This window comes from Callorhinchus milii, unplaced genomic scaffold (assembly GCF_018977255.1).
Source record: "Callorhinchus milii isolate IMCB2004 unplaced genomic scaffold, IMCB_Cmil_1.0 Scaffold10, whole genome shotgun sequence".
Classification (NCBI taxonomy): Eukaryota; Metazoa; Chordata; class Chondrichthyes; order Chimaeriformes; family Callorhinchidae; genus Callorhinchus; species Callorhinchus milii.
Genome location: NW_024704751.1, coordinates 16,249,828 through 16,389,285, shown reverse-complemented (window position 1 = coordinate 16,389,285; position 139,458 = coordinate 16,249,828). Strand labels below are relative to the sequence as shown.

Here is a 139,458-nt window from a genome sequence, read left to right as displayed (position 1 = left end):
CACTTTTCTCTCTCCGTAGATGCTGCCTCCTGACCTGCTGAGTGTTCCCAGCAACTTCTGTTTTTATTTCAGATCTTCAGCATCTGCAGTATTTTGCCCTTTGCTGCTTTATTTGAGGTAAGCCGTGCCTGGACACTGGCTGACTGTGGAACATGTGAGTCTGCGGCCAACGCAGGGGATGGAGCAGCGTTACTCAAAACAGGACCCCTGGGTCTGAGACGCATTTGTTAGTGAAACTTTAAACCCAGAACTTGGGGGTATATAGCCTTATACTGAGTGGTGTGCATTCCCTGACAACCCACCACCACCACCACTGACCTGAGCCCTAAAGTGTTTATTAAAAATCCAATAATTGTTCTTAATAAATCCTTAAAAAATAATAATAATAATTTGCTCTCTCAATCCACAACTGTTTGCGGGACAATGCTATGCACAATTGGCTGCCGCATTTCACCCACAAAATATAATTAACTTTATTTTACAGTTTATTCTGTGAAGCCCTTTGTGACAACAACAAAATTATATTTGTATAGCACCTATATCAAATGCAAGGATTATTATTATTATTATTATAATTATTGGAGCTAAAATTCCTGAGCAGGGCTGAATGACTGATGCCCTCACCCCACCATCACAGGATGCATCAAACAGTAAAAGGGAAGCAGCAATCAGAACTGGTGCACGTACACTACTGAATGCAAAACTGTCAGATGCAAAACACACTTGTAAAGGTTCAGAGATCAGGCTGAGCTGTACATGAGCTGAGTTATGCTTTTGTTCTGCTTTTCCTCCCTCGCTCTCACTAGCCACTGCCACATCTGCTCCAGCTTAAACACAAAATTAGCCTGAAACTTGCATCACAGCAGCTTGGCATTTCCTCATGTGTTAGAAGGTGTGTTGGGTTTGCTCTGAATCCTCACTTGTCCTTTCCAAGCGATGGACACTCAGCATGTCAGCATGCCTTTAACACTTCTCACATTTTGCCCACAGATGTGTTGTCGATTCACTTTACAGTATATTCTGTGAAGCGCCTTGAGACGTCTCAAAGACATGAAAAGGCTCAATATCAAATGCAAGGATTATTATTATTATTATGACTCCCAAGGATCTCTATACAGAAATCGATTCAGATAGATTGTCATTAATACTTAATATTGGAAGTACGAACGTACAACTGAAAGTCCAAACGTGGCTTTAAAACTTTAAGTTGTTTTGTGTAGGAAGATCTTCCCTCAAGCAAGCCTTCAAGACCTTCCTGAACTAGGCCTTACGTGTGAGAATAGACTATGGTGAGACACAATCAGAGGAAAAGGCAGATTGTGTGTGTCTGTGTGAGGGAGGATCAGGAGGGTGGGGAGTAAACTTTGTATAATCTGTGAAACAACCAATGAAAAATACAGATAGTTTTTTGGCCAGGCCAATGGATCTGGTGGTGGGGGCTGGGGGTACGGAGTATTGCGTCGCCTTGCTCTGTCTTTATCCATTTTTAATTCTTAAGACTTATCTCTTTCATGGCCCCTATGGTCACCTCCTGCCCAACTCAGCTTCCAACTCCATCCATACGCAGAGCTTCCAGATGCCGTCCTGCATGAAGGGCACTACATAAATGCAAGTTGTTTTTGTTGATGCTTATGATGTTGGAGGTTCTGGGACTGATTCACTGCCTGAGCCACTTTCAGTGGGTGGGCAGGCATGTGGGTGGGGAAGGCCCTCATTGAACTCAATGAAGGGAATTCCCAATCATAACTCTCATCATAAAACTCATTAAATTCATAGATATCTGGAGATAAACCCCAGTTCCCAGTGATTCCATCTTTGATTTCTTCTATTACTGTCTCATTTCTTGTAGATTTGCTCATGAAAATTGCAGCTAACAACCCCTAGAAGTGGCATCAGCGTCTCAGCTGTATACTGCACTCCATGTTGGGTGTTGCAGTATTTCGTGTAATAGTGATCTTTGCATACAATATACCACCTGTGCAGTGCTGGCATATCTGTGAGGTTAATCATTAAAGCTGAACTGTAGAGAAAAATACGTCTGTCAGACAAAAGCAATAGTTTAAAGACCAAATAGTAAATTCTTATCTTGTACTTTTTATTTGAAGGAAAGAATTTGCACTGCAGTTCTCATCAAAATAGAATTACAGGTTCTTTCTGTGAATGGCCTTTGCTCTCCTGTTCTGTGAATGGCCTTTGCTCTCCTGTTCTGGCTTCTGACCTATAACAAGGTGCAGACCCAGCAGAGAGCTGGGATGAAGATAACTGATGTTTGAAGTGAGTGATGCTCAGTTTGCTTCCCGCGTCGATGTCTGTGACACATTGATGTTCGGACCAATTGCTGGTCAACCTGTGAGAATCAGCCAGGAAAAGCACAGCATTGGAGTGTGGCATCAGAGGTTACGTCTGACATCTAGAGGAAAATGGGACACTTTTCAATGTATGGGGAGCAGGAGCAGTTCAACACCGAGAGGGGAACCAAGTCTTATTGAGGTTTGGTATAGTACAACCCTGAGAGGGGGATCTCCAGCCCAAGACTATAAGCAGTGATGGTTCTGCTGAACTCTCAGAGAATTTGATCCTCTGAGGATGAGTGAAATATGAGCACATCTGGACAGCTGTGGATTCCTGTTAAGTGTGGAAATGGAAAATAATTGGCTATAAATCTTACAGGAGGAGCTGTGGCAACTTCCTGCTCTGGGCCTCTTCATTTGTTGAACTGCTGAAAACGGAAGGTCAGATTCAGAGTCAAAGGTTTCTATTGCATGTTTAAACCCCAGCTTCTGGTACCAAGGCATTCAGAGAACTGCAGAACGTGAGGTAGAGATATGTGTATACGTATGGAAGTGTCTGTATTCTGTAAGTGTGAAGATGCATGTGAAAGAATGTATATCGGTGTTTATGTACCTTGGCTCAGTGGTAGCATACATGCCTATGGGTCAGAAGGTTGGTTTAAGCCTAAACCCATTGGGATGAATTTGGGGTTTAGTCTGACCCTCCAGAGCATTGTGTTGTTGGACAAGTCATCCTTTGGATGAGACAATAAAGCAAGATCCTATCAGCCTGTTCAGGTGAATGTTAAAAATACCACAACAGTATTGGAAAAGAAGAGATCAACAGTAGAAAGGACTCCTAACTGCATAAACGCTAGCACCAGCTCAGCCCTGAGAGTAGCCCACATACGTAGATACACATACACACTCATATACACACAGACATGCATAGAATCACATACACAGATGAGAGTCGGGCTCCTATAAGGATTACTTACAGCAGCAGCTGCACTGAATCAGAAAGCAGCAGCTGGGGTGTCTCTGGAATAGGCCTATCCCAGCTCCATCAGTGGACTGCTCTGTGCTAGGGGGAATGCTCCTTCCCACAGCCTCCTGTCAGCATCCAGCTAACGAGAGCTTCATCCCATCCGCAAACACCTGCTAAAGCTCCACTATCAGCTGACTTTACAGTCTCAGAAAACAACAGTGATGCAGTGAGACTCACGCCCCCCCCACCATACATACACACACACACGGCATCAGTGAGAAGCAGGGATTCCACCAATGGTGCCACCCATCTATGGCTAACCATTGCAATGCCAAAGCTTGTAGAAGAACTCGGATATGCTATGACACAGGAGGTGATCAATTGTTTCTGCGCTGGGCAAACAAGGAACCGCTTGAGAACAAATTATGAAACACAAGGATTACAGTATTGTATTTACAGAAGCTGCTGAGAGCTAACCCCCTGCCTCCCTCTGGTGGGCACAGCTCGGATGCTCAATTTACTCAAGACATAACGACACACAAACACTGCTGACTACAGCAAAAATTAGAGTGAGTGAAGCATATTCATACACCTTCGTTATCTCACGACAGAATCGTTGTCAGATTCACAGAAACATTGCTTTAACTTTTTTTTTTGAACGGCTAACATGAGGTGTGGGTGTCAGAGTGGGGGAATGCGGGGAGGGTGTAGGTGGAGACAGGCTTGGGGTTTAAAAGCCTGATAGAGTGCAGGAGAAACACAAGACAGATGAAGGGACGAACTCAACAGTATGGAGGGAAATGGAGCAATGAGTCTGGAATTCAACGGAGTGTTACATGCAGAGATCAGGGATTAGGTGTCAGGCAGGTTGTGCACTGAGTGAGTGTGGCAGGTAATCACTGGTCCCTGTATGTTACCAGGCAGCCAATGTCACAAAGCTCCAGTTGGCTGATTTGCCCCTTGAGCCCACAATGTCACAATGAAGTGTAGATGAGGCCGATCTCATAAGAAACACTTACTGCAGTGTTGCAGCAGCTGCTTAACCTGGGACCAGCGGAATAAGGCAACGAGTGAGCCTTGGGGGAACGGGCGGGGGGTCAGGAGGATAGGTAATGGGGCCCCACCCGCAGCGAGGGCAACAGACACTTTTATTATTAATCCTACGTTCCATCTATTTCCACACATCCCCTGTTTTTACTGGGTCGGTGTTTATCGAGTTCCGTTCGTCTGAAGGACTTCCTTCTCATTTCTCCCCCATTTCCTTTTTGCTGGCTCTGGTTCTCCACCCTCTTGTCTCTGATGAGGACTGTTGCTGCCTTCCTCTCTGCTTCCAGCCTTCACCACCGACAGTGGTCCATTGCCAGCAATTGCTCGCCTTGCGCACCAGGTGGCGCTGCGGCTCGACAGGTAACTGGAGCAAATGCTGGAAACCACAACGACGACAACTACTACTACTTGTATTTACAACGCGCCCTCCACACCGGGAGGACGGCCCAAGGTGCTGGACATTCAGGGGTCAGGACCCGAGCGTGGGGGAGGGGTGAGGGAAGGCAGCGAGGTGGCGGCGCGGCTGAAGGCACGATCGAAGAGGAGGGTCATGAGACTGGCCATGGAGCCCGCTGAATGGAGGGAGCGGGCAGGTTGGTAGGGAGCCAGCGGGTCAGAGCGGTAGGAGGGGGCGAGGCCATGGATGGCCTTGAAAGTGAGGACGAGGATCTTGAATTTGATCCTCTGGGGGATGGGGAGCCAGTGGAGCCGGGCGAGGGTGGGAGTGATGGGGTCACGGAGCCTGGTGCGCGAGAGTGCAGAGTTTTGGATGATCTGCAGCTTGTGAAGGGAAGAGTTCGGAAGAGGGAGTTTCCATATCGAGCCTTGAGGTGACGAATGCGTGGGTGAGAGTTTTGGCAGCCTGAGGTAGTGGCGGAGTCTGGCAATGTTGCTGAGGTGATGGCACGGATGTGGGAGAGAAAGGACAGTTCAGGGTCAAACAAGACTCCTAGGTTCCTGACTGGCTTAGTGAGGTTGAGTGTGCATCCATGGGGGCTGATGCTGCCAGTGTCCGAGGTGCAGAGGCGCTGGCGCGAGCTAATCAGGAAGGCCTCGGTCTTGCTGACGTTCATTTGGAAAGTTGTCCCTCGTCCAGGATTTGATGTCCGTCAGGATGCCAGTCGTCCTGGAGTTGAGGGTGGAGACAATGAGATAGAGCTGGGTGTCATCCGCATGCATGTGGAAATTTACCCCATGTCTGCGGATTATATCATCAAGGGGGAGCATGTAGAGGAGGGGACCGAGGACAGAGCACTGAGGAATGCCGCACGAGACGGTGTGGGGGCTGGAGAAGCCGTTTGAGAGACGAAGTGGAGGCAGTGCGAAAGGTAGGACCTGAACCAGTCAAGGACAGAACCTTGAAGGTTGAGATGGGAGGAGAGGCGGTGGAGGAGACTTGAGTGGTCCACAGTATCAAAGGCGGCGGAGAGGTCGAGGAGGCAAATGGTGATGATGATAGTGGAGGGGGTGACAGGCTCAAAGATGTGGAAGAAGGATGGAAATGTCCATCAGGTGAGTAAGCACTGAAGAGAAAGGTCAGAACCATCTCAGACCTGAAGCACTGATCTCTTCCTCTTGTTATTTTCATTTTGCCCACGGAATATACAGTCAATTCACTATGCAATATTCTGTGAAGAGCTTTGAGACGTCTCAAGGACGTGATAAGGCCTTATATCAAAAGCAAGGATTGTTATTATTAGCAATTCTTCTGGTTCACATGGTTTATTGGAGTCTAGCTGTTGTTTCAGAATTTGTCAAGTTCTGTCATGAGAACTTCCTTCATTTGTTCTCCTCCGCTAACAATTTAGCCACTCTGCTGACTGAGCACAATGGAGATCGAGGCGCAGATACATAGATTCAGGTCACAAGCTCCAACAAGAAAGACTTCACTAGTGACAGTGCAATGCAGGGCAGGCAGCAGAAACTCTTGTATATTGGCTCTTGAAGGGCCTGACACAAGTAGGGATACTTCAGTGCTGAATCATTGCAAGATTAACCCTGAAACTGGTGTACAGCTCTCGAGATTCGCAAGACATACATCAGCAGGAAATCCAACCCACCCACACAGCAATGACTATCCATCTCAGACAATATTTATTCGTAACAAATAACAATATTATATTAAAACGACGTCTCTGCAGCAGCAATGGATACAAGTGTATTCTTCAGACAGCTCATTAGAGTGTGTGAGACTTGTAATATCTGAACTTTCCCACATTAACCCAAAGTGTCTTGTGGTCTCATAGGCCCAGTGGATTGGGTGTGAAGCACTAGATTTATAAAAAAAAATTCGAAAAGATTTATCTATCCCAATTATTATTTGGTAAAGGTCTGACAGCGGAATATGCCTGAAAAAAAATAAGCTTGAGGAGGTATCCCACGTCGTCTATCTGCAATATATTAGAAACGATTTGGGTTATAATCTTGTAGGGAGCATTTGTTACTACTGTACCTCCTACCCTCAGTATGTATCCAAAATATGATTTCCAAATCTTACACAAACTGGAAGGGGATGCTACTTATTGCAGTAAGGTTCTGCTTAAGGACAAAATATGGGATATTCAGCCATCATAGACTAATAATACCCAAATATAAGCTCTATATATTTATGTATATATTATCTGTCACTACTAACGAGTTTCACTGGATAGGGCAAACCACATTTTCTAAGCTAAAGTAACCTAAACTGTTAAGGTGGAACAGAACTTTGGGCTGGTAATTTGAGGTAGAAGCACAAGATGAGGTCAGATGTAGGTTATGCAGCTGAAAGCCATCTATTCTTGGGAGAACAAGAACATTCTACTGTGTTGTTTATTATTAACCCCAAGATCTCGTGTTTTGAACCTGATCTTGCTCTTCCTGATGTTTCTATCAACGATTTACCCTTCCTATGTTAATGCCATTAGTTCACCCAAGTGAAAGCTAATGTGTTGATAACTATCAGCACACTGTGAAAATATACACACATCAAATTTTCACCTCTATTCATGGTAGTGCCAGGTTGGAACATGCGCACACACTTTGGTTGCTCTCAGCAGGATAAATGCATTTTGCTACAGCAGGCTTGACAAAATCCCCTTTCAATTGAACAACTGTGCCATGTTTCATTGAATGTAATCCCATTAGTTTAACCACAGCAAGAGAGCTCATAAGGCCTTCAAACAAGTAATGGATGTGTAGAGGCAACGACTTGTTCTGAGTAGCCTGGCTGTATATTTCCACCAGAGGCAGCCTGGAGGCAGCGTGCACCTCAGAAACAACTAAATGCTAAAAAAAAAAGTGATTCTAAACAGCTGTAAACTGGCAGCTAAACAAATCTGTTCCATGGACCAAAATAAATATCTTGCCACCACAAAATGTCATGCACCTGGCTATTAATACTGGGCTACTGTCAGAACAATTTACTGAAATTGTTAAACGCTGACTAGTTAGTGCACCACTTAGCATTGTATTTATCCTGCGATAACAGTAAATTCTCTGAGGATTCACACATCGTGGTGGGGGGAAGCAGAGAAATCATTATCCAGGTTTAAACTGACATTTCAGAGACTCAAACAGTTTGCCCATTTTAACTAAGGATTTCTACCATCCAGTGACATTTCTGACTCTTTCCCCAGTCGGTGATGGATTAGCACCTTGGCAATCATCCAACAGCCTCATGTTTAATTCAGGTGTCAGTACAGGAACATTCAGCTTGCGAGCTGAGGAATATTAATCAGCAGAGTAAAAACTGTCACATCTGGTGCCTCTATAATCTGGCCGACAAGATTAATCACCAAATTCTGAGGATATTTCATAAACATTAAGAGGCCCGAGGATATAAAAATGATCTGGGGACCATGAGATTCCATTGGGTAAAAGGTCTTCTCTGATGAACAATAATCTTTGAACGAGTCGTTATGTGAAGCAGCCTGGGAGCAAATATGGTACATTAGTATTCCAGAAAGAACGCTTTGTGTTGTCAACATTTATCTTATAAAGTTTGGGTCATATTGAAGGTGACCCATGGTCAATAGTGGACCATGTTGGACTGTAAAATGTAATTGTTTGATTCGTGGGTCTAAGCTAATGCTAATTCTCAGGTGAGATATGAAGCACATGTAACTGCTTAGGAAAATCCGGATTTTTCATTTACAATTCAATTACCTTTCATGTCCTGACACGTGAAATATTAAAACAATTGTTGGAACAGACATTGGCACTGGCACACCTTTGGCGCAGGCAAGATGGAGATAGCACCTGGCAAGAGGAAGTTTTGAACACACAAATCGCCACTTAATTTCAACACAAGTATTCAATACAAGCAGGAAAAAACAGCAACCAACGTCAGTTCCAATTCCGAAGCCAATGTTTCGGTGAGGAAGGAATATCATTCGAAGAGAGGCAACAGAGCATGTGCACGTCTCTGAGATGGGGACGTTCTTTTATTGGTATGAAAATAAGCAGCCACAGGGTTGTGGCCGCTTTCGCCTTCTGGCCCAAGATTATATCTGTTCACATCTCTATCTTCTCATTACCCACGGTTTAGGAAAGCACTGTCAGCAATCTTGCTCGCAGCAATGTGTACTCAGCGCAGCATTGAAACGTCTTATCAAAAGACGCTTTACAGCAGCCAATTGCTTTCAGTTTTTTAAAGAGCTGCGATTAATTATCACACGCTATTCGAAGGGACGGACAGACAGCGATATTTAAACCGTCAGCCTCTACCTATCCACAGGCTTCAGCTTTGCCAAGATACAAAGAGTTTGTTTATCAGTAAGCAGCAAGCGAGCTATGGGTTGAGTAGATAACAGCCACAGGAGAGCAAACGTTTCCACCCTCTGGTCTCGGCTCTCAATTGCTTCGGTTTCTAGCAATACTAGATTGAACACGAGGGTGGTTGAGCAATTGTTTTTAACTATTTGCTTCACCAACAGGTTTACTGGACCCTGCACTTCGACACACTTTGCATTAAGGGAAATGACAGCTTATGTTTTCCAACAGTTTCATTCTTGAAAATTACGATAATCAACCTAATTTTTTCAAGCACATTTAAAAAAAAATCCATCTCATTTCATTTGGACATTGTTTGGTAGGGTTGAGGATGTCCGTTAATCAAGTTTGTTATTATTATTGAAATTATTTTAAAGAGACAAATTAGTGTGCCTGTTGGAAAACATTTGCCATCAGATTCCATAAAATACACCATTTAAGTGACTTACTAATTCCACAATTTTTCTCTAAAATATTTTCCATACACACAATTTAAGTGTAGTTAAATTGTGTGTATGGGTTGAACAGGAGATAATAGCACTTACCTTTAATGATTCTGCCCTTTAGTTCTTCACCTGACTAGCTCCTCGAAGAGACTAATTCCAGAGATGTTAGAAATCAGCCATTAATGCCTCTCATATAGACCTATTAAGCAATTAATGTAGCGAGATAAGTTAACATCGTGGTCACTGTGTGATGTGTTTGGTGTGGGCTGATGATGTATGAGGCAGATACTGCCAATATGATTGGTGTCGGCCTGCAATTGGCAATGGGCAACACGGTTAGCAGTATAAAAATGCAAGGATTATCACATTGCAAGGAAATAAAAGTGAGTATTAAATACAGAATTATTTTTCATAGAATTTTATTTATACATATTACAACAGGAATAAGTTACACAATCTTACAAATGTCACACAATAAAGTTTACAGTTTAATACAAGTTTATCTCGTTAAAGTAGAAGGTAACCCACTTAAAGTAGTGCCTTGAATTTACTTTCTTTGAATTAACAACTAAATCTGCAGCCAGATGTAACAATATAATAATAATCCTTGCATTTGATATAGCGCCTTATCCTGTCTTCAAGACATCTCAAAGTGCTTCACAGAATATACTGTAAAGTGAATTGACTGTATATTTTGTGGGTGAAATATACCAGCCAATTGCCCACAGCAGTGTTCCACAAAGAGTCGTGGATTGAGTGACCAATGTTTAAAAAAAAAGGAATTATTACCCCAGACAAGCAATCCGCCAATCGACTAACAACCGGGTTCCTACTTACTGCTAGGTAAACAGAGGCACGTACAGTAAGGAAATTTGCCCAACGTTTCGCCCTGCTGGGAATCAAAGCCAGGTCTCGCACTTGCGAGGCAAGTGCTCTAACCACTGAGCTCCTCAATTTAACTTGATAGGAATACTAATGGAAGTGCAATCCTGAGCTTATGTTTGAATAAAAATTGCATCTTCACGGCACAATGCAGTGAGAGCATCAGTTCTTTCAGAATCCAGAGCTTCTGGAATGTTAAACAGCAGCAGTAGAATACAGTGCTCCATTTTCTGAGGTGCATAATACTCCGCTTTTATGTAGGTCATTTGAATTTCCCTTAAGCAACACACTAAAGGAGTGATTACCTCTGATGTATTGTACTCTTTCATCAAACCATTATATTTTAATTTGATGAAAAGCTGAACACATCAAGGCAAATTGAGTTTCTAATTTAAGGTCCACTCAAGGCGAAGCCAATAAAAATCCACTCTATACACCCAAGCTGACTCTTTATTTAATCAATTGATGAAAATGGCTATTTTCTCTATACTTACCAGTCTACGAACAGTGTTATTTTCTCTAATAATTCTTCAATATGTTGTGAAACATCAGGTCGAAAGTTCCAGTTGTCTGTCTGATAGGACAGTTACTTTTACTACCCCATTTGCAAAATGAATAGAAAGCCCTCATCTTTAGTAACCAATACCACAGAGAGGAGAAAAAAAAGGTAGGGTTTCACATTTGGGATGGACAGAGTGAGTAAGTAAGAAAGAGCTCGCTCATTTACAAAGTTCCAGGCTCCAGAAGCATAATAAACTCCCAGGAGCAAGTAGAAATTTGGACCTGGATCCCAAGAGGTCACATTCATCCTTTGAAACACTTAAACTTTGAACGTCTTTTATTGATAACAACAGCTTATATCAAAATTGCATTGGATTCTAGAAAGTTGCTTAATGTTTTTTTCCTCCAATACAGCTGAGTTACTAATTACAAGTCAGTTCAACTGACAAACATGTCTAATGGTGGCAGATTCAGATGTGAAAAAGCCCACAGTCCAAACAATTCCACACCCAACTAAAACATGCTATGTTTCAGGAAATGCCTGGACTTGGAATCCTAAGTGAAAAAAGTAGAAAAGAGCTGAATAAAAAAATCTTAATGGGCATCTATTATCCTTTTTCAAAAGAGCATTGCTGTCAATTTATAACAATATTCCGGTTGTTTATAATATATGTATTTGGGGAAGAAAAATCGAGAGGGTAAAAGGGAACTTTACACTGGTGAAAAAGTTAGATATCCCCAGTCATATTTCAGATAATTTGCAACAGTTTGGATCATTTCTCAGCTACAACCTTAGCCTAACAAGTGTCATTCCGACCCAACCAGACCACACATTTTCCTGCAGCATCTCATTTCATCATAAAGTGGTTTAACTGCCAACAAATTTGGCACGTGATTTGCTAGACAAATCAAGGTTCAACTAGTCAGCTGGTATCTGGCAAATGCCCTCAGTAATATAGGGAGTGGAACAGAATATAGGTCCAAGAAGCACCAGTTTTTAGAAGCTGCAGATCATCTGTTGGACCAGTCAGAATTTGCATTTACACTTGCTTTTTGGTGGGAGATTAGGAAGAAAGGATTTGCCTGAAACACAGTTAAAACCTGGCAAAGCTCAGAAGGATCAGAGCCGGCCCTGAACACTTCAGAATTTGACAGATAGAGACTTACGCAGTCCGGCTGCACTCTCTGCATGTGATTTTACAGATTCTCAGTTCCAGTTCAAAGGCATCGGGTCTGTCTTGTGGATTTGCTGCCAGCATTTCTTTAATTAGTTGCCTCATTCCGGCATTCATTGACTTTTTCTTCACTGGGATATTAAGCTCCATTTTGGGGTTTTCCAGCAATGCTTCACCAAGAGGCACAATCTCTGATCCCTGACGGACGTAGCTTCCCAACAGTTCTTTCTTAGTCTCTGAATCTATAAATGTAATTCTCTCCAGCATAGCCCAAATGATGACACCCAATGCAAAGATGTCTGCTTTGGCTGTATAGTGACCTTCCCAAACTTCTGGGGCCATGTAAAAATCCGACCCACAAGCTGTAGAAAGCCAGCAGCGGTTTAAGTTAACTGGCTCCTTTTGCTCTGCTCCCAGGCCTGAACAGACTTTACTCAGACCAAAGTCTGCCACTTTTAGAAGAGGTTCTCCTCCTGCAGCCTCGGATCCAGTCTGAGTAATCAATATGTTATCTGGCTTCAGGTCCCGGTGGACAATTTGGTTTTTGTGTAAAAAGGCTAAGGCGCTACTGAGCTGCAGCATGAAGCTGGTGTTGGTCCTGCGATTGGGTTTCCTAGAAAGCAGATATTCGTTCATGTCCCCGCCATCACAGAAATCCATGACAAGCCAGAGATAGTAAGCGCTTCTGGAGTCAAAGCTGAGTTCCCCTTTCAATGAAGTCTCTACCAGCTTTAAAAATAAAATACAAGAGATTAGTTGCTATACAAGTTTCACCTCTATAAATAACATTTATTTAATCCTCTATCCTGGCTCAAATCTACACTCATCTCAGTTCTGTAACATCTAATACAATCACTTTACTATTTGTTTCAAAATTTGAAGATAGGAGTAGAACAGAGGCATTACATTTTACCAATTGTTAATTCTATTATTATGTTTCTCCACAGACAAGAGCTTCAGCTGGCTGGGATCAGGTCTGCTGCATCTCAGAAATACTTCTGGAGACTTTAAATGGGCCTACATTGGTTAATGTATACATGGGTGTGTATGCATGCATGATTGCATGTGGTAGACATCTATGGAAAACAAAAATGTGTAACTGGGACAGTAGCTACTAAGTAAAAAGATATCCAACAGCTACAATATTTCAAATATTGTATTCCCAATCACTTCTACAGGTTAAATATGTCAATTATTTTTCTACAGTTAAACTGTGCAAACCCACAACAGTGTAAAGTTTAATTTGCTAAAGTTGAATGAATAACTAACACTCAGATAACACATTGTCCGTTTACGTGAGGCTCTGGATTAAAATACAGTACCACCAAAGCATGCAATAACAAGAGAAATTAACTAATGAAAAGCAAAGTTAAATGAGTATTTTACAAATTCAGAAATCGATTCTTAAGCCAAGGCAAGGTGCGCTGAAACATTCACCTTGAGGTAATGAGATGAGCTGGAGCCATGGATCATCTTCTGTAGCATCCCATCTTTCTGCAGGATACACTCTTCCAGATGGATCACATTAGGATGAAGGCTTTTGATGCTGCTCAAAGCCCAGAATTCCTGCAAGGCCAGTTCCACATTTTCTGGGGCGTGGCAACGAATTTTCTTCACTGCAACCCGTGCCCCTGTTTTTCTTACCACTGCTTCATACACTACACCATAACTGCCTCGACCCAACTCACGCACCAAGCTGTACTTTGGCTCTCTACTCGCCATGGACAATTCGGAACTTACTGAGGAGAAAGGGAAACATTACATCAGAAAAACACAATATCAAATCTGTTCCTAATTACTGGCGACACAGCTGCCAATCTTACATTATTATATTTGAGAAAACACATTTTGAGAGAGAAACTTGCATTTTAGAAGATTTTTTTAAAAAAACACAATAAAATTAAACATCAAATTTGTAGAATTGCACCAGGCAGGTACTTTGTTATTTTAGGGAGCCATTGAGGTGCCCAATCAATCACCCAGACAGAAAGCAAGATTCAAACCTACAGCTCTTTGATCTATACCACCTCATGCTTTATCCACTGAGCCATTGGGTAATCTCCAAAAAAGTTATCTTTAAATAGATTTTTCAGTCATTAATCAACAAAACCATAGTTTTTAGAAACCATCAACATCAGAAGAGTACTGTAATTATTCCACTGATTTTCAGCCATAAATTACTGATTTTCCCTCAGGAAATTAGTAAATACACTGCTTTTGTGATTGCCTTGCCTCAGGTTTTAAATGTTTTGTTGTTCCAAAATCTTGCCTGGCTAATTTAATGTTTTTGTAAGCAATATGCTCTCCCTCCAATGGTAGGTCACATAGATACCTTGGGCTCTCATCGCTATCCTCTCTGAGAATTAGGTCAAGGTCTCCTGTGGCACTGTACAACTTCCAGTCTCCAAACATGCTGAACACAAACAGTCTCACAGGACTCAAAAGGTAAAAACAAGGTATTCCATTACAAGACACAACCCACCCACTATTGTATTGTATTCACTGCCACAAAGGTGGGGCCAGTCCCCATTAGTGCAGAGATCAGACACTATTGTATGTAGTCATACTGCTTTACTACGTCAAAAGGCAGAAGTTGAAGCCACAGATGACTCTTACCTTCTAGCACCTTCTTGTTAACGTATAAAACAATGGAATATGGAGGTTGTTGCTGAAGTATGTTATGCCAATGCAGCTAAATTTTCCTCTCTAAACAGGCCTCAATTTCAGTGAATATTGTATCTAGGCACTGACTTGCTCCAGCATCAAGACAAAGCATGATATTTGCGATACCAAATGTGGTGCTGTTTGCAGTGCACCATCCCACCTGCATTTCACATCAATATGACATCATTATGATCATCAACGTGCCAGTCAACTTGTAAAATATCAGTGGATACTGCATGTTTATAAGCCAAGTAACGATTTTTATTTGCAAGACAGACTTCCAAAATCCATAATTCTGAAGTTCAGTCAGGTCAATCTAGCCCAAATGCATTTTAAGTGAGACAGTATATTAGTCTCCCTCTTTCTGTAACTGTGAAGATTGTGGCTGAAGGTGAAGGATTCGAATAGAAAAGGGTATCTATGAACAGAAAGACTTCTACAATACTGGAATCCACAGACAACACATTAGTGGAGAACAGCTGGTCAGTTAAATAATATTTTATCAGTGCTCAGTTCTCTAGTGCATCAATTGCACTAACATTCCATCTCTGGTTATACCATCCACGTGCTATCAATTGATCTTTCGTTGAAATTTAAGACACAGTTGGAGTAATACTACTTTCCCCCTGGTTTCTCATTCTCAAACTGATAATGACATTTGCTAGACTTTCCACTGTAGTGCCTTGGTTAGTTCATTTCAGAACTTCTCACAATTCTGCAGAGCAAAAGTAGATTGACTTTGGTGAATATGGGTTGGTGAATCACAAAAATAGAGTCATGTGATGTGCCAGCTTTGCCCCAACCACAAGATTTAATGCAGATAAACTACACACGCATACTGCATAAATGCACACACAGGCACACACATGCAAGGAAGTCCATTTCTGAATTTGTGAGGAACTCAATCTGGACACCTGCCAAAAGCGCCGCTGTTCAATGTCAATGCCTCTGTTCTCTTCCCCTCCCTCCAGACTATCAATTGTTAACCAGCACTGCTCACATATCCAAGTGAGATAAATCAAATAAACCTAGACCCCATTTCACTCCAAGATCATTCCACTTGTGGAGCTTTTAAAAAAAAACTTTTAAAATAGTTGTGTTACTTCACATTACAGAATGTTTTGACTGTAATAATCTAGGACGTGGTGCAAATAAATCTTGGGTGCAATGATAGAGGGAATAAATTCAGAATTTTGCTAGGTACAACTGTATATATGTGGTGTACAAACAATTAAGAGGTAGGCTAGCTGAAGGGAAGAGTGAGGCACACGATCGCTATATCAATGTTGAGGAAGATTTACATTTTCCAGGTAAATCAGTCTATGGAAAGCTATTTATCTTGCTACAATTTATGAATAACTTTACGTTTTGAACTTTCTGTGAGTTGGTTTGGAGACGCTTAAACGTGGTGCTGTTTCCACATGTTTTAAGACACCCAGCTGACCAAAAAAATCGGTTTATAACTGCATATCGTACATGGAAGTAATGATGCGTTCAGCCAGTAATACCTGCATTAATAAACAATTACCAACAACCAAGGACTAGCAGTGTTATATGATGAATCATATAGCCAACTTAGCTAAGGATGATTGCCACCCTCATGATGTTTTTTTTTAAAAAAACGACTTCCATTTGCAGTTTTCCTTTGTACTGCTTGGCAAGCTTTCCGCTTCTCAGACCGTGAAGTAGATACACGGAGGCGCTTGGAAGACAAGGGAAATCATCCGGCATTCCACTCCAATTATTTAATCTAATCGCAGCGCTTAATCGGTATCCCTGTATAGTTTCTGCGCACCGGAACACACCCGTGTTCCCAAAACATTATCCTTCGTTTCCCGCCCTGCTGACCCCAAGGGACGTTGGTTGCACTTGCACAAATGTCATTCCATGTTGATAAAAAAAAATATCCCAATCTGTGTGCCTACCTACCCTTTCTTTCCATGAAATGGAACCGACTAGCCCTCTCGGCCAGCCATCTCTACAGCCTAGCTATGCTGGATGAAGGGATTAAGACTAGGACAGCATCACCTGTCAACAAATGATGCTGTATTGAGGACACAAGCGGCCATAAGGCATGGAACAAAATGAAACAAAAGACCCTGAGACTTCCCTAAAGCAGTGTGCGCGCACAGCAGACGGCATTTCAGAGCAGTCCATATATAATGGCGGTCCGGGAGGAGGACTTCGGCTCACACGCCTCACTCCCTCACATCCCTGGGATGATGGTGGTGGTGGGGGGGGGTCGCCGACAAGTCCATTGGGGAGAGATGAACTGCCCTTCCAAACACTGCCATTGCTCCGCCGCACGTGACAGCAACAAAAACATTGGGGCGACATGTTGCTGAGCGCAGCGTTTCTGCCTCGGCCCCGTGGGTGCCCACAAGGGGAAGAGGAAGGAGGAGGAGGAGGAGAAGCAAATGACATCAATTTGGGTTTAAAAAAATGTAGACATCCACCGGGAAACACACCGGTCGCCCACCCCGCCCGTGCACCCCGCCGACCAACCCCCTCCAGATATACACTGAAGTCATTCAATGCCACGGCTGCGTGGGAGGTTACCTGCCCCCGCGTGAACAGTCACTACACCGACACAGCGACGGCAGGACGTGGCCGAGCGCTCTCGAGACACTGACCCAATGGACACCATCAAACGCTGACTGGTCACTAACTCCTCCTCAGCCGCTGTGCCGGTCGCTGCCGGTGTCTTGAGTGACCGTCTACCTGCGCCCCTCACCTGGGCTCTGCCTTAAGGCCGCGGCCACCTGCGGCCGGTCCTCCTCCCCCACCCTCCCCCACAGGCGGGCATCACATCAGGGCACAGGCCGCCGCCACATTAAACAGACGTTAACCGCAGAAAGGCAGCGGCTCCGCTCCCGGGACAGCAGCCGGTGCCCGCACGTGGCTTTCAGTCACTCGGCGGGCGAGGACCCGGGCCCTCGCCCGCCGGGCCGCCCCTCTACCCCGCATTCAAACGGCGCCCCGCGGCCGGCGGTTACCTGAGCGAGCGCAGCCCCCGGCTCCCCGGCCATTGCATCGCTTCCCGCGCCGCCACCGCCACCCGCCACTGCGCGAGCGCAGCCTTCAAACAGCTGTCACTCACTCCGGCCACGCCTCCCCGTCACCTCACCCCGTCGCCTGACTCCGCCCCCCTGGCCTAGCCCCGCCCCCTTACACCCCACCGAGCCCAGTCCCACATCAATCACCCTGACCCCGCCCCCACCGAGCCCAGCCCATCAACAACAACAACACAACAACAACAACAACAACAACAAGATTCCATTTGTAAAGCACCTTTCACGTCAGGAGGACGTCCCAAGGCGCTGCACAGTTGGGTCATGACCCGAGCATTGGGGGGGAATGGTCAGGGTGAGGCGAGGGAGGGAGGGAGCGAGGAGGGGGGAAATGGTCAGGGTGAGGGGAGGGAAGGGAGGGAGCGAGGAGGGGGAAGAGAGTCGAGAGCGGAGCTGAAGGCACAGTCAAAGAGAAAGGTCTTGAGACCGGCCTTGAAGGAGGAAAGGGAGGAAGCGGCGAAGGCACTGGGGGATAGAGTTCCAGAGCCTCAGGGCTGAGAGGCTGAAGGCTCAGCCACCGATGGTAGGGCGGTTGGGGCGGGGGACGTGGAGCAGACCGGAGCCAGAGGAACGGAGGGTACGGGCAGGTAGGTAGGGGGATAATAGGTCGGAGAGGTAGGGGGGAGCGAGGCCGTGAATGGCCTTGTAGGTGAGGATGAGGATCTTGAATCACCCTGATCCCGCCCCCACTGAGGACGCCCTCAAGTGACCCACACAGTAACACTAATCATTTGCATCGCTCACCATAATAATAATAATCTTGGCATTTGATGCAGCGCCTTATCACGTCTTCTCGATGTCTCAAAGCACTCCACCGAAATAGACTTTAAAGTGAATTGACTGCATATTTGTGGGCGAAAAGCGGCAGCCAACTGCGCGCAGCAGCGTCCCCCACAATCAGTCGTGGATTGAAAATGACCAAGTTATTATTATTTCGTAGGGATTATTACTTAGGCGTGTACACCATAAACGTCTCCAAACGGTATACAAAGTGACATTGATTTGAAATGAGGTGAATATTATGCTGTGGGTAGGTAAGGCAAGCCACAAGCAACGTCCCATGAAGATCAACCCTCATCTGGAAGGAGATGTGAGGGGCGATCAAGCCCTTGTAGCAGTTTTCTTAATTTTCCCTTCAATGAGGCCAGGATGCCATGGCTCCCTCACACAGAGTTGCCCAAATATAATGGATCCATGGGTATCCAGAACACCTTCACTGACTATATAACAGCATAGCTGTTCTCAATGTTTCTCTGGATTAGGTGGATCCGAATCAGCAATTTTCATCTGTCAACACACATCTTGGGTGGAGGGAAGGAGAGGAAACGCAGTGAGGGAGAGAGGTATCTGATTAATTTGACACTGTCTGCCCTAGAGACATGCACAGAAATAAGTTGATGTTACGCAAGAAAGGGAAGCGCTACACACTAACCCATTCCCCGGGCTTTCCCTTCATTCAATCCTTCAGTTAAAACAAACATCTGATCAGGAATCACCGGTCAGAGCCCATTCCTGCTCTTTGTGGGATTACAATGGAGAGATTCTCTGTGAATAAGTAAAGTTGTTATACGAGAAAAGATATAATCTTGTAACGTTTAATGCAGTGAATTGTCCATTTTCTTGGTATGACCCAAATGCTGGGATGTTACTTCCCTCCTTCAACAACAATAACAAATTATATTTGTACAATGCCTTTCACGTTGGGAGGATGTCCCAAAGCGCTGGACAGTCAGAGATTTGAACCCGAGCAGGGAGTTGGGATCAGGAGGGGTGAAGATGAGGAAGAGTAGGGGTAGGAGGGTGACCAAAAATGTGGTTGAAGAGCAGGGGTCTTGAGGTGTGTTTTGAAGGAGGCAAGGGAGGAAATAAGGCGAAGGGACTGTGGGATATTTTCTCCTCGGTTCTTATAATTCCTGATGATACTCACCAATTAGTGGCAGATTAAACTCATGGTGGGCGGCACAGTGGTTTACTGGGCACAACGCGCAGTCCCTCATGGCAGGGATCCCAGGGCTGATCGCTTACTGGTGCAGGGAGCAGCGAGAAAGAGTGGAAAAGAAGAAAGAATGTGTTCGGGCCTGAGGTCACAGTAGCACAGCGAGATCATAAAGAGATTTCAACCGATTTCCTAGAACATCGAATCAGACATTGACCTTCGACTGGGGGTGAGGAGGGGAGGCATCGAGGACTATACACAAAGGATAACACATGGGACATCGCAGCAAAGAGAAACCACCGTAAATTAATAATAATCCTTGCATTTGATATAGCGCCTTATCACGTCTTCGGGACGTCTTGTGGGCAGTCCAATTGCACATAGCAGTGTCCCACAAACAGTCATGGATTGAAGGACCACATTTTTTTTTTGAAGGGATTATTATCCCCGGAAAAGCGATCCGCCAATAAACTACAACCGGATTCCCATTTACTGCTAGGTAAACATGTGAGATAAGGAAACTTGCCCAATGTTTCGCCCTACCCAGGAATTGAACACGGGTCCTCTCGCTTGCGAGGCAAATGCTCAAACCACTACTTTACAGGAATCAGACATAGTCACATGGACACTGGTCATTCTTTCACACTCTTGGACTGTGTCAGGACATCTAAATCCAGCACGTGGTTAAACGGACCCAGAGATAAATAGCACTGTGACATGCACATCACTTATATAGGAACATCGGAACAGGAGTGGCCATTAGAATCATAGAATATTATTATTATTTTAAAAACCTCAATTAAATCAACCCTCAAGTTTATCAAACAATTCTCATAATTTAACTTTAATCCTTGGTATCATTCTGGTAAAATTCTAGCTGGCTTTAGCCTCCAAAATCGTTCTTTCTTAAAATTTCAGATGATACAAAACTTCTGAATTCAGTGTTCATTTGAAAGCCGCCTTTTCACTATTTCTAAAAAGAAATCAGCTTCCAATTTAAGAGTTTTCCACAATTCTACACTATCTGAAATTTCAAGAGAAAATGGTCTCACAGGCTAAGTGGAATCTCAGGCCTGAGGTCTTCAGAGTGAGATAAGTGTTGATCCTGATAATAATCCCTCAAAAAAAATAACAAATTGGTCATTTCAATCCACATCTGTTTGCGGACACTGCTGTGCGCAATTGGCTGCCGCATTTCGCCCATAAATATACAGTCAATTCACTTTACAGTCTATTCTGTAAAGCACTTTAAGATGTCTAGAAGATGTGAAAAGCGCTATATCAAACGCAAGGATTATTATTGTTATTATTATCCGCACAGTCAATTGATCCACACAGGCGATTGATTTACACAGATGATGGATTTACACAGGCGATTTTAAAGGGGTTGTCATAGAAATATTGTATTCAATTCCAAGCAGAATGAGCTTGGGAGATAGAATATACTTTCTCTATATTTAAAATAGTGTTTTTTATTTAAAAAAATACAATTTTTGTAAGGTGCGGCTTTTTCCTGCAGCACGCACAGCGGCACAAAAACAGATGGTGTCAGATGGTGACATTACAAATAATCATCCACACACAGCACAAAACCAGCAATCAAACACACTGGAATAGGGTATAATTTGTGACATTTGATAACTATTAGCAACAATAATTTCTGGCCTACGATACTATACTTAACAGGCATCATTCAGAGGGTTAGAATTAAATGGCCACAAGGTGGTGGGTCCCTCTCATTGACGTCTTGTTCTGAATGGAGAGGATTACTCAGGTAATTGCAGTTACTTACAAGTTAATTTTGATGCTTTTAGATTTATTTCCGGACGCAAATCTTCTGAATCAGGTGAAGTCCATTATCTTCCCAAGGCCTTGATTTCGATCAGCAAAACCCTGGTCCCTGTGTCATGGCAGCTCTGGGTCAGCTCCCAGCCAACAACAACAACTTGCATTTATATAGCGCCTCTCACGCAGGGTAGAGTGACCCTCACTAGTCGGGACACAGCGACTCTATTTGGGGACTCTGTGCTGCTTGATGCACAATAATAATCCTTGTATTTCATATAAATATCAAAATGTTGCATAAGCACTTCAAGAAGAATTGCTGTCAAATGTAGTGACTGTATTTGTTGGCACATGCAGCTGTCACTTTGCACAGAGTAATATCCCACAAACATACACACACTCACATATCTACATACAAAAAGGGAACGTTCAATTTTATCTGGAGGATTGTTGGCCAGGACACTGGTCGAAACTATTCTTTTCAAACAGTGTCATGGGATCATTTGACATCCACCTGAACAGGCAGACAGGATCTCGGCTTAACACAGGGGTGACCAACCTGTGACCCACAGGCCAGAAATGGCCCATGAAGCCAACAGGAAGCATCCCTATGAGTATAAGGTAAGTCGGTGTTCAATTGTTTGTGCGTGTCAGTTTTTTTTCTTAAATGAATATTTCTTGATTGATGCCAAAATTCAAGAAATATTGAATCAAGACATTTTTTCGAGGGTGGGTGGGGATGTGGGGGGAGCGACCATAAAGGTTGGTTTAACATCTCATCCAACAATGCGGCACTCCCCCAGATAGCGCACTGAAGAGCCAAACGAGACTGTGAACTCAAAGTGAGACAATCGTCTGAACCAGAGGTAAAAGTGCAAGCAGCTGAGCCATGCTGGGTTTTGATTGCATGATTTTGTGGGTGACTACACCGAGTGCTTCACTTCCTTCACAACTCTATATTGCCCTATTCTAAATGCTTCTCAGGCACCGGCGGAGGCTCCGCTTCCTCCTCCTCCCACTGAGCTGCGTCCTGAGGTTCTATCTGATCCCCTTTCTCTTTCTGCTTCACCACTTTTGCATAAATTGCCATGTTTGCCCCGGGCTCGGCCGGTTTCACCGATTCTCTGCTGCCGCTTCCCTCCCCACTCGCAACTGCCCAGGTTTGTGCCGAGCTGGCCTTGCCCGGGCTGGGACACGGCTGCAACTTCTGCGGCTCCGACTCGTTCATGTTAACTTCGCTGATGACTTCATACAGGTCATCGTCAACTTCCAGCGCCTTGTCCCCTATGTGAGCGGAAAACAAGGAACATTACAATATTACCCCGTGCACCCTGCCCCGTGCGCCCTGCCCCGTGCGCCCTGCCCCGTGCGCATTACCCGGTAAATGTGGAAACTCTCCATTGGGACTTGCATCTGTGAGCTGAGTGGGAAACCTCTGCCTCTAAAGAGAATGAAGAATTTGTCAGTTTCTTTGCGTTTTGACTTCTAATAATCAGTTACCGTGTCACGGGATTAATGGACCAGTTACAGGGTAAGCATCCCACCTGCAACAAACTCAGCTAAAATCGTTATCTGTTTCTGAATATTTGTTAACCAGTAAGTGAGAGGTATTAGGACACTGGGTTAAACTTGCGACAAGCTTGCCAGTGTTTAGCTAGTTGGATTCCAGTAGTTACTTACACCAATACTCACTCTGGGGTCCCCAGGGCTTGGCTTTTTCCAATGCCAAACTCTCTGGGATGAGGTAGGGAAGGGTCCCTCCATGGACAGAGTGCACACTAAGACAAACTTAAACTACTGTGGAACTCACAGCAATTTGGTTTGGAGACTCTTAAGCATAATAATAATAATAATAATAATAATCCTTGCATTTGATATAGCGCTTTTCACGTCGGGAGGACGTCCCAAAGCGCTTCACAGAACACACTGTAAAGTGAATTGACTGTATATTTGTGGGCGAACGCGACAGCCAATTGCGCACAGCAATGTCCCACAAACAGTCGTAGATTGAAAATGACAATTTATTATTGTTTTGTTTTTTTGGAGGGATTATTAGATTATTATGGTGCTGGACCAAAAAAATCAAAGGACTGAATGACTTAATTCAGCCATCAGTGCGTCACTCACCACAGACACAAGCACAGGTCTCTTCGCTCCTCTTCCTTGTCTTCCAGTAAATCTGATGAGCACAGAGACAGCACTCTTCAAAGTCACAAATTACATCCTCTCTGAGACCAGGGCTCCCTCTGTCTCCTGGACCTCGTCATTGCTTTTGTCAAACTCGATCACGCCATTCTCCTCCGCTTCTCCTCCCTCATCCACCTCAGTGGGACCGAACTCACCTGGTTTGAGTTCTACTGAACCAATTGACTTCACTTCATCCCCACAAACGTTATTACCTCCCACCTTCGCCCGGTCACCTGTGGTAGTGGCTGCACTGGCTCTCCATCATCAAATGGATCGACTTCAAGATCCTCACACTCACCTACAAATCCTTTCAAGCCCTGGCACCTTTCTACCTCTCTGATATGCTTACTCCCCACTCCATCTGCTGCCTCCGCTTGGCTGGCTTCGGCCTCCTGCTTGTCCCTTGTCCCCTCCACAATCTGCGGCTATGCTTTCACCGCCCGAAGCTTTGAACTGTCCCTCAATCCCTCTACCTGTCCGCTCCTTCCCCTTTTTCAGATCATGCCTGAAGTCTTTGCTCTTCGACCGTGCTTACAATAAATCACCTCTTCCCTCCCTCCCAGCTCAGCATCAGGTTCTGCCACTGTTAAGCACTCCGAGATGCACCCTGTGTAAACGCAAGTTGTTGTAACAAAGTGAACCAATTGACGACAATATTAAGTCAATATGTTAGTTACAGCACTGGAGCTTAGCAGAGGCAACGTTACTGTGAAACCAGTTCCGAAACAATCTGAAAGAGGTGGGAAATATTCCAATTATGGATCTAATTTTCCAAATGTGATCTGTGTTATTAGCAAATTATTGGCAGCTAAACCTCCAGACCAGGACTAGTCATCACGGCATTGCACAGAGATCCTGGGATTTACCTCTTGCAGAAATTGCAGCCAACTGTGAGCAGGATGAGAAGCAACAAGATGGAGATTGCTAGCCAGAGCTGAGGAAGTTGTGACAGATCAGGAACATTCCCCACACCACTCTCAACCGGAGCCATGAAGCCAGGATTGGGAGTGACAAAGCAGGTGGAAACCTGGAAAACAGAATACAGAATTAGTCTGATGAATAAAGATTATGTTAATAATAATAATAATCCTTGCATTTGACATAGCACCTTATCACATCTTCGCAACATCTAAAGCGCTTCACAGAATATACTGTAAAGTGAATTGACTGTTTATTTTGTGAGCAAATCTTGCATTTTTATGGTAAATCTCTCGAAGCTCTTCACAGGTATTGCTGTTAGTGTAGTGACTGTTTACAAGTGAGCAAATGCAGCAGCCAAACTGCACCCAGGAACACACAACCATAAGCAAGTGACCAATTTATCTGGAGAATTGTTCGCCATAATGATGGTTAAAACTTCGTCTTTACCAAGAACGTTGTAGGCTCTTTAACATCCACCTAATGGTTCCTCTGACAACACAGCTCTCCTCGAGCCTTTAACTGCAGCGTCAGCCTGGACTGTGAGATGTTTGCAAAGCGGATTTAGTTCAGCTCTTGGTGCTGTACTTTGGGGAATCTCTCACTGTAATATCTGATTTATAAAGGTAATATGAGAAGCCTGGACTCACCTCTGACAACACGTCACTCACTGTGCACAGGAGGGGTCACACCCTGTTCGGGAGGTCAGAGTGTAATCACAGTCCAATTATGAAGGGTGAGAAAAATCACTCACAATGTCGGATGGAGAGAGCAAGGGAAGTGGGATGAGAGTAGAAAAGAGTGAGCACCCAGTAACTCTGTAATTTACTGAAATTCAGTGAGCAAATAATTTTGTACTTTGTTACCGATTCCTCCTGACAGGAAATTCCTTCAGAACAGGTGTGGCGGAAGGGAACCCCACAGAAATCACAGATCAAACAGCACAAATCACACGCAGACAAATGTAACCTGTGATAATGAAAGAGTAAAGGTCCTTCACGTCTCTGACTGAGTGGTTGAAAATGCGTGCCCACTGCCTCCTGTTGTGATTCACAGCTAAAGCTGAGAGTACTTTCTTCCACAGAAATGGGATCACACTCATAATTAGACAAATTTCCGAGCAAGGGGTCAATGATCAGAGTCACGTACAGCGACCCCACTAACCCGGCTCCCGGTTGTTAGCGCTGTTTAATAGCTGTGTACTCACCTCTGGAGTCTGTCTGCAACCTCAACCCACACTGAAGAGCTCGTGAAGAATGAGCCAGGTTTATAGGAATAGCTTTGAGGAAGTGTGGCAGTTGCCAGCAACTGCACCTTAAGTAAACAATGACAGGAGAAGTTCGTTTGTCAGCAATGGATCTCCACTTCCTTCTTTCAGCTCTGAGCTACCTTCCTCACAGACCTGACGAGCATTCAGTGACATTTGTGGTTGCACAAAGTTTTAAAACTTTAAAAGCTTCCTTACCTGCCCAGTCTGTGACCAGATTATCTTCCAGACGCTTTTCTTGTGTTCCTGTCACTGTAGGCTACCTGGTGTGGCTGAACAGCCAGATCTTGATAATTGATCCCCAGGGCTTCAAGGGTCAAATTATTTGGCAAGCTTCAGATTCTTTGTGAAGAGAACAAATTTCATCAGCTAAACATTTTAGTGTTGCTCAATTGTACATTTATGGCTCATTGAAGTGAAGGAGTGCGGGGATTGTTTTTTTTGGTCAGCCGGGTGTTTTGACATATGCGGAAACTCATCACCATACTTAAAGAGTATCCAAACCAAACTGAGAGTTCCATGGATCCCACCCACACATGGAAATTCACAAGATGTTTATTAATTTGGAAATGCGCATTCTCCCTGGAGGGATGCATCCTGATTACCTAATTCCAGAGACTATTAGGTGCAGTTTCACAAGAGTCAAGGTTTGGGGACCCCAGGGTTTGTGTTGCAATATTGCTGGAGTCTAACCAGCTAAAACCACATAGCTTGCCATTGAGAGCACTGTATGTCTTGGATCACCCTACCCCTTAGGGATTTGTCTTATATGATTAACAGGAAGTGAGTGAGAAGAGTCACTGCCCCTCAGATGCCTGGTCTGTCTTCCAGCCCTGCCGATGAGTTAGGCTGGACTGAGCTGTCATCAGCAGTGCCCTGGAGTACTGCGGATCTGCTTGGCTCAGGAACCAGACTACCAAGAATGCCACAGACGAAAGGCTCGATTCTGACATTCAAATGTCATTTGATGTCATTACCACCATCGAGCTGCCCGCAGCTCGGCTACACATCCCTTCCCATTGAGCAATGGTTCCACCGGTTGGACGTACGGTGTTGAGTAGCAGCTGCTTACCTCTCTGTAAACTACTCAAGGTGGATTCCAGGTGCTGGACATACGAACACGTGTTCATAAACTGGGACTCCGGATAACCAGCATCTTCCAGCCTCAGCATTTCCTCATCAGCTATCTGACAGACATCTGGCTTCAACGTGGCAAGAGATTTACCAGACAACTTGTGATCTTGAGAAGTCCAAATCCAATGCTGTGCACCAGGCTTACTCAGCATCAGCTGCTAAATGTAGGTCCTCACGTGAAGGGCTTTGGCAAATAGACATGCCCACTATGAGGCTAATTCTGCCAGGGTGCCCAGCAACAGATCAGTCTAGGCTAGAACCCTACACTGAGTTTAGTGAAATATCATTGACACTGAGCAGCAGCTTCCAGCTTTACCAAATCAGATATTGTGTAGCTTAGATACAGACTAAAGACGATTACTACATTGCGCTGCACTCCAGGCAGATTCATGGAATTGGATTGACATCAAATTGGCACCTTTGCAAAAAGCGAAGTAAATTGGAGAAGAAAATAATTTTTCAGGTTCGACCATTGTTCAGAACTGAAAGAACACAATTTTGATTCATTCTGAAACTCAGGAACTGAGGATTAATTGGACTGGGACTTGGAAATGGAAAGTAATTCTGTATTTTGAGGTTGTGAGAGGCCTTGGCCTCTAGGTGACAGTATAGATTCTGTTATGGATTATTGTGGAAGTATTTACCTGGAAGTGTTGTTTTGTGACTTGTCAATGAGTCTTTGTGACAAATGTTTATTCACACATCAGGTGCTTCTAAGTCCAGACAGTTAACCTCCCCCATGGGTCTCTCCCAGTCACTTACAAGTCTGGAAGACAGGGCGGGGGAAATAGGCGGGAAATACAGATTGTAACAGGGATGTTATCTTACAACGTTGGTCTTCACTAAAATTCTAGGATTTGAAACCTTCCTCTTGTAAGACTCGAGGAGAAGGCTGAGGAGGAAAATGGAGAGAAATAGCAGATCACTAAAGAGGGAAGAAGTTCTAGAGGTTAGGAGCATAAGATCTAAAGGCTGATGCAGTACATAGGCGGAGGGACATGTCACAAGCCTGAGTCTGTCAAGCGAAGGAGTGGGGTAGGAACTATATTGTCAGATGCACCAAGACAGGAGAACAAGAGGACATAGGTTCAGAGATGCAAAGGGCAATTTCAGGGCTGATACCAGGAGGTATTTCTTACCAGTCACCAGTTCACAGTAATTGAAGTCAGGGCACCGGACTAACTTAAAAAAAATACAGATGGATGAGATCAAATGGGTCGAAGGACCTTCATCCAAACTGATCTTGTGTGATATACCTGTAGCCCCAGTTGGGTCTGGGCTGAATCACGAGTGAGGCTGTGGAAGCAACAAGTCAAAGCTCTTTCTCCCCTGCTCCCTGAGTTGTGAATGTTAAAAAGAGACAGAGCTTTATTCTGAATTAATTTGTATTGCAAATGACAAGCAGCATTGAGTGAAATTTCAATTTCAGCTGAAATTGCTTCTAGTTCTATCTGGATCAATCAAAAAAATAGTATGTTGACCAGGAGCTCAAGCCAAGAAACACAGTGATAGGAACACATCACATGGCCCTCAAATAGCCTGAGATGATCAACTGCTTCTCTGCAGCCTCGCCACTGGGAAGGCCATGGCTGATGGGCACGCTAGGCTAATCTGCTGTCTTAAGTGTCAGGATCTCCCCCGGGGTAGGTCAAAACTTCCACACTCCGTCCTTCTCTCTTTTGCGGGACACAATCCGGGATGTCTATGTCTGCAGCATCCAACATCAGGACAAGTCATTGAAACATGACATGACTTTAGTAAAAACTGAAGGGAAATTTTTAATGGATTACATTGAAATTTGGTGAAAGCCACTTTGCACAGGAATCATTATAGAAGCACTTTGTTTTGGGAATGGCTCAGCCGAGCACTATTAAGACAGAAGACACGCAGCACAGACACTTAACACAGTCAGAGAAACAGTGAAAGCATTTATAAACAACAGAGAATGCCAGAGTTTGCAATAAACTCCAAGCTCCTCCATCATTAGGCTACTGGTTAATGCTACTGATTTTCTGCAATGTACCAACTTGTGATACTCAGGGGTATCTGCTCCAAAAGACAGGCTGTTTGTTGGCTGCAGGAGCCAAAGATCTAATGAAATGAGTAGAAAAAATTAAAATATTAAAAAAAGGGTTTCTCTTTTTGCACCTGAACAGCAGGAAGCAATGGCATCATCATGGTCTCAAGTGGACAATCGGCAGTGATCCAATCACTAGATAAAGGCTGTGACTGGGAATCTGCTTAACAACTATTGGGAGACAGATAGCCTGGTGCTCTTCGTACACAACACGATTGCTTAGCCCTAGTTCACAACCAGTATCTGTCCATCCCAAGGCACAATGTGGGTGTGGAATGTATTGTTTAAAGAGACACTCTTGTCTCTGAAGTTGCTGTTTGCAAGTTGGTCCCAATGGAATGTTTTCCATCCCGCCTCACCTTCTCCCCCACAGTGCTAGTGTTTGTCAACATTCAGTGCTGGGACCCTCAACCAACCCTGCAACATCAGTCTTTAAGATTACACAAGGCAAAATTAGTGTAAAAAAAGTGTTAGCCTAGATTAGTTGGTAAACCTCTTGGCTGTGAGTCCGAAGGTTGTGGATTCAAGCCCCATATTCACTTTGAAGTTAGTCTGGGCTGACAATCCAATACAGTGCTTGGGGGAGAGGAAGTTGGATTGTTGGAGGTTCCAATAATATGTTAAACTGAGGTACCATTTGCACGTTAAGATGGACGTAAAGTATCCTATGGCAATATTTGAAAAGAGTTGGGAGTTTCTCACTGTGTCCTGGCCAACAATCCCCCAGATAAAATTGGTCATACACTTCATGGCTGTTTGTGGCACATTACTGCCTGCAAATTGGCAGCCGTGTTCACCTACAAAATACAGTCACTACACTTTACAATAAAGTCCTGTGAAGCGCTTTGAGTCATCCACCTGAGATGTATCAAATGCGAGGATTCTTATTTAATGTGGGCCAAATGGAGTGGATGGGATGCGGAGTGGCAGACTGAGTGCCTTTTAGCGTTCAACGGATTGGGACCCGAACACCAATAGACGCTCAGTATTCGCAGTATTTGTTTTGGTCAGCCGGGAGTCTGACACATGCAGAAACCCATCATCATGTTCAAGAATATCCAAACCAAACTGAGAATTCCATGCAGCCCACCTAAACATGGAAAATCCAGATAGATTGTTGAAATGGAATGTGCACTCTTTCCCTGGAGGGTTACATCCTGCTTACATAATTCCAGAAAGTATTAGGCGCTGGTTGGCAAAAGCCAAGGCTTGGGGATCCCAGAGGTAACTGCTGGAGTCTAAACAGTTAAAACCACATAGTTTGACATTGAGAGAAAGCTTTCCAGTTGCACAGCTAGGACCACCATAACCGTTAGGTCTTTGACTTGCAGGGTTAACAGGAGCTGAGTGGGAGAATTTGCTGCCCCCAGTGACTGGTCCGCCTTTCTGAGTCCTGCTGATGAGCCAGGCTGGCTGTGCTGTGGTCAGCAGTGCCCTGGAATATTACGGACCTGCCAGGCTCATCAACCAGACTACCGAGACCGCCAGAGGGCTGGCTCGATTCAGGCATTCCGTTGTCAAACATGTCAGAGCCAGTTCAGCTCCAAGAAGATTCCGCTTAACCCACCCCCACGAGGATGGTCACCAGTTGGTTCGATAGCCAACAGGTCCGAATTGGAGCCCTCACAAGGTGGATGTTAGGTACCTGGAACTCCCTCCAAGCATCTGGGACACTACCCTGCTTGAGGAACACTATATAAAGGTAAGTTGTTGTTGTTGTATCTGTACTTGGATTGCTGACCAAACCCACGTCTCTGCGAAGAGACACTGATGCCTCTTGGCAGAGATGTGAAGACTTCAGGAGTTAAACATTCACTTTGCCGGTTACTTTAGCACACAAGGGACAATTTCCATTTTTCAAACAGACCCACTAGAAATATAGAAGTCATGTTTAGCCTCTAGGTCTCTCCAGTGGAACCCCCCCCCCACCACCAGAAGGGGATTCCTCCTCACTTCTCCTTGTGGCTGAGTTTGCGTTTGACTCTGTACCGCATGTAAATGGCCGTGGAGATGCTGGAGAGGATGATGAAGGTGCAGCCGATGAACACAGCAGAAGTGGAGTGCTGGTGCCATGCCTGGTACAGGTGTCTTCGCCGCTTGTAGTCCAGATGCACGGCCTCCAGTTGGGCCAGCGTGCAGAAAACCATGAACAGATGAAAGATCTGATGTCCCTGCAGGAAGATGTCACACTTTCCCGGCAGCCATTTTTCCGGGTGCGGGCAGGAGAAGAAATGAGCGCAGACCAGGAAGCAGAGGACCTGGCAACGGTGGTAAGGCACGGCTGGGTCGGTGCAGCTGATCGAGTGGCAGCTGTAGATGCGGTGCAGCACAGGGCTGATGTCCAGCAGGTAGGCCAGGCCAGCGGGCACCACCTGGTATAGCTTACGAGCCCACGGCTGTAACACCTGAGCGTTGGACTTGGCGTAGCAGCAGCCAATGCAAGACAGCCAGGCCAGGAGCGTGGCCACTGGGAGGAAGAAAGAGCTGACGAGATGGTACCATTCCTCCTGGATGCTGTAGTAATAATGGACCAGAGCGCTGCTGTACTGATAGATCGCGACTCCAACGTAATCCAGGAAGAAGAAAGAATAGTGTGCGAGCTCGGAGCGGGCTTGTAGCAGGTGAGCTAAGGCACTGCAGCTCAGGTAGTTGAAGGAGGCCAGGATCAGGATCAGGAAGGGCCACGCGTGGCGATCTGAGAGGAAATCCACCGTTTTCGAGAACTCCTGCAGTTTGATCAGGACCACCAGGGCAGCGATCAGGTGCGACCACACATTGACCGCCTCGTTGTGCCGCTGGAACAGAGTCAGGAAGTAATAGCGCCAGCTGTGATGCACCGGCCGGTATCCCGAGTGGATGTAAGGCTCCCGGAATATGCGCGGCACCTCATGGTCCCGCACCGTGGCCGGCAGGCAGGGGGCGCTCTGTTCCAGGAGGCTCGGCAGCTGCCTGATCTGCTGGATGTTAATGAAGAGACGGCTGATCTGCTCCATCACCACCGTGGCCATGGCAACGCGGGGAGTACACTAGGGGACCAGAGAGGGAACCCGGAGTGTATTAACCAAGGTATAATTCCGAAATTCCACACCAGTAAATTACCGTTCCATAATAATAACAATAATAAAGGTAATGGCAATTTCATCGGCAGTCACCAAGTGCTCACTGTTTAGTCGGTTTTTACAGAATTTTAGGTAAATTTTACAGAATATTATTTGATAATTAAAGACATTGTATGATTATTACTTATTAGATTCCTCCTTTCATATTATTTGAATCATCCTAAGGTTTGAAACAAATACATGAACTATTACTTCATCGGTAGGAATCTGTTCTTAATTTCTGGATATGGGATAAAAATCCCACTTTGAGTTCAGTTCTCACCAATTCCTTTATAAATGCCCTTTGGGTGACAACAACAAAATTACATTTATACAGCGCCTTTCACATCGGAAGGACATCCCAAAGTGCTGGATAATCAGTGTTTCGGTCCCAAACTGGGGGTTGGGATCGGGTAGGGGGTGGAGGGCAGGGGGGGAAGGAGGGTGATCGAAGGCATGGTCAAAGAGGATGGGATCTTGAGATGGGTCTTGAAGGAGAGGGTGAGGTGGAGGGATTGCGGGATGGCGTTCCAGAGGGTGGGTCAGAGTGGCTGAAAGCCCGACCCCCAATGGTGGGATGGGCGAGCCAGGGGACGTGAAGCAGGCTGGAGCCCGCTGAGCGGAGGGTGCGGGCAGGTGGGCAGGGGGTTAGGAGGTTGCAGAGGTAGAGGGGAAGGGCTTTGACTGCAATCACTGTCTCCTTCTCCTCAACGGTTTATCTCTGATTTTAAAATCATGTTCTCTTGTCCTGAATTCCCCTCCAAGAGTCAACATATTTCTTATTTACACCTAATCTTTATCTGCATAAAAAAAATCGAACTTCTGAGCACAGATCCCAGAACCAGATCAACAATCACATTACTTATCCCGAGTGTCCTCTGATCTGCGCTTTCAGCCACTTACACCCTGAAACTCTGGAACACTCTTCCTCTGTCTCTCCGCCTTACCCCCACCTTCTTGGACTGTGACACACACACACATACACACACACACACACACACACACACAGGGCTTGGTGTTGTGCTTCCACACGATCAAGCGCTCTGGGACGCTCCTCTGCTCTATAAAAAAATGCAAGTTGCTGTTGTTGCTAAAGAAAAGCTTTTTTAATTGGCATTTCTCAGGGATAAAAGAGAGAGAGAGAGAGAGAGAGAGAGAGTGAGACTCGATGGTTTAAAGGCTGTGTCACTTATCTCTGCAACAGGGTCTCCGATCTGCGGGGACTGCACTGGCTGTGGTACAGCAGAAAAAAAGACGCTCATTCCAGCAGCCAACGGGGACCCACCACATCCTCAGTTAATCTTTAACATCAATTTATTCTGCATCGATGCGCCGACTCTTTCAGAGGAAGGCGCTCTCTCTCTCTCTCTCTCTCTCGAGGCTTCCTCCCCACTTCAGGCTATGGGAGCTGGACCTCGCTCCCCTCGGCCTCGGTCGCAAAGGCAAAGCTGCCATAAAAAAAAGGTCGAATACCACCTCTGATCCGCTTAACGAACTGCAACAGGTTGGGGGGGACGATGCTCGTCGGGGGCCAAGTCACTGGACTCATTTAAAAAAAAAGAAGCTGGAGGGTGGGGTGGGGGGTGGGGGGAAGGGGGTAGAGGGGGAGAGGGTGGGGGTCCTGTAGGGATGAGGACTGATGGATCTGCGTCCAAATTCCTCCTGGGATCCAAACAGCGGGATTCCCTCTGCTCCTCCCACACCTCGACCGCTTTTAACTCCTCGGCACCGCGCCCCGAACCCCTCCCTTCCCCGATCCCCAGCGCCACACTGCGAACCGACAGAGAGAGAGAGAGAGAGAGAGAGAAAAAAAATCAAATGCTCTTCAACCGGGATCTGAGATACAGGGTCTCCAACGCCAAATAATGCCGTCGCCTTCACAGAGCAACTCGTGAGGACAAAGGCGCGGACACTCGCACTTAAACCCACAGCCTCACTCGCGCACTCACTCACTCTCTCTCACTCTCTCTCTCTCGTCCCTCAAACTTTCCGCAAACGCTCCCCAATCGGGGCTGCGCTTAACCGGGACTTACCGGGAGAGCGTCCGAGCGACTCCCAAAACCTGCGGTGCAAAACCCTGCGGAGAGAATGGAGGATGTGAGGCCGGAGAGAGAGAGAGAGAGAGAGAGACAGAGAGAGAGAGAGAGAGAGAGATCCTCGGAACACGCGAGTACTCAAAAAGCTGGAGATTGCGCAACGAACCGGAGACGTGACATTGTTTCCCGAGTTTAGAGGAAGGTCGAGAGGAGAATGGGATCGGTTGGGTCGGTGCTGCGGGTGGTCGGAGAGTCGGGAAAGTCTGAGATGGCGATTGCGCGCGAGAGAGAGAGAGAGAGAGAGGGAGAGGGAGAGAGAGAGGATGGAGATTGGGAAAGGAAACCACGTATCTGTCCAGTGCGCGACTTGAGTAATGTAGAGTTCATTCAGAATGTCAGAGGAAAGGAATGTTTGGCCGAGTGACCGCCTGTTTTATAACATTCAACCCCCCCCCACCCCCTGAAAAAAAAACGGAGTCACGGGGAGGTGTGAGCCCCGACCCGCGACCAGCTCAGGGGGCAGAGCCCACAGGACAGCCCGGTGATGGTCAGCCTCCCCCGCTATCCCCTTGGAGATGCAAACAAACCCGTGCCAGGAACCCGGCTCCCCCACTGCCACCGGGAGCCCCGCGCGGGCGGCGGGGCTGGAAGTGTCACCCGCGGGACCGACAGCAGATTTCACGCTGTTTCTCGCTGATCGCGGTCCTTTACACCGCGGTCACTCACTCACTCACTCACTCACTCACTCACCGGTTTACGATGTTCCCGCACCGTCACTTTCCAGCAGTAACTCCGGGCAACAACTAACGAGCTCGCGGTCACCGCACAGCAAAAAAATTCATTCACTTGGGGGCAGTAAACGGGAGTTTCGGGCCGGGATTCACACACCCCCCCACACACACCCCCACCCCACCCCACCCCACACCCCCCGGAGAAACCAACGCTCTCAATTAAGAACGGATCAGCCCGGGTGTGTGCTCCGGAGCGTGTGGCTCTCAGCGTACGGTGACGGCGATCGGCGGCTGAACCGGTTTAGCGGTGGAGCGGCTGCACTTTCCCCCTCTCTCTCTCTCTCTCGCTCTCTGACTGACAAACATGAGGTGCGGTGCCGTGCGGTGCCGTGCCGTGCGGTGCCGGGGTGGGGTGGAGCCGATGCCGCCTCTCACTCATTCACTCACTGGCGCGCGGTTACATTGTGTCTCTCTCTCACACACACACAGCGGATACATCACACGCCGTGAACCGCCTCCTGTCAATCACAGCGCCCCCCCCGCCAATCAGCGAGCAGCTCCACCGCACCACGTGGGGTCGGACCGTATCTGAATGGCGGGGGGCGGGGCCAGCGCCGGGCGCGGGGTGTGTGACAGAGAGTGACAGTGAGCGAGTGTGACTGTGGGTGTGTGTGACTGGGTGTGTGTGACTGTGTGTGTGGGTGTAACTGTGTGTGGGTGTGTAACTGTGTGTGACTGTGTGTGTGACTGTGTGTGTGTGTGAGACTGTGGGTGTGACTGTGTGTGGGTGTGACTGTGTGTGTGTGAGACTGTGTATGGGTGTGTAACTGTGTGTGTGTATGTAACTGTGTGTGGGTGTGTAACTGTGTGTGACTGTGTGTGTGACTGTGTGTGTGAGACTGTGTGTGTGTGTGACTGTGTGTGGGTGTGTAACTGTGCGTGGTTGTGTGTGTGACTGTGTGAGTGTGTAACTGTGTGTGGGTGTAACTGTGTGTGGGTGTGTGACTGTGTGTGTGTGAGACTGTGTGTGGGTGTGTAACTGTGTGGGTGTGTGTGTTGTGTGTGTGAGAGAGAGAGAGACTGTGTGGGTTTGACTGTGTGTGCGGGTGTGACTGTGTGGGTGTGTGTGTTGGGGGGTGACGGCCGGTGACCGGTACCGGGCTGATCGGGCGGCTGCCATTCACTTTCAGTCAACGAGTTGCACCGACAAGAATCACAGCTATTGCACTCCGACCGCCATGAATGACATTAGTGTTAACCAAACTCTTGATGTTTATTTGGGGGCGTTTATTTGGGGTGACAGCAAATTGGCTGCTACGGCCAACGGGCCTTTTTTGTTCATCTTTACCCAGTGAAATCAAACCACAAGTCAGCGAAGATAGTTATTGGAAAGAACAGCAGCAAAATTCTAAATATAATCAGACAGTTCGGTCCAGCGCGGTAGTTTATTACTCAGATTATTAAAGTGTCTGAAATGTACCAGGCTCTTCCTTACTCAAAAAAAAATTCAATTCTCCTGAGGGCATTGCTGTCAACAAATAATAACACCTGTGCCGCTGAACTCTACAGTCGCTGTTCCGCGTTCTTCAATAGTTACATGCTTCTGCTCAGTGATATCATCCACAGGCATAGGGTTAACTTCGCCTCCACCCTGAACTCCAGAACCACTCGACAAGACAGAGACCCACCAGCTTAGCTCCTGTCAGTGCCTCCTCACCTCAGGTGCTGACAGCATCACTTTTCAGGGATGTATTCTCCACCTCACCAATTAATATGGAATTTGGGTATCTTGTTTGACCCTCAAATGTCTTTTCGTGCCATGATCCATTCTGCCTTTCCCCACCTCTGCCACTACCTCGCCCCTCAGACTGCCGAGACCCTCATCCATGCTTTCACTATGTCCAGGCTCGACTATGCTAACTCCCTGCTTGCCTGACTTCCCAACTCATCCCTCCACAAACTGCAGTTTATTCAGAATTCTGCAGCTCACTTCCTCTCGCACACCAAGCTCCATGAGCAGATCACCCCCAACCACCAACCCCTCCCCATCTCTCGCTTACACTCTGGCTCCTACCCATCCATCCCTCCCTCCACACCTTCGAACTTGTCTCCTCTCTCTCACCATCACTATAACCCACATGAAGCCAACCACCTGCTCCCTCGACCCTATCCCTACCCCCTTCCTTACCTACCAGCTCCACCTCCTTATCCCTTTACTCTTAGTCCTCATCAACCTCTCCCTGTCAACTGGCACCATTCCCATTGCCCTAAAAACAGCTGTCATTACCCCTATCCTAACAAAAACCTTCCCTGGACCCATCCCTGTTCACTAACTACTGCCCATTTTCAATCTCCCTTTTTCCTTTCCAAGAGTTGTTGCCTTCCTGCTTCACTCCTTCCTCTCCTGTCACTCCCTTTATGAACCCGTCCAATTGGGTTTCCATGCTGCCCACAGGTTCTGTCCTTGAATGGTTCAGATCCCATCTCTCACACCATCTCCACTTTGTCTCCACAAATAGCTTCTCCTTCAGCCCCCGCACCATGGTGTTTCGTGTGGTGTTCCTCAGGGCCCTGAACTCGGTCTTCTCCTCTTCAACCTGTACATGCTCCCTCTTGGGGATATCATCCGCAGACATGGGGTCAAATTGCACATGTACATGGATGACACCCAACTCTATCTCTCTGCCTCCACCCTCGATCCCAGGACCACTGATGTTCTGACAGACTGCCTGCCTATGGATGTGAGACGACTTTCTACAGTTGAACGTCACCAAGGCTCTCCTGATTGGCTTGTGCCAGCACCTCCACACCTTAAACACTGGCAGCATCAGTATCCACAGATGCACACTCCATCTCACCAAGCCAGCCAGGAATCTAGGCATCTTGTTCAACCCTCAACTGTCCTTTCTCCTCCACATCCAGGCCATGACCCACTCTGCCTTCCATCACCTCCCCAACATTGCCCAACTCCACCACTGCCTCACCCCTCAGGTTGCCAAAACCCTCATATATGCCTTCATTACAACCAGGCTTGACTATGCCATACCCTGCTTGTCGGCCTTCCCAACTCTTCCCTCCACAAGCAGCAAATCATCCAGAACTCTGCAGCTCATGTCTTTTCCTGCATCAGGCTCCATCCTCACCCAGCTCCACTGATCCTTCAGAGGATCAAGTTCAAAATCCTTGTCCTCACCTTCAAGGCCCTCTATGGCCTTGCCCCCCTCCTACCTCTCCGACTTATTATAATAATAATCATAATAATCCTTGCATTTGATATAGCGCTTTTCACGTCGTGAGGACATCCCAAAGTGCTTCACAGAACACACTGTAAAGTGAATTGATTGTATATTTGTGGGCGAACGCGGCAGCCAATTGCGCACAGCAATGTCCCACAAACAGTCATAGATTGAAAATGACCAATTTATTATTGTTTTTGGTTTTGGAGGGATTATTATTAGGCACTGTGTGGAGTAAGGAAACTTGCCCAAGGTTTTGCGCTGCCTGGAATTGAACTCAGGTCTCTCGCTCGCAAAGCGAGTGCTCTAACCACTGAGCTACAGCTACAGGACTCCACTTATCACCTGTCTGCTCCCTCTGCTCAGCAGGCTCTGGTCTGTTCTATGTCCAGCCCACCCCACCATCGGCGGTTGGGCCTTCAGCCTCTCTGCCCCCACCCTCTGGAACTCCATCCCACATTCCTTTCAACTCGCTCCCTCGCCTCCTTCAAGGCATGCCTCAAGCTCCTCCTCTTCGACTGTGCCTCGGCCACCCTCCTAACCCCACCCTCAACCCTCCCTGATCCCAACTGCCCCCATTCGGGTCTAATCCCTGATGGTTCAGCGCTTTGGAACGTCCTCTCAACATAAAAGACGCTTTAAAAATGTATTTTGTATTGTGTTTATCCTCACCCAGCATCACTGACTTCCCATTTCCCATCGCGTCCAAGATCTATTTCCTAATTTTTAAAGCCCTCCATGGTCTTGCTCCTCTCTACCTCTGCAACCTACTAGAACCTTACCAACCTTCCCACTCCCTCTACTCGGCGAGCACTGGTGTGCTCCATGTACCCCGCCCTGCACCATCAGTAGTCAGGCCTTCACCCTTTCTGCTCCGACCCTCTGGAACTCCATCCTGGAGCCTCTCCCTTGTCCCATCCCTAACCTCGTCTCAAGACCTTTCTCTTTGACCTTGTTTTCGGTCATTCTCCAACTTGCTTGCTCTCTACCCCTCTCGACTGTACTCGCCAGCTCGGTTGCAAATCCTTCACTGTGTAGCACCTTAGCACACCCTCCCGACATGAAAAGTGCTATATAAATGCAATTTGTTGTTATTCTACACGTCAAGACTCCCCTCAAACCAGTGTACAGTACATGCCATGACAATGTACCCAGCACTCTTAGAGAATATTTTCTAACATAAAACAGTTGCAAACAGAGCCTGTTCTTCCTTCCTGAGTTGCAGGCAAATCACAATGTTCCTAAAAACAATGAAAATGAGCATTGCCAACGGTCAGGAAAGACGTTCAGTGCAACACAGCAGCACAACCAGACCTGGGGCTGAAAGATATATAGGAGCCGTTGTCTGGTTCCACCTGGGAATTACCACAGAAATTCGTTGAACCTACAAAAGAGCGTGGTATGAATCTATTGCTAAAACTCTTTTTTTATACTCTACGTATCAGCTTGGCTCAGTTCATAGTACTCTTGCCTCCGAATCAGAACTTTGGGGTTTGGAACTCAGAGTCTAGGTTGAAACTCCATTGCGGTGCTTGAGTTGTGTTGCCATGATGGAGATGCTATCCTTTGCAGATGTTATACGGAGGTCTTGTCTGCCTGTTCAAGTAGATGTTACCTGTCCTATAGCACCAATTGAAAAGAAAAGGGAGTTTCTCCCTGTGTCCTGGCCAACAATTGCACAATAAAATTGGTCATTCATTATATGTCTGTTTGTGGAGTGTTGCTCTGAGCAAATTAGCTGCTGTGTTTGCCTGCAAAATAGTCACTGCACTTTACAGACATTTAAAGCTGATGTAACTGAGTCTGGGATCTGTTCTAGATTTTGTTACAGGAACCTGAATTTGAATTGAACCTGTCCAAACATGTTTTATTCCAAAAAGCAGAGAGAGAAGGGAATTTCTGTCTGGATTGGATCAAAGCCAGAGGTGGAAGGACAATGCACTATTTCACTCACTGAATCATGCACTACCCCCCATACATGTCTGTAACTTTGATTCTCTGCATTGCATTGTAAAAAATAGAATGTTTGACTCATACACATAATCTATCTTGAGGTACAGATGTCATTGAACTTCAACAGGTTTATAGCACTTAATCTGCTTGCTGTATTGATGACAGTAACACATTCTGGGTACTTTACTAGCCTGTGTAAATAATGTATATTGGACAGTTTACCTGATTCGTTGGTTTCTCAATAAAATCTATAGTACATAACAAGCTAATCAAGTGTACTCTACGAATTTCCCTGGTTACAGAAAAAATAATTAACACATACCAGGAAGTCATTTTAAAGCTGCAACCTGGTCTCGGGATGAGGACTATAAACCACTTGTTTGTTCCCAATACAATCTTCACTAATAGAATATAAACAAAAGCGTATTTTGAAAGTTTGTGCAAGAGAATTCTCATTCCAGTTGAGAGGATTAGCACATATCTGAACCAAGCAGGATTCCAAGCTACCAGTTACAAACACTCGCCTTGTGTCAAAGCCTGACTCAGCCACATTTCTTGGCAACTTAAGTCCTGTGCTTATCAGGACTGAATTGTGCTATTTGCAAGTTTCTGCTTTATGTGTGTCTGTGAAGGAGGCAGAGGCAGTGACAAAGGAATTGAAGTTTAATTCTGGAATAATTTAACAGCTGATGTTGAGTTTGTTGCTTGTCCCTTTGCTCCTCTCCACCCTGCAGTTCAAGTTCCAGTCAGTTGGGCCCAGGTCCCTTTGTCTTTTAATTTTATTTTGTGTAACTCACCAGAAATTGGGCAAAAGGAATATTAATAGTGCAGTCAGATTGCAGTTGTGGCTGGTTGCATCTTTTCTTTATACCAGTTACATATTAAATTAGTTTTGATGAGTTTTGTGCTCATTAATGAGGGATGTTAAGTGTTAAGCGCTCTGAGACGCTCCGGCATGAAACGTACTATATAAATGCAAAGTTTTTATTGTTATGTACTGTTGCCGCTTTTGCTGGTATCCAGCACCCACAGATTAGTTGCAGTTGGTTGCAAAGCACACTCCAGTCTGAATTCAGCCAGAGGCATGTCCCCTCCTGTAAAAGTCCCAACATTATGCACTTATCACACAAGTTCACTGGGATATCTCTTGGGACGTTGCCAATTCAGCAATATTAGGAATGTTGTGCTGTGGCCAAGTAAGAGCTGGTGAGAGACTGTCCCAAACACACTGTCCAAACTTGTTTCATTCCAAACAGCTGAGAAAAGGGAGTTTATGTCTGGATTGGATCAAACCTGGAAGTGAAAGGACATTGCACTAACTCACTCACTATCCCATACATATGTGTAACTTTGTTTCTCTGCTTTGCATTGTAAATACAATGTCTGACGCAGACACAATCTATCTTGAGGTACAGATGACATTGAACTTCAGTAGTTTTATAGCATCTAATCTACTCGTATCGCTGAGAGTAACACATTCTGAGTACTTTACTACCCCGTAGAAGATAACAGATTAGTTTGCAATTCGTTGGTTTCTCAATAAAAAAACAAATTAATACATAACACAAGTTAATCAAGCACTACACTCCATAATGTGTTCTACCCCCTACCCTCCACCACTCCTGATCCCAAACGCCTGCTCGGGTCCAAATCTCTGACTGTCCATTGCTTTGGGATATCCTCCTGACGTTAAAGGCGCTATACAAATGTAATTTGTTGTTGACAGCAGGATCCTGATAGCTTGCTAGAAGTCGGCCTGGATTAAAACTTGAGATGCAGAATTAAAAAACCATTATTTCAAACCAAGAAAAAAATACCAATGGGATACTGCCCTGCAGTGTTGCGGTGTGATTGCACTTCAACAACAAATTACATTTGTATAGCACCTTTCATGTCAGGAGCACTTCCCAAGGCGCTGGGACTTGAACAGCATCATGGCAGAAGGCCAGTGGCATCTCATTAGTTAGCTGCTCTCCACTTGCCGAATGTTTTGTCAAGTAAGGGCAAGTGGGAATGTGACATTAAAAAGAAAACCTTGGGATAGCAGAAAGAATCTAAAGCCAATCAATGCTTACTCCTGCGCTTTTGAACACCAGTGGGGAAATCTTAACTACAGAGATGGGAAGTGGAGGCGTGCAGGAGGCTGGATAGAGTTAGGTTCCCTCTCCTGTGCACTCTCCTGTCCGCTATGCACAAGGCAGGTCAGCAGCCAATTGTGCACAGAGGTGTCCCACAAACAGTTGTGGATTGAGTGACCAAATTATTACTACTTTGGTTACTGTAAATAAAGACTAGTTGAATATTCCTGTTGGAACAAATATTTTGAAGGCAGCTCGATGATGTAGTGGATAGAGCTGCAGTTAAAGGCCTGAGAACACTTTGCCAATGAAATGCATCACAGCATCAGGAGACTGGTGCCCGGAGCAGAAAAGTATATGCCAATGGGGAAAGTTACAAAATAATTGAAACCAGTAATTTTATGTAAAATATCATTGTGCTCCCTTCAATATAGGTCTGTGCATTGCTGAATACTACATCAGCAGCAGGTGGCAGTCTGAACAAGCAAAAAACAAGCAGATGTTTGTGAAATGCCACATCACTACATGGACCTATGTGTGCCAGGAGCGAATAGCTAATACTTGGATGGATACAACCTCAGCCTGATTGAAGGCAGACTGTAATCATTTCACCCATACAAAAGAAAGAAAAGGAAGCTTTGAATAGTGAACCACAGATGCATTTACTTACTGCCACACAGAATGGTCGTGATACAAGAGGACTTTGAGTCAGAAACCATCCTGGAAGCCAAAGCTCAAAATTGTTAAATCATGAAGGCATTACAACATTTATATTTAAATGCTGATTTATTCCCATTTCTTCTATTCTTTAAATCACTGTTACTCACTTTTGGTCAAGCACCACAATCCCATGAGGGCTGCTCTCAGGAATGCTGTGATGACTTCCTTAGTAAATTCCTGATTTCACCCTGGTGGTGGAGTAGCCATTGACCTGGCACCTTCCACAGGAAGAAAAAAAGCCCCGCAGCAAATAGCATGTATCATCTACCTACCATAGCAATTATATTTCATTTCAAATTCAATGCAACATTAACAACATTGTCAATCAACAGCTTTCATATATCTAAGTCATGGTGCTCATGGGTGTCAGGAGATCCCTGACAAGAAAACCACTGCAGTGAAGAGAACATTAAAGGTCTTCTGTCTGTGTTCGGAAATATAGAAATACAAAACATTAATCAAACCAACATTTCTTCTGTTCTCTAACTCAACGCACTTAAAATACAAAAGTAGCATGTGACTGAGTTTCAGGCAAAAACAGGAAGACTCGTTAAAGGGAAAGCAACTGTGCCATTTATTTATTTAATGAGACAGGTACAGCAATGGTGGCATGCTTAAACAACTGCCCCATTTCAGACCATAGAATGTTACATTTTGCTTGGAACAGCAGTCTCACTGAGAAATGGACTGGAAATTACACATTTGATAGATTGTTCAGACTTCATCTACCACCAACAATGCAAACAGAAACCAAAGCTGCACTGGCTGTGAGTAAACAACAGGCACAACATGAAACCCTTAAAGTGAAACACATAACAATCCCAGTTTTCCCTCCCTGTTTCCCCCTACCCGACACTGACTAGTTCTAGTTGTACATTGTCATAGCATTATACGAGGGTTTAATTCAGCAACGTATGAGCTACAAATTTTAAAAATATTAGATAATAGAAACACCCTCAAATTCAAATCACGCAAGTTAAACAAGTTCTTCAGCCTCTTTGCTCTCTTTGTTCTTCCTTACTTCTTCCAGGTGTTTTTCCTAAAAGTATAAAAAAATCAAGTTTACCACAGAGACATTTTATGCAAAACACTTTAACGGCAGTTGAACAATGCACAGCTGTAGTGAAATAAAGTGTGTACTTAAGTGCATCAATTCTTATTGTTAAATTGAAAAATACAACTAACACCAATTTGCATTTCTATAGCGCCCCTCAAGGAGGTAGTGTTCCAGAGAGCTTGGCAGAGGCAGAGCATGACGCAGAGCCGGGGAGAGGTGACCGTAGGAACGGGCGAAGAGCAAGGTCTTCAGGCGCAATCTGAAGATGGGGGGAGTAAAATATTAATATTTTAATATGAAAATTGTTTTAATATTAAAATATTAAGATTTGGCACCAATTTGACCAGTATTTACATCACCCACAAAGCTAAACAAGTCTTTCCCAAACCATTGCATTTACTGTAGTTATCACTCGTTTCTCAAATTAATTGTGGAAGATTTATCAATAAGTTTGTCTTCAATTTTACAGCAGATGTTGAATTATTACAGAATTAATAGTGTGGATTTGGGTAGTTTCAGTGTGGGAGCTAGTATGGTAAACACACGTTCTATATTTCACATTTGAGGAATGGAACTGCATCGCTGCAGATGTTACACTGTTGTGAGAGGATTAGGTAAAAATTGAATATAAAAAAGGTCTTGTGATCACTTTTGGTAATTTTTTAATTGCAAATATTGTATATAAGTGTTCATTTTCTATTGAGAATTACCTTCTCTCGCAGGCGCTCCAGTTTGGCAGCTAGGTAGGCATCACGGTTCTCTTTAATGACTTCCATCTTGGAGGTCAATTTCTCTTCTGCCATTTTGCTAAATTTGTTATTTTCTTCAATTGCTTTCTGAAGCACCTCTTTGACATGCTCCCGTTTTTCAGCCAGTTGCTTCAGCACTTCTGCTTCATGTGACTAAAAGAAAAATAAGAGATTAATTGTTCAGCAAAGCATTTAGACTCTGAAGATAGTTCTGCTCATTTTGGAGATGAACGTCGCATCAGGTGCAGACCATTTTGGATGAAAATCATATGATTTTACAAGATTCTACACTTCCTGGACCTCAGATCTCTCTCTAGGCAATTAAACAAGAGGAAATAATTCATTTTAAAGTAGCTTTGGGAAGGATGATGAAGTTAGTAGTGCTGGTTTTCTAAGAGACTAAGTGATGATGGGTTAGAACACAGTTGTTTAATTTCTCAGAATCCAGTCCAGACCAGTAGGATGAAAAGTTTCCTTACTGATTTTTAAAATGTCCATTTGAATTCAGTTCGGAAAACTTCAGTCCGGTTCCTACTAGACGGAAGTCCACATCATTTTTCAAGGATGGATCAGACTATGTTAGGCAGGAAGGTAGATTTGCTGTATGGATCCCCTTGCCAACAGTATTTAACTGAGATTGCAAAGATCTTTAGTACCTTTCGTCTGTTCTCAGCAGCTTCCAGTTTTTTCTGAATGTCTTCAAGTGACCGATCCTTCTTGGGAGAAAGAGGGAATTCTGGAATTGCTTCAGCTGTAGGGCTCAAGATTATCTCAAAAGCCTGTCCAGAAGACCGCTTGTCGAGCTCATTTACCTTAATATCTGAAAGAGCAACAAATATATTTAGTCTGATTCAAATCCATCGCCATTTAATTATCTGCTAAATGCTGGCCAAAAACATTAATTTCAGTTTTGAATCATAGCCAATTCTCAATAAAACAAGATTTTAGATTAGTGAATGAATAAAACAATAACCTATAAGAACTGAAAGTAAAAATTCAATTTAGTAATAATTTTAATTAGAAATAATTTTCAAAATGGCTGAGAAAAGACAGCCTTTGGATAAATCTGCATGTCGTCGTCCCCCTGAACCTAAGTAAATCTGGGTCCACCATTTTGGTCCTCGCAGAATGGTAATGTCATGAATCCAATAAAGCCCAAGTCTTGCAGCTCAAATTAGTATAAATATCGAGCCATTATTGGGGGCTCTGAAAGTCTGGTAATCACTACGTAATTAGTCCTCCTGACGTGAAAGACGCGATACATATGTAATGTTGTTGTGTACTTAGAAGAAATTATTTCATCTAAGCAAGACACTTTGTCAATTTTTAGCAGATTTCGATTTTAACAACCCACTGGCCAGCCTGAGTAAAACACAGATGCAATCTCTTTTTTCTTATTTTGTAAGCGCAGGTTTTCTTCCTCTTCCTCAGTATAATTTACAGGCAATGAGAGTGTATTCCACTTTGCAATACTCTATTTATAAAGTACATTGTCTGAAATCATGAGTTCAGATAAAGGACTCCACACCAAAAATAGAAATGCATCTTTATTTATCTGTTGAATGACATGTCATGAATTTCCAACATTTTTTGTTTTACTAAGCCATCTTTGTTGTATACAGTCTGTTTGCAGACTTTTCAATGTGTCCAAATAAATAACTCATCTTGCCCGTAATACATATAAAAAGTAATCTTAACTCTAGCCAGCATTCCATTCAGCACCAACTATGTCTGGCCAAGTCAGGCAGGGGACATCATACACACACTTGACAATTTCAGTACATAGACAGCCTTAACAATACTTTTTTAAAGAAAAGACAGCGACTCATCAGCACCAGTCACTCAATGTGGGTTTAAACAAAGATCAGAAATTTCTACCCCTGAGAAGAAAGTACGTAACAGAAAGCTGCAAATCTGTAAGAGCCATGAGGACTCAACAACCATCAAACACTTCATTGGCATTGGGGAAGGGCTGGATGACACTCATGTAAAGTTCCTTCTAGGATGAATCTTACACAACTTTTTGATAAGGGGAAAATGACAAAAGATTAGATTAGGGGGAAAATAAAGGGAAGGGAAAAGTTCCTAGGGGAAAATAAACCTACAATATAAATGTTACTGTTTACATGAAAGATTGCCAAGTACGCACAAGGGAAGATAACTAGTTGAGAAATGATATATTTTGGTCTGTTTCCTCTCCCCACCCCCACACCAAGCTGTTTGGCAAGAAGTTCAGATTAACATTCTAAATCCAGAAAGCTATACCACTTTCATCCACTTACCAGCACAAGCCATTGTTCAGCAAGATAACACAAACACTAAAATTGCCACCGCTCCTTAGAAGTAAAATGCAAAGTAAATGTCAGAACCTGCAAACAGAAGCATGGCAATTTTTTAATATTAATATTTTTACGCGTTGACTTATTAAAATTAAACACTAGGACTTTAGTTATTTAAAAAAACATAGTCTGATAGGTGCATTGCACAAAATACACCCAGCAGTTAAGATGGTAGTTAAATAACTTCTACCCTGCAAGAATATGTGCCACAACGAAGCAGGGCAAATTCACTATCACATTATCTGCACGTTTTCAGACAAATGTACTCATTGAATAAGACTTGTATGATTGTAATTATGATTGCCTGTTCAGGTGGATATTAAAGATCCCCTGGCAATATTCAAAAGTGAAGGGAGTTTCTACCAGTGTCCTGACCAGCAATCTCCCAAATAAAATTGGCCAAACAAGGCTGATTGTGGAACATTGCTGTGTGCAACTGGTTTCTCACAATATACACTGTCAATTCACTTTATACTGTAAAGTGCTTTCAGATGTCTTAACAACCTGATATTGGGTTATATCGAATGCAAGGATTATTATTATGAAATGTTGCAAGGAGCAGTCAGAAACTTTTGAAATGTTTTAGAACATTGACAATAACTCTTTAACAGTCATCAGAATTCAAAACTCTTAAAATTCCATTTTAGCATCAATTAATGCAATTTAAAACTGTAACCCTAGTGACCTATACTACAAATATTTATAAATGATTTAGAAAAAAAACAATTGGTATTGATCAACTGCAAACAGTGAATACTAAAATGCTGAAGTATGCTAGTAAAGTAGGAATACAACAACAGGATTACATTTGTATAGCGCCTTTCACGTTGGGAGGATGTCCCAAGGCGCTGAATAATAAGCCGACCCCAAGAATTGCAACAATTTCCTGTCTTAGAAGAAAAACAAGGTGATACTCCTGTTTATTTCATAGATTATATTACACAAACATCTCCTGGTTTTCTCCCTTAAAACACTTTTGTAAAAATAAAACAAAGGAAATAGAAATGCAGCAGCGAATGCTGCTCAGTTTCCCTAATTTCTCAACCAGTAGTGTGCAATGGATGCAATGTGAAGTCAGGATATATAGAGTAAAAGTTATATTAATCCTTGCATTTGATAAAGCACCGTATTTGAGACCTCTCAAAGCACTTCACAGAATATACTGGAAAGTGTAGTGACTGTATTTTGTGGGCGAAAAGTGCATTAAAATGCACCATTAAGAGACAAGTGTTCATCCAAATCCCAGTTTTGATGTTAAAGCAATTTTCTCCTGTAAAGGCCACCATTTTGTAGTTGGCAAATGAGTGGATTGTAGCTGCACATTCCAACCCACCTCCGTCTTCCCCAACTTCTCTGGTCCTAACGAGTGGCAGCAATGCTTTTCTTCTGGAACAAATCGGTCTCGATTACTGAAGAACAAACGTGATGTCTTCTGACAACAATGAACCCACTTCAAAACAAAACGCGCCATCCTATCTCGGCGCTGGGAATACCGTCTTGCCAAATGCCGCCTCCGCGGACTTGGGGGCCAAGGATATGCCGTCAGTCTAATTCTAGAATTTGAGGCTATTTCAGCCAATGTAACATACACTGATATTAAGATTTCAGCAGTTTGCCCATGACATGCAATGGAACTTTCTGGCAAATATGAAATACACACATGAGGGACGACTAAATGAGTGATAAACATAACACCGCCCAAAATATTCAAGTACATATCATGTGAAACGTCGAATTTAAGGCACTAAAAGTTCAAACAGTTTGGTCGTCCTGATCTCATTGGGAAGGGGCACCGACACCTCTCAAGAGTTGCTGGAGGCGTTGGATACCGGTCACCGACCCCACTGTATGTGGGGGTTTTAACACAGCAGCGCCTCGGGAGGTCAGTTCGCGAGGCCAAAGCCCAGTCGGTTTGGCCCCACAGAGACATCGGACAGCTCCCCTCAACCAGGCGGCGGTCGAGGCTGGGCTGTCAGGTGGGTCAGTTGCGGAAGGGGAGAGCAGGCGGGTGGTCAGTGGCGGGCGCTCAGGCCGCACGTGTCCGCCTCCGTGGCCCCGCGCTTACCCTCACACGGACCCAAGCAGTGAGAAGGGCAAATCACGGGCGGGCCGGGCCAGGCCAGGCCGACCGGCCAAACGCGAGGCTTCCTCCCTCCCTCCCTCCCCACCCCCCGCCCCCCTCGGGAGCAGCGGGCCGCGCACGGTTACCTCCGCTCCCGCTCTCCGAGCCGCCGCCTCGCCAACTGCCGCCGCACGCGCGCGCGCCGGCCGCTCGCTCACACTGCGCATGGGCAAGGCGCCCCGACCACGCCCCCACCCCGCCCCGCCCCCGAGCCAACGGCCGCCGCCCGGTTCAAACGTCGCGCCTTCCCGCCACTTTTCCGGCCGCTGTTATCGTTTGATTTGGACTCGTCGGTTTAGAGGCGGAGAGAGAGAGAAAAAAAAATAAAGTGTTTTGATTTAAGAATAAATGCCGAAACAATGGCCGTTTCCAAAAGTTATCCAATAACGGTGTGTGCACCAATTTTTTTTTTTTTTTTTTTTAACCCCTTCCTCCAGGATTCCTGGTCACCAGCAAAGCCAAGTCACCCAAACCCGGAATAATTAACACACAATCCCCACTGAAATTATTATATTTTTTTTTACCTCATTAAATTATGTCATTAAAACCCATCGCGCGCGCGAGGGACTGCGTGTCAAGTCCCCCCCCCCACCCCACACCCCCGGTCGGAAACGTGTCCACGCCGCCGTGACCTGCGTGCGGTTTGCCCGCTTCGAATTCAGGGAACCCGTTAAAATAACTTTAATTTTTTTTTTAAACGGCGTGGGCGGTCTTGCGAAACGTGACCGGGCGGTGCGGGTGGGGGTGTGGAGGAGAACCCACCACATTCGGGAATAGAGTGCGGAGTCCCGCAGCTTGCGCTCTCCTGAGAGACCCCGGGCTTGGTTCCCGTTCGGGCACGATTCCTCACTCCCACCTCGCAGGCAGTAGGATCCCAATCGTTAAGTCGATCGGCTTTTCCGGGGTAATCCCTCCGAAAAAAAAAATCTAAATAAAAAAAAAAAAAATCAATCGGTCACTCCACCCACGACTTGTTTCGCGGGATGAACTGACCTGACCGCCCGGTTTCGCCCACACAATAGTCAATTCACTTTACAGCATATTCTGCGAAGCGCTTTGGAGACGTCCCGAAGGCGCGATCAGGCGCTGGATCAAAGAGGATTTATCTTATTATTTTATCGGGATATTTTCCGGCAGCGACACCCATCCTTCATTTTAGCAGCAGAATCGCCACAAGCGGTAATGCTCTTTTGCTCAGCATGCATCAAGCTCGTCAATTAACTTCAAAATTAGACAACGTGATGTTCCCCCCGTTGAAGGGTCAGACCTGGTGCTTTCAGAAGCCACTACCGTAACATCTCCGCGCATCCTTCTTTATAGAATACTTCGTGACAGAACAGTAATTTGTGCAGTTTTATTGGAAGTCAAGACAGGTACAAGAGGTTAGGCAGGTTTGCAAAGCTACATACTGGTATGGAGTGTAACAATTCGCACGTGACAGCAGATTACTGCAGAAAGCATGCTAGTAATTACATAATTCACATTTATTTTAACCGGGAAACTAACCTGCAACCAGCAATGCCCATTGAATGCACTACAAATAGAAAAGTAACAGCTGCCATTATCTACATCAGAAAAGACCATAAGAAGGTTTACAAAAAGTGAAACATACAAACAAGCTTTCCCTATTTCTCCTGCTCAGCTTTTTTTATGTTCTTAGCTGCACATTTTATAGCATTACAAAGGTTTGAATTCAACACGTTGGCCATAAAGTAACAAAAAAACATCTTTGGATGGTTGAAAAAACCCTCAAATTCCAAACATGTAGAGAAGATGAGGCCCTAGCCTTCAGTCTCTTTGATCTCTTTGCTCTTCCTCACTTCTTCCAGACGTTTCTCCTAAAGTTGAAAACAAGACACGTAGATTTGTAAAGAATCAGTACAAGAATTCACATTTTATAACTGCTCTCATCACCCATTGAGCAGATTTGGTTGACTGCAATCCTAAAAAGTACACCACTTTCATGTTTATTTGTTGGGCTTAAAATTATCATCATCTTTGTCGTCTCCAAGGGATCCATTTTAACAATGGCTTAACCTACAGACCAAGACATTCTCAGGTTGAATCTATGGTCTGTGCTGCACCAGAATAGCAATGAGGGGCTCTAATTGCACTTTGGATACCCACGCAACAGGGTGGTTTGGGAGGTGGGGGGGGGAAAAAAGGGGACGAAACTGAGGAAGCAGCAATTAACTCACCTGGAATGGATTATACTAATGCAATAACAATACTCCACAAATTTGATGAACCTCTCCCCCAACCCCATCAAAATCTATTTGTTTACCAATTAATCCATACATGACATTGAGTCAGAACTTGCCTTCTCTCGCAGGCGCTCCAGTTTAGCAGCTAGCTGGGCTTCACGATTCTCTTTATTGGCTTCCATCTTGGTAGTCAGTTTCTCTTCTGCCATCTTGCTAAAGTTGTTATTCTCTTCAATTGCTTTCTGAAGCACCTCCTTTTCATGCTCTCGTTTTTCAGCCAGCTGCTTCAGCACTTCTGCTTCATGTGACTGTACAACAAAGACCATTTGTTTAGCCAAACAAACAATTCATCCACAAGGCCCATCCCACTGTTTTGGTGACACAAACAAATAGGAGCGTAAAACATTTAAAGACTTAACAAAAGGAGAGAAAAGCAAAGCTGTAATATTCTCAGTTGCTTACCCAAGCTACTCCTACCACCTGCACTGTCGCTTAACAACAGCTTCACTATCTTCAGCGCCAAATTAGAAAGTTGTATATTTTTATTTTAAAACATCAGACATTAAGTCCTGGATGAGAGCTTACGTTCTTCAGTTGAACGTCAATAAAATCAAGGTTCTCCTGATTGGCCCCCGTCAGTGCCTCCTCACCTCAGGCGCTGACAGCATCACTAGTTGAGGGTCTTGTTCGACCCTCAACTATCCTTTCTACCCCACATTCACGTCATAACCCGCTCTGCCTTCCCCCACCTCCGCCCGGCTCCGACACCGTCTCACACTGCAGGCCGCCCAAACCCTCATACACGCCTATTACGAGGCTCGACTATACAAACTCACTGCTAGTTAGCCTCCCCAACTCCTCCCTCCACAGGCTGCAGATCATCCAGAACTCTGCAGCCCATGTTCTCTCCCGCACTAGGCTCTGTGACCCCATCCTTGCCCAACTCCACTGGCTTCCCATCACAGAGTATACAGTTCAAGATCCTGGACCTCACCTTCAAAGCCCTCCATGATCTTGCTCTGCCCCTACCTCTACAACCTCCTAACCCCCCTATCACCCTGTTTGCTCCCTCTGCTCAGCGTGCTCTGGCCTGTTTCACGTCTCCCATCCTGCTTACCCCACTATCAGTGAATGGGCCTTCCGCCACTCTGCATCCATCCTCTGGAACTCCATCCCGCAGTCCCTCCACCTCCCCCCCCCTCCAAGACCTCCTCTTCGACCGTGCTTTCGACCCCCCTGCTTCACCCCCCTACCCCGACGCTCAGCTCGAGTCCGTAACTCCATCTGTCCAACACCTTAGAACGTCCTCCCAACATGAAAGGCGCTATATAAATGTAATTTTGTTAAAAACCATAACTTTAGAGTAATCTCATATTAAAATTACATTTAGGATAACATTTTGTAATATGCAGAGGATTGTCCAAACTTGAGGATTTCAATACCAGTTTGTGCTGTATTTGCATCACCCTTGGCTGTGGAGAAAGACAATTCCAAACTATCTTACACACTAGAAAGTGCATGTAAGTCCATACAATGACAACTGAAATTAGGTTCAATTGTGATACTACACTGGTTTAATACATGCATTGTGTTTGGTACTAGAAAATCTAGAAGTGAGATAGGTACCGGGGGATTCAGAGAACCAATGAAACTATACTCAGTTTAAGTCAGCATCTTCAGAGAAAAGATCATAGAAACAATAATGCATACACCTTTCGCCTGATCTCAGCTGCTTCCAGCTTTCTCTGGATTTCTTCTAGCGAGAGATCCTTCTTCTTGGGAGGAGAAAGGGGAAATTCTGGAATGGCTTCACCTCCAGTTGGATTCAGAATCAATTCAAAAGCCTGTCCTGAAGAGCGTTTATCAATTTCTTTCACCTGGATGTCTTTCACCTGGGCGTCTGAGAAAAAAACCTTAGTGAATTGCATTATAGTCTCCAGCTGTCCCAACTATGAAAACCTGACTTTGTGCAGTTCATTCAGAAAGCTTTAGTCAGGATACAAATACTTATTTAACGAGAATCAATATAAACTGGTGGCTGAAAGAAAAACAGCCCAAGAAACAGTTCACCTGCTATTTCTAAATAAGATTGGCAAATTGGTAATAGGATGTTCAGCATTTAAAATGGATTGAGCCAAACATAATTAATATTAACAAGTGGGTCAATGTGAAGTGCAACATGAATTGTAGTGACTGGTTAGGTAAATGGGCAACTGATCTATACCAACAGAATGATAGTCTTTAGTCTTGTTATTTATCTGGTTCTCTCATGTTGGACCCCTCTATACCTGAGCAAGCTTACTGGTGCAATGTAACTTAGTCACTGTTACAGGGGGATAAATCCAGTCACTGCCTTTTATGGTTATTGGTGATCGAGCTACATGTACAAGTATAAAGCTGGGGGTTTGCGAGTGCAAGAGGAGTCTGGAGAAGATGGATGCAGAGCTTCTTTAATATAATTTTTTTTGCTTAAAAACTATTGTGCAAGTTTTGTTTTTTGGGGTGGGATCGCCTTTGGCTGTGGACAACCATTTTTTGTCCCTTGCAAACTGTGACTTGCACATAGGAAAGAGCAATACAAATGTAATTTGTTGTTGGTCTAGCCCCATGGATACTTACCAGCATTTGCCATTTTGCAGCAAGATTGTTGAAGAACTGATAACCGTTAGGAATGCAGCTCTAGGTAAGCAGCAGAACCTAGAAACAAGAGAATAATGGCAGGTCAGTTAGAATTCATTGCAGTTAGAGAACTTGTTTATTGCAAGAACATCTTTTTGGAAATTTAATTACCAACTTTACATTATTTTAAGGGTAGCCGATTGCAGTACAATTTCTGAAATTTTAGATTTAGTCAATACAGTGATGTTCAGATTCATTCACACTTCAAAAACCGTTAAAATAATCCATTATGAGAGTTGACCTGACTCTACACACTAAGACCAGTACCCAGAAACAAATCCCAACACAATTTAAAATACTGAGTGGGCATTTCTAGGTTTGCCACCTGGCTCACGTAGCATAATAGTCATTACTAAATTCAACCTATGCTTCAATGTACACTGCACCAAAAGTTATGATAACTATCCTGTTACCTAAAACAAAAATATCATCTTTAATTTAAGACTTAGACATTGTAATGGTATCACAACTTGCCATCTTGAGCCAACTGTATTTGTGCTCATTGGCTGCAATGCCACTAAATCTAACTCAGGTCACCTTCCTATCCTCCAACATTCAGTGTTTCTGCACACTTGCCAAAGCCCCCTCAAAGCATTTAATTCCTCCTTGTCATCACTCTCCCAACCCTCAGTTCAGGTTCCAGCCTACCGAAAGATTCTCCACATTAACAACTTGGATTTATATAGCAGCCTCCACACCGGACAGTGTCTCAGAGCGCTTCGCAGTAACTGATCCTGGTGCCAAGCCAGGGGGGGTGACCAAAGGCACAGTCGAAGAGAAAGGTCTTCAGCAGAGACCTGAAAACAGGAAGAGAGGGAGCGAGGCAAAGGGAGCAAAAGGAAAGGAGTTCCGGAGCTTCAGGACATAGTGGCTGAAGGCACAGCCGCCGAGGGTGGAGCGGAGGACTCGGGGGACGAGGAGGAGGCCAGACCCAGAGGAACGAAGGACGGGTACTGTTTTGAGGAGAGAGGTCAAAGAGGTAGAGGGGTGCAGAGGAGTGGTGGGATTTGAATACAAGGGTGAGGATCTTGAAGTCAATCCTCTCTGGGATAAGTAGCCAGTGCAGTCTGGCAAGGACTGGGGTGATTGGGTAGTGGAGTTTGGTGCGGGTGAGAATGCGGGTGGCAGAGTTTTGAATGATCTGTATTTTATGGATGGTAGTGGATGGGAGACCGGAGAGGAAGGCGTTAGAATAGTCCAGCTGAGGGGTGACAAAGGCATGGACTCGGGTTTCAGCAGCTTTCGGAGAGGGGTATTTGTGGAGGCGGGCAATGCATTGGAGGTGGAAGATGGCGGTGCTGGTGAGGGACCGGATGTGGGGGAAGAGAGGATAATTGGGGAGGGTCGAACCTGACACCTAAGTTATGATATCCACCAAATTGCTGAGGATTCCAATCGAAATTCAGTAGGCAAATGCTGAGTGGTTGTACTTTGTTCAATCGGTTACTTCACATCTTTGACCAACAGCTGTTACCTCATTTGCTGTAATTAAGTCAAAGCACTCTGACTGCTCCCCAGCACCCAAAAGATTTTGGACTGTCTGCATTCCCTCCTGAAATCTTCAAAGATTTAAAAATCCAACTGTTCAGTCTCTACCGTTATACTTTTAATGTCAACACACTCTTATTAGTCAGTTTCATGAGCTATGTCAGAAGAACAGAATCACGCACAGAATACATCTCATTTGTGAAGTGCATTATCTCCACACAAAATAAATGTATCAGCTGACAAAGAGTCTCATGATTAGACACAGTAGGAAAGTTCTTTCAGTGGAACAAAAGACCTGATGGTGTTGTGCAAATCAGTGGGTCGCTGGTCCAGGGTTACAATCCTACACTTGAATTCCAATATCAGCTGGAACTCACTCGTAATGGCCGAAGTAAATAGCTTACAACGTGTTTTTTTAAAAAAAATATAAGCATAGTAGCATCAAGTGCTCCGACACTACTTTAAGCCCTGGGGCACCATATCCACATGCAAGTGTAATAGTAATTAATGTCTTAATCTGCGCGTTACACGATTTGCCAAGGCTGCCTCGAGGAGTCTTCACAAAGGAAACTATTGTACACAAAGGCATCGAATGATTTCACGACTACACTATACCAACCGTGCCTTCGATGTGAATTTTTAACGGGTGAAATGCGTGAAATCGCAACAACAAAGTAGGGGGCGTCGGTGTTCATTTACCAGACATTTCCGGCATGTAGAGGCAGGTGCTTAGTAGTGTTGCCCGTCATGTGGTTCCTTCACGTCAACATCTCAAAGCCCTTCCAAGACAATGAGTTGCCTTTGAAATGTAGTGACAAACGCGACAACGAGCATCTTTCCAGGTGAACGACTAATTTCAAAAAACACGTGTTGGTAAAATTTGGACTAGGGATCAATTCCCCCCCACCCCAACGCACCACAGGTCCGCCCTGATCTTTTGTGGTGGATTAGTCACCGCCCGAGAGGAGCTCGATATCGGCATTCAGAAAACAAGAGTCAGATCCGATAAACCCGATCGATTCGGGCGTGTCCGCGTGGTGTAGGTTATCTAACCCGAGATTGCCCCGAAGCCCCAATGAAAGACATCCAGTGCGGTTTCGAGCGCATCTCCGGGGCGGGGGCTGCGCGGGGCTCGGCGCCGGTTGCAATGCCGAGCACCGCTGCCAGAATAACGGATGTTAAATTACCACAAGTAAATAAGCCGCGAAAATTAACGCAACCGACCATTTTGGGAGGGGATGCAGCGCCTTCCAAATGAAATCGATGACCACCACCGCCACAGGAGAGAGAGAGAGAGAGAGCGGCAGCTTCAGTCTGAGGCGAGGTCCTCGCCCCTACATTACGGGTTAAACGGTGCGAGCAAAACCTTGGGCTTTGTTTGCAATCCGAGGAGCTGCTCTGCTTCCCAGGTACAACACCACCCGGTCTCCGGTTAGTTTTAATCTAAGGGAACATGCACACACACAAAAAAAAAACTCACTCCGTCCATAACAAACTAACCCGAGACAAAAGCCCGCGAGACCATCCACATTTCACAGCCTCTGGTGAAACAAAAGCCTCGGTTTTTTTTTTTGTGGGCGGGCGAGCACAGTCGATCAAAAAAAAACCCAAGACATGAAATAAATGACACGCGGGCACCGCAGGTGATGCACCGAGAGCACCGGAGGAAGGCAAACCGACACACAAAGAGCCGAAACTCGTCGAATGCATTGCGCGGCGAAAACCGAGCAAGAAAGGAAAGGTGCGGGTTCTGCCCCCGGCACTGAACCCCATCGGCAGAGCGAATGCCAAACGCGTTGACGGGAGTTGAATTCGACTTGAAAAGTCAAACAAAGCAGACTTGCCCCCGGGTTGCAGCCCCTCCTATGAAAACATTTGGCTTCTTAAAAAGACCCAAAACAACTTTATATACACATGTACACACACGCGCGCGCACACACACACATATATATATAAAGCTTTTTTTTCGAGGCGGGGACGTTCTGTTTACCAAACACAATTGCTAGAAAATATATATTTTTTAAACGGGACAAGATTGCTCCCCCCCCACTCCCCCCACCCCCGCGCACACACACACGCCTACAAAAGCAGCCTTTGTGGAAAGAAAAAGAAAAGAGGGGAAAGAAAGCAAAACTGGGGACGTTACTCCAGAACAAAGAGTCACTGTGTTTTCCGATGGAGCCCAAACCAAGCACGTCTGGAACCGGAGGGAACAGAAACAACCCGCCCCCCCCCCCCCCCACACACACACACACAGACACCACCCCTCGATATATATAGATATAAAAAAAATAAAAAAAGTCCCGCAAATTAAAAAAAATCGCACGCGACGCCTCGGTTAAAGCGGCGGGAGACAGAGACAGAGAGAGAGAGAGAGAGAAAAGAAAAAAATATACACAACAGAGGTGTATGTGGTCGCTCCCGAGCGGCTGCGCGCCCGTTTTAACGCGTTTCAAAATAGGAACAAAGAGCTCGAATTCGGGTCCGGGAAGCGGGACTGACCGACTGTCAGAACAACTTAAACCCCCGCCCCCCCCCCCCCAAAAAAAAAAAAATAACACACACAAAAGTACGAGTCCGAATCGATTTATAATGCAGATGCGAGAGACCCCCCTCCACCCCCCCCACCCGGGGGGCTCGGGTCACAGAGCGCCCGCCACTCCCTACCTCATTGTTCCTCACACACACACAACACATGTACCCCCCCCCCCACTGCACTTGCCCAGACGACCCCGTCTCTCTTCCCCCCCCCACCACCGACCACCACCACCTCACCCCCACCGCCCACTCGACATCTTCGAAGCAACAATAAAAACGGGCGGTTTGTTCTCGACCGAAATTTTAAAAAATTTTCAGTCAGTTTTTTTTTAAAAAAACAAAACATTGCCGCCGCCGCCCCCCCACCGTCCGCCCCCCTCACGGAGGCGCCAAACCTCTGCCTCAGACCCCCGCTTTTCATTTCCCCCCTTTTTTCCACACTCCATTCAGCCCCCCTTTTTTTTAAAAAATCTCCATTTGCTGCCCCCCCCCCCCACTACCCAGTTCCTCACCCCGTCTCCGTGAGTGACCGCGTCCCCGCTTTCCGCACAAACCGTCTCGCGCCCTCTCCCGCCGCCGAATAAAAACTGCCACGGGTCCTCACGTGACGCGCTGTCGGCCTCGCGATTGGCCGCCGGCCTGCACGGCCCTCGGTCGATTGGCTGCAGCCCGGGCCTCGCTGATTGGTCCGTTCCCGAGACTGGGGCTCCACGATTGGTTGGCGGCTGCCCAGCGGGCGGCCGCTGATTGGTCGCACGAACCCCAGCGAGCCTCTTAATTGGGAGTCACGTGACTCGCCCGGATTTTTTTCTCTCGCTGTTTTTGTTCAGTGCGCATGCGCGGCTCATTCACTGCTAAGATTTGGGCAGGTCATGGGGATTGCAATCACTGTTGCTGTTGGTTGTTGTTGTTGTTGTTGTTGTGATTATAACTGCTTTTGTCTTTCAAGTCTAAATTGTCTCCAGGACTTCGCCGGTAATTGCTGTCAAGTGCAGTGACTGTGTATCCGCCTGGTAGGCTGTCAGCTTGTGAACCAGAAGCAAGCTTCGGCAAGGAGTGTCAATCACGAACAGCATTCCTGTTCTTCCCGCCTTTCATCCCATTTTTGAATAAGTCGTTAAGACTCGGGTCGCCTCGACCATCTTCAGGCAGCTCCACCACAGAAAATGGCAGATGCACATCCTCATCCCCTGGTGTCTGAGCTATTTCTATGGGAGATCATTTTGCCAGGATCACATGCGAGGGTCACTGTGGCATCTGTCACTCTTTATACCCAGGGGAAGTGCACAGGAGAATGAATGGGAACTGGATGCATAAAGGAGAAACCACTCTAATAATATTAGATTTAAAGTAACAATAGCTTGAAACACGTATCCTCAGCTGGAACCAGGGAGAATGATATTGAAACACAAAGTAAATGGGGAATGTGTTGGTTCTCGAATATGGTGTTCAATCTGCACGGTCACTGAGACACAATCCGCACTCTGCCCAGACCGAGATAGTGATTGTGCTTCTTTGTGAGGAAAAGTAAATGGTCAGAATGGGATGTCCTGCCTAGGTAGCATCTTGTGGGTCCTGAAGCCAGTGAAAGCATATCAGGGCTAAGTGGACCTCTCAGTATTCAAAACTTCCTGGACCCAAGTTCGATGCTGAACTGACTTAAGTTGTGCAAGATGTTGAGCTAGCAACATTCCCTTACAGACAAATAACACCTCATTGTAAAGAGATGCCTTAATGAATGAAAGAAATCTAAGTTGCATTTTAACCACTTCAAGATGCTACCCCGCTGAAGAGCACTATATAAATGCAGATTATTGTTGTTGTTTGGTGAGGATTTACTTGTGGATAAAACCATTATGGAATCTTAATCTGGTGTATTCCCAACATGCAATGATTAGTCTAAGTGGATCAATGCACATATTATGCATTGGATGGATTTGTCATTTGAAATGAATCTGCTAATCGTGTATCCTGTTACCTCTCCTAATGTGGTTAATATAGGAAATGTAGCTATTATATTGTGTGGATGAAGAAATGGCCTCTACTGTGCTACATGAGCAAGGGTATCGTGCAGCCAGTGTCTTCTTCCTCTCAGCCTCCAGCCAGTTACGGATCATTATTCAGATTTCTAAATGTGGGTTTCAGATCTGATATGGAAATATGAGGCCCCTTGAGTGAGAACCTTGGATATTTTTCTCTCCCTAAATCACACCGAGGCCACTTGTAGCTGTGATAATTAAGTACAGACAAGGACTGGAACCAGAGTTTTATGACTTAGAAAGTGGATAGAAATACACAACCTGAACAGTAAGGGTTTGGAGACATTACTGCTGGGAATCTCCATATGCTGTATTTCTGGCAGACACGTGCCATTCAGAGTGACAGTGAGATGGGCTCACTGGGTGGTCCAAATCATTGCTCTCCTCGCAGAGGAAAAGAGCAACTGGGAACTGAGCGGTGCTGACAAGCACTGATGAGGGATCCTTTGTGTTACATCGGAGGGTCGTGTGGTTTGTGACAATAGCCGGGGTCACGGTGGGGGGTGTTCCCATCTCATTACTCGCTTCAGTGGTAGCAGTTGGTGGAGGTGGACGTCAGTAGTTGGAGGCTGGTGGGATTACGAGAATTTACACGCGCGTATGTCATAACAACAATAAATTGCATTTATTATTGCGTCTTTCATGTCAGGAGGACGTCCCAAGGTGCTCAAACTTATTAAATGTTATATTAGAGGTTTTGTGTAATAACAAGAAGAATGAAATTTAAAATAAGGATCAGGGAGGCCAATGGGGGATGAGGGAGGGAAGATGACCGGTGGCATGCTTGAAACTGCGAGCAGCGAGTCTGAGCAAGAGGAAGAGAGAGTGAGAAAGAGAAAGAAAACAGGAGGGCGAGGCAGAGAAAAATGGGAGAGAAATAGAGAGATGGGGATTGAGACAATCCTCAGACACTGAATGTGCTGAGCCACTCACTCCTGTAGCTGCCTGATGACGTGATGGAGCCACAAGGAAACTTCTGGAAGGAAGCAGCAGCATGAATATAAGTGAATATAGTATCAGATAGTTACTGGCCACGGCGTCAGCCTCGCCAGCTGATCCTGAGTCTCTCCCCATACATTTAACAGCATTTCTGATCAATTATATTTTATTAGAAATTAATGGGGGAGAGATTGATATGAACAGCCTCGGGGAAACCACATCTCAAAGCCTTTCATCTGCGCCGATTGCAGCTCATTTGTAACAATTGGTTTAACCCTCTCCCTCCAGCAGTGGTCCCACAACCGCACTGACCTCTTGTCTCTCTTTGTCCGACTCCAGGGACTCACTGCAAAGAGCGAAACGTACACAGTATTGTGACGCTGCGTACAAAAATCAGACTGTTTCTCCCCTTCTCTGTAAATTTGCATCTCATGTGTAAATCCCAGCAACAAAGCTACCGTATCCACGCCTACCAACCCCCCCCCCCCCACCCCCCACCAGAAAACAGGCACATACAGGGTGTCCATGTGTTCATAAAATCCTGTTACCCTATGTGTACTGGGTACACTGACCAACAACTGAAACATGTGGAAGAATGAAGATAAACAAATTTAGAAATATTGTGAATTGCATTCCGTACCAGTGTTTAATTGTATTTAGGTGTCCAGAGGATCGGTGTGAGTGCCATCATTTTCACGGCAGATAATGATCTGTCACCATGTTCGGTGTAACACCTTCTGTAACACGGAAGGAGAGACAGGCGAAATGCACTCAAAATATAGTCTCATATCGCCGCTTTGTAACAGGGGGCGGGGGAGTTAGAGGACTTTGTGGACACCCTATAGATGTCATCTCCTTCTTAACAGGAGCCACAATTTCACATATATCCCATCCCAGGGAGCAATTCCACCCTGTGAATCACTCTGAATATAAAAGACCCCTCCCAACCCCTGGATTGGATTAGACCAAGAACCTTCTCTCTGTTTTGGGTGATGGGAAATCGGCCTTTGCAGAAAAAGCTGTGACCACTAAAGTGTTTCTGTGAAGCATCTTTCACTCTATAAAAAGGGGCTGTTGTATGTTTAATTCCTGGCAGTTTGTTAGCTGTGGCTCTGTGCCACCATCACTGTTCTCAGACTCAGAAACAAACTGCTGATATGACACCAGCCGCCACCCATCTCTGAGTGACACGTGGTGACCGTAAAGTGACGCAAGTGGGCAAAGAGAGGAATTTTATATAATGTGCCCAGGACAGCATTCCAGAACACTTCATATCAAATCCAACAATAATAATCCTTGCATTTGACAAAGCGCTTTTACACGTCGTTGAAGTGTCTCAATGACGCCAAGCAGGCAGTGATTTCCCCCCTCCCTAATCAGGCGCTAGTTATTGGGGCCCAATCCGACAGTGGAAGCAACTAATACTGACAGAAAATTTATACCCAGTAGGGTGTCATCCCGTCTGCCAGGGGCAGATTCTGCTGATCTCTAATTATAATTGATTCATAGTTGAGGACAGACGTTTGACTGAAGGACGTGAGGCACTGCTGGGTCCACACACAGTGCCTCTGCCCCGCAGGCCTCCATAGACCAGCCTGTCACGTGCCTTACTGCTCTGTCTGCAAGAGACCTGGGTGTGTGGAGCAGGAACACAGCTCAGAATAAGAAAGATCAGAGAAATTTTAGAGAAGTTCCAAAGAGCAGTCTGAGATGTGTGCTTTCACCCCCCACTGGAACTCCATCCTGCAGTCCCTCCGCCTCGCCCCCTCCCTTGCCTCCTTCAAGACCCGTCTCAAGACCTTCCTCTTCAATCACCCTCCTTTCCCCCCCGCCTCCCCGATCTCAACCCCCAGCTCAAAACACTGATTGTCCAGTGCGTTGGGACGTCCTCCCGACGTGAAAGGCACTATACAAATGTAATTTTGTTGTTGTTCCAAGGCCCAGATAGGGCTATGCATGAAGTTGCTGCCTCTTTAAATCACTGAGACTCTCAGTGAAATAAAATGAGTCTACAGTCAAATAAAAACAAGGGTCAAAACAAGGCATCATAAATGTTTCATGTCAAAGGCACGTGTGGAGATTGCGGTGAGGCTGGAACTAAATGATCCAATTCCTATTTATAAACAAACTGAGCCTCCCACCCCATTTCTGTCCCTCCTCGCGCACACCCCCATCCCACCCGCCCATATGTTCGTTATTACCCGGATTGCTTTGTGTTTGAGAAACTCTCTCTGGCTGTCGGATGAATCGAGATTCAGGGATAATTTGTGCTGCAAATCAAGTCTTTTTTAAGCATATTATGAATTATACATTTCTTTCCTCCTCATTGCAGAACGTTCCAGAAATACATTGTGTGTTTGTAACCGCTTCAGTCACACGTCACTGTCTGGTTTGAGGAAAAACATATAACCCTCGTCCCAGATGAACCGTTTCCATAACAACTGTTGGCTCCGTTTAGAGAGCAGACATGGAGCAGAGAGTCTGAGCTCTCTCACAAACACACACAACGCACCCCCTCACATACACACCCTCACACAGACACACACATCCCATGCAGACACACACACCCCACGCAGAAACCCTCACCGCACCCCCCCACGCAAATACACCCCACACAGACACCATCGCAATCCCCACCCCACACAACCTCACACAAGACACACACAGAAACACACCACCGCATGCACACACACACACACCACGTACACCCTCACACAGATACACGCCTCCCCACCACACACCCCTTCACACAAACACACATACACACCCCACATACACCCTCACACAGAAACACACATGCCACAACCCCCAACACACACACCACAGACACACACCACCGCACACCCCCCACACACACCCTCACATAGACACACACCCCCCCACCTCACACACCGCTCCCACCTCACACAGATATACTCAGACATCCCCTCCCCCACACATACACCTCATACATTCCAGATTCACATTGCCATACTCCCATACACACATAAACCCTTCTCACACACAAATAATAATCCTTGCACATCAGATGGATGTCTAAAAACACTTCACAAGATTTACTGTGGAATGGAGTGACCATCTATTTCTACACATAAGGATTCCCCCCCATTTAAACATATAATAATCCTTTGATTACAGCGTCTTATCACATTATTGAGATGTCTCAAAGTGTTTCACAGAATATATTGTAAAGTGAATTGACTATATTTTGTGGGCGAAACGCAGCAGCCAACTGCTTACAGCAGTGTAACTGTGCTTTACAAATGTAATCTTGTTGTTGTTAATAGTACCACAAACAGTCATGGTTTTGAGTGACCAAATTATTTTTTTTGTGTGTGTGTGGGAGAGGGCTTAAGCAACTAAGAACCGGGTTCCGACTTACTGCTGGGTAAACAGGTGTGTGGAGTAAGGAAACTTGCCTAAGGTTTCGCCCTGCCTGGGAATCAAAGCCGGATCCTCTCGCTTGCAAGGCACTAACCACTATGCTAATGGAATTCCACTGCAGTTCACCTCTTTGGTAAATGTGAAATCTCTGCTGACCGTTCGGGTCTAAGGTGAATTGAAAAGCCACAACAAACAACTTCCCCTGATAAGATTCACAAAAAAATCCAACTGTATTTCTTCCCTACAAATACAAGAGAATTATGATGTTACCAAACCTAGTCCCTTCTGTATCTGTTCAGATGGATGTCAAAGATCCCACAGCTCTATTTCAAGACAGGAGAGAGTTTCTGCCAGTATCCTGGCCAACAATACTCCAGATAAAAAAAGTAATTCACTACATGGCTGGTTACGCGACACTGATGTGTGCAAATTGAGTAATAGCTCACAACAACAACAAAATTACATTTGTTTCCATTCCAGGAAACAAATACAGTCACTACATTTTACAAAAAAATGTGAAGCATTCTGACATATGGTGTTATATTTTCTTGATATTTTCTTGTTATTATCTCGCAACCATTCCCGGCTCACTTATTCTGAGGTTTTACAGGAGAAAAATGTGTTTGTGCACATCTATGTTTTTCCATCGGAGTCTGCGTGTATGTGTACCTGTGCAGATGTATGTTTTGTATATACTTGTCCTGGGACTTTATTCTGTCTCGGATCTGTGCTGAGGAGCAGCTGTAAATGTGCTTTAGTCTTTCCAAATAATGTAAATAGCGCTTTGGTGAGGTGCACATATAGCGTCGCCTTGTGGAGAGTCTGACTGACTGAAACGAGCAGCTAAACTTCACAGACATGGACAGCAGAGGACGCCAATCCCTCAAAACCTTGTAAGGAATAAAGCGAGGCTGTGTCTTGTCACTTGTGTTAAATTATCCTCACATTTGACACGGCACCTTACAAGCAGGTTTCTCAAAGCGCTTCACATGGGGGAATGGAGGAAAGCAGAAAAGCTCTGATTATTCCCAATGAGAATGGACAAAAAGATTAGGAAAGATGTCTCATTTAATATTACACAGTCACTTGTGTTAATGAGACACTCCAATCTGCACACAGTGCCTGCATTGAAGTGCTCCAGGATCCTACTCCGCGTGAAGAGCTCTATATAAATGCAAGTTGTTGTTGTATTTATACTGGTGGTCAAGCCTCTGTGGTCACTGTGTGCAGATCTGGGTCCCCATTTTACACATGACATCAGAGCCAATGCAGAGAGTACAGCGTACACCCATATGAATGACACTTGGGACGAGGCATTATAGTTGGGAAGATAGCCCTGAAATATTGAGGCTGTTTTACCTGGAACACAGAGGGTAAGAGGGGAAGGTATAGAGGTCTTGATCATTCTAAAAGGTTTTGACAGTATTGATAATGGAAGATTATTCCCACTGGATGGAGAATCTGTAACAAGTTATGAATTCAGGATTGTGACTGGAAGAGTTAAGGTGGAGATTAGAAACTTTTACACATAGAGGGCATATTAGAACATGAAACACATTATCCCAAGTGGTTGATGAACCTGAGAGAAAAGTCACATTTAAAAGGGAATTGAAGAAATATCTGAAGAGAAACTTGAAAGCCTTGGGACGTCCTCCAGACGTGAAAGCTGCTATATAAATGCAATTTGCTGGTGTTTTTAAAAGAACAGAGTCATTGGCTCAAGTTAGAATAACAGCTCAGGACATGAAGCCCGAGAGGGTGGGGGGAGTGCAATCAGTTTGGAAATATCCAAACTTCAGTTTCACGGTCTGGGTAACGAGCAGGATTCCTGGAGTTTGGGATTCAGGATTGGTGGAGGAAGGAGACTTGTATGGGAACAGACCTGATACATTTGGGAATCGGAGGGTGTAACTGGAAATGGAACTGAAGAAGGATCTCCCTCTCTCTCCTCAAACCCCCCAACCCCCACCAGGACTCTTTGACATTGCACCATGTTTAGATACCTCCTGAATCACAATCTCACCAAACCTCCTGCTCAGCCCAAAGCTGTGCCTAACAGCTACGGGCCGGCCTGACTCGGGGCCGGTCTCGGCACCAAGTGCTCCCCAAGACCCTCCACAAGATCGTCCCATTTGTTAAAATCCTTCTGCAGATCTGAGGAGCAAGAGAGATTTCAATAAAGCCCTGGTCAGCTGAGGAATTGCCTCACATTCTCTGTTCCCCGCCCCCTCCCCACACACCCAGTCGGTCCAGTGTAATACCCCCATTCACCTGCCCACTTTTCTGCAATCCATCCGCACAATATCTCTCACCCACACCACAAACTCAGTCTCTTCGCCCCCCCCCACCCCCAGTCTGTGCATGTTTATTACAAATGATGGAGGCAATTTTAGAATCTGCCATTAAATTACCATCCAACTACACTGGTGACTGCGGTGCGGGGAAAGGGGGGGGGGGGAAGAGGGGGGCGGGGGTGCTCTTACCAAGCTGACGCTGGAGGAATGCCAACATGGCATGGTTAGTGATGTCCAGCCCGAGCATGGAGTCTATTGTCCCCTTTATTTCGAACACAACGTTTAGAGGCTTCAAGGTCAAAAAGGTGAAATCCGTATGGCTCTGGTGCACTGATCCCCTGTAACCAGAACATGGCATCATCAGCACATCCACCTACCCTGACTCCTCCCCACCAGCACACCCTGAACCCCCCCACCCTCACACACACCCCGAACCTCCCCCGCGCAGCCCAAACCACCCCGCGCAGCCTGAAACCCCCCCCGCACACACCCCGAACACACCCCATAACCCCCACCCCCACATACCCCGACCCACCCCACACACACCCCGACACCCTTCCACACACAACCCGACCCCCTTACCCCACACGCACATACCTCCACCAACACATCCACAATTTTCCGCCTTAAATTTCAAGCCTAAAAAATCTCTCAGGCTGAGACTGGATGGAATTCCAAGATAAATTATGAATCAGCCCCTCCCTCCCCAGATAGCCCCCACCTCAGGGATAGTCCCTCCCTCCCCCAGCACTCACTTGATGGTGATCACTCTACTTTGGCTGTTTTGGGAGCACAGTCGCTCTATCCGCTCCTTGCTGTCCTGTGTCTGGAATTTCTCAGAGTTTATAAGAAAAATGGGTTTCTGCACCTGGGAACACGTCTCATCCGTCAGGGGTAACATCCATCCGTCCAGGACCACAGCACACCTGACAAGATACACACAGCAGCTTACACCCGGCTGGGCAGATACTGCACTTTATAATGTAGGGAGAAGTGGGGGTTGGGGGGAGGGTCAGCGTGAGAGAACCCTGGGGATAATGAGCTTGTATCAGCAACCATTAACAAGGACTCCTATTGTCCCCCTCCCCACCCCGCTGTGTCATCACTGCTCAGTGTGTATGTGCGCTCAGGTGGGGGCAGGAATGGGGCATCGATGGTCCCATTGCTTAACTGCCACGCTGCTTGACCTGGAGATTCCCAGCGCCTTTAGTTTAAAATCGATCCCGGAATCCCACGTTCCGCTGCCCCTGGTTGCCTGGAAAATCCGAGTCAAGTCCCAACCTGAACCTAGTGTCTTTGGCCAGGGCCTGGATGGCTGTGGCTCCCCCGAAGGAGTGGCCCACGATGGTAGCTCTGTGCAGATCCATCCAGCCCTGAGGAGAAGTAAGAGTGGGTGTGAGAAACAACCCTGCAGGAAGGAGCAGCATGTGTTGCAAGTTAGACAATCAAATTCACAGTCTCACTGTACTGGGCTGGAGCCCTCTTCCTTGTCATCGTTCAAAGCCTCAGAGCCCACCGCCCCCACCATCCGCTCAAAGCACACCTACATTATTCCCATCAGTGAGCTGAGAGCGAAGCTGGCTGGCCTGGGGAACCTGCTGTTTCCCTGGACGTACATTCAGGAGAAGCGTTCCCGTTTGGTAATAAAAAATAATAATAATCCTTGCATTTGATATAGCGCCTTATCATGTCTTCGAGATGTCTCAAAGCGCTTCACAGAATATACTGTAAAATGAATTCACTGTATATTTTGTGGGTGAAACCCGGCAGCCAATTGCACACAATGTCCCACAAACAGTCATGGATTGAGTGACCAATTTATTGTCTTTTTTTTGGTACCTTCAGCATGGACAGATCAAAGCCTCCCTCCAGGACATTGTCCACATTATGCCCATTGTTCAGATCCTCAAGAACCTGCAGTGCATGAACACATTCATCCACTCTCTGGCCAACCTGAGGGGTGGTGAGGGGGGGGGTGGTGGAGAAATAAAGTGATTACAGTTACACAGAGCTTATCATGTCAAACTTTCCCAGAGAACACCACCACCAGGAGAGGGCGGGCGAGACACTGAACCCACCTCACAGTCACCTAGTGCTGAGCGGTGAGGGAGGGCGACAAAGGGTCACCCATTCTGGGCACAAACTGCACGGTATGCAGTACTGCACCACTGCCATCAGAGGTCCTGAGTTAGTTGTGCAACTGCTGCAATCCTGCCACTGCCCCCGCCCCACCCCAGGACAGATTTGGTGTATGGGAAATCTCCCCAACGCCCCCTTGATTGGCTCTGAATGCTGACAACCTGTGCAGCCCAGTTCAGAAGTTCCACTTAAGGCAGACAAAGTTTCACTATACCAGATGTTTTTATGCACAGCCCCCCCCCACCCCCATGAATCAGCACCCCCTCATTTTACCCGACAATCCCGAGCCCTGGGGTGGTAGGGGGTCAATCCGGCACTATCCCTACCCTTGTATCCCCCCCCCCCCACCTGGATCACATCCCCCCTCCCTCCCATTCCCTCCCTTCCAGGTTAGGAACAGGATTAAAGTGAGTTGAGACTGACAGACCTGTCTATTCCGCATTTCAAACTCCTCACCCTCAACCTTCCTGTAGGGAAGCCACTTCTCCTGGAGTGAGGACCCTGGGGAGGAGGGAGAGGGGGATGGAGGAGGAGAGGAGGACGTAGAGGAGGTCTTTTGGGGCTTGGAGGTCGGATCATGCTCCGTGGGTTTCGGGAGCGACTCAAAATAATAAGTGGTCGATGCAGACTCATCCCTGTGATCACAGACAAAGAGTTTACAAACAAGAAAAATGCATTCATACGCTCACCACACCTTACATCACTTCCCCCCCTCACCCACCCAAGCAGCATCAGGACAGGAGCTCCGGGGTAACCATCGCTAAGCTCCACATGCGTGCACATGGCTGTCGTGCAGTAGTTGCCTAGGAGTGACCGTATGCACTTTTTCAGCTGATATTAATCAATAAAAGTGATCATTTTCAGACACGAGGGAACACACGCTCACAGGCATCTGACTCACTGACCGGTGTTCGATGGCCGCAACGAGGAAGCCATAAGAAGCCACCGCGATGCAGATGGCAGAGTAAACGCCCCTGTGATGACAGAGAAAGCTATCAGTCCGTTTGTACATAGCAATATGGACATAGCAATAATCCGTGTATTTTACATAGCTTCAAAATGTGTCAAAGTTCCTCACAGGGAATTGCTGTCAAGTGACCGTGTATTTGTAGGTAAATGTGGTATTTGATTTGCATACAACATCTTCACACAGCCTCAAGGCTGATTAATCTGTAGGATTATTAAAATCCCTTCTCTTTTCCAAAAGTGTTACAGGACCAAGCTCTCCGGGATGCTATCCTGCGTGAGGGGCGCCCGAATAAATGCAAGTTGTTGAAGTTGTTGTTGTTGTTTAACATCTACCTCACACAGGACCTCAGTTTAATGCACTACATGAAGGACAATACATCCAACAATGCAGCACTCCCCACTCCTCAGCACTGCGCTGGAGCATCAGCCTGGACTGTGAGCTCGAAGTCTAAGCTTGGGGCACCCAGCTTCTGACTGTCTTGAGAGAGTGCGACTGACTGAGTCAGGCTGACACAGGTGAAGATCAGTATCATCATTCTTAATAATTTGGTTCTGATATAGGAGGGTGTGATAAGAATTTATGTTAGATTAATCGGAAGGTCATTGTAGATTTCTCTCCTGACTTACTCCCTCACTCTCTCTCTTGCTCTGCCCACTGACATGCCACCTAATTAATCACAAGGACAATAGATCAATATACAAAACGATTTGTATTCGAATGAGGATATTGATATCACACAGGTTTCTCTAATACAAGACCTCATTGCTCTCAGCTCATCCACTCTCCATCCTGTAACACAGTAGCTTCCCTCATTGGCCTGTGCAAGTCTCAGGACAGTTATGGGGGGGTTACAATTGGCATCTGCACTGCCTCTCCCTTCAAACCCCCACATGAAGGAAGAGAGAAAATCAGACAGATTCGTCACTTGTTTCCCATTCTGCAGAAGGATGGTCAGTGCTGAGCACGTCTGCACCTCTCCTGGTAACTTCAATATTTTGTGTCTCACCTGAAAGCTCCCAATCCGTGAGAAAACACAATCACTGGATATGTCTCATTTGCTTTGAAGCGAGCGTTCCATGTCGCCGGCACCTTGCAGTCACCTGCAGCGAAAACATAAAAAGACATGAAACCTTGCACCTCGGCTCATAGAGAACAGATCCGTTCACTACAGCTTGTTCTACAGCTTGTCTTGCACACCCACCAGGTAATCCCCTTGCATGCTTGTTGGCCACTCGCATTAGCGAGAGGTAAGGGTACCTGCAGCCGCCACCCCGGACACTGACATGGTGGAGTCGTTGTTTCCAATCAGGGAGTGAGGAGGTGATTTGCTCCTGGAATCATTTCAAGTCAGGCCTTAGCTGGTTAGACTCCAGCAGTTACCCCAAGTCTTGGTTCTTGCCAACCTGAGCCTAATACTGTCCGGAATTAGGTAAGCAGGATGCATCCCTCCAGGGAGAGAGAGCGCATTCCTTTCAACAATCTATCTCCGGACCTTCCATGTGCACGGAATTCTCAGTTTGGTTTGGATAATCTCAGCATGGTGATGGGTTTCTGTGCATCAGACACCCGGCTGCAACCCTAAACGCATCCCTGGAACACCTCGCTAATGGAGCTGCGCCCTATAACCAATGCCACTTGCCACACCACAGAGCAGAGAGTGCGGGGGTCTCACCAAAAGCCATGTTCAGGAGGGAGGCAAACCACCGCCTGCTGCGCTTCAGGTACTCGGCCAAGCCCTGGTAGTATTCGTATCTGGGAATCCACGGCGGCTTCTCCCCCTCTTCAGGGTCACAGGGATAGTACAACCGGAAAAAACTTCCCTAAGTGAGGAAAACACTTGCACAATTTTCAGAGCCCTTGAATTTACAGAACAGGAGGTGGCACGGGGGTCATTTGGCCAATTCTAATGCTCACACCTCCCCACTGGTGCTCTCCACTCTAATCCCATTCCCCTGCTCTTTCCCCAAAACCTTTGCGCTTTTGATTCTCTTTACAGACTTATCCAATTTGGTTCTGATAGTGGCCTTGAAAGAGTCAGAACCTCACAGCACAAGTCACCAAAGGGTTAACTGGCACGTTACTTCAGTGTTTTGTTTCTGTGGAAACGGGGATTACAAAAACCACATTCACACTTCTGCTTTCCTAATCACCATTTGCACAATATGGGTTGTCAGGCCTGCGGTATGCTCACTCAGCCTTTGCAACGTGTGACTGAGCCTAAGGTACATATCATCAGCAGAGCGCGGCTCTACCTCTCCATTTGTTCAGCATGTTAACAGTGCCCAAGGGGTTGGCCAAACTCAAAAGAATGTTTGAATAACTTGATACTTCCTTTTGGGTGCATCAAGTTGTTATACACAATCATCCACCAACAGCTTCCTCCCTCTTACAACACAGTATATTGCCTTTAAACATGATACTCAGACATGTGAAACCGTTAAGTGACCTTAAACTTCTTAAAGAGAGGCCTTAAACTCTCGGGACGCTACCCCACTGAAGGGCACTATATTATAATAATCGTTGCGTTTGATATAGCGCCTTAACCTGTGACGAGCGCGTCATAGAATATACTGTGAATTGACTGTATTTTGTGGGCGATATAAATGCAAGTTGCTGTTTTGCAACACGAGCTACCACAGAGGGGAAGCCACAAAAGATCTGATTAGTAAGTGTTTCAAGATTCTAAACTGAAACCTAATGACTTCTATAACAAAGTCATGAAGTATGCAAACGGGAAAATAGACTTGAGCTCAGAACAACAACAATTCATATTTATAAACTCTATTGTGACTTTCACTTCAAGAGGACAGCATTTTCCACAGAAGAAGAATGGTGAGCAGGAAGCTCAGACTGAATGACTTTACAAAGAGAGCCATGAGTGTCTGGAAGGGAGGCAATGGAGGCAGATTCAGGAGGCAAATTCAAGCAGGAATCAGGTTGTTCTAACCTTTTGGCTACTGTGGGCCAGATGCCGAATTTGAGAAATGCATAACCAAAAAATTTGTTTTCCCCTTCCAGAAACATAACCCAGAAGAATCATATAGAAATCCTATGTTTTAAATTGTGTTACTTAATTTTCCATTATTTTAGTTACAATGCAATGTAAACATTCATATCACGGAGTCCTGTAGCTCAGTGGTTAGAGCACTCGCTTTGCAAGTGAGAGACCTGAGTTCAATTCCAGGCAGAGGGCGAAACCTTGGGCAAGTTTCCTTACTCCACACAGAGCCTAATAATAATCCCTCCAAAACCAAAAACAATAATAAATTGGTCATTTTCAATCTACGACTGTTTGTGGGACATTGCTGTGCGCAATTGGCTGCCGCGTTCGCCCACAAATATACAGTCAATTCACTTCACAGTGTGTTCTGTGAAGCGCTTTGGGACGTCCTCCCGACGTGAAAAGCGCTATATCAAATGCAAGGATTATTATTATTATATTATTATTATCAATGTTAAGACAATAATACAGCCAGTGATGAGCTATCTGTCTTGGTGTCTTCTCTCTCTATGTCTGTGTGTGTCTCTTGTGCATCTCTCGCTCTGCCTCTGTATCTGTCTCTCTGCATCCTGTGTTCAGGGGCCGGAGGTAAATACCCCGGGGCCGGATGCGGCCCATGGGCCACCAGTTGGGACCACCCTGGAGATGTTCAGAAGTTATAAGCGCTCTGAGACGCTACCCTGCGTGGAGGGAGCCATGTAAGTGCTGAACAAAAGCTTTCATTTGTCTCTCAAGTCCTGTAACGATCATGCACTCACCTCCTTGGTGTGACCGGCCATGATGTCGGTGCAGCCCACGGAATGCGGTCCTTTGGGGACAGGGAGCTGTATGAACTGGCCGTTCCCCATGCTCCGGCGCTGTAGGACTTCGGCCTCCGTTCCCTGGGAAAAAAAAACAGGAAAACCCTGGTTTTCCAGAGAGAAAAGCGGCAGCACCGGACCAACTGGCTCCATCAGCTCAACATGGCCTCGCTGCTCCCCTCCCACCCCACCCACAACCCCCCCACAGACCCCACCACCACACACACCCCCTACCCACACCCCCCCACCCCACCCACACACCTACCCACACCCCACCCACAACCCCCCCACATACCCCACCCCCACACACACACCCCACCCACACACCTACCCACACCCCCCACCCCACATCCCACCCACCCACAGCCCACATACACCCACACACCCCCACCCCACATACCCCACATACCCCCCACACCCCACCCACCCACAGCCCACATACACCCACACCCCCACCCCACCCACACACACCCCACATACCCACCACCCACACACACCCCACATACCCCCCACCCCCCACCCCACATACCCCCCACACCCCACCCACCCACACACACCTGACAAGCGCAGTGGGACGCTATAAATTTATTACACTGTATCTAAGTCACTGCTGTGGCACCGAGTCCCCGCACTGGGACACTCTCCCCATCACTGGCTTCACCCTAAGGAACTACGCGGCCCAACACGGGGCCAGTGCGGCCCCCCACACACCCCCCCCCGGCTGCCTGCCTACCCCCCCCCCCCGGCTGCCTGCCTACCCCCCCCCCCCGGCTGCCTGCCTACCTGCCGCGGCTCCGGGACCTGGCAGTCGGTCTCCCTGTCCCTGTCCTGCCCCGGGGGTGTGGGGGTGTGTGTGGGTGTGGGGGGGGGCTGAGCTCCCCGCGCGGTGGGCTCTGGGTCATGCAGTTCTCGCGGCTGCGCTCCGCCGCCGCTCTCGGGCCGCCGAGAACTACATTTCCCAGCGGGCGCCGCGGCGCGGGCTGAGCCGACGCCAGCGACAGCGGCACCCAGCGGCAGCCCGGGCGCACAGCACCCGCCCGCCCGCGCTTTATTTCCTTCTGCAATTCGACTGCTGCAGATACAGATCACACTTTGGGGGGTGGGGAACACACCAGGAGGAGAGGGGGTGAAATGGATGAAAGGTCAGACCCCCCCTCCCAATGAAGAAATATAACCAATTATTATTTAACATGGAGTCGCTAAACTTGTTAACAACCCTTGCATTTGATTTAGCGCCTTATCACATCTCCGAGGCGACAACAACAACAACTTGGATGTATGATAGCGCCCTTTCACGTCGGACGGCTTCTCGGAGCGCTTTGCGGTAACGGGTCCCGGGCCCGAGCCAGGGGGAGGGGGGGAGGAAGGTGACCAAAGGCGCGGTCGAAGAGAAAGGTCTTTTCAAAGCACTTCGAAGAATATACTGCAAGGGATGACTGTACATTTTGTGGGCAAAACTTTTGCGGATTTTCTCCATTTAGAATATACCGCATGGGGGGGTCGGGGTGGCACAATTCAACATCACTCACTTGCCTGGGAGGATGAAATACACAGAATTACTGATCTTAACAACTCTCTTCTTTGCCATTTACACCCCCCATTCAAGATGTGTGCTTCCACTGAACCCTTTCGATATCAGTTTTACTTCTGTTTAGCATGGCTGACCTGGTGGGGGTCTGTGGTCTGAAACGCTTTAACTTCAGATATTGCCTAAAAGCTGACACAGAATTTCATAAGCCTATCCTTTCAAACACACGACCTCCCCTAATGATTCATTGGTGTGAAGTCACTGCCTGGTGGGAGGTTGAGCCATACATACATACAGGGCACAAGATCACAGGTCTGTGTTGAGTCACAGCTGATCTCAGATGGGGAGCAGTCAGTGTCTCCTGGTTTAGAAAGGGTGATAATCAGTTCAGCGTCTGATTACTGGGTAGTGCCCCATTCTGGAAGTGTGGGTGAAGACCGGTTGGGCTGTATTGCACCCAGGGTTAAATAGCCGCCCACACCAACACACAAATCGAGCGCACTGGGACCCTACCCTGCATGAGGGGCGATATATTAAGGCAAATTGTTGTTGTTGTCATCAAGAACAGATATTCTGGTTGAGTGAGGTGCAGGACGGTGCCTGGCACCTGCTGAACCCCTCTCCAGGTTGAGCTAGTCTGGGAGAAAATGGGAAACACAAATTTTTTTTTCCCCACTCTGAGCAGGAAAAGTATCACCAGAAAGATCCATCATACAGAAACATGCAGCGATAAACCAGGCATCGACATCTGATTTGACTGACTGCTGGGTGCTCCGCAGTCCTGGGTGTTTGCGTTTCACTACAAATTAATCTCTTTTAATTGAAAGCTGTGTAGGATAGGATGGATATATCACTCCCCAGGAGGCAGCAGTAGGAAAGACTTTCTCACCTGGTGGAGGGAGTTCTGATGTTGAACTGTGAGGTACAATGAAGCACCGAGGGGGATAGTGGATAAGGGCTCTGCGACACTACCCGGCGTGAGAGGCGCCATATTAAATGCAAGTTGTTGTTGACGAGGCCAATTATTAATAGTAATCCCTGCCTTCGATACAGCGTCTTATCACGTTGTTGAGACGTCTCAAAGCGTTTCGCCGGATGTACTGTAAAGTGGGTTTTGGCTGTGGGTTTTGCGAGCGAAAGGAAATTGGCAGAAGCTTCCTCATCCATCCCAAGGCTTATTCCTCATGGGGAATAGACCCGGGCACCAAGGCTGGAATTGCACTGTGTGTGTGTGTGTGTCCAGTTTCATGTGATGTTGAGCTGATAATAAGGGGGAGGGGATGGAGTCAGTGGTTGAACAGGAGGGAGGTGGGAGCAGCCCCCACTCACCTGGACTCCGAGGTGGGGCACCTGCTCCAATCCAGGTGCGAAATTCCAACAGACTGTTCGCTTCCCATTCACTCCCATTGCACAGAATTCCGGTGTGGGGGGACGTCTCGTTCACTCCCATTTTGGACACGAACCCAACTGGGGGGCGGTTCGATCCCTTCCCGAACTCCCACCCTTTCTCCCCAGCGCCTTGGGACGTCCTCCTGACGTGAAAGGCACTTTATAAATGGAATCTTGTTGTTGTTGTTGTTGTTGCAAAAACCGGGAGCGGAATCCCCCTTCGCGCTGCGGAATCCCGATGGCGCCCCATCGCTTCCCGTCCCATTCCACGGCGCAGAATTCCCGACCCAAAGCCTCGCGGCGGCGAAGAGCGGCACAGCCTCCCGGTGGGGTCGGTCACCGGGTGATGCTCGCGGTGGGGGGGAGGGGGGGGCGGGAGGACGCGGGGCGGAGCGAGTGCGGTGCGGAGGCGGAGCGGTGGCGACTCAGAACCCCACCTGAGCCCCGGGGGCCCCTCTCCCGCCCGTCCGTGCTGCCCGATGCCGCGCTGCGCTCGCACCGTCACCGTCACCGCCGCCGTCCCGTCCGCCGCCAACGGACAGCGCCCGAGCCCGGGCCCGGGGCTGCGGACCTGCCCGGCTGCCCGGCCTCCCCATGCCGCCCAGGAGGCGCTCCCCGCTGCCCGCCTCCTGCCTCTGCCTCCTGCTCCTGTACCTGGCCGCCGCGCACCTCGGCCGCCTCCCGCTGCTGGCCCGCGGGCCGGGGGAGCCGCGGGGGGGCCGCTGGCCGGTGTGGGACGAGGCGGAGGCGCTGACGGGTTTCTCGGCGGAGGAGGTGGAGGATGGAGGGAAGGAGGAGGTGGAGGATGGAGGGAAGGAGGTGGAGGTGGTGGAGGTGGAGGAGGAGGGGGGGGGCAGCCCCGGGGAGAGGCACCGGGAGCGGGCGGACCGGGTCAGGCTCCCGGGGAGCCACGCCTGCCGTATGGACACCTGCTTCGACCTGTCGCGGTGCGAGCAGCGGGGCTTCGGGGTGTACGTGTACCCGCCCCAGAGCGAGCGCACGTCGGACACCTACCGCAAGATCCTCGCCTCCCTCCGGGCGTCTCGGTACCACACCGCCGACCCCGGGGGCGCCTGTCTGTTCGTCCTCAACATCGACACGTTAGACCGGGACCAACTCTCCCCGCAGTTCGTCCCCAACGTGGACCGCAAAGTCCTGGCGTCTCCCCTGTGGAACCGGGGCAGGAACCATCTCCTGTTCAACCTGTACTCCGGGACTTGGCCCCACTACACCGAGGACCTGGGCTTTGACCCGGGCCAAGCCCTGGTGGCCAAGGCCAGCTTCTGCTCGGAGAGCTACAGACCGCGCTTTGATGTCTCCATCCCCTTGTTCTCCAGAGAACATCCCCAGAGAGGTGGTCCCCCCCGGGGTGGGCTGCTGTCCAACACGGTCCCTCCCAGGAGAAGGTACCTGCTGGCCTTCAAAGGTAAGAGGTACCTGACTGGCATCGGCTCCGACACCAGGAACGCTCTCCACCACCTCCACAACGGCAAAGACATCATCTCCCTCACTACCTGCAGACACGGGAAAGACTGGGAGAAGCACACCGACTCCCGGTGTGGGAGAGACAACCGGGAGTACGACAGGTACGTTTTTCTTTTAAAGGTGATTTACTCTTGAGACCCGGGATGTCCTCCTGACGCGGGAAAGGCGCGGGACAATCGCACGGGTGTTAGCGCCTTTCTCGCGTCAGGAGGACATCCCGAGTTGTTGTGGTAAACCAACTCCCCATCATTTCCCCCTCAAAAGTTCAGTCTCTATTGATTAGTCTACAGCGGAGACGAGACAACGCCGCCAGTGATGGAAAGCTTTGGCAATCACAGGTTCCAACGTTGCCCTGAAATTATTATTATTATTATTATTATCATTGCCCGTTTCTCCCAACCACACTCGCCATATTGTCATGTCTCCAATTACTTGTACACTTTCTTCCCCCACATAGTATTTTCTGCAAGAAAACGATCCGATTTGCATTCGAACGAATGCGCAGTGGTGTCGGTAAACACGCAGTGTGTGGTGGTGGTGGACTCTTATCAGTCTCCAGTACCACACACACAGTGAGTGTTGGCTGGAAAGCAGCGAAATGGGAACCGTTTTCATTAAACTGCGGAGGATCCGGATCTGTGTGGCTCAGTTACTAACGGAATCAACTCCCGGAGCCATCACGGATCCTCAAACAGATGTTTTCTCCTGCAAAAGTTTCCGCCCAGTCGAGCCACCTGTTGCCAACTCTCGGGCACTGAGCTTCATGTTGGATCCTCTTTGTCTTCACCTTCTCCTCCGGAGACGGAGATGACATCTCGACAAGTCCGGAGATTCGCTTCATCAGCAGAATTTGCATTGAATTGTTTCTGATTTATTCCATCTCAGCGACACAAAATGTAAAAGTTTTATCTGCGGCATCTCCGAAAAGAAGAAACTTTAAATTAGAGAATATTTTTCGATCTCATTCCATCCGCCCCATCCACACTATCAAATGCAAGGATTATAATTACCATTATTACCATTTGAGAACCGTTGTAACTTCAGCCCTCAACTTCCATTCTGTAACAAAACCACTCAGCAGGTTAGGCAGTATCTATGGAGAAAGGAAAGGGAGTCAAGGTTTCGGGTCCATGACCCTTCCATTCTGTGTTGTGTGCAAGGAAACTGGGTTTAGAGTGAAGCATTTGAGATAATCACACACAGAATTAAAGGAGAGGTTAGAAAAATTGTCTTTACACAGAGGGTGGGATGTGGAATTCCCTGCTTCAAACGGATTTCAAATGGACGAGAAATTTTAAAGTTGTGAAGAGCGAGCGGGGGAGTGGGATTAGATCAAATTATAGTCTTAGTGAATGTCAGATTACATTAGATGTCAATGGGAACATTGTAATGAGCTTCGGTATTTTATTTTAAATTATCTTGTTTTTACAATATACGTTTGCTGTAAAAAAAAATCTGCATTTATTGAGTATAAAATGTTGATGAAATGTATTGTGCTTTTCCCAAGTGTTCCAGATCGAGTGCTGATGGATGCTGTGAGTTTCTGTGGTAACGTGTAGAATTTTGACTTCAGGGATGAAGGGTATTTGGTGCTGTTTAGCCGAGAAACACTATTATAAGGTTCTGGGAGGTTAGAGTATAAGCTTCAGCTGTTGTCTGGCCTCAGGGAGTGGATTACCAGAAGTATAACGGGAGCAGAGAATGCCTAGCATGTTGAGCCTGCTTAACATGTTGAGAAAAATGATCCACAAACTTCTTGTGCAGTGGGTGGTCTTGGCCACTGGCCGAGTGATCAATCCAGGGTTAATGAAACCCTGAGCAATGCTGGGGGTAATGGCGGGGATTATATGGGGAGCAGGACCAGGTCAGTGATGGACATAATCCCTCCCACCCCAAACCCAAGTAACCGTGTGACATCAGTAACGGTGAGCAGTCCAAGTACCGTGGGCACTATGATTGGCATTGATGCCATCTTTGCTTAGCAAAGACCAGGGAGCCATCCGAGCACAGGAATTGTCAATGTGTTTCTGTTAATCAAAGTGCTCTGGTAGCCCCTGGACTGACGTAAATCAATGATTTATTTGGGATCTGGAGATTAGTGTGGAGTTTAATTCCCGCTAAGGACAACCACGAAGCCTCTTATGTAAAGGCGGCAACGCCGAGTGTGGTGAAGGTGACTAAAGCGCTTGTGTAATGTGCTATGACCTGGAACCCAAGTGGTCATTCTGCATGTGAGAGACTGGACAGTGTATTCCAGTGAGTGTGCAATCATTGAGGGCATAGCAGCCAAGGCTGACATTACTCAATCTTCCAGCTGCAGTTCTATAAACACCACTGCTTCCCCACCAAGGACACTGAGGCCATCAATGTGGAGCCCAATCCATGCGTAACTGGCTCTGAATCCCAGAAGCCACAAATAGATTCCCAGACACTCCAAATTCAACCTATTCTTAGTCTGTAACAAAAATTCCTTAAAATCTAACATTGCTTAGAATGATGTTTTGCAAAATGCTTTTTGATGGCGAACATTTGATCTCTGATGAAGACAGTTTATTTGTAGCTTTTAAGGTACCTTTTATTTGTGGGTGACATTGTGTGGCCAGTTTCCTCTGGATTATCAGTTCAGTTGTTTCACATCAGACCCGGGCGCAGTCAGAGCAACAAATATTAACACAAAATACAGCAAATCACTCATTGCTCCCTAATTGTCCTCCAAGCTACCACTCAGTGCTCAGTCAATCACATCATTGCATTAGGGACTGACTGCAGTGGCAGCTTTTGACAGTGATAACTGGAGCAGAAGGAGTACTGCTTGTGTTCTGTGAGCGAGGGATCAGCCCTGCGTTATCCTTGGCATGGGGTCCGTCTCAGTTCCTCCAGCTACAAGCTTGTCTCACTAGGCTGTTATTTCACCCAATAAATAAGTTAAAGATAATAAGACCGCAAAGCAACCTATCAGTAGCAGTCTGTTCACAGCAAAGCCAGGAAGAATTGTGGCTCAGACGAGGAGAGGGTATTGGAGTTGAGCAGAAAGAATCAGCTGTGTGTTTCTTACTCAAGACAACTCACTAGGCAGTTCAGCTCAGTGGTTGGTTTCCTGTCCCTTGGCACAGGCCAGGTGCTGTGCTGGATGCTGGGCCAGTCCCCAGTGTTTGCTGGTTAGAATTATAGGAGCAGGAGGAAAACGTTCAGCCCACCCAGCCTGCTCCGCAATTTATTAGATCACGGCAATTCCTCTTATGCTCTTTGCTCACTGGACCAAGAGAAGTAAGTATCTATTTCTGATTAATTTAACCTTCCGGGGTGAAGGGTTGCACGTTCTCACAACCCTCCGTGTGAAGGGATGATTTCTGATCTCAATTCTAACCATCTCGCTCTAATTTAGACTGTATTCCCTTGATGTGGACCAGATGGTGGCTCAGTATTTACTCCTCATCAGATAACTGTCCTATAAATGAGGTTGAGGTTCATTAGCAGTGAGAACTGGCATCACACCGCTCTCTGCCCTGACAGCCATGTTAAACAGGTACTTCCTCGTTAGCCTTCCGCAGTCAGGACTTGAAATTCTCAAAAATGAAGCCATACGTGCCTATACACACAGAATGAAGGTATTTCCAGTTTAACTCCCTCTCCTCCTCTCGGACAGAAACCCCTCTCCAAACGTCAGGAGAAAACATCACAAAACAGATGAGAAAAAGTTGAGACAAATAAAGAATTGATTTTTTTTTATTCGATGTCATGGAGGAGCAAGCTTCAATTTACTACTACTAATAATCCTTGCATTTGATATAGCACCTTATCACGTCTTCAAGATTTCTCAAAGTGCTTCTGAGAACAACAACAACAAAATTACATGTATAGAGCGCCTTTCATGTTGAGAGGACGTCCCAAAGCGCTGAGAATATACTGTGACGTGAATTGACACCATATTTTGTGGGTCAAACAAAATATAAGGTCAATTTAAAAACACAGAATTAAGGCTGAATGTAAGAATTTTCCAGAATTCTGTACAATTTAACCTCTAAGACCATGGTTTTGAGGCAAAGAATTTCGGGCCTCAGTATTCTAATTAGGGAAATTGGTCCTTGGATGGAGAGCATTGGCCTCTCACCCTATCCCAGCTCCAGCACTAGCCAACGGGACCATCCACTGAACATTAACACAGCATCCAGCAGCCTGTCTTTCCTGATCTTTCTTTCCAGTCACAGTCAAATCTCAGAGGCAGCAGCCTACCTTACAGTTAATGAGCGACTTTAGTAGGTACCTGGAAATGGCACAATCTGCAATGCATTTCAAAACTCATTAATCCAGACAATCAGTGCACACTATAAATAAAATAAGGTCAGTGTAATCTTTGGGGAAAATGTTCAATTCAACCTGTTACATCCACAAATATAACAAATTGAAAGACGCAATGGGTGAGCAGCGTGTACCCTCTGGTTCTGATTAGATGCTTACCGCAGCGCATCCAGGGCTATGTTTATTTGACTCATCAGCACTGAGGTGGGGGTACAGCCTGGTAGCTGGGGTGTCCCGGGCGGTCATCGATGATTGTTGGGAAACTAAAGGTCTGAGACCTCAGTCTCAGGTGACTGAGACCAGATGTTAAGATGTCTTTGGACCCGCCTTCTGGTCCAGAGCTGAGAATTAGAGCGTTACTGACTGAGCCGAGCTGACACCTACTCATGTGTGAAGTACAATGAGGAGATGTTTATTGCAAAATGTCACACAATATCTTGTTTCCTGTGAATATCATGGTGCTTGTCCGAGCGTTCACAGAGGAGTGAGATGAAGCAACTCTGTGATTAAAGAACGGGAGTAAAGCCATGAGTGGGGGATGGCAGAGCGGTGCAGTGTGTGTGAGCGCTGAGCTGGTATGTGGCACTGGGGAAGGTGGGAAACAGGATTTGTGTCTGTGTCACTGATTGCATGTTTCTACACATTCTTAAATTATAAGACAAAATAGTGTCACAGGCAAAATCTGGATGAAATTTTGTGCCTCTTTGGATCAGGGTTAAGAGGGTAACCAACTGCATAACGAATGTTTACTGTCTGATGGGACGATGGGACCTCAGGTGTGTGGGGCTCAGCCACAGGTCCCTCCTGGGGTGGCCGAGTATACAGATATTGAGCCAAACGTTCACACTGAGACAACAAGGCTGAGAGCCATTGCGCAGTGACAGCATGAGGCTGCGAGGCAGACGGTTTATCACAGAATCTGGCTCAGAGTGTACTGAAGCAGCTGACAGCACAGTGCAGTGTCAGTGTTTCACATAGAATTAACATCATCCATCAGATTTATTGGCTCCCGAGGAGCCGAGAGCTGTTGTATCAAAGGGGCATCAAGCTCTGCACTGACTGGACTGTGTCGCTGCTGCTGAGCAAGGGGTCAGACACGGACCCTTCAACTCTGCCACCAGAGCAGCTCACGACACTGAGTCAGGTTAAGGCACCGATTGAATTTAAGAATTTTCCCAAAACACTGAGCGATGTTCTGAGATTTTATGACAATGACCTTGAGGCTCAGATTGTCAGGAGGTCGGGCCATGGGAAGGGGAGGAAAGTACCACTTCCTATCCGCTGAGAAAAATTCCTGTTTAATAAATCCAGTCCAACTGCTTCTGAGGCAGGTTTTACTTTCCAGACAGTACTTTCTGCAAACGTTCACCGCTGTGTTAAAAGTGTTCTACCCAGTGTGAGTGACGCAGTATAAATGCATTTTGTTGTTGTCTACACTCCCAGTGGCGTATTCCCTCCCTCCCTCTGCTCTCTCATATTGTTCACATTGGGTTTAACTCCTGACATGGAAGCAACAGAGAACAATTTGGACAATGGAAGGAAGGAGCAGAGTGCAGCTGCTTCACTGTACAGTTTGTCCGGCTCTGAAACTAGAATGATGTATGTTGTGTAAACAGTACAGCCCCCCACCCACCCCCACCATGATAACAGCAGTGACACTTACCTTGTGCCCAGTATTTCTAATATTAATAATCATTAATAATCATTGCGTTTGATATTCCAACAACAACTTGCATTTATATAGCGCCACTCACACTGCGTATCGTCCCAGAGTGCTTTATTAACTGTGAGGGATGTGTATTTTATATTTAGAAGAGGCTCCTTTCCTTCCTTTTTTGCTTGCTTTTTTGCTTTCTCTCTCTCTCTGCAGTAAATGGATTTCTCTCCTGTAGGTTTGATTATCAGGAATTGATGCACAACTCCACCTTCTGCCTCATCCCCAGAGGGCGACGTCTGGGCTCCTTCCGCTTTCTGGAGGCTCTTCAGGTATTACGTTTGTTTATAAATTGTCATTACACTGTCTGGTCACTGCGGTCTCTTGTCTGGTTTCTGTCAGGAGTTCCTGCTCAGATGTGTGTTAAACTTCGCTAAAATAAGTTTGCTCCCACCTATGGAGCTCCGTCACACGGTCCCTTCACCTCACCCCCTCATTTGCGCCTCCTTCAAGACTCGTCTCTTCGACACGACGTTTGGTCACCCTCCTACCCCCATCCTCCTTGCCCTTCACCCATCCTGATTCCAACCCCCAGAACATAAAATCCTTGACTGTCCAGCACCTTGGGACATCCTCCGGACGTGAAAGGCGCTGTGTAAATGTAACGTGTTGTTGCTGGTGGTGGTGGTGATTTGCGATGTACAGTGTTAACCCCTTGATACCTGGCTAATTCTGCTCTCTTGGCCTGGGCTCAGGCTGCGTGTATCCCTGTACTGCTCAGCAACGGCTGGGAACTGCCCTTCGCGGACATCATTGACTGGGGCAAAGCTGCGGTTGTGGGTGACGAGCGGCTCCTGCTCCAGGTTAGTGCTCCAGCGAGCTCTGGGGGTGGGGGGGGGGTTTGCTCAACAACCAGCCTCAACTTTCATTGCTGCCCTCCTTTATTCCTTGCCTACATAAACAGTCACTACACTTGGCAGTAACTACCCGTGAAGCTTTACGAGTTGTTTCACTGTGATTTAAGTGCTATAGGATGTGAGTTCTTTCTTTCCGTTTGGAAGCTCTCTGGATAATGTGTATGACTAAAGCTTCTCCTCTTTCTCCTCACAGATTCCGTCCACAATCCGGGCCATTCCCAATGACAAGATTCTGGCATTCCGGCAGCACACTCAGTTCTTATGGGATGCCTATTTTTCCTCTGTAGAAAAGATTGTGTCGACCACGCTGGAGGTGAGGGACGACTCGGCCCAAACTACAGGCCCTTAGTTCTGAACAAACGACAAACTTTGGTTACTGGCTAAAGCCATTTACAACAACAAGAACAGCTTACATGAATATAGCGCCCTATACCCGGGGTAGAGTCTCGGAGCACTTAAATTGTCAGTGTATTTTTATTCTACAGCACAGATCATGAAAAGACCAACAGAGGAAGCAACCAGGGGCCTGATCCTCTCTGTTAGTCAGTCATTCAGTGAAGAGAGGAATCTCGGCGATGTCAATTCAGGCTCACACTCTCACTGTGTTTTGCAGATTATTAAAGATCGGATATTTACACACGTGTCACGAAATAAGATCATGTGGAACCAGATGCCGGGAGGACTGTTTGTGCTTCCTCAGTATTCCACTCACACCGCGGACTTTCCCTTCTATTACCTGGAGCAGGGTAAGTGCCCCCCCTCTAGCCCAGAAAATCCTATAGTACCCCTGCAAATCCCATGACGTTCCTGCTGTTCTCACCATGGGGTTTGGCTAATGAGCCTCCTTTGTTTTTGCAGGTGTAACTCCCCCGAGAGAGTTCAGTGCTCTAATTCACTCCGTCTCTCCCCTGGTCTCTCAGTCTCAGACCATCATCAAGTTAGTCAAAGCGTTGGCGAAATCCAAGTACTGTGGTCAGGTAAACAGTGTGATCTTCACTTCCTCCTTACCTTCAGTTTTTCTTTGTCTTCTAATGTGGGGGAGGTTAGGAGAGGGAAATGGTAGAGATGAAGCAGAGAGCTCCAGTGGGGGAGCGAGCACCAGTACAGACACGATGGAGAGAGAGCAGGGAATGGGATTAGAGTAGAGAGCTCCAGTGGGGGAGCGAGCACCAGAATGCACATGACAGACTGAATGGTCTCCTCCTGTGTTATAAACTTCTGTTGACTCTTAAGAATTCAGCTTGAAGGTTAAATGTGCCTGAAATATAATGCTCATTATTCCGCCTCCAGATAATAATCCTATGGAACTGTGACAAGCCATTAGCCAGCAGGGGCACATGGCCACCCACCAGGATGCCTCTGATAGTCGTACAGGCAGATCGCAAGGTAAGGGACGTGTTTGTCTGCGCTTGCCATCACTTCAGAGTTGTCACTTACATAAGAGGCTCAGTGTCACATCCCACATTAAACAGGATGGCCTCTCTCTAGGGGGAACGGTAAAGATCGCAAAACACTATCAGAAAAGAAGATAGTTTCTCCCTCCCGGTATCCCCTAAGTTCATCAGTCACTCACCTCGTGGCTGTCTGTGGGATGTTGCTAGTGCAACGAGCTGTGACAAACCTGATCACTGCACCTGTCAAGTGTTTACCTGGGAAGCAATGGGCGTGATAAGAGGCTGTATAAAAAAAAAAGTTTTGTCCAATGAAATATCTACTAAACCCAACTAAGCTCTGATTGTTTGTGTAAATGCGGCTGGCGAGGGTGTGGCTACCTCTGCCCTGCTGTTTCCTCAGGTCATGAGCAGTCGCTTCCTCCCGTTCCACAACATCAGCAGCGAGGCCGTGCTGAGCCTGGACGAGGACATCGTGCTCTCCACCAGCGAGGTGAGCGGTCGCTTAGGTCAGGAAAGTGTGCAGCAACAGCGCAAAGCAGCACCATTGGAATAACGACACCAATACAACCACAACAAAAATACATTTATATTGTGCCTTTCACGTCAGAAGAAGGATTTACCAGGGTGTTGGACAGTTAAGGGTTGGCACCCAAGTTGAGGGTTGGGATTAAGATGACTGGAGGGCATAGAGGGTGGGAGTGGGTAGGGTAGATGACCGAAGACGAAGTCAAAGAGGAGGGTTGGAATGAAGAGGGGGCGGAGGGTAGGGGGATACAGCACTGAACCAGAGCGCGTTTCTCGCTGCGGGCAGCCTCTGGCTCAGCCGATTCCCCGCTGACGCCGTGCGGTTTCTCACTGCAGGTGGATTTCGCGTTCATCGTGTGGTGCAGTTTTCCGACGCGGATCGTGGGTTTCCCGGCACGCAGCCACTTCTGGGACAGCAGCAAACGCTTGTGGGGATACACATCAAAGTGGACCAATGAGTTTTCCATGGTGCTGACAGGGGCAGCGTTTTATCACAGGTAATGAGCAATGCTGCGCGCGTGTGTGTGTGTGACACACACGGGGTAATCTGATACCCCCAACCTCTGCGGACACGGGGAGCCTCTTGTGGGGGAAAATATGTCAAACTGGTTGCCAAAAGGCTGCTCTAGGTGTCCAGCGAGTCTCTGATTGCTGCATGTGTTGCTGTGCAGATATTACCATCACCTCTTCACACACTACCTGCCCACACACCTGCTCGATCTTGTGGACAGTACCTCCAACTGCGAGGACATCCTGATGAACTTCCTGGTTTCCGCTGTCACCAAACTTCCTCCAGTCAAAGTCACGCAGAAGAAACAACACAAGGAGCCGCTGATGCAGCAGGTGTGCAGTGCTGTCCAGGTCTGTGACGCTGTGTGTGTGGTTTCAGCACCCTTTGAACGCAGTGACGGGGGCAGCATCTCAAAGTCGCTCCAGTTCCTGCAGTATTTTATCTGCAGCGAATTGTTTAGAGCACTTGCCTCCGCTAGCAAGATGACCCAGGTTTGATTCCTGGACAGGGCGAAACCTTAGGCAAGTTTCCTTACTCCTCACGCCTCTGTCAGTCAGCGCCAGGTGTGTGTCACACATAAATCAGTCATTTAGGTCATTGCTGTTTGCAGGAAATTGCAACTGCATTTGTTGGCAATTTCTGTGACCATTTTGAGATGTTTTGCTGTTGTAGATGGTGTACCTGAGTTCAATTCCAGGCAGAGGGCGAAACCTTGGGCAAGTTTCCTTACTCCACACAGAGCCTAATAATAATCCTCCAAAACCAAAACAATAATAAATTGGTCATTTTCAATCTACGACTGTTTGTGGGACATTGCTGTGCGCAATTGGCTGCCGCGTTCGCCCACAAATATACAGTCAATTCACTCTACAGTGTGTTCTGTGAAGCGCTTTGGGACGTCCTCCCGACGTGAAAAGCGCTATATCAAATGCAAGGATTATTATTATTATTACAAATGCAATTTTATTTTCATGTTTAAGCTGCCTCCCCCAGTTGGTCAGTGCCTGGCATTGCAGCCGCTTTCTCCATCCATGTGACCCAGGTTTGAGCTCCCTAACTCTGACCTTTCTGTTTCTCTCACCCAGGGCTCCAAGAGCACACGCTGGACTGATCCAGTTCACTTTGCTCAGCGACAGAACTGCATTAACACATTTGCCAGCTGGTTTGGCTACATGCCCCTCGTCCACTCCCAGCTCCGCCTTGACCCTGTCCTCTTCAAGGATCAAGTTTCTGTGCTTAGAAAAAAATACCGTGACCTTGAGCGCTCGTGACACCCAGCGATTGACCGACCAACTGCCCTCCACTGACTGAAACAGCTCTTCAGACAGACTCTGCGCAATGGGCCAGCGCTATATGTACGCACTGTAACCGCCAAACTGCCTCTGTTCCGTTTGTAGACTTATTCAGTCAGGGTTGATCTGAACCCCAATCGTATTCAGTGAAAATCAAATACTGGTGCTGAATGTGAGTCACTCCCTGAGACACTGCGTCAGTCTCTTCTCTCGTGTTGCAGATGTGTAGGTCGGTCACTCCTGGTGTTTGTTAACTGACGGCTCGCTGAGACAAAACAGGGATGTCCTCATTATGAGGGAGCGATTTACACGTCAATGCTGCTAGTTGGTTCAATATCAATATGTTTTTGAAGTTTAAAAAAAAAGAATTTTCTTCAAATACACATTCAGGTAGGATGCTGTGCACAGGATGATTTATTAAATGACACTTTTAATCCAGTGAATTTTGAATTGTGCCAAATGAACACTCCATCCAGCGCAAAACACATCAAGGTGGACAGACCCACACACACTCATTGAGTCGCAACATATCTTCTCGGATTTTTATTTTATTATTTTAAGAAAATATTACAGTTCAGAACCAGTCGACAGCTGTAACAAGTTCCAGAACATTCCATCAGTTCCTCTCTCTCAACACAGCCAGACAGTGACATACCTAGAATAGAATGGGGACCTGTGGGAGGGCATGTGAAATGCGCAGCGCAGTCAGGGTTTTCTAGACTTAGAAAAAACATCCCTCTCCCCACAGAGGCATCACAGCCAAACCCTGCCCACTCTCACACCTGCAACCCTGTCAGCTAGGGACGGGCGGTGGGGGCGGGGGGGTTCAGAACACTGACTATTCCCCTCCATATGGAGGCGAATTAAAATTGTGCATAAATAGCAGAAAAAGCACCAAATCAAAGCAGAATTTTAAAATGTCGCACTATATTAAATGGTCTTAACTGGGTGGAATTTCTGGCCTGGGGACGGAGTTACTGGCAACAACACCATTTACAGGTGACTTTAGAAATAAACCAGCAGCAAATCATTGACTGGGATTAAGACAAATAATCCTTCCCCTTCCCCCCACCACCGATAAACAATGTCAGAACCTTACGCTGAACTCAATCTGGCTTTTTTCTCAGAATCTGTTTCGCCCACAAAATACACAATCAATCCACTTTACAGTATATCCTGTGAAACGCTTTGAGACATCTCAACAACGTGATAAGGCGCTGTATCAAATACAAGGATTAATATTAATCCATACACTATCGACTTGGTACAAGAAGCCTGGACTAAGACACACACACACACAGAAGTAAGTTAATCAATGAAACTGGCATCTAAACAAATAAATCAAATACAGTATTAAACTATTTAAATGTTAAGATTAATTTCCCAGGTAAAAAAAAATGTTTTTGTTAAATTTTTTCCTTTTTTTTTTACTAAATATAAAAATCCCATCATACAGAGTGTGAGAAAGTACCTGCCTGACCCAGCCCTCGCCTGTGTTTGTCCCCAGGCTGTGTCAGGGCGGTGATGGGTGAGCGCGGGCTGTGTTTGGCTGCGAGCAGTCTCAGTTCCGCATTGCCAGCATAGAGTTAATGTCCCAGATCAGGTTCCGCAGTTGGTCTGTGATGTGCTTCAATTCCTGGTTCTTTTGACGCAGCTTCTGGGGGAGCAGAGGATAGCGATTTGGGAGTGAGTGCTCCACTGTACAGGTACCACCCTGATCCTCGCCCCTCACGAAGAGGCGAAGCTGGAGAATTTTTTTTTTTTGGGGGGTGGGGGTCAGCTGGGTGGGTGTCTGACACATGCAGAAACCCATCACCATGTTTAAAAGTATCCAAACCAAACTGAGAATTCCATGAAAATTCCAGATATAGATTGTCAGAATGGAATGCGTTCACTCTCTGATCTGATTGAGATGTTTGATACAACAAAGACATCGATTAGTGGAGGAGTCTTCCCTCTAAGTGAAGGGGTCCAAAACAAGGAGAATCTTAACTGGTTAGAAATAAGATCGGAAACGTTTTCTGCTCTGCTAATAATAATGAATAATAATAAATTGGTCACTTCAATCCATGACTGTTTGTGGGACACTGCTGTGCGCAATTGGCTGCCGCGTTTCACCGACAAAATACGGTCACTTAATTTTACAATATATTCTGTGAAGCACTTTGAGACGTTTTGAAAACGTGATAAGGCGCTTTATCAAATGCAAGGATTATTATTTTTATTACTCACCCCCAGAACCTCCTGGCATTCCTTACTACCCAAACCACCAGCACTCTGCCTCTCCGGCCTCCCCGGCTCCTCTCCCACGAAGGGGATTAACTGCACAGAAATAAACGGGTGTGAGAGAAGTGTTCTTCGAAGCTTAGCACCAAGCCTGGCACCAGACAACTGCCAGTTTTCAGTGAATAAAACTATTTTGGATCAGATTGAGAATTTAGATAAATAGGCTGCTCCCCGCCACCCCCCAACAGGTTTGATGCAACAACAAAAAACAAATAAAAATAGCAAAGCATCTTTTGCATCAGGAGGACGTCCCAAGGCACAGGACAGTCAAGGGTTTGGACTCAAACTGAGGGTTGGGATGAGGAGGGATGTCAAGCCCCACATCAGGATCATTGTCCAGGCCGACATTCCAGCACAGTGACAGGAGGGGGGAAGAGAAGAGCACCGCATTGTCAGAGGTGCAATCCTTCAGGTGAAACATTAAACATTAAAAATTCTGTGGGGTGAGCGAAGGCGTGGTCGAAGAGGTTCTTCTTGAGACTTGCCTTGTAGGAGGTAAGGGAGGGAGGCATGTTGGATGGAGTTCCAAAGGTTGGGGCCAGAAAGGCAGAAGGCCTGACTGCCGATGGTGAGGCGGGCCGGGCAGGGTACATGGAGGCCGGAGATCACTGAGCAGTACAATACGTACCTCTGTTGGTGGCACGTCGGAGACAGCACATGTCTCTCCGCAGCGGTCGTACAGCAGTCGCAGTTTCTTGAAGAGGAGCGTGAGCTGACGCAGGTGCTCCTGCAACTTGTTGTAGCGTTCCTGGTAAACCACGTGGTTGTGCGTCACACCGTTCGGCAGCTGCTGGGAAACAGGAGGCGATGAAGCCGGAACAGCAGCCCCTCCCGCACTGCAGCCCTCTCCAGCAACCCCTCCCCTGCCATCGCCCTAGCCCCCCACTACAGCCCCTGCCCCGCCATGGCCCCGAGCCCCAGAGCTGTGGGTAGATCTCGTTCCCTTGGATCTTGGAAGCAATTACCCATGAAATGCTTTGAGATCTTTTGACGTAACTTACAAGGTGCCGTATAATTACAAGTTATTTTCTGCTCTCTCTAATGAGAATTATTTCCCACACACTTCACAGGCTCAGAGCCAATCATCCAGATGAAGGGTGTGGTGGGGAGGTGGGGGTGTTGTAGGGGGGAAATGGAGGGAATTGTCAGTGTGAGGGCAGGGCTCATTTGGGGTGGGCCGGCAAGGGGCTGGGGCTCACCTGAGTAGCACGAAGCATGTGGAAGACGTCCATGGTGCGGGAGACAATATCCTGGACGGTCTCCTGGCCAACATTGCAGAGCGTAACGCAGGTGATCTCTCGCATGGCCCCCTGTGGGGGTGGGGGCAGGGGCTGCAAGGGGTGCCCTGGGGGTGGAGGCTGGGAGAGCAGCCCAGGCAGCCTGGCCCCAGCCCCCGGCATTGAGGCCATCACAGGCCACAGAAACCTGCAAAACACAACACTGTCAGCCTGGGCTCAGCCACTCGCGCTCTCACCTCCTACTCATGAGGTGGTGGTGGGTTCAAGCCCCACATCAGGATCATTGTCCAGGCCGACATTCCAGCACAGTGACAGGAGGGGGGAAGAGAAGAGCACCGCATTGTCAGAGGTGCAATCCTTCAGGTGAAACATTAAACATTAAAAATTCTGTCTGTTTCTGGCGGATCTCGAAAAAGATCCATGGACACCGTTATCGAAGGGAGGGCTGTTTCTCAGAGTGGGGGGGGTGACTTAATTCTCCAGATTGCACAACAATTTCATTTAATACAGCGCCGCTCACATACACAATGAACAACAACAACAAGAAGATGCAAGCGAGAGACCCGAGTTCAATTCCAGGCAGAGGGCGAAACCTTGGGCAAGTTTCCTTACTCCACACAGAGCCTAATAATAATCCCTCCAAAACAAAAACAATAATAAATTGGTCATTTTCAATCTAAGACTGTTTGTGGGACATTGCTGTGCGCCATTGGCTGCCGCGTTCGCCCACAAATATACAGTCAATTCACTTTACAGTGTGTTCTGTGAAGCGCTTTGGGACGTCCTCCCGACGTGAAAAGCGCTATATCAAATGCAAGGATTATTATTATTATTATTATTATTATTGATAGAGCGCCTTTCACGTCGGGAGGACGTCCCAAAGCGAATTCACTGGGACCTTCACTTCACGGGACTTCATTGCTTTACCCGTAAATGCCAGTCACTACACTTGAGAGCAATTGGGAACCGTTTCCCAATGTAGAGCTGTGTCCAATGCGCGGACTGGTACCTCACTCTCGCTCTGAAGATGCTTCGGGTCGTTGCCTCCTACACTGTGAGAGCTCTCACTCTGGGGATAAAAAAAAATCACCTTTAAAATAACACAAGAGAACAGGGACTGTCTTCACAGCATCACCGACTCAGGACAGCGACAGCACACACAAAAAAAATAAAATAAATCCTTTTTGCTTAAAATCCCTGTTAAGAAATTAGAATTAAAAGACCTTTGTTTTGTGGAAAAGATGAAGGCGGATCCGAGGTCACAGCGGAAAGAGAGAGGAGATCGTCAGATTATCTCTGCGGACGGGAAACGACCTCTGTTTGGACGGGAGGGGAAGGGATCCGAGTTACCCCCCGGGGGTGGGGGGGGGGGGGGGAGGGAAGAGTTCAGACTCACGCCGTGGGAAGAGGAGGGGGTGTGGGGGGGGTGGTGGGGGGGGGAAGGGGGTGGGGGGGGTGTGTGGGGTGGGGGGGAGTGGGGGGGGGTGGGGGGGGGGGGTGGGGGGGTGTATGGGGAGGGTGTGTGTGTGGGGGGGGGTGTGTGTGGGGTGGGGGGGGTGTGGGGGGGGTGTATGGGGAGGGTGTGTGTGTGGGGGGGGGTGTATGGGGTGGGGGGGGGGTGTGGAGGGGGTCTGCACTTGTCTTGTTTTTCAGGCGCTGAAACGCGACACAATGTAACAAACATTCCGCTACATTGTAGCGCTGCTCCTTCTGTTCCCCCCACTGCCCACTCCCCCCACACACTCCCCCCACTGCCCCCACTCCCCCCCACACACTCCCCCCCACTGCCCCACTCCCCCCACACTCCCACCCACTGCCCACTCCCCCCACACACTCCCACCCACTGCCCACTCCCCCCACACACTCCCCCCCACTGCCCCCACTCCCCCCCACACTCCCACCCACTGCCCACTCCCCCCCACACACTCGCCCCCCCACACTCGCCCCCACTGCCCCCACACTCCCCCACACTCGCCCCCACTGCCCCCCACACTCCCCCACACTGCCCACTCCCCCCACTGCCCACTCCCCCCCACTGCCCACACTCCCCTCCACTGCCCCCACTCCCCGCCCCACTGTCCACTCCCCCCCACTGCCCCCACTCCCCCTCTCCCCCCCCACTGCCCCCCACTCCCTCCGCGACACAACGTATCTCTCGCCCTCTCCCGCCCCATCCACTCACTCACTCACTCACTCGCAGTTACACAGTTACAACCATTATTTGGGCATTTTAAACGCGATCATCAAATCGGCAAAAACCCGAGTCACTCCTCTGCACAAAAGCCACAGAAAGTTCTCTCCCGCGGGTCAGGAAGGAGAGCAGATGTTTGCTGCAGATTCTCTGGCGGCGCAAAATAGAAAGTCTTTTTTACCTCTTTTTTTAAAAAAAACTGCAGATTTTTTCTCTCTCTCTCTCCTCTCTCTCTCTCACACACACCAAAGCTTTTATTTTATGCAAAATAGAAACTTTCAATATTGGAACAGGAAGTGTCTTGTTATCAGGGAACCAATGACATGGAGACTCTCACATCACTTCCGAGCTCCTGGGGGTGAAAAGGGGGGGTGTGTGTGGGGGGGGGAGGGGTGTGTGTGTTGGGGGGAGGGGGGTGGGGGGAAAGAGAGTGATTCTGTGTGCAAAAAAAAAGGGGCGAACGATCCGCTTCGAGTAGCGCAATCTCACATCGCGGCCTCTTTCCGGCGCTGTTCACGGGCGCAACTGCTGTCACCACTCTGGGGCCAAACTCTGCACCGGGAGGTCACTCTGGGTGGGGGTTGTGGGGGGTGGAGTGGGGGGGGGAACTGTGGCTTTGGAGGTTCTTGGGTTAAAGAGGTTTAAAAAAGGCAGATTGTGATTCCTGACCCAGTTCAGTTCCGGGGGGGGAATAGGGGCGAGAGAGAGAGAGAATTTCGGCCAATTTGAGAGCTTTTCGAGTACGCGGGTCATTTAAAAGACGGTTCACATGTGCGGGAAGCGATGACAGAGCAATGGTAAACCAGGCTTCACCACGTCAGGTAACTGAGAGCAAGGAAATGCTGCTCTAGACAAACTCCGGTCAGACCACAGAGCCGGTGGGATGAATAATATGAATAATACCAATCCTTGGTTTGATATAGTGCCTTATCACGTCATTGAGACGTCTCAAATTGCTTCACAGAGTGTACTGTAAAGTGAATTGACTGTATATTTTGTGGGTGAAACGCAGCAGCCAATTGCTATAAACAAGATACAAATAATATAAAACTGTAACTCACGTGTCCTCACCAGTACCAGGCTCCGCATCCCCTCCGTTCCACCATTGGTGACCGTGCTTCCAGCCCCCTCCCCTACACCTGAAGACCCTCCAACCGTGCCTTCAGTTACCTCTCCTCTCTTTCCGGCTCTGAGATGCACCCACGTGAAGGGTACTATAGAAATGCAAGTTGTTGTATTTATATTGTATCAAAACATTATATAATAAAACTGCAGTACCTCTTTATACCTTAGCACTAAGACTGGTAGCAGCCCAGAGGTGCCACTGAGTGGTGCGATGTGGTATCTGCATCCTTTGTGCAATTTCAAACCCCACACTGCAAAATGGCAGCATTACTGTATTAATTCAGGGACCCATCAGACTGCGATCAGTAGCACCGATGTAAACGTACAGCAAAAGAGATCACTCGAGCTAAAAGATCAGTGTCCCACAGCCCGGCCCTGACTGTTGTTGTGTGAACCTTAAAATGCAATGTAAAATACATTGTTAATAAATTGACTTTATATATCATTCCAGATCACACTCCACCCCCGCCCCCACCCATGTTAAACTGAACCAGAATCTCAACGGTATCCTATGCTTTGAACAGAACCTGTAACAGTTTTTAAAAGGGATTGTACTAAATATTTGAAAAAGAAAAATCTGAAAGTGGGAGAATGAGAATGGAAAACTCTTTCAAAGGTTGGCATAGGTCTGAGGAGCTGAATAGCCTCCTATGCGGTAACTCTGGGATTCCAGTGCCAATTGTGTGAAAAAGCAAATTAAAGGAATGTCCAAATGTTAGAGCCGGTGGTGGTACCTTTGGAGCTCATGGGATGAGAAGCACTCTCAGGCTGTGTGCTACTCACCGATGGCGATGTGAGAGCCAGTACTCCCAGTCAGGCTCCACTCACCTATTGCCAACCCACCTACACTCACCCATTGCCAGCCAGGTCCACTCACTTACTGCCAGCCAGGCTCCACTCACCTACTGCCAGCCAGGCTCCACTCACCTACTGCCAGCCAGGCTCCACTCACCTACTGCCAGCCAGGCTCCACTCACCCATTGCCAACCCACCTCCACTCACCTATTGCCAGCCAGGCTCCACTCACCTATTGCCAGCCAGGCTCCACTCACCTATTGCCAGCCAGGCCCCAGTCACCCACCCCTAGCCGGCTGCCTCCTCACCTGATCTGTGCCAGAGTTCAGTAAAAAAAAATACACCTGAGTATATTAAATAAGTTTATTTGTGTGAAATAATAGCAGCCACATACAAGAGTCTGTACAAAATACCAATGTGAAGTCTAAAGATACATACAATCTGTGACTCATTATAAAATCTGTAGATCTCATCGCTGACTTACTCCACTAACTTGCTGGGTTTGTAAGGTTCAGTGCTGCTGAACAAATTCCCTTTGTTCACGAGCTAAATAACACTACAGAGGTCTTATCAAACATCGTAAACTACAGCAAAGGATAACTTGATCTCATTTGGCTCCTAAAATGCACATTGATTTTTTTTTTACAGAAGTACAATCAATATTCACTTCTTTGCATTATATACAAAAATAGTGTAGAAAAAGTACAAAATGATCCATTTTGCACCATATAAAAAAAAATTGATTTTTTTTTAAAGTGTTTTTTATCAACTAACAACACATCAAAATACAGCATCATTCATGACCTCGTCCGGGACCTCCAGGGAAGCTGATCCAAATGGAAAACCAGACGTGCTTTGTCTCTAGTGGTCACCAAGTCTTCATCTGGGTTCTCCTGTCACTTCAATCTTATTGCTGGCCTGCAGGCGGCATTGTGAGAAGAACAAGGTAACTAGGCTGAGTCAGTCTGTGTGTGCGCTGTTGGGGGTATGTATAATAATAATCCTTGCATTTGATATAGCTCATTATCACATTGTTGAGATGTTTCAAAGTTGAGACGTCTTGGCAGAATGTATTGTAAAGTGAACTGACTGTATTTTGTGGGTGAAGGTATAATATACTGTGTACATATCATATATATCCATGTGTGTAGTGCTGGGTGAATGTATATTTTGTATACATTGTGAACATATATTTGTATAGGTCTCTCTCTCACCATCAGTTTGAATTTCCTCCTCTTCAGCCTCTTCCTTTATCTCTTCTTCCAACTCTTCATCTTCATCATCATAATCTGAAAGTTGAAATGTTCAGAACTGTTACTCACTTTTGCTACTGGAATATTTAATGTGCTTTTTCATCCTGTGTCCCTAAGCTGGCTTTAGGAGTACTTATTTTTGCCCACAAAATATAGTCAATTCACTTTATAGTATATTCTATGCCTTCTAGCACCCTCCTACCAACTAATCACCCACCCCTACCCTCCCCGCCCTCCACCCCTCCTAATCCCAACCACCAGCTTGGGTGCAGATTCCTGACTATCCAGCCCCTTGGGACGTCCTCCTGATGTTAGCGAGCGGCTTTGGGGCTGGGGGAGACTGTGTAGAGGAAGCTGCATTGTCACAGATATCGTCCTTTGGATGAGATGTGAGATCAGGGTTAAAATGATAAGGTTTATTATCATCGTCTCCCACTGTGGGCAAGCTAACCTTCCCATCCCTGAATTAGTCACACTGAGCGAACTCCACGTGTACTGAATGGAGAGTTTTACACTGTGGGCTGAGGACACATCCAATCTCTGTGAGTCACTGAGTTGAAACCCAGGCTCCAGGCTGTGCGCTCTACATACCTGATCCAAACTGAAGATTTTGCAGCACCTCCTCTACCTGCTCCACACTAACTGTGAACTCCTCCATGTTCTCAAAGCCCACCTCCGTTCTTTGTATGTGAGAAGCTTTAGATGCCTCCATCATCCTGAATAAAGAGGTGAAGAAAGTGTTTCAGGTCAGCTTATGTATAAACCCTCAGATCCACCACCTGCGTTGCTGGCAGCGAAGAGCCCTTTTTACTGTCTAAGCGTTGGCATCTTGGTCCCTCACACTCCATATCTCTAACACTCTCTGTCCCTCACACTCTCCGTCCCCACACTCTCTGTCCCCACACTCTCTGTCCCCACACTCTCTGTCCCTCACACTTCATATCTCTAACACTCTCTGTCCCTCACACTCTCTGTCCCATCTCCCAGCGCCTTGGGACGTCCTCTCGACGTGAAAGCCGCTATACAAGTGTAATTTGTTGTTGTTGTTGACTGCAGGCAGTTCATTCATTAAACTCCAGCTGTTGGGGGAGTTTCAGGCAGTGACCCTCCTCTGCCCCATACAATTCCTAAACACCGAACCACTTTCAGTGTCAGGAACTTGTTCATCTCCTTGTTGCACCACTTTTGTTAATAAACTGCACAATCTGAACAAACTGGCTGCCACCCCGCCACCCCCCCACTTGAAACCATAACAAGGGGCTGATAATGCTGGGGGTGGGGGGGGGGGTGGAATCCACAGTCACAATTCAGTCTGAACCCTTTATTGATACCCAATTGCTGTTGATACTCACTTTTTGATCAGCATCTTTGAATTCTGTGAAAGAAAAGGACAATTTGATTAAAGCGTTGATTTATGACCATGAAAGACAATGCATCACCAAGAAGTGATTTAATCTCGGGCTGGCAGTGAACACGGTGCAATACGCAGGGATACGAGTGGCAGCTCAGTTACTTGGCATCGATTCCCTGACTGCAGGATTAATGACTGTAACTGGCCACTTTATATCCTTGCAATCTGCAGTAAGATCCTGGGGTATAAAGGGGAATGTTTTGAGATTTCGTAGCGGTTGTGTACAAGGTGCTTCATACGTTAAACCAAAAGCTACTGTTGTAATTCCAGCTACTGGTTTAATAATAATAATAACAATAATCCTTGCATTTGATACAGCGCTTTTCACGTCTGACCTGTCCTGACATCAGTAACTCTGTAGGTGTCTGCACCGGAAACCACACCCAGCACCAAACCCCAGAGCACTGGAGGCAGAACCAGGTGGCCCCTTGTTGTGATTTGTGTAGGAAGTACCGCTGACATAAATGCAGGAAGTTTCGTCAGAAGCGACCAGGAAGTTGGCCATTGCTTCCCCACTTCGTTATAACACAGCGTCCTGGAATATTGCACCCAGGTGACTGCATTATGACGGGGATGTCCTCTGTATAATAACACACCGTGTGTTACTTCTTGTAACACACATATGTTGTGGTTGCTTACGTTACACTTGACTAACAGCTCTTGCATGTGTCTTGCACGACTTACGATCAGGAAAGTGGCCACTCCTGCTTCCTCCACGGATTGAATGGCATTTTCCACCAGTTTGGAGGACCCCTCAAGGTGTGCCTTGTATTGGCTGATCAGACCCTTTACATGGTCGACTTTGGCTTCTTGCTCTTTGGTGATGCTTTGCAGCAGGTCCTGCCTCTTTTGCTCCAGGATGGCGTAGAGGGTGTCAAACTGTTCAGCAAGCGATTGTTTCTGGTATTTGCTGTTCTCCTGAAAAATAACATGGAGAAAAGCCTTCAATGTGGAGCACCCCCAAATGCAGACCGTAGCCATTCCCACCTTCAGGAGGAAAAATAGAGCGGCCGCATATTCCTAAATGCTGGAATTTCTTTCAGCGTTGTGTCACTGTTCAGGAATAGAGCTGGAGAAGCAGGAACGAGTGCACACCACTAATAAGGAGTTGTGTAGTTGAGCTGTGATGTGTGTAGGGGAAGGGAGTGGGGGGGTGGAGAGTGTCTGCGGCTATTTGGGGAGCTGGGCTCAGCTCTCTCCTGGCTGCCGGTTGTTCCTACCTCGATGGACTTGCACGACTCTTCTAACTGGCTGATGACCAACTGGACTCTGTCGTTTCCAGCCACCAATATGGCGATACAATCGGTCAGCTCCACCTGTCCGACAGGAGGCAAGAAAATGCATGTCACATGGCTGATCACACGTTAACTTTCACAAATTGTTCCTCCCATGTGCGAGCCGAGACATTGAGTGCCAGCCGGGACCCTTATCTTAACAACTGAATCACGAGGGCAATTTTCTTCATATCAGACTTTTAACAACAGCTCTATCCTGGTAAACACTATAAATATCAATGTATTTTGTCACTTCAGGGCAGATGTCCCTGTGTGTGAAGTTACACATGGTCAGGAGACTGGAGCAGATGGCGATGGTATGGTTCACATGGTTTTCCCCAGTTTTGTTGACTGGAGCCCAGGCCAGCAGCACAGCTGTTATCGTGCTACAGCCCAGTGGCTAAAATTAGCCCAGAGATCAGCAGCTTCAGCAGGAAGGTTATTCTCACCTCCTTCAGCCCTCCCTTCACCCCCTCCCTACTCCCACTCTCCCTCCCCACCCACCTTCCCTGCCCTCTCTCCCCCACACCCCCACTGCCCGCCTGATCTTTACCTTCTGTCGTTCAAATACATTCTGCAAAGGGGCCACCTCGCAATCCTTGTGAGCCCCGAAGACCTTGCACATGGAACAGGTGGGGGTCTGGCAGGTCACACAGTAAATGTTAATCTTCTCGTCCTCGTGTTTCTCACACATCAGCTGCTTTCCCCTCTTCTTCACGGGCCTGAAGGATACCCCCCAAAAAAAACACTTTTCAAAATAATTTTCACATCAAATCTGTTTAGAGAACATCTCAACAGGCATTGGGCAGCTCCCCTGACGCTGTATAAAAGCTGTTTTGGTGAGGTTTTAAAGGAAGACATTTGCCTCCAGCGCATCTCGGAGTAAATTATGTGTAAAATTTTGTATAAAGTCTATCAAATATTTATCTTAACAAAAATTGCAGAGTGATAAAATATATCTGAATTTTCTTTGACGTTCACTACTTTCACGTCTTTCCAACTGAAAGGCGCTATACTAGTGTAATTTGTTGTTGTTGTTGTTTATCAAATCAATGTTGATCACTTGGCTTTTGGTTGCCCTGGGCTATGTTAGATCGTGTTCATCTGAGGAGGAATTAGTGACAAATGTAGCCTGAGTTTCTCTGACATTAATCTGGCGTTGGCACAAGTGAAAACCTCATTGCCGTCCGCCTGGCTGTGTTTGGGGCCCGTGCCCATTACAGTAAGGGTGTTCAAAAGGGCACAGTGTCTATGTAAAGCATGTGCCAGACCTTCACGGTGATCAAATTGCAATGGAATGTGTGGATAATGCATCAAGCGACAGGCGACAAACCCATATCTGGCCTGATCTCCTCCTCCCCCATCACCACCTCCCCCACCCCCCCACAACAGTGAAAGGTGTTTCCCTTGATATATACAGTCAATCCGCTTTACGGTATATTCTGTGAAGAGATTTGATTTGTCTCAATGGTGTGATAAAGCGCTGTAACAAATGCAAGGGTTATTATTCTTATTGCTAAACGGACAGGGATGGTAACCAAGCTGATGCTGACCTGGTGCACTCCTCTTTGTAGATGTCGATGATGTTTTCTACCAGAAGATTCCGCTGCAGCCCATACACTCCGTGCCGATCCAGGATGACCTCGTGCCGACAAGATGGGCACCGGAACCTTCCTCCCGATATGGAGGAGCTCCGCGACTGCCAGTACGAGTTGGCAGCCTGGAGAGCAAGACAGAGAACAACATTAGTCCCACCTCTACATCTAGACATCTAGACAGAAGTCCCCAAAACCAAGGTCACAACCGCAAACCACTCAACAGCAAGCATCCGAAAACGAGCACATTTTCCCATTTCACATTTTACAACCGTATTGATGTCAAGGTCATTAGAATGTGAATTCACAGGAAGAAATTTTCTTGCAATCAAAAAAATCTAAACGTTGCTGGCACTGACCTGGAAAATGTCATTGGCACATTTGCGGCACAGGTTGTGTTGGCACGGCAGGATCACCACCGGTTTTTCAAACATTTCGAGACAAATTGGGCAGATGAGTTGCTTCTCCAGAGTGTCCATGGTGCTGGCCTCCGGGATTATACTCTCAGACTGGAAATCCATGTTAATGAATAAACGGGACAGACAGGGATCCTGGTGAGTTGTTCAACTTCTCTCCGGTCGGTCTCTATTGACTGCTTTTCGCGATGTAACCAATCCTTTTCCCTCCTTTAGAGCAGGTTAGTCAAAGTCGTCTGACGATAAGAAAAGGTCTTGTGTTCTGTTCGATGTCTGCAGAGAGGAGGCTCTGCTCTCCTTTTATAAAGAGTTCCCGGGTCATGTGCCGGGTGGGATGTGGCGTTCCCGACATACCTCTCCCCATATTAGTAACCTGAAATGTGACACCAGGAACACACGGACCTGGGACACAGTCACACGGTAAAAAACAAAACCAAAATACAAGCCTTCCAAGAACCAAATTAATAATAATAACCAATCTCCAAACCAGTGACCCATTTTGTCAACGTAAACAGAGGCGTCTTCAACCAGAACACGGTGTCCGAGGCAGTCATTGACAACAGCCAGATCAAATGACCAGTGTTAGGTAAGGAAATCACAGTCCAGATTTTTGATTAATGTAAAGAACACATTGATCTCTAAAGTTTGAGGCACATATAGGAGAGTCCATAAAAAGGCTTTATATAAAGTATATATACTGTACAACCTACATGTTATATACGCCCCATTTTGTGCCATGCAGATGGTGCTGATGCCTGGAATGAGGTTATAATAATAATTCTTGCATTTGATACAGAATCTTGTCATGTCATTGAGATGTTTTAAAACGCTTCACAGAATATAGTGTAAAGTGAGTTTACCGAGTATTTTGTAGGCAAAAAATGTATTTATGAGAAAGCTGGTTTGTGAAAAGTGGCTCTGTTTTCACTAGAACACAGGAATTTACGACTGGATGTAACAGAGAGCTTGAAAATCCTAAACATTTCCAGGGAATAGAAGGCGAAAAACAATTCCCTCCAGTTGGCGAATCTGTAACATAACATCAGAGATATTACTGGGGAGGTTGGAAGAAATGTTTTCAAGTGCAATCCTTTAACATGTTTAACTGTTGGAAAAGACCATGCAGATGTTTTGATTATAATAATAATCTTTGCATTTGATATAGCACCTCATCAAGTCTTCTAGATGTCTCAAAGCGCTTCACAGAATATACTGTAAAGTGAATTGACTGTATATATTGTGGGTGAAATGTGAAAACCAATTGCGCACAGCAGTGTCCCACACACAGTCGAGGATTGAGTGACCAATGTTTTTATTTTTTTGAAGGAATTCTACACTTTTATTAAGGAATTCAAAACTTTGAAGGAGATTTGAGCATTATGTGCAAAACCGTATGCAAACACATGTGCAGATGGAATTGTAGATGCCCTCAATGAAAAGCACTATATAATGTATAAATCCATCACAAATCAATTGTTTTAAAAGTTTGGGATAATATCATAGTTTTGCTGTATTTTGTAGTGAGCAAATACATTGGGATGGATATTTTTTGTGTGAATGATGTCAAAGAGTTACTCGAAAAATTGAAAATGACGTAACTGACCTTTAAATTATTCTTTGTTGACAGAGCGGCTCTCAGCAACCCGATCACCTGCTCATCCTCGTGTGGGTGTCACTTGATGAGCCGTGCTGACCCACATCACTCATGTCGCCCCATTGTAGATTGAAATTAACTTGTGTTAAACCATGTGATTGCTTGTTGATTTCCAGTTCTCTGAGTGCCCAGATACGTTATACAACAGGTTAGAGGCAGCATGGGTTAGAGGCAGAGTAAACTTCCTCTCCACTATCCATCTACACTCCCAAGTCAGTGACATTATAATAATAATAATAATAATAATCCTTGCATTTAATATAGCGCTTTCACGTCGGGAGGACGTCCCAAAGCGCTTCACAGAACACACTGTAAAGTGATTGACTGTATATTTGTGGGCGAACGCGGCAGCCAATTGCGCACAGCAATGTCCCACAAACAGTCGTAGATTGAAAATGACCAATTTATTATTGTTTTTGGTTTTGGAGGGATTATTATTAGGTGTGTGGAGTAAGAAAACTTGCCCAAGGTTTCGCCCTCTGCCTGGAATTGAACTCAGGTCTCTCACTTGCAAAGCGAGTGCTCTAACCACTGAGCTACAGGACTCCACAATTATGCATTAGAGACAGAGTAAAGCTGCCTCCACCCTGTCCATCCACACAGAGTAAAGAGTAAACTTTACAGAGTAAAGTTCTTCCTGTTTTGTTCCAGTGACAGATGTAACTTGTAAGTTGTAAATTCTATTCCAGTGGAAGAGGGGGTGTCAGAGCCAGGCTCTACGTGGGGTAGAACAGTTGCCGCTCTGACTGGTGAGATGGGCCAAGCAGCAGTAACTCAACTGAAAAAAGGCACAAGTCTTCTTTACACGATAAAAAAATGTTCTGTCATATTCCCTAAGGAACTGGGCTTACACTCTCGCCTCCCGCCAACTCACTTCCTTTGTCAGTTTCGCTTCCCATCTCTCAGCTCAAATATGTTTGTACGGCTACTGTCATTCAGATGCAATATTCTGGATCATCTCCCCCCCCACCCCCCCCCCCACCCCCCCCGCGCCATCTACTCCCCAGTTCCAAGCAATGTGTAAACAGGACACCAGTTGTTATGACAAGAGAGGGCGGGGGGGAGTTCAGAGATGTGAATGGACATCAACAGGCTATATCACTTGCTGTTCTCTGTCTGTCACAGTGAACCTGTGTTCTCACTGGCCTGGGACGGGAGTGCTGGACAGACTGTGCCAAGAGGGAGCTTTACTCTGTCCCAAACCAAGCTGTCGCTGACCTGGACAGGGTCTTTATTTAAAGAAATGCAGAGTGGATCGTGGGTGATCTTGAATCTTAAGATAAAATGGTCTGACAGGCTAAGACTGTTTGGATTTTCAGGGCTCTGGTCCCCGAGTTGGAGCATGGTTAAAGTAGACCTGAAGGCGTGCGAGTGTGTGCAGGGAGCGCATGTGTGTGAGTGTGCAGCTCGTGGGTGGGTGGGGGTGTGAATGTGCAGGGAGCATGTATGTGTGAGTGTGTAGAGAGTGGGGGGGGATTAGTGTGCAAGGGGGTTGGGAGGGGGATGAGTGCAGGGGAGAAGTGGGGGTCTGAGGGGTGTGTGAGTGTGCAAGGATCGATCGGTGGTGACTGTACAGCTAGTGGGGAGCAGGACGAGGAGAGGGTATGTGATAGGTTTGGGGTATTTACAGCCGGGCTGGATTTGTTGAATTACGCCAGCTGTCGGCTGTGGCAGTAACTGAGACCATGGGCTAATTTAAGAGCCGCTGGTGGAAGTGTGAGGGAAGGTAATAACTCAGGGAAACATTCTGCAGACTGCAGCGACTGAGATATGATGAAAATATTCCTTCGCACAAACCATGCTGGCAGGTGGCCGCTGACAGCCCTGGGACCTGCTCTGGACATAAAATAATAATAATAATCTGATCACTCACAACTCTTTATGGGACACTGCTGTGAGCAATTGGTTGTCACATTTGGCTCACAAAATAGGCAGTCAATTCACTTTACAGTCTATTCTGTGAAGCACTTTGAGACGTTTCGAATTCATGATAAGGCACTGTCTCAAATACAAGGATCATTATTATTGCAGATATATCCTGTTAAGGAGCCAGGAGACTGACAGCATTGTCCGAAAGAAGTTGTACAACGATGGTCAGTTAATGTGAGATTGGAGGGGTGGGGGAGGGTGGAGGGGAGGGAAATAATAATAATAATAATAATAATAATAATAATCCTTGCATTTGATATAGGGCTTTTCATGTCTTCTAGATGTCTCAAAGCGCTTCACAGAATATACTATGAAGTGAATTGACTGTATATTTGTGGGCGAAACTGATGATCTGGAAATAAGTAATAAGCTCTGTTTTAATTTCAGACGTTGTTGTGGAGGCAAATGCAGCAGCTAACCTGCACCAGTCACCCGTGCCTCTCTCTCTCTCTCTCTCACACACACACACAACACAGTGGGTGAGTTGTCAAACTCAACAGCACTTGGTGAGGGCACGGCCATTAACTGGGACACACTCTACTGCAGTACTGTATATGAAACATTTCAGCACCTGAATGAGGCCGGGATTATTTTGGACGCTGTGAAATCTGGGACCTAAATCCAGAGGTGAGAGAAAGTGACGGCTCAACATAAGGGCAGATTAAAAACCGCTGAATAATCAGGAGCGCTCGGGTCACAAACAGAAATGGCCGTGATGTGATACAGTCTGGTGTCCCCGGAATGAATGGCTCTGCAGCTGTGCCATGTGGTGACTGTCACTCCAACAAACGACACGGATGCACTTTCACTCAGTCCTGCTCACCCCTCCCCACCTCTTTCCCCTCCTCTCCCTCCCCTGCACTGAGTCCTGTAGCTCAGTGGTTAGAGCATTCGCTTTGCAAGCGAGAGACCTGAGTTCAATTCCAGGCAGAGGGCGAAACCTTGGGCAAGTTTCCTTACTCCACACAGAGCCTAATAATAATCCCACCAAAAAAAACCAAAAACAATAAAAAATTGGTCATTTTCAATCTACGACTGTTTGTGGGACATTGCTGTGCGCAATTGGCTGCCGCGTTCGCCCACAAATATACAGTCAATTCACTTTACAGTGTGTTCTGTGAAGCGCTTTGGGACGTCCTCCCGACGTGAAAAGCGCTATATCAAATGCAAGGATTATTATTATTATTATTATTGTAAAGTGGATTGACTATGTATTTTGTGGGCAAATCGCAGCAGCAAATTGGGCACTGCAGTGTCGCACAGACAGTCGAGGATTGAGTGACCAAATTATAATTTTTTAAAAGGAATTATTGCCTGAAAGCAATCCACCAATTGACTAACCACCGGTTTCCTACTTGCTGCTAGGTAAATGGAGGTGGGTGGAATAAGGAAACTTGCCTAGGGCCCGGGAATCGAACCTGAGTCCACTCGCTTACGAGGCAAGCGCGCTAACTACTAAGCAACAATAATGCTCAGTGCAACAGTGGACGTTTGCATCCTCCTTCAAACCATGCAAAGGCTGAAATATCCCCCAGTCTCAGCTTGATAAGCCATTTTATCTTAAATTGTACAAGATGGAACTGTGCACACACACACACACACACACGCCCAGTGTGGGGACCACAGAGGCAGTGACCGGGAAACAGATCTTGCACCATCAGGTAAGAACAACTCCAGCCATGTGACCAAGAAAGGCTGAGGAGACATTTTCACATTGTTTATTTCATGCTGCACATATATTTTTACATTGACTTTGTATTAAAAAATGTTTGTGTTCTAAACTTGCTGAGTGTGCATTGATTGCTCAGTCACAGTGGTAACTGGTTGCAGAACTAACTCATCTCATTAGCACCAAGGTGACTAGAAAAGTATAGTACATGTTTTTAAACAGGGTGTTCAAATATTCTGCAAACTGCTTCTCTGAGTCGGCCCATGGTCCAAATCACGTTGAGAACAATCGTGCAAATGTCATTATGTCATGTGGGTGTCAAAATGTGTCTCGGCCCTCGGTCACCGCACCCCCTTGCCTTGTGAGGCAAGGTCCCTTTAAGTCAGCAAAATTCAAGACCTTCACCAAAATAAAACATTGCACAGCTCCAGTGTATTAGGATTCTATTTAAAGATACTGTCCAAGTATAAATAATAGGATTCCATTTAAAGAGACGGTCACAGTATACCAGCAGCCTATTTAAAGAGGGAGTCCTCATTTTTTGGCGACTCCATTATCTTGTTTTTCCAGCATTCCCCAGTTCTACTCGGTTAAAGTCCAAGAGCAACCAACAGCCAAGTGTGGTTCTTCATGGTGAGGGTGACCCTGAGAGAGTGATCTGATCCTATCTTGATCAGCATTGATGCTTCCTTACTGACTCCCTCCCTCACTCACTTTCTTGAACTCACTCTCAGACTTTATAGCTCATTGCCATCATAACATCACCCTCACCGTTTAGAAGAAATGCAATGTACTCTTACTGTTTGTCACTGGGTTAGTATTGATGGAGGGACTTTTAATGGTATGAAACACACATAATACATTTTCTGAAATAAAGAATTTATAAAGTACAGTGTGCATATATACACCTTTTGACACATCAGATAATTAACCATTTCAGTACAGTAAGATATTTCTGGGTTTTAAAGCATGTCTATTATTCCATTCCGTGTTGTATACTAAACAGTTGCAAACATTAGCGTTAACAATGATTAGTTTCACATTCACTTAGGAAACATCACTTAGAGAAATCCAATGACACTGAAACAGATATTACACATACTGGTTACTACCTTTGCACTTGCCGTAGAGTGGGGGACACAGGCAGCCTCAGTGATCCTGTCCTCGGGGCGAGACCCCCCCACCTACTGTTCACTGACCCTCTGAACTCTCTCCGTCCATGATCACTCCTGAAGGTTGAGCCTTTGAGCGAGGTACTAGAGGGCCTCTGTGATACCATTCCCCAACACGAGTCAGTGTCTTCGGAATTAGGGGAGGGGGGAGGAGGGAAGAAAGAAAAGGAGCGGGCAGAATTGGAGAAATTAAAATAGTTGGGGTTTGGGGAAAAGGCAGTGATGCAATTTAAAAATTGTAGCGAATAGGTTCAGCCATCTAATTAGTGAATTGGATCATTCTGCCCATTAACTATCTTCATTGTAGGCATCTCCTTTGTTAGTTTGGCTTCGCTGTTTTGGCTGGAGCTTTCAGAATGGTCATCTGCAAAAAAAAACATAAAAGAGTTTTTAAAATGTGCTGGCCACAGTAAAGATTATTCACTGGGTTCGCTCTTCACAGAATCCTAAATGTTAACAGCAGAGAATTGAGTGGAGAGCCCCAATGGAGGAATAACTTCCTCCACTGCCTTTCCTCCATCATCCACCTCAATGGGACCACACTCGCCTAGTTCGAGTCCTACCTCACAAACTGCCAGTCGTACCTTTGCACAAATGGCTTCTCCTCCCTCTCCCACCTGCGGGGTACCCCAAGGATCCATCCTTGGCCCCCTCCTCTTTCTGATCTAAACTCCCTCTTGGGGATGTCATCCGCAGACATGGGGTACACTTCCACATGTATGCAAATGACACTCAACTCTATTTTTCCACCTCTCTTTGCAACCCCCAGTCCTCTGATGTTCTGTCAGCTGCCTATCAGATCTCAGGGGCTGGATGAGCGCAAATTTCCTTCAGCTGAACGTTGACAAGACGGAAGCCATACTCTTTGGCTCTCGTCAACATCTAAAATCTCACAGCTCTCACCTCCTCCACACACCCGACCTCCCCCTAAAACTCTCTGAACCCATACGCAACCGAGGCATCAGGTTCAACCCCCAATTATCCTTCCTCCCCACATGTGGTCCCTCACCAGCACCGCTTTCTTCCACTTCCGATGCATCGCCAGTCTCCACCAATACCTCACTCCAAAAGCCGCTGAAACCCTGGTCCATGCCTTTGTCACCTCTCGGCTGGATTACTCCAACACCCTCCTCGCCGGTCTCCCATCCACTACCATCCATAAAATCCAAATCATTCAAAACTCTGCCGCCCGCATTCTCACCCTCACAAAAGTCAGCTCCCCGATCACCCCAGTCCTTGCCAGCCTGCACTGGCTCCCTATCCCAGAGAGGATCGATTTCAAGATCCTCATCCTTGTATTCAAGTCCCTGCACTCCTCTGCACCCCTCTACCTCTCTGACCTCCTCTCTCCTCAAAACAGTACCCGTTGCCTTCGTTCCACCGGATCTGGCCTCCTCCTCGTCCCCTGAGTCCTCCACTCCACCCTCGGCGGCCGTCCTTTCAGCCACTATGCCCCAAGGCTCTGGAACTCCCTTCTTCACTCCCTTCACCTCGCTCCCTCCCTTCCTATTTTCAGGTCTCTGCTGAAGACCTTTGTTTTTGACCGTGCTTTTGGCACCTTCATCCCCCTCCCCATGGCTCGGTCTCGGGATCTATTGCTGTGAGACGCTGTCCAGGGTTGACACTATATAAATCCAAGTTGTTGTTGTTATTGTTGTTGAGCACCAGCACAGTCACGATGGGGAGGGATCAGGGATGGGAGCAGAGAAGAGAGCTCCAGTGGGAGAGCAAACACCAGCACAGACACAATGGGGAGAGAGCACTTTCTCCTGGTTTACATTCTCCTCGTAGATTAAAATTTAGATGAGTAGTTGTGTGCAGGGAAAGTTGCTGGTGGAGAATCACTGTCACATTTGGAATTTTGAATGAATCTCATTCTATAAAACTTTTGAGAGGTTTTATGTGAGAGTCGCTGTGTAAATGGCAATTGTGGCTATTGATGCCTCTTTCCGGGCTCTAAGGGACCTATGGCTCCTTGGTGCAGACTATCCTTGGACTTGTGGTACAGATCAACCATGATCTTATAAAATGGTGGAACAGGCACAAGGGGCCGAATAACCCTCTTCTGTTTCTATGTTTTGATTTTCTATGTCTCTATCCCTATTATGTAAAGCACTTTGTTTGGTTTGAACATGATCAGAGTCTTCTCAGAGTTTCACAGGATATACTAAAAATAGTACCTGTATTTTGTAGACAAACAGAAAAACCTCCCTTCTCTTTAAGACTAACGTCACAGGATCTTTAATATCCAGAGGAAAGATGGTCAGTTGGGATTTGTGTGCAGCAGCGCTTTGGGACATTCTCCCGACATTTTTCCGAAAGGCGCTCTTTAAATGTAATTTTGTTGTAGTTGTTGTAACGTTTCATTCCAAGTGCAGTGCCTTCAGCAGCCAGCCCTCTTGCTCTGTGCTGGGAATGCTAGTGTATAATGAATATCAGACTTACTCAGTCACTGTTGTTACTCTGGGGTGCTCACCTTTGTACAGGGGAAGGCGGTCAAAGTCATTAATCACATCAGATTCCTTCTTATTGTCGCAGCAGAAACAGCAACACAGAAAGCAACAGCAGCAGGTGATGAGACAGCAGAAATAGGCTAAACACTGCAGGACATCACAGCAAGGGTTAAAACTGACTCAACATAGAGATTAATTATTTCTGGAAAATCTTGCTTGTTGCTTTTGAGTCTCATTAACATGTCACTGACCAAACTATGAATGTACTTAGTGATTATATACAACCCATTGTGTAACTGCCCTAATGGACCACTGTCTGAGTCACTGATCTCAGCTGAGTCACTTGTTTCAACTTTCCTGAGTAGGATTCAGCAATGCCCTGTGCGGACATTCCTGTGCAGATGTGGGGTGAGGACAGGATGTGGGCTGATTGATGCCCCCAAAGTCCGAGAACATGATCAGAGTCTTCTCAGAGTTTCACAGGATACACTAAAAATAGTACCTGTATTTTGCTCTGTCTCGAGAGCGAGACACAAGAGCGGGTGAGACACTGAGGCACCCACAGAATATGGTGTCTTGTCATTCTGCAAGTCGTGGTTTACCCAGTGATCCCATTGTAACCTTTAATATTTCACTGTCTCCCCCCCAGCACATGGCAGTGGTTTCAGGAGAGAAATAGGGGTGGGGGTGGGGATGGGGAGAGGAAATGAGGAGAAACATGTCCTCAGAGGCAACTCACCTTGAAGCAGTAGTTCGTCTTCGTTGATAGCACTTTCTCTCCCTCTTGCCCTAACATGGAGGCCAGTTGCAGCCCCGCTGAACCATATGAATCATAGATGCTCCTCTTCCGATGGTCCGAGAGGATGATGTACGATTTGTTTATTTCCTTGAACATCTCAGCTGCAGCTGGGTCATTGCGATTCTTATCCGGGTGGTACTTCAGTGCCAGCTTCCTGAGCAATAGCCAGCCTCAGAGTTACTCAACATTATTTCACCTCCCAAAAAAACAATAATTTCCACAAGATCGGTTCGGACGAAGAAGGCCCTTTGGCCCATCTGATCTCACCCTTCCAGAACACCCACGCTACCGACCTCCCATCACAGGGTCAAACTGCTTTTTAAATGAATCCCAGTATCCTGGCCTCAACCACCCTTGACGGGTTCCAGTCATTAAACAACAACAACAACAACTTGCATTTATTATAGCACCCTTCACGCGGGGTAGTGTCCTGGATTGCTTAATTACCCTCTGAGTACACAAAAACTTCCAGGGGTGTGTCCTGAAATTGCTTTTTACGGCTCTAAACTTGTGTCCTCTTGTTCTACTATCTTGTTGTATCCTAAAATATTGATGTGGGTTTAATTATTCAATCTCATTAAAAATTTTATTTACCTTTAGATGATCGCCTCTGAGTTGTCTTCTCTCGAGACTGAAGAGCTCCAGCTTATCTAATTATTGCTCATAGCTTATTCCTCAAACACGTCTCAGCCCTTGATATCATTTTGCATCCTTGATTTTGATATGGCGCCTTATTATGTTATTGAGATGTCTCAAAGTGCTTCACAGAATATATTGTAAAGTGAATTGACTGTATGTGGGGGACAAAACACGGCAGTGAATTGCGCACAACAGTGTCCCACAAACAGCCATGGTTTGAGTGACCAATTTTTTTTTGAATGATTGTCTCCCTCGGAAAGTGAACCTTCAATCGACTAACAACCAGGTTCCTACTTACTTACTCATGGAGGATTATGGAAAAATCTTAAATTCAGTCTTAATTTGTAATCCAACTTCCAAATTCAGACTGAACTGAAGATTATTGCAGGATTCTGTGTAGTCTGAGATTTTGAACAAGATGGCGTAGCGTTTGAAGACATTGAAGAAATGTTAGGCCTTGGATGTATTTGCCAAACACCAGTTTCAGAGCGACCGCTCTCCGTTACGAGGGAAGAGCTCAATCCACATTCACGATTGCTCACTGACATGAGATATCCTCCTATATATGGTGGAGTCCTGTAGCTCAGTGGTTAGAGCACTCGCTTTGCAAGCGAGAGACCTGAGTTCAATTTCAGGCAGAGGGCGAAACCTTGGGCAAGTTTCCTTACTCCACACAGAGCCTAATAATAATCCCTCCAAAAACCAAAAACAATAATAAATTGGTCATTTTCAATCTACGACTGTTTGTGGGACATTGCTGTGCGCAATTGGCTGCTGCGTTCGCCCACAAATATACAGTCAATTCACTTTACAGTGTGTTCTGTGAAGCGCTTTGGGACGTCCTCCCGATGTGAAAAGCGCTATATCAAAAGCAAGGATTATTATTATTATATGCTGCTGTCTCACCTGTACGCTGCTTTGATCTCTTCCACTGTGGCTTTCTTATTCACTTCTAAGATATCATAAAGACTCTCATCACTTGAGGACCGCCTTCTTTCAGTCATCGCTGCTTGTCTGAGAAAACAAACACAATATAGAGGCCTACTCCATCAGCTGGGTTCTGGTGATTTCCAGGTGGTGGTAAAGCCATTAGTGTGAAAATAATCCTTGAATTTAATATAGCGCCTTATCAGGTCATTGCGACGTCTCAAAGTGTTTCACCGAATATATTGTAAAACGAATTGACTATATTTTGTGGACAAAACACGGCAGCCAATTGTGCACTAGTGTGCTGCTGTTAGCTCAGGAAGCCTCTTTAATTCCTTGCTCTGCTCCCTCTGACTGACTTGCTACAAAGGTGCCCAGCAGACTTGAGAATTCACTGACACTGCTCTCAATCCTTCCACTTGTTCCCTGCGTCGGATTCTGTGTGAATATTGTCCAGACAGAGCGAAAGGGAGAGAGAGATAGAGAGAGAGAGAAAGAGCCAGAGAGTTGGTCAGCTCCAGTTACATTCCACTCCTGATTCACCAGAGACGCAGAGAGATGAGAGATTTCTCTCGCAACGTAAATGGCAACAGAGAGAGGCAAAACATGAACCCATTGCACCATTGGTGTTTTTGGTGAATTTTGCCTTCATCAAGGTGAGAGGTATTTAGCATTGAGAGATGGAACTCTTCCCCATTCCAGGCAAACAGTGCCAGTCTCAGGAACACCCTCTCTACCTCTTTCCCTATCTTAAAGAAGCACTTCCTATTGCACCGGTGTAACATTTTCTATTCTTTATACTAACCATTCTGTGACACTGTCAATTTAGTGCTGAATTCAGGGCAGTTTCATGCTGTGTGCCTTTTGCTCACTGAGAACTCAGCTCAGACTGCTCACGCAAGACCCTCTACAGCCATCAGACAGGAGAGACTCTCACCCTATCAGTCTGGGTTGGATTCAGAGCCAGGGCGTAGTGGGTGAAATTGCAGTATCTCTACAATAGCTCTGTTTCCATATTTATAGCATCATTGACTATCTATATGGGCATTATACCTCTCTGTGTATAGATGTTCCCTCTCTCGCTTACAAATAGAGCATAGATAAATAATCAATACTTTTATCCAAAATAGTTATTTTGGAATCTTAACAAAAACAGAGAGCAGAGTTGTCCACAGCAGCAATCCTCCAGATTAATTGGTCGTTCATCTCATGGATGTGCGGGGGCCTGGTGGCTGTTGTGTCACCCTACATAAACAGTCACCACACTCAGTGGTAATTACTTGTGACATTTCGAGGTGATGGGGGAGGGAGGTTTTTACAAAATGCAAGTTGTCTCTTATTTCTGACAAACAGAAACATTAAGATGATTTCATCGAAGATGAAAAGCTGTTACGATTCATCCACCCACCAAAGCGCTCACCAACAAGCTTGTAAGCAAAGTGACTGGCCTGGTTATGGTTCACATCAAAGCAGCTGGTGTTGGAAGTGTGAATTGCCATGGTTACAGCAATAGGTTGTGTATCACTGTTGATGTCAGTGCATTCTATCTCTATGGTAAAGGAAGCTCCTTATTTTGAAGTGTCACAACGATAGAGGATCAGAGCATCCGCTGAGATCACAAACAACATGTGGGTCATTAAGACCCTTTTAAAATTAGGTTATGATCCTTGCACCTCCCTGTCCCCCATGGTGACAGGGTAATAGCTGTTTTAACATTTAATATTCGTGCAGAATTTTCTAAGTAGACAGAATGATACTGCAGAGAAACAGGACTTTGTCCCAATTAATCCGGCCAGTGTTTATACTCCACGTGAGCCAGCAACCCTCCAAATCCCTTCTAATGTGTAATAAATCTTGTTGTCAGCACAGTGAGTGTCTTAAGAATCCAGAGCACCCTATATAGGTCCACGCCTTTATCACCTCAAGGCTGGACTACGGGAGCTCTCTCCTCGCCGGCCTTCCCGGCACTTCCCCCCACAAGCTGCAGGTCATTCAGAACTCTGCAGCTCGTGTACTGTCCCGCACCAGGCTTCGGGACCACATCACTCCCACCCTCGCTCGCCTCCACTGGCTCCCCATCCCCTAGAGGATCGAATTCAAGATCCTCATCCTCACCTACAAGGCCATTCACGGCCTCGCTCCCTCCTACCTCTCCGACCTACTATTCCCCTACTTACCTGCCCGTACCCTCCGTTCCTCTGGCTCTGGTCTGCTCCACATCCCCCGCCCTAACCGCCCTATCATCGGTGGCCAGGCTTTCAGCCTCTCAGCCCCGAGGCTCTGGAACTCCATCCCCCAGTGCCTTCGCCCCCTCCTCCCTTTCCTCCTTCAAGGCCGGTCTTGACCTTTCTCTTCAACCATGCCTTCAGCTCCCCTCTCGACTTTCTACCCCCTGCTCGCTCCCTCCCTTCCCTCACCCTGACCATTTCCCCCCTGCTCGGGTCCCGACCCAACTGTCCAGTGCCTTGGGACATCCTCCCGACGCTCTATAAATGCAATCATGTTGTTGTTGTTATAGGGCAGCTTACTTCGCTCAATAGCACTTTTTGCCTCTGGGTCAGACGACTTAGATACATCCCTAGATGTGAAAGGTGCTATATATTGTTGTTCAAACCCCTCTGCTACTACCGACAACAAGCAAATTACATTTGTACGGCGCCTTTCACATTGGGAGGATGTCCCTAAAACTCTTCCAATTTTAGTGTGACCCACCACCACTTCCTGATTTTCTCATGTGCTATTTGTAACGGGTAGGATTTCTCAGGTTCCCCATAGAGTCCCAGGCATGTGGATGGTCATTGGGTGCACAAAGTGCACAATGGCATTGCTTGAAATGTGTGAGTGGTATCTTGAGTTACACAGGAGCTGAGCAGTTTGGGCAATAGAATTCTGTACTGCATGTGTGAAATAGTGACCTCTGTTGTATATGATCAGTACCCAGTGAGCAAGAAGCATTTACTGAACTGAGCGGCTTCAAACCGACCTCCCCATAACATCGTTCACGGAGATACCACTTAAAAAGGTGAAGCCCATTGATAGGAATCTCAGTGACCCACAGCTTTGCTGCGTCTCCAATCCACCCCGAGGTTAATAATAATAATAATAATCCTTGCATTTTGATATAGCGCCTTTCACGTCGGGAGGACGTCCCAAAGCGCTGCACGGAACACACTGTAGAGTGAATTGACTGTATATTTGTGGGCGAACGCGGCGGCCAACGGCGCACCGCGACGTCCCTCAAACAAACAGTCGTGGGTGGAAAATGACCAAAATTTATTATTGACAGTTCTCCGAATGGCAAATAACCTTCTAATCAGCGTCGCGTTTGCAAAGCGCTTCGAGGCGTTTCGTTTCACGCGAAAGGCAACGGGACGGGTCAAGTGGGTGCGGGTCACGGAGATTCCTATCGATGGGGCTTCAGCTTTTTAAGTGGTATCTCCGTGAACGATGTTATGGGGCGGTCGGTTTGAAGCCGCTCAGTTCAGTAAATGCTTCTTGCTCACTGGGTACTGATCATATACAACAGAGGTCACTGTTATTATTATTATTATTATTATTATTATTAATAACGTTGCTGCAGAGACCAGAGACAGAGGGGGAGGAAGGGGGGGGGGGAGGGGATGGAGCTCTGCCAGCATCAAAGATGGCGGGCGCGCTGGATCGCAACGTCGTGTCACGTGCCGCCCGCCAGGCTCCCGACGCCGTGACGTGACGCGACGTGCTTGCGTGCGTGCGTGCGGATCACGTCACGCGGCGCCGCTCGGCTTGGCGGGGTGCGGGAGGCGCCAGTTAGCGGCTGCGGGCGGCGTGGGCCCGGTTCCTCGGCGGCTCCCACACCGGCCGCTCCGGTTCGTGCGAAGGGGAATCGGTAGGGGCGGCGGCGGCGGCGGGGAGCGCGATCGGCCCGCGGGCACTTGGAGCATATGGCGAGCGTCGGGGAGGTGGTGGTCGTAACGGCCGAAACCGCGAGCCTGGAGGCGGATAGCGCGGAGGCGGGGAAAACGCAGGTCATCCTGCAACTGCAGCCCGTGCAGCCCGGGTAAGGGCACTCACCCTCACACACACCCTCACACACACCCACACACACTCTCACACACACCCACACACACACCCTCACACACACCCACACACACCCTCACACACACCCTCACACACACCCTCACACACACACTCACCCTCATACACACACACCCTCACACACCCTCACACACACACCCTCACACTCACCCTCACACACACTCACACACACACACACACACTCACACACACACTCACACACACACCCCCTCACACACACCCACACACACACACACACACCCTCACACACACACACTCACACACACACCCTCACACACACCCACACACACCCTCACACACACCCTCACACACACACCCTCACACACACCCTCACTCACACACACACTCACACACCCTCACACACACCCTTACACACACACACACCCTCACACACCCACACACACACCCTCACACACACCCACACCCTCACACACACACACACCCTCACACACACACACACACACCCTCACACACACACCCTCACACACACACACACACACCCTCATACACACACACACACACCCTCACACACACACACACACCCTCACACACACACACACACCCTCCCCACATACACCCTCACACACATACACCCACACACACCCTCATACCCACTGTGACACAGACCCTCCCCACATACACTCTCACACACACAACACCATCATTCACACTGATACAACACACCCTCATACATCCACTGTGATGTACACCCTCATACATACGCTGACACACACCCTCACACAGTCCCACCTACAGCCGCGCACACACATTGTGACACAAATTCTCACACAGCCCCCTCCCCCACACAGCACACATTATGACACACACCTTCATACATCACACCCTCACAGACACCTGACACACACACCGTGACACTACTCACCCTCCTCACCACACACACACACACCACCATACACACACACACCCCACCATGCATTTGCACATGCACGCGCACTCATGTGTGTGCTCACCAGCGCAGCCCCTCACACACGCACATGTGAGGGACTGTGATAAGGGAACATACATGAGGGAGAATGAAATTAAGGTTTAATTATGGTGGAGAGGATTAGGAGGGATGGCAGCTCTTTGTAAGGTATAACAACAACAACAACAACAAGATTCCATTTATAAAGCGCCTTTCACGTCAGGAGGACGTCCCAAGGCGCTGCACAGTTGGGTCATGACCCGAGCAGTGGGGAAATGGTCAGGGTGAGGGGAGGGAGAGAGGAGGGGGGAAATGGTCAGGGTGAGGGGAGGGAAGGGAGGGAGCGAGGAGGGGGGAAATGGTCAGGGTGAGGGGAGGGAAGGGAGGGAGCGAGGAGGGGGAAGAGAGTCGAGAGGGGAGCTGAAGGCTAGTTGTGCCTGACTTAGGATCTTCAGTCTTTAAAGATGTCTCATTGGAGATTTGGGGTTGCATGAGATACTAATTGATGGAGAAAGTACATCCAGAACAATATTTTCAAATATGTCAAGGCAGATGTATAAGAGGTTGTGTGGGGCAATTTTAAGACGGACGCCAGGAAGTATTTGATTACACAGAGGACAATCAACACCTGGAATGGATTACCAAGAAGAGTGGGCAATCCTGCCACTGTGAAGTGCACCAATACTTTATCCCACATGAAGGGTACAATATACATATATATATACAAGATTCATTGTTGAATATGGAAACACGTCATTGAGATTTATAACTGTAAATTGCTGTGTGTCACCTTTGCACTAACCTTGGTTTCAAATTATTCCAACAGCATGTGTGAAGAAGGATCAGAATCAAACTGCAATGCTTCAGTGGTGTCTGTGGGGACTCACACTTTGCAGAAAATGGCAGAGGGGGAAGGTGAGAGATCAAAGTTTACTGAGTTACTGATCCAACAAAGGGTGGTGGAGAGAACTAAATTCGTAGGAGATGTAGGCTTGTGCCTCGGTTTAAAGCTATTATCATTTACTAATAATGCTCTGTCAACAGACTCTAGATGCCAGCAGGTAACTGCTTAAAAAGGAGAAGCGATGGCTGGAACGGTTACTGAGCTGGAGGGACCTTAAGGTTGCAGCACTTTGGGCAACGACTCCCTTTGTCCTTGTGGTACAGCTCTGACACTTCTGACACTTAACATACTAGATCGCCTGCGAGACAGTCACTCCATCAAAGTTAGCAGCCTTCTCGTTGAAGCAGAATGCTGCCAAACTTCAACGGGGGAATGAAGGGGCGGCATTTAAAGTTGATTCTTGTATTTCTGTATTTATACAAAATAATTTTATAAAGTATAAAAATTGGATGTGTGTGACTATTGAAAACACTATTAGCTGTTACCTTTACACCTGATTTTCTGCTTTTTTTTGTATGTTTCTCCTCTGCTGGAGACACCAACCTGCGCTGTTGCCTGGGTCTGGAAAGGGGACAATAACTTTGCCTCACTCAATTTTTTGTCTGTGGGCATCAGCAGACTCTTCCAGCTTATAGTTCCAATAGTTCCAAATTCACCAAGACAAGAATTCAGATTCAGGTTGGGAAGGGTGAATTTAGGATGGATATTAGGAAGTTTTTCTTTACCCATAGGGTAATTAACAGCTGGATGTCAGTATGGGTGGTTTAAGCCACAATGATGAATGCTGTGATTTATGAAACAGCTTGATGCTGTAATGGGATTCAGTGAGGAAGAAATAACTTTAAAAAATAATGTAGGCTGCTTCATTGCAAAAGCTTTAATTTCTTTGCAAAGAGAAACCGACTATTGAGTTTTAATTCCAGATATCAACAATGAGGAGGTTGAAATTGCTTATCCTATTACCTGTGGGGAAAGCAAAGCCATTCTGCTGTGGAAGAAATTTGTCTGCCCAGGAATTAATGTAAAATGCGTGAAGGTATGAACCATGCATAACTATTCCATCTGTTAATACTGTACTGTCCACGTCTATTTTATTAAATTGGGTTGTAATGGAGGAGTGATATTTCATTAATAATCTAAGAATGGAGAAAAAAAAATTCAATTTTGCTCCAGCTAAGACACAAATACCTGAAACTTATAAAACACATGCAGCATCCAAGAGGCAGCTTGGGGAGCCTTCTAATTAACTACCCTGAATAATGCTGCATCTCAGAACTGGTCCCTAAAATACAAGTAAAATCAACTTTGAAAGTATTCTGCTGTTCAAATATCTAAATCCCTAAGGTGGCAAATTCAGAGGCATTGCTGGCTGGTGTAATGGCTACTGCAAATGGCTTTGGGCTCAACTGCTTTCACGAAGTTGGGGTGTTTACCAGTTATCAAACAGCCACTTACCAGGAGAGATACTAATTATCAGCAATGATAGTTTATCACCAGTAATAATTATGACAATTAAAACCGTAATAATAATTAAAACTGCAATAGCCAGCTGTGGATGCTGGATCCATTCAAAATTTCAAGGCTGAGGTAGATTTTTGTAGGTACGGGTATCAAGGGATATGGGGCAAGGATGAGCAATTGAAGTTGAGGTACAGATCAGCCATGGCCTTATAGAATGGCAGAACAGACTCTGTGGGACTGAATAGCCATTAATTACACACAAGACATTTTTTCATGTTTGTATGTGAAGTCAGTCTTGTCAGTATTCTCCATTATGACGGAATTCTTTACTCTGTTTTTCTTTTCAGTTTAATGATCATCTTATAAGCCCAAAACAGTTTGTTCACTTTGCGGGGAAATCCACACTCAAAGACTGGAAACGAGCAATCCGAATAGGAGGTGTAATGTTAAGGTTAGTGTTATCCAGATATATTCCCTGCATTTTGCCAGTTTTTGTTCCTCTTCCTGTCCCAACAGTGTTGCTGACCTGTGCTGATCCTGGTTCCCAGGAGTGTGACTGAGTGCCAGCCAATAGCATTGCTGAGCTGGTGGTAGAGGTGATTGAGCTCAGAGGACCAATGGCTAACTTGTCCCATTGGATATCTTGTCACTGAGTCCTTTTCCCTCAGAATGACGAGTTATCCGGAGTTTACTGTGGTCGAATTTCATACAATAGAATTCAATAGCTTTTGTTATTTCTTAATTATGCCAGACATTGTGTTGATCAGGGTGCAAGTTGTGGGGCAAGGAGTGGGGGTGGCATAAGGTAGTCACCAAAAGTACTCTCTGGAGGTGAGTTGAGTCTTCTGGGGCTCAGTGTAAGTGACTGTTTCTGACTGCTTCCCATACAGGAAGATGATGGATTCTGGTCAGTTGGATTTTTATCAGCATGATAAGGTTTGCACCAACACCTGCCGCAGCACAAAGTTTGACCTTCTGATCAGCAGCGCCAGGGCTCCTGTCCCCAGCCAGCAGAGCAATATGGTGCAGACGCCTATCTCTGCAGATGGTAAGCAATGACCTACAGAGTGCCACAGTGGAAATAGCCTGCTGCAAGTTTTGGGGAAGATACTGTGTTCTTTGGGAAGATTTCACTCTGAACTTTTAGATGAATGGTTTCCAATATTAGTTCCAGTCATTCCATTATCTTGCTGTTCTTGTAGTCAGTTCTGTTTGTTCCCACATGTTTCTGCGATTATAGTGATAAAGACTGGAAGAACTTGCAGAGGATTGCCAAGTAATGATGAGGCATGAGGCCGTTTCCCCTCACCCTGAGCAATTTTGCCCACAAAATATACAATCAATTCACTTTACAGTATATTCTGTGAAGCACTTTGAGATGTCTCGAAGATGTAATGAGCTATATCAAGTGCAAGGATTATTATTGTTAGAGTTAGCTTTCCTTTCTACTCCACATTTGTTCCTTGACCAGGACCTCTTTTTTCCAGCTGTCACATTGCCCGCCTCCTTCTGTACCTAACAAGCAACGCAGCCAAAACCCTTGTCCACGCCTTCATCACTTCCCGTGAGGGCTATTTCAATGCCCTCCTTGCTGGTTTTCCCAGCTCCAAACAAAATATACACAAAATTCAATTACTTCAAAACTCCAACGCCAGGATTCCTGCCCGCACAAAATATATATGCAAGTTGTTGTAAATCTTTTGTCATGCAAAATTGGCTGTTATGTTTTTTCAAGAAAAAGTAGATTTATTTTTGAAAGAAAATTTTGAGCTACAGCTTGTATAATTGGTATGTTCTTTTGCTGAGTGTTTGTTGGGTTCCTAGGTAATGGGGCGCAGATCTCCATTTCTGAAGACAATGCTGAGGAATGCATTGAGTGGAGCCCAGCGTTGACCACAGTTGCTGTTACTGCAGAAGATTTGAACCGGAAAGATGGTGAAGAGATCTCCGGTGAGTGGCAGTTGGGGCCTAAAGAATGCACATTTGGACAGTGAGGAGAAAATTGGTTAGAGTACGAAGAGTGGGTGTTTCATAATCGCTAAGAGGGGAGCAATCTGGGATAACATGGTTAGATTGAATTTTAGAGATGCAAAATGCCGGAGTTTCATTGCTCTGATTGTCTCCTGCTGCCCTGGATAAAATGAATGTCCATTACAATGGAGTCGCCATGCATTGCGGAGTCATTGCACTAGGCACAGCTGGAAATAACTCGTTTTATTGGTTCCGGTCTTAGTCAACTTTTCATGTGTGTCTGAAATGAAATTGTGTGCCATGTTATTGAGGGCTGCACATACTTTGTAGAATAATTAGAGATGTAGCTGTTATATGGACTGAGTTATAGGGAGCCACTGTGGTTTTAAACGTGCTAGTATTTAGTCCTGGTTTCTGATCTGTTGTATTTCTTGCTACAGAGGACACGCTGGCTTTCTGGAAAGGAATTGCTGATGTGGGTTTGCTGGGAGAGGTGGTGACAAACATTCAGAAGGAGCTGATGGAGATGCTGACAGGAGTTCAGCAGAGAATGGGACTGACCCCGCTGCAAGTCACAGGTGTGGAGTTAACATCGGGGTATGTGGGGGGTGGGACAAATGACCAGTGTTGTGAGTAGTTTGCATGAGGATACATAATGAGTGGGGATTGACAGTGTGTGTGAACGCAGAGCGCTGTGGGACATGGCCACAGAAGTAGAAAATGGAATGAGGGAAATCAATGTCTTTGTACTTTGTTAGTTACTGGTGAACTGTCAGAATAAAAGCAGTGTGTAATTTATTTTTTCAGACGCTGCAGTCCTCAATAACATGGCACAAACATTCGGCCTCCTGGAGACTGTGAAGAAAGTTTTGGACAACAGAAAAAGTCAAACTGATCAGAGTCAGGAGCAGATCCACAGTGACCTGACAGGTACTCTTCCCTTTGATGTTAAGTACTTGAAGAACTTGAGATGCATGTTTCAGGAGAAGTATCTTCTCAAATGGATGACCAGACATCACAATCAGTTGTGTGGAATGACTGGATAAGTAAGGACTTATCAGCCTTGAAAGCAGATATCTCTGGCATTTTATAAAGATTCAGTATATAGATTCTAAATGAGATAGAGAAAGTAAACCAATGTCTTCAGATGCACCAGAGTAACAGGAAAAAGGCCCTTGTTCTGGATTGTAAAGGAAAAGTTTAGAATAGAAACCAGGAAGTATTTTTTTTCCGTTAATGAGTGGATCATGTTATAAGAAAGATGGTTGAGACTAGAGTACTCAGACTGATTCAAGAAAGCTCTTGATGCTGCAGTGGATGACGGTGGGGTTAGGAAGGATGAGATCAAATGGCCTGCAGGTGCATTGGAACCTCTTGTTTTGATCTGGTAAGATGCTGAATCCTGGATATTTTCTTTCCTTTCAGAACTGGAGCGTCAGTTGGAGGAGCAGAAAAAGCGAGCCAAGGAACAGAAGCTGAGGAGTCAGACTCTGCAGAACGTGGTGCTGATGCCCATTGCTACTCCCAAACCCAACAAACGCCCCCGGCTACAGAGACCTGCCTCTGCCACCATCCTCACACCGACCACCCCACTGCAGCATCCACAGTTCACGGTCATATCTCCGATCGCAATCACTCCAATGGCAACAAACTTTTCCGTCGCCAATGTTACCACCATGCCGATGGCAGCCCTGGGCCACCAGTCCAGCCCTGTTACAGTCCATACGTTGTCCGGTGGCTCCCAACTCTTCACCAGATACACTGCTGTGGTCTCTGCACCCAAGACCTCGACCTCTGAGACAGTTACCATTCACCCTTCCTCCAGCCTCGCTCTCCTGAGTACAGCCGCCATTCAGGAGAGCAACGCCATCACGACCATGGCTGGAGTCGATGCTAGCCCCATGCAGCTGGTGACTGTGGACTCGGGGATCACTTCGATGGTCCAGAGCGACTGTCTTGACCAGTCCACAGGAGAATCACAGACTGTGATTGAAATCCACCCGGGTCCAGAGATGGACTCGGATCCAGAGCCTGTGCCAGACACCGAGCCTGACGACAAGGCCGTGCAGGCAGATCATGAAGTCCAAATACAAGCCATTGAGGTGGTGACCCAGGAAGAACAAGAGGAAGAAAAGAAAGAGAGTTAATTTTTTTTCTATTGATGGGCTACTGCTTGGCTGTTTCTGAATGTACTGTATTTTAAAATGTAGTATGTGTAACAGATCTGAAGTTGAAAATTATGTTTTTTTTAAAACGGAAAGGAAGAGGCTGCAATATTATTTTTAAAAAGCTACGTTCAGATTGCTTGCTCAGATCCTATCATAGGTCAGTGCTGTCTTTGTTGGCCTCTTTGTTGCACACTAGGAAAGTCACCACCAAGTGACAAGTTGAAAAGAGATACAGAATCTGGAGCCCAGAGATCTAGAAAATCAGATTCCAAATTTTCCAAAATTCTACACAATAAGTTTTAAATCGATGGTTTTAAGCCTGAAAACATGAGAAATTTGAGGCCTCTAGTGCCTGACACTCAGTGAGTCTGTGTTAGCTGTTCGTGTTTCGGGCCAGGTTTGGGAAGGTAAATGTTAATCTGCATTTACTTATGCAAGTCACTCTGTACTCCATAATCTTCCGACAGTTTCTTGGGCCCAGAGCGCATCCAGTATGGAATTAGAATGATTTTGCTTTGGCCAGTCTCAATGTAGCATTGGATTTTGATTTCTTTACTGGGGGTGAGGGGGAATGGGGTAAACCAAAACCATTCAGTAAAAGAAAATCTTGTCATTAGTGGATTTTGATGATGTGAATGGATGTCGTTAAATGTATGGTGCAACAACCTGGTGGGCACTTGCAGGCGCCTCACATCCTTCTCACCATTCAATCAGCCTTGTCTGTGTAAGGGTGGCTTTAATATACTTTTCCCAATGATGTTTTCACAAGTTCAGGAAATGAACATAAACTCTTTTCATTAGCTTCTTATTAAGACACACTATGTACATTTCCTTTTTTAACTAAACCAACAAAAAAAATATGCATAGCATTCCTGTATAGCAATTAAATGCATGTGACTGAATGGTGGTTGAAAATATTCAAATGCTTTTTGTGTCATGTCTGAAAATACTTTTTTTTAGAAGAATTTTATTTACCCTTTTTTATTCTCATTGTTGACTTAGGGGGAGGGGCTTTTAACCTTGAATTACTGCTGATGAAAAGTATTAGCATTGCTAAAGAATAAAAAACAGTCACTACACTTGACTACTTACTGTAAAGCGCTTTGAAATGTTTCAACATACAAGGTGCTTAGAAATCCAAGTTATTCTGTTGCTAAAGGCCTAGTTTTTTATAGTTGAAACCCCTATATAAAAGGTCTAAATGTGATGATGTGTTAGCAAAGAACATGTATTTGAAGAGGCAGAATAATGTGTGTTGGGGGGAGGGGTTTCCCAAACGGGGAAGGGCAGGGAATTGAGATTGGAGTAGATAGCCGCAATGACAGAGCTAGCGCCAGCATAAACACGCTGGGAGAAAGATAGGGAATTGAGATTGGAGTAGATAGTGAGAGAGCTGGGACCAGCTAAGATCGATGGGGTGAATACACTGTTGTACGTTGCTGTTTCTGTTCTCGGGCGGTACTGTTGATGTCCTAAATTGAATCTCGTGCGCATTTTCTGTTCAGCCCGTGGCACCCAGTGACAAAGAATAAAAGCTAAAGTGTAGATTCAGGATTTTTTCAGACTATGTTTTAATGTGTTTATTGCTAAAATGCTGTCAAGATATTTTAAAAATGATGTTTGATTTGTATTTGTTCAGATGTAACCTTCAATTCCACTATTCAGTTCATGAACTTCATGAAGCCATTTATTTGTGCAATGCAGGCAAACATTTTGATGAATCCTGTTATTGGTAAGTAATGAATCATTTGTCAGCAAAGCATGGAATGGTAATATGCCAAGAGAGATTTTGTCTCCTTCACAATGTTATCAAAATCGTATCTGTTTGATGATAATTCCAACACATACACAGAATCTGGCTATAACTCCACTTTACTGGTTACTGCTTGTTACACATGTATATCAGAGATGCTGAATGAAAGAACATCAAACCATTACATTGATGTCCAGAATTATTGATGTCCATAACTTGACTGAAATTCATAGACAATTTATTTCAACTAACTGCTCTCAAATGGCTTTGAGATAGCCATGGAATTTTGGATATCAGGAATAGTAAGGAATGTATGGTAATGTTTATCTTTGAAATGACAAGTCTGAGCACAATGTGCTGCAGTACTTGATGTGGAGGATGTGAGGCAACCAAAGAGTGTCACATCGTCTGGAGTCAATTCTATTATGTAAAAGAATATGTGAGTAAATATGTATGATGTCCAGTGCCAGGAGCTTTATTGTGAGTATTGTGTTCATTTTCATCACTGTTTACAAGATAGATAACAGGATAAAAGAACAGAAACTGGAACGTGGCCAGAGCTTAACTTACTGAAGAATCTCTGACTTAATGGAAATAAAACTCTTTTTAGGGCGGGGGGAGGATATCCGAAATGGTATGAGATCTGCTTTATAAACCCTTTGATTAAGCGCTCCATGACTATTGTGCGTGAAGAGCACAATATAGTACCAGTTGTAGCCGCGCTGATTGTGAGCAAAGCGAACTTGGTTGAACTTAACAGCAGTAACGGCTTCAGAGTTGGGGACGAGCAGCCGCGTGGTATGGACGTTGTTGAAATAATAATAATAACATAATACGATGACAGTAATCAGCCCTGCATTTGCATTTGGTACAGCGCCCCATCGCATTTCGAGACGCCTCAAAGTGCTCCACAGAATATACTGTAAAGTAAATCGACTATAGTTTGTGGGCAAAACGCAGCAGCCAATTGCGCACAGCAGTGCCCCCCCCCCACACACACACACACACAGTCCTGGTGCGGAACACAGCAATAAAATGACCCCCACACAACGTCCATGAATGAAGAGAGCTCTCGCACCCATTTTATCTCATCCTTCCACAATACCCAACCCGTCTTCCCACAGCCACACAAGGCTCTTTGCAGACTGGGTCCCCCCCCACCACCCCCAGGAGCCTGGAGGTGGCGCTGTACCTGCGGAGGTCTCGCTGGCGACCGCCTGCAGGTGGCGCTGGCCCTTGGAGGACTCGAGACTGCACGTCTGGCGGGCGCAGGCGGGGGGGGTCGCCTCTTGGCCGCGCCGCTGGGTTTCCGCCATTGTGGGGAGCGGGAGGGCGCGGGAAGCGGCGGCGAGGGCGCGCGACAAACGGAAGTCGGAGCCGAGCCGAGTCAGTGTGCGAGTGAGAGGAGCCGCGCGCAACGAAACCCCGGGACACGGACGCCCCGCACCGCCCGCACCGCACCGCCTCACACTCCGGGTTCATGAAGAATGTCTGCCAGCAGCGTCCTGGAGCAGGTAAGCGCCCACCCACCCCCGGCCTCTGCCGCTCACGCAACTCGAGCTCGGAATCGGGCCCGCGCTAGGCCGCAGCCTCGGACTCCATTAACGATCCTCTCTCTCCCTCCCTCCCCACCCCCCGCACCCCCCCCACCCACCCCCCGCTCCTCCCGTGTGACCCGCCGCCGCCTGGGAATCGCCGCAGAGACCGAAAGGGCAAAGCAGTAAAGGTAAGCGAGGCCGGGGCTGTGGCCTCGGGCTTCGGGCCCAGACCGCGGACTCGATTTAACCGCCTTTCCACCACAGTAAACGTGCTGGCGGGGGGGGCCCTCGCATCCGCGCGGCCTCGTGTCGCATTCTCTTTTGCCGCAACGTGTTTTTTTTTCTTCCCACTCTCCCACTCTCCCAAACCAAAAAAAAAAAAAAAAAATCTTCCGCCGAGTAATGTGCAAAGTCATTTACGGCCGATAGTGCAGTGGCGGTGCAGTTCCCGCTTCCCACGGGCAGCACTTCTCCATTCCTCGCCTCCGCCTCCCGTGGCTCCTCAGGCCGCGCGGGGTTCCTCCTGCCCGAGTCTCCCCCCCGCACACCCCCCGCACTCGCCGCCTGTTACCGGCTTTACGTTCATTTACCCCCCAAAAAAAAACACGACTCCGAAAACTACCCACCGAATGAATGCCTTGTCCTCGGGGCCTCGGAGTCGCCTCTCTGGTAAAGGGATCTCTTGTACCACTCTTTTTTTATTTCTCCTCTCCTCCGAGGAGTCGGCGCCATGTGGTCGAAGGCAGTCCCGGCGCCGGGTGGAGGGCCAGTCCGACCTGTGCCTCTCTCACTGCTCGCGTCTCCGAACCAGGCGTTACCGCGATCGATGTACGAGGCCCCCCAACGCTCTCCATATTATTAAAAATAATAGGGTGACGACCAACCCGCACCTCTGGTTAGTTTAGGTTAACGTGTCTGATGGCAGATCGTAAGACACCTCTCCTGGTAATGCGGTGACGGCTTTTATTTACCTTGGTTCAATTTTATTCCAGTACAAAATGGAGCAGTTCATCAGAAGGATACTCTGAACGATGATGATTTTGAGCCCTATTTGAGTACTCCTACCCGGCAGGTGAGTGTGTGAGAATGTAAACGGTAGTCCTTGAATTTGACACGGTTTCAAAATGTCTCGAAAGCGCTTCGCAAGGTAATTGCCCTGACCATTTCCCCCCCAATGCTCGGGTCACTGACCCAACTGTCCAGCGCCTTGGGACGTCCTCCCGACGTGAAAGGCGCTCTATAAATGAAATCTTGTTGTTGTTGTTGTAATTGGTGTCAGTTTAGTGGAATGGGTGCCAATGAAACTTTGCCACCATCAAATTCTTTGAGATATTTAAAAGTGCTGTGTATAATAATCTTTGTGTTTGATATAGTGCCTGTAATATCAAAACATCAATGCAAGGTTTATAATCTGACAGAGAGAGGGGGGAGAATTTGAATCGAACATCATCTTGCCGTGAGGTTTAAATGGATGACTTGTAAATCAAGTGGCTGGATTCTACCCTTAGTTTACTGTTTTTTGCTTTTACTTCCCTTTCTTCCCCTCTCCCCGCAAGAAACTTGTAAGTCAAGTAAAACTTAACATATCTGTTTCATCTGTAATTATATCGTTAATGCCCTTTAGAAAATTCACATTCTTAAAATAGTTTGTCTTAATATTAGATCATGTGAGTATTCAAAGTATCTTTGAACATGCAGTACTGTAATTTGTCCACTGGAGACGAAACAATGCGAGTATCAGTGTTTGTTGCTGGGAAGACATTAGCTGAAATGTTGAAATATTTATAGCTTTATTTTTTCCCTTCTCGAACTGCGCATCAACATCCTGAGCCATATATACTCAAGTTTGATCGCATTATTGATGTTTGAACATTGAATGTGCTGAAGCTCTGCAACTGAAATGCAAAGCAAATGAGGCTCTGATGCATTTATTCATTCTTGAAAGACAATTATAGAAGTATTTGAAGGTAGAAACATTTACAGGGACGATTGAAAATTGGATATACCCCACAAGCCAGTCTCTTGAATTGATACAGCTATTGAATAAAGGATTGTTTAAAGTGTAATCTGGTTGTTCTGTAGAACATATTAGTCAAGCTTGTAGTTTAGGGTTTCAATGCAAGTTATGGAGTGTACAGTTGGTTGAGACAGTAAAATTGCTGCCATTTCATATTGCAGATGGATATCCAACCTGATTATTCTGAGTTTAGCAATGTCAATAGAAGGTGCCTTATAGTAACCAATGAAATGTCTGTTGCTTTGAGGTCTGCTCCTCTGCTCCAACTGAATTGTCTGCTAGCCTCTTGCCATGGCTTCAGCATTTTGTGGCTTCAACAGAGTCGTAGTGGATTTGCCCCAAATCCATATTTTTGTAATCCTAATTATTTGAAATGTGCTTGTTTTGTGGGTAGTTATATACTTATTCTGTCAAGAGAAAAAAAATGTTTTTCTGTGTCGGTGCGTACTTCACTGATCAAGAAAATCTGCTATTTGTGTCTTTCTCTTCCTCCCCCACACACACACACACACACACACACAAATTTAGGCAGCACGGTGCAATTTAAAATTTCAGTTATTTGTGGATCTGAGATTATTACACTTGCATTGTGCTATGCAGCCCAATTGTGGAGGGTGGGGAATGGATTCCTGCGAGTTCAAATACAATAGAAGGGCACCGTGTTTGTCTCTGAGATTAGGGTGATGCAGTTCTTTGTGTCTGAGACTCAAATGATGGAAACCAAGACCCAGAACCTGCAGAGAGGATAGACCAGAAACACTATCAAGTCCAATCACTCCTGTAAGCTAGGTCATCAGGGAACGGGAAGAGTAATTATTGTGTGTAGAAAAATATTTATGTGCACTTCACTTCTCCTTTCGCACTTCTCCGCCCACCCCCCCTTGCCAATTATCTGTGGTAGAGCGAGTGTTATAGGAAATCAACTCAAATGGAACCAGTATTTGACATTTGCCTTGCCGAGGCTCTTAACTGTACTATTCATTTCTGCTCATGCTGGAAGTGAAACACTTAAAACTTTTTTAAAAAAAAAACAAGTAAGCGTTTGCTCAGTCACTGGTGTATTGATTTCTCCTTTAAGATCTCTGGTTTCTGAGAGCTGTTTGTTTAATGGGAGCTATGGTAGAAAGCGTAGTATTGTAGAGCGCTGCCAATTTCGCTTCTTCCCGGCAGAAATGCAGCACAATCGCATGGACAGCTCAGGTTTCGGTGGTTGAACAAAGACCATGCTTGTGGATTTCCATGGATATGTTTGGTCGAAGTGACTCAGAACAGTACTTTAGGATTGTCCTATAAATTCTTTGTGAAAATAAATAATTAGCTCTCTGAAGCTGGATAAATCTTTGCCTTAAAGCTGTCTTGTAGTTTATTATAGAGTGACTCTTAACTCTTTACAGTTTGTGTAGTCTAGAGTTAGGCGCTAGTGCTTGTGATTCCTGCAACAACATATGTTCCCTGAAAGATTGGGGGTGTTAGAGGAGGGATTTTCTGGTACTTCTCTCCCTTCTCCATTGAAGGTCTTTATGAATGAGTTCCTCAGGCACAGATCCTTTTCTTAGCCGAGATATAAATCAATAGGTGTTTTCATTAACTCTCCCACAGCACAATTCTCAACTACGCTAGCGAGAAAAAACACAGCAAATGACTGATTCCAGATGGGATCAGGCAACCACTGCTAATCTGTTGAAAATCTCTGAGTCTGTAACTTGACAACTGTTTATGTTCCACACCACTAAACAGTTTATTTTTTTTACAGAACAATACCTACACTGCCATGTCTGACTCCTACATGCCAAGTTACTATAGCCCGTCTATCGGCTTCCAGTATTCGTTAAGTGAGGCTGCCTGGTCCACAGGTGGGGATCCACCCATGCCCTATCTGACATCCTACGGACAGCTGAGCAATGGGGAGCATCACTTCCTGCCTGACGCAATGTTTGGCCAGCCAGGGACTTTGGGGAACACTCCTTTCCTGAGCCAACATGGGTTTAACTTCTTTCCAAGTGGCATGGACTTCTCAGCCTGGGGAGCCAGCAGTTCTCAGGGTCAGTCCACCCAAAACTCGGCCTACAGCCCCAGCAGCTATGCGTACCCTCCCAGCTCCCTGGGTGGAGCTATGATAGACGGACATTCAGCTTTTGCCAATGAGACGCTGAATAAGGCACCAGGCATGAATAGCATTGACCAGGGTATGGCTGGACTGAAGATCAGCGGTGGCGAGGTGGCTAGTAATGTCTCTAAGATGGTTGGTTCTGCTGTGGGCAGTAGCCCTATATCCACCATTACAAATAATGTCATGCCTTCCAATCCCATGCCACCAGTCACCATTGCACCCCCAAAACCAACCTCCTGGGCAGATATTGCAAGTAAACCAGCAAAACCCCAACCCAAGAAGGCAAAAGGTGGGACTTGTGGGTCCTCCCTTCCACCACCTCCGATTAAGCATAACATGGATATCGGGACTTGGGATAACAAGGGCACTGGAGCTAAGGCGGCTCCTCAACCTCACGCTCCAGCTGTTAGCCAGCAGGCTGCCCAGGGTCCCGTGCAACCGATGAATCAGCAGGTGGTGCACATGCAGCCGCAACAGGTGGTTTCAGGGCAGCAGCAGGTAACACTGCAGGCTGTCCCGCAGCAGACCCCACCCAACCGCTGGGTGGCCCCACGGAACCGCGCGGGCGGGTTTGGTCAGAACGGAGTGGACACTGGCGGCATGGGGCTGGGGCACGGCAATTCGAATGTGGCTCCAGCCGAGGCACACCCCGTGCTGGAGAAACTGCGCTCCGTTAACAACTACAATCCGAAGGAGTTTGACTGGAATCCTAAGCACGGGCGGGTTTTCATCATCAAGAGCTACTCTGAGGATGACATCCACCGCTCCATTAAATATTCCATTTGGTGCAGCACCGAGCATGGCAACAAGCGTCTGGACAGCGCCTACCGCACCATGAATGGCAAAGGGCCGGTTTACCTCTTGTTCAGTGTCAACGGGAGCGGCCACTTCTGTGGCGTGGCCGAGATGAAGTCGACTGTGGACTACAGCACTTGCGCTGGGGTGTGGTCTCAGGACAAGTGGAAGGGACGATTCGATGTGAGGTGGATATTTGTCAAGGATGTGCCCAACAGTCAGCTGCGGCACATCCGCTTGGAGAACAATGAGAATAAGCCAGTGACCAACTCCCGAGACACTCAGGAGGTGCCCTTGGAAAAAGCCAAGCAGGTCCTGAAAATTATTGCCAGTTACAAGCATACCACCTCCATCTTTGATGACTTTTCTCATTACGAAAAACGCCAGGAGGAAGAGGAGAGCGTTAAAAAGGTTGGTGGCTTCAGGTGTAAATTGGAGGTTTGGGTAAACCTGTGAGCACTAAGGCTCACAGTGCTAGGAGTCCTGGTCCGGTTTCTAAACATAATTTCATAGAGACTGCAGCATAGACGGAGGTTTTGGCCCACGGAGACTGGTGTTCACTGATCCACTGTTGCTGAATGACTCTCATCTAATTCTAGGGAATTGGAAGATTATAAATTCTGCCTTTTAGCCTCTCTAAGTGATTCTGGTGCACCCAGGTTAATAGGACATTTTAATGTTCTTCTGAGTTTGGAGATAAGGGGAGGATTGTTCTTATTCGAATCAAGACCGTAGCTGACACGAGAGAGGTGGTGGAGACAGTGTAGAAGTAACTTTACTCTGTACCTGACCTGGGAGGACTTGTCTTTGGCCCTTGCTGAAATTGGAAACGTCCTTTTGCCGTCGTACTCACTTCAAGTGAACAAATTTGTAAAATATTCATAAACACCTTTACCGTTCATTATCTATGAATTAAAGTGAATGAGGGCAATGCTCTTGTGAAGTTTATTTGAAAAATCATTTCAGCACAAATCAGTGTGTAGGACTGGCATAAAGTTTGCTCAACCCTGTGTAACTCATTAACCTTTGTGTGCTCTTCCTGGCACTGCTAGACATTTTCAATCATTCACTTATCAAGTGATCTAAAATATGCACTGATTCCATGTCAGGGAATAGTCTCCATTTGAAAACCATGTGCTATTCTTGAGTAGATTATCCAGTAATTTACCACTTATGGTGTTTGTGACAGCCATCACTTGCACAACGGCAGGCGCAAAATGCTACTTCCGTTTAGCAACCTATGGCCTCTGTAAAGCAGTGGCTTTTTCGGGTTGGGAGCTGGGTTGAGGTCATTTGTATTCAGTCCACTTGGAACACTTAGAAGCCATTTGGGAGCTGAGAATTTCATCCTGTCTGAGCTGGATTAGAAACCAAGTTCAAGGTGTGAAGAGATGATACTTGACTTAGTGTCAACATCATGTTCTATTGGGTATATTTAGTGAGGTGAATCCTTTAATGGATTCATGTCTCATTGCAGACCCCTGCAGATAGTTTTGTCAACACTCTGCATTCCTCCTGTTCCTAGTCTGGGTTGAAGTTTACACAAAGTAATTAGCAATCTATGTGAGCTAACTAGCCAGCTCCCAGTCTGAGGTTTGGTTTTGTATTGTGTGATTTGTGACATTGTATATATTGAATATGGATTACACAAAGACACCTCAACATAGCTTTTCCAAATTCGAAAATTGCACAGGAGTTACATTGTAAAGAACACCAAACAGCCCGGCCGAATTGTATCTTGGTGAGGTCTTGCACCGACTACACATGGTGCCCCAGAATCGACATGTTCACTATCTATCCACGTGATTTTCCACCGTAGCACTTGAGGAAGATTATAAATCCGGTGGCAAAACGTAGGGATTCTTATGCTACTCCTCTGCACCAACCAGGAAATTAACTCATTCCTTCCCGGGCGTCTGTAGCTTGATTTTGACTCTCGGAAGTGAGTCATAACATTTTCCTATAATTGTATAAACCCATCTCATTTGTGTGGTTTAGGCATAAGCTTCTAGGTAATTGCAGTTTTACTTTACAGTGGGAATGTTATTGCTCAGAGCTTGATACAATTCTTCAGGCCTTTCGTTGTTGCTTTGTGTCAGGAGTGTATTAATGGGAGTGTGAGACAGTGCTGGTTATTACATGGTAACCTGATATTGCTAGTCTGCGTGCTGCACAGTGGGTGTAACTCAGGTACAAAAGTGCAAAGGTAACAGCTGGGTGGAAGAATGTGTGGGGAGTTTTCAGACCCAATTGACCAGGAATGCTTACAAGCTCCCAACTTGCAGCTCTTTTAGTTGATTTCCATTACGCTGGTTCTCGTGACACTTTTCACCCCTGCCCCTTTTAATTTTTTTTGTTTTCTCATCTACTATCTTCATTCTTCTACCACCACCCACTCCAAAAAAAAAAGTCACCTATTTTCTCCTCTCCACCCAACCTACTTATACGCTCATTTGACTGAGTAGGGGAGGGGGAAATCATAGGTGACCTCCTTTCCAAGGTCGAGCATCCATTAGTTTAACCAAATACTGAAAGTTTATTTTTTAACAGTTGTAAGGTGGGAGCTGCTTATGTTCACCTGACCCTGTGGTGCGTGACATTCAGGTCAGCAGGATGTATGTGGGGAGCGAGTGGTCCCTGTAGGGGCTCTTTTTGCAATGAATTTGATATATATTTAGAAACTGGAAATATATGTGTGGTTAGAGTGAAGGCTACTGTAAATCCAGGAGATTAACATAAATGTTTGAGAATGTTTTGCAAACAGCGTAAGTTTAGCGCAAGTCTCACTCTCCCGTCTCCCAGTCTGACTTTTTCAAACCTTAAACCTTTCAAAGGCCTCAGAGGCAATATCTGCTTAATGATTGAGATTTAATCTATATTTTGTTTGGAACTGTAAGGTGTAATAAGTTTAGACAATACAGGAGAATGAGGAGATCAGTGGAAAGCCATTCTTCTACACATTGCTCTCCATCATACTCTAGCCATTTTAAGAGATATTTTTACAGCCGAGATCACCTCCAGCATCTGAGAGCAATCCTGGAGTGTCTCGGACTAGATTTAATAAACCATGTTTTTTTCTCTGAGGATCTAGCTAACTTGAATCTAATTATACAAACAAGCACATCTCTGGAAGTGTTGTTTGCATTTCTGAAGTGGTCAGTAGGAATTACATATTGGGTAAATAATTACTTCAGAACTGCTTTGCGTTGAAACATTTCAAAGCGCTCACATAATCAGTTACTTTGATGTGCAGTAACTGTTGTGTGGGTAAATGTGGTATCTAATCCATGCCAGCAACATCTCATAAACAGGGGAAAGTTGAATGGCCAATTAATCTGTTTCTTGGTGAGTTTGAATAAGAGGACTATTGGCAGGACATGAGGAGATATTCCCTCCTTTTCCAAAGAGACCCACAGCATCCGTGAATAGCAGCAGGAAAAGCCCTCAGATTAACTCATCATCTGAAACTGCAGCTTCCCCAGTACTCCAGTGGTGTGCTGGATTATGAGCTCTAGGGGCTCGAGGTATTTGAGGACTTTTAACTGTAATGTTACAGGCGCACTAGCTCATTCAGGACCAAAGACTGTTTAGAAATGATTCGCACCTTTTCGTGCAGCACTTCAAAATTGATTAATCTGGGGGATAAAGTTTAGCGCTGATCTTGTCCTCTCTTTAGAAAATAATATGTAAAAGGGGCTAATTGTTTGCAGCACGCACCACCCCATTGGTTAGTGCGTTTGCTTAGGCAAAAGTATTCGCTGCATACATTGGGCTGTTGTAAGAGCATCTCTATATTGTCTCAGTGTCTGCTCCAATAGGCCCCATATTATATGAAACAAGTTGACCTTTGTTCTTGCATTGCCTATGACTGGGCCAGAAGTTATTACTATTTTTGTGTGTGTGTATCTTAGATCCACCATCTGCACGTCACTGAGACATTCATGTTTTCTTTAGCAGGAGAAATGTATATGTTTGCATTTGGATTATAAACAGTTTTCCTGTATTTGCTAGAGACAGAATAATGTCCCCCTTCCTGGCAACTGTATGTGTGTGGACATTGGATGAGAATGGGGTCAAGCTTGGCTGCAGTGCCCTCCACTTTAATAATAATAATAATAATAATGATCCCCATGTGCAGAATGGCCACTTGGGCATGGTCCAAAAGGCCCATTGAGCCACACTCGAGTGAGAATCTACTCCTGCGGGCGATCAACTCAACAAATCTAATGTTTAAGTAGTTTAAGTAGTTTGAAAAGTAATGATATGCAATGGCCAGCCATACTAACTCTTCTATTTTGTGTTTGACAGGAACGCCAGGGTCGTGGCAAGTAACGGTGCACTCTCTGCAAATGTTGTGAACATCGATCTAAATGTCATGTCCTGATTTTTTTTCTTCAACAAATTGAGTGATAATGAAGACCCGCCCCCCCCCCTCCTCACCCCCTCTTTCGTTTCAGTGGATTCTCCGACTATTTCAGACTTGTAGATGTCAAATTTAAACCTCTCTATAGGACTATGTAACAATAGCAAAGCTAGGTGGAAAAAAAATTTAAAATCTTTTCTCAACAATCGGTTGTGGCTTCAACACGATTTAACTCGTGTTTCCTCGTTTTGATTTTTTTTATTTAAGAAAAAAATCAATTTGATTTTTATGGTCCGAACGCACCAGGCTTTTCCTTGAAGGAACGGACCCAGCAAGTATCGGAAGGATGGCCCCAAATGCCCAGCTCCTGCACGAATCCGGTCTCCCAACATTGGCTTATTTTATAGAGCCTCTCTTTTGTGGGAATGCCTTCCCTTCCCCCGAAGACGCTGGTTCTTTTGTTTGCAAGTGCTCACGGAGTAACTGTTACCTTTCTGTGGTCCCTTTCTTTGTTTGGCTTGTTTGTTGGTAGTGGGGGGCTGGGGGGGATTGGTGGCTGTTCAGAAACGTATGCGAGCAAGTTATTTTTTAAATTGCCTCAATTAAGTTTAATCCGCCTAATTAAAAAAGGACAAGAAATACTATAAGGAACTTTTGGACATTGAACTTTAAGAAAAACTGCTTTGGACCTTTTTTTTCCAGCTCTCGTCAACAATGATATGATGGGATTCTACCCTTTCTTCATTATTAATGACTTATCGGTAATAAATGTGATATCCTGTTCAGCAGCAATCTTGTTCAATATGTTTCTGTCCTGCTTTTTCAAACCATTGAACCAATGTCTCAACCCTGATTTCTGGCTACCGTGCCCACCATCTCTCCCCCCACACACACACACGCACGGACGCGCGGGCGGGCGGAAAGGGAAACAGTGGAAGGTAGATATTAGGACTGCGCTGCTCAGTGTTCTATAAACAACATGCATCGTGTTGGCAGGGGTTGCAATTATAATAATAATAATAATTGCATTTGATATAGCGCTTTTCACGTCGGGAGGACGTCCCAAAGCGCTTCACAGAACACACTGTAAAGTGAATTGACTGTATAGTTGTGGGCGAACGCGGCAGCCAATGGCGCACAGCAATGTCCCACAAACAGTCGTGGATTGAAAATGACCAATTTATTATTGTTTTTTTTGGTTTTGGAGGGATTATTATTAGGGTAGCAGGCGGGTATTCGAGTGGCCTGGATCATGATGTTCTTGTTGAACCTCATGGCTTCAACACGGACCTTTCCAGTGTGGTGCCGCAGAGATGGGTAAACTGACTGCCCACCTGCACCGCTCTACAGTGCTGCAACTCTAGTGGCAATGCTGTCATCGCCGCCCGTGGTTTCAGTTAGTGACTGTCCTATTGCCTGTTTCACCCGGGGACAGCAGAATCCGTGCCAGTGGGAGGAGAGCGCAAACTGCGATATTGAGTCAACGGTTGCAGAGCATTGCGCTCGTCACTAGGGGGCGCCACACAATTAATTTCTTGTCTCTGTTGAACGGCTCTCGGATGTGGGGACAAGCGCCGTCTCAGCTGTTTATGCTCAGGTCAACAAAGTCTGATTCTGAGGGTGTGGGGGGGAGGACCTTGTCACAGAAACAGCTATCGCGACAATTGCAGAGGAGCTGGATTTAGACCCAAAGAGCACTGCATTGTGTTCTCGTCAGCAAATTGGCGGTTGTGTTCCTCTTGATTCCAACCCCCATCTTGGATGCAAACCCTTCACTGTCCAGCGCCTTGGGACATCCCCCTGATGTGAAAGGCGCTATATAAATGCAATTGTTGAATGCGTGATAAAGCTAATGGCACAGC

At 46.4% G+C, this 139,458-nt stretch overlaps 11 protein-coding genes across 23 annotated transcripts; 3 read left to right on the top strand and 8 right to left on the bottom strand.

The window, feature by feature from the left end:
* Nucleotides 1-9,905: 9,905 nt before the first annotated feature.
* pdik1l (PDLIM1 interacting kinase 1 like) lies at nucleotides 9,906-17,820 on the bottom strand. Of its 2 annotated transcripts, none has more exons than XM_007894919.2 (3): nucleotides 17,722-17,820; nucleotides 13,499-13,800; nucleotides 9,906-12,790 (listed from the first exon to the last, which is right to left on the bottom strand). In XM_007894919.2, exons 2-3 carry the CDS (start codon nucleotides 13,781-13,783, stop codon nucleotides 12,050-12,052), a joined length of 1,026 nt encoding a protein of 341 aa, XP_007893110.1. In that variant the 5' UTR covers nucleotides 13,784-13,800; nucleotides 17,722-17,820; the 3' UTR covers nucleotides 9,906-12,049. The 2 variants fall into 2 exon arrangements, with proteins under 2 accessions (XP_007893110.1, XP_007893109.1); XM_007894918.2 differs by lacking the exon at nucleotides 17,722-17,820 and adding an exon at nucleotides 14,394-14,686.
* A 6,755-nt stretch (nucleotides 17,821-24,575) lies between these two features.
* paqr7b (progestin and adipoQ receptor family member VII, b) lies at nucleotides 24,576-35,139 on the bottom strand. Of its 3 annotated transcripts, none has more exons than XM_007894916.2 (4): nucleotides 34,985-35,139; nucleotides 34,232-34,275; nucleotides 31,090-32,126; nucleotides 24,576-24,731 (listed from the first exon to the last, which is right to left on the bottom strand). In XM_007894916.2, the coding sequence occupies exons 3-4, from the start codon at nucleotides 32,106-32,108 to the stop codon at nucleotides 24,629-24,631; spliced, it is 1,122 nt and encodes a 373-aa protein (XP_007893107.1). In that variant the 5' UTR covers nucleotides 32,109-32,126; nucleotides 34,232-34,275; nucleotides 34,985-35,139; the 3' UTR covers nucleotides 24,576-24,628. The 3 variants fall into 3 exon arrangements, with proteins under 3 accessions (XP_007893107.1, XP_007893105.2, XP_042194643.1); XM_007894914.2 differs by lacking the exon at nucleotides 34,985-35,139 and adding an exon at nucleotides 34,401-34,672; XM_042338709.1 differs by lacking the exons at nucleotides 34,232-34,275; nucleotides 34,985-35,139 and having other exon boundaries at nucleotides 31,090-32,128.
* An 8,363-nt stretch (nucleotides 35,140-43,502) lies between these two features.
* LOC103179558 (stathmin-like) lies at nucleotides 43,503-49,378 on the bottom strand. 6 transcript variants are annotated; one of them, XM_007894912.1, is made up of 6 exons: nucleotides 49,306-49,378; nucleotides 47,041-47,127; nucleotides 45,571-45,578; nucleotides 45,415-45,471; nucleotides 44,720-44,911; nucleotides 43,503-43,991 (listed from the first exon to the last, which is right to left on the bottom strand). In XM_007894912.1, exons 2-6 carry the CDS (start codon nucleotides 47,051-47,053, stop codon nucleotides 43,929-43,931), a joined length of 333 nt encoding a protein of 110 aa, XP_007893103.1. In that variant the 5' UTR covers nucleotides 47,054-47,127; nucleotides 49,306-49,378; the 3' UTR covers nucleotides 43,503-43,928. The 6 variants fall into 6 exon arrangements, with proteins under 6 accessions (XP_007893103.1, XP_007893099.1, XP_007893101.1 ...); XM_007894908.2 differs by adding an exon at nucleotides 48,431-48,483 and having other exon boundaries at nucleotides 45,415-45,578; nucleotides 49,306-49,372; XM_007894910.2 differs by adding an exon at nucleotides 48,431-48,483 and having other exon boundaries at nucleotides 45,415-45,578; nucleotides 47,041-47,094; nucleotides 49,306-49,372.
* A 1,182-nt stretch (nucleotides 49,379-50,560) lies between these two features.
* On the bottom strand, nucleotides 50,561-58,687 carry LOC103179557 (stathmin-like). The gene is given in 5 exon segments (NM_001292234.1): nucleotides 50,561-51,057; nucleotides 51,540-51,731; nucleotides 53,136-53,323; nucleotides 54,043-54,120; nucleotides 58,641-58,687. Coding segments are annotated over 4 exon segments (450 nt in total). The 5' UTR covers nucleotides 54,056-54,120; nucleotides 58,641-58,687; the 3' UTR covers nucleotides 50,561-51,000.
* A 6,853-nt stretch (nucleotides 58,688-65,540) lies between these two features.
* Nucleotides 65,541-74,525, bottom strand: LOC103179556 (platelet-activating factor acetylhydrolase 2, cytoplasmic). Of its 3 annotated transcripts, XM_042338702.1 has the most exons (11): nucleotides 74,478-74,525; nucleotides 73,653-73,775; nucleotides 71,566-71,713; nucleotides 70,900-70,993; nucleotides 69,829-69,897; nucleotides 69,351-69,558; nucleotides 68,624-68,737; nucleotides 68,066-68,157; nucleotides 67,540-67,710; nucleotides 66,974-67,122; nucleotides 65,541-66,644 (listed from the first exon to the last, which is right to left on the bottom strand). In XM_042338702.1, exons 2-11 carry the CDS (start codon nucleotides 73,740-73,742, stop codon nucleotides 66,550-66,552), a joined length of 1,230 nt encoding a protein of 409 aa, XP_042194636.1. In that variant the 5' UTR covers nucleotides 73,743-73,775; nucleotides 74,478-74,525; the 3' UTR covers nucleotides 65,541-66,549. The 3 variants fall into 3 exon arrangements, with proteins under 3 accessions (XP_042194636.1, XP_007893096.2, XP_042194635.1); XM_007894905.2 differs by lacking the exon at nucleotides 74,478-74,525 and having other exon boundaries at nucleotides 73,653-73,894; XM_042338701.1 differs by lacking the exons at nucleotides 69,829-69,897; nucleotides 74,478-74,525 and having other exon boundaries at nucleotides 73,653-73,894.
* A 2,324-nt stretch (nucleotides 74,526-76,849) lies between these two features.
* On the top strand, nucleotides 76,850-89,126 carry LOC103179627 (exostosin-1a). Its single transcript, XM_042338613.1, has 12 exons — nucleotides 76,850-77,340; nucleotides 77,445-78,197; nucleotides 84,288-84,381; nucleotides 84,805-84,912; nucleotides 85,160-85,279; nucleotides 85,580-85,712; nucleotides 85,825-85,943; nucleotides 86,257-86,352; nucleotides 86,761-86,850; nucleotides 87,222-87,382; nucleotides 87,557-87,746; nucleotides 88,482-89,126. Exons 1-12 carry the CDS (start codon nucleotides 76,850-76,852, stop codon nucleotides 88,665-88,667), a joined length of 2,541 nt encoding a protein of 846 aa, XP_042194547.1. The 3' UTR covers nucleotides 88,668-89,126.
* Nucleotides 89,127-89,246: 120 nt separating this feature from the next.
* Nucleotides 89,247-94,666, bottom strand: LOC103179555 (mediator of RNA polymerase II transcription subunit 30-like). Of its 2 annotated transcripts, none has more exon segments than NM_001292227.1 (5): nucleotides 89,247-90,345; nucleotides 90,921-91,010; nucleotides 91,603-91,761; nucleotides 92,174-92,399; nucleotides 94,585-94,666. In NM_001292227.1, coding segments are annotated over 4 exon segments (555 nt in total). In that variant the 5' UTR covers nucleotides 92,384-92,399; nucleotides 94,585-94,666; the 3' UTR covers nucleotides 89,247-90,249.
* Nucleotides 94,667-96,672: 2,006 nt separating this feature from the next.
* LOC103179554 (E3 ubiquitin-protein ligase TRIM63) lies at nucleotides 96,673-102,568 on the bottom strand. The gene is made up of 9 exons (XM_007894903.2): nucleotides 102,216-102,568; nucleotides 101,815-101,981; nucleotides 100,815-100,983; nucleotides 100,208-100,303; nucleotides 99,672-99,905; nucleotides 98,929-98,951; nucleotides 98,168-98,292; nucleotides 97,538-97,612; nucleotides 96,673-97,241 (listed from the first exon to the last, which is right to left on the bottom strand). Exons 1-9 carry the CDS (start codon nucleotides 102,375-102,377, stop codon nucleotides 97,231-97,233), a joined length of 1,062 nt encoding a protein of 353 aa, XP_007893094.1. The 5' UTR covers nucleotides 102,378-102,568; the 3' UTR covers nucleotides 96,673-97,230.
* Nucleotides 102,569-108,741: 6,173 nt separating this feature from the next.
* LOC121849793 (dnaJ homolog subfamily C member 5B-like) lies at nucleotides 108,742-113,712 on the bottom strand. The gene is made up of 3 exons (XM_042338865.1): nucleotides 113,494-113,712; nucleotides 111,889-112,102; nucleotides 108,742-109,060 (listed from the first exon to the last, which is right to left on the bottom strand). The coding sequence occupies exons 1-3, from the start codon at nucleotides 113,589-113,591 to the stop codon at nucleotides 109,016-109,018; spliced, it is 357 nt and encodes a 118-aa protein (XP_042194799.1). The 5' UTR covers nucleotides 113,592-113,712; the 3' UTR covers nucleotides 108,742-109,015.
* A 3,576-nt stretch (nucleotides 113,713-117,288) lies between these two features.
* LOC103179626 (glucocorticoid modulatory element-binding protein 1) lies at nucleotides 117,289-127,245 on the top strand. The gene is made up of 9 exons (XM_007895000.2): nucleotides 117,289-117,553; nucleotides 119,343-119,431; nucleotides 120,344-120,456; nucleotides 121,229-121,332; nucleotides 121,772-121,929; nucleotides 122,706-122,831; nucleotides 123,293-123,430; nucleotides 123,660-123,782; nucleotides 124,278-127,245. The coding sequence occupies exons 1-9, from the start codon at nucleotides 117,438-117,440 to the stop codon at nucleotides 124,997-124,999; spliced, it is 1,689 nt and encodes a 562-aa protein (XP_007893191.2). The 5' UTR covers nucleotides 117,289-117,437; the 3' UTR covers nucleotides 125,000-127,245.
* Nucleotides 127,246-128,064: 819 nt separating this feature from the next.
* On the top strand, nucleotides 128,065-138,388 carry ythdf2 (YTH N(6)-methyladenosine RNA binding protein 2). Of its 2 annotated transcripts, XM_007894900.2 has the most exons (5): nucleotides 128,065-128,287; nucleotides 128,475-128,499; nucleotides 129,304-129,383; nucleotides 132,082-133,644; nucleotides 137,542-138,388. In XM_007894900.2, the coding sequence occupies exons 1-5, from the start codon at nucleotides 128,261-128,263 to the stop codon at nucleotides 137,563-137,565; spliced, it is 1,719 nt and encodes a 572-aa protein (XP_007893091.1). In that variant the 5' UTR covers nucleotides 128,065-128,260; the 3' UTR covers nucleotides 137,566-138,388. The 2 variants fall into 2 exon arrangements, with proteins under 2 accessions (XP_007893091.1, XP_007893092.1); XM_007894901.2 differs by lacking the exon at nucleotides 128,475-128,499 and having other exon boundaries at nucleotides 128,066-128,287.
* The last annotated feature ends 1,070 nt before the right edge of the window (nucleotides 138,389-139,458 follow it).

Excerpts from the sequence above, each read along its gene's own strand:
- pdik1l (XM_007894918.2), bottom strand. Across the intron at positions 12,791-13,498 it reads GCTCATCTCATTACCTCAAG|CTGGTAGAGACTTCATTGAA; the intron begins GTGAATGTTTCA and ends TTATTTTTAAAG.
- paqr7b (XM_007894916.2), bottom strand. The coding sequence starts at position 32,108 with ATGGCCACGGTGGTGATGGAGCAGATCAGCCGTCTCTTCATTAACATC. Across the intron at positions 24,732-31,089 it reads TCCACGGCCATTTACATGCG|GTTTCCACCTGCTTTGTCAC; the intron begins GTACAGAGTCAA and ends TCTGTTTTCCAG.
- LOC103179558 (XM_007894907.2), bottom strand. Across the intron at positions 44,912-45,414 it reads CTGCTGAGAACAGACGAAAG|TCACATGAAGCAGAAGTGCT; the intron begins GTACTAAAGATC and ends TTTTTCTTTTAG. Across the intron at positions 43,992-44,719 it reads TGGAGCGCCTGCGAGAGAAG|GAAAAACACCTGGAAGAAGT; the intron begins GTAATTCTCAAT and ends TTATACTTTTAG.
- LOC103179556 (XM_007894905.2), bottom strand. The coding sequence starts at position 73,847 with ATGGAGCCAGTTGGTCCGGTGCTGCCGCTTTTCTCTCTGGAAAACCAG. Across the intron at positions 71,714-73,652 it reads TGGCCGGTCACACCAAGGAG|GGAAGTTTTTTCCGGTTGTA; the intron begins GTGAGTGCATGA and ends TTCCTCACTTAG. Across the intron at positions 70,994-71,565 it reads CCTCCTGAACATGGCTTTTG|GTGACTGCAAGGTGCCGGCG; the intron begins GTGAGACCCCCG and ends TTTTCGCTGCAG.
- LOC103179627 (XM_042338613.1), top strand. The coding sequence starts at position 76,850 with ATGGCGCCCCATCGCTTCCCGTCCCATTCCACGGCGCAGAATTCCCGA. Across the intron at positions 78,198-84,287 it reads GACAACCGGGAGTACGACAG|GTTTGATTATCAGGAATTGA; the intron begins GTACGTTTTTCT and ends TCTCTCCTGTAG. Across the intron at positions 84,382-84,804 it reads GCTTTCTGGAGGCTCTTCAG|GCTGCGTGTATCCCTGTACT; the intron begins GTATTACGTTTG and ends GCCTGGGCTCAG.
- LOC103179555 (XM_042338359.1), bottom strand. The coding sequence starts at position 92,383 with ATGGCCTCAATGCCGGGGGCTGGGGCCAGGCTGCCTGGGCTGCTCTCC. Across the intron at positions 91,011-91,602 it reads CCGACGTGCCACCAACAGAG|TTAATCCCCTTCGTGGGAGA; the intron begins GTACGTATTGTA and ends ATTTCTGTGCAG. Across the intron at positions 90,343-90,920 it reads AATGCCAGGAGGTTCTGGGG|CTGCGTCAAAAGAACCAGGA; the intron begins GTGAGTAATAAA and ends CTCCCCCAGAAG.
- LOC103179554 (XM_007894903.2), bottom strand. The coding sequence starts at position 102,377 with ATGGATTTCCAGTCTGAGAGTATAATCCCGGAGGCCAGCACCATGGAC. Across the intron at positions 100,304-100,814 it reads ATGTATTTGAACGACAGAAG|GTGGAGCTGACCGATTGTAT; the intron begins GTAAAGATCAGG and ends CCTGTCGGACAG. Across the intron at positions 99,906-100,207 it reads AGTCGTGCAAGTCCATCGAG|GAGAACAGCAAATACCAGAA; the intron begins GTAGGAACAACC and ends GTTATTTTTCAG.
- LOC121849793 (XM_042338865.1), bottom strand. The coding sequence starts at position 113,591 with ATGACTGAAAGAAGGCGGTCCTCAAGTGATGAGAGTCTTTATGATATC. Across the intron at positions 112,103-113,493 it reads GAGATCAAAGCAGCGTACAG|GAAGCTGGCACTGAAGTACC; the intron begins GTGAGACAGCAG and ends GCTATTGCTCAG. Across the intron at positions 109,061-111,888 it reads AGACGAACTACTGCTTCAAG|ATGACCATTCTGAAAGCTCC; the intron begins GTGAGTTGCCTC and ends TTTTTTTTGCAG.
- LOC103179626 (XM_007895000.2), top strand. The coding sequence starts at position 117,438 with ATGGCGAGCGTCGGGGAGGTGGTGGTCGTAACGGCCGAAACCGCGAGC. Across the intron at positions 121,333-121,771 it reads ATAGGAGGTGTAATGTTAAG|GAAGATGATGGATTCTGGTC; the intron begins GTTAGTGTTATC and ends CTTCCCATACAG. Across the intron at positions 123,783-124,277 it reads GATCCACAGTGACCTGACAG|AACTGGAGCGTCAGTTGGAG; the intron begins GTACTCTTCCCT and ends CTTTCCTTTCAG.
- ythdf2 (XM_007894900.2), top strand. The coding sequence starts at position 128,261 with ATGTCTGCCAGCAGCGTCCTGGAGCAG. Across the intron at positions 128,500-129,303 it reads GAAAGGGCAAAGCAGTAAAG|TACAAAATGGAGCAGTTCAT; the intron begins GTAAGCGAGGCC and ends ATTTTATTCCAG. Across the intron at positions 129,384-132,081 it reads TGAGTACTCCTACCCGGCAG|AACAATACCTACACTGCCAT; the intron begins GTGAGTGTGTGA and ends TTTTTTTTACAG.